Below are 112,516 nucleotides of genomic sequence, written 5' to 3'. Positions count from 1 at the left end.
TTTTATCTACCAATTCACCTCCTCCTAGTATATGTTTTGTATATGTCTCGGTATATGTTTTTGGTATATGTATGTTTGTCTGTATATTTATTTCCTATGTTTTGTTGTACGCCGCCCCGAGTCCTTCGGGAGAGGGTGCGGCTAAGAAATAAATATTTATTATTATTATTATTATTATTATTATTATTATTATTATTATTATTATTATTATTATTATTATTATTATTATTATTATTATTATATATAGTTTGAGGAAGAGCAATATCAGCTTTGGGCAAGCCACAAAACCAAATCTTATTTGCTAAACATATCACCTACAATCCGAAAACTCCTATTATACTGCAAAGAACCCATTCCCATGTTCCTCAAACATAAGTGTCATCAGAAAATTTGCACTCCTCACTGTCACAGTCAATGATTTTAGCTTCAGCACCTGTCTTTTTCTGGAGGGGGCAATTCCTGAGGGGTGAATATGCAATACAACAAATAAGTACATTCACTAAAGCGAGAGATAGTGCAGTTATGACTATGAATACTTGGCTTGCCATTTCCTGACAGGTGCTCAAACTTTCTAATGCATCTTATATCTAATAAATGGAACGTTGTCTTCCTCCTCCAAATCTTCAGCCTTACGTCGAGAAGTCAGCTTCCAGGGGGTGACTTCAGTAGGGCCTTTTCTGCCCCGTATATTCTGCCCGTTGCCGGTAGGGCAGTTTTTAGGGGGGGTTTCTTTAAGCATATCACTAGAGGACAGGCTTCTTCCTGGTCTGCCTCCCAATACTCATCAGCAGCTGGCTTAACTCGAGTCCAGTGAATCCAAAACTTGGATTCCAACACTTTTACTGCAAGTGGAGAACACATGACCACAGTATATGGGCCCTTCTATCTAGGTTTCAAATTCTTCCCTTTCCTGTGTTTTACCCACACTCTGTCCCCCATCTGAATATTATGACTGGAAGTTGTTAAAAATTGTGGGGTAAGGGAGACACAATACTGTTGGATTTCTTGTATTTACTTATTTAATTCTCCCACCATTTGATTCACCCATGAGGAACCCAGCTGTCCTGGGTCCCCTATATGATTTTTCAAATTATGACTTATAGCCGGTGGCCGTCCAAACATCATTTCAAAAGGAGATAATTTAAGTTGTTTACATGTAGTGCATGCACAGACCAAAGTACCAGTGGCCATGCATTCACCCATTCAAGGTGAGTTTCAAGACACCCTTTGTCCTTGAGTAGGATTCTAGTTACTTCAAATCTAGTTGCCAGGAGTTCCTCTGCTTTAGAACATCTGGGGCTCAGCCCCCTTCTCATTTCCAATGCTGCATAAGCTGTCATGTCAGGGTGGGTCTGCTCTTTCCTTTTCTGCTGGATCTGACCATCCAGCTTGGAGATTGTGCAGATCCCCCATATGAGATCTTTAATTCTCCCAGGGAAGCACACTAGTTGCTCTTTGTTTCTAATACTCCACAAATTGCATGACTAGTAAATATAGTAATTGGCTGCCCACAGTCAATTTATTAGCTCCCTTGATCAGAAGAGCAGTTGCAGCCAGGATTTTAAGGCAATGTCGGGCAGTCCCTTAAGCTTGAGGCAATGCTTACTTTAAAATCTCAAATGCCTGTTTTGTGCATAACAGAGACAGGCTGGAGAAACCCGATTAACAATGGCATATGTGCTTTTTGCCAGCATGTATCGAGTGACACAATCAGTGAGTATTTTCTTTCCAAATGACCCCATGAGCATGTAAAAACTCTAAATGCAAATTTTCTGTCTGTGTAGTCATTAACCATCTTCCTTTTTGCTAACTGGAGGGCTCTTCCTCTGACTGGGCGTGGGATTCTAACTTCTGGCCCCTCCTCGAGAATTCTTCCAGCAGTTCCCCTGCCTCCCCCTTTTCCTGTCTAAGGGCAAGAAAAATTACATTTCTTCTTGCCCTTAGAAGTTCCTTCTTCTCTGAGATTTTGAGCCCACTTAATATACGTTTTGTATGCTCATTCCACAAGTTCAGAGATGCCTTTCCTTACCCCCCTTTTTTTGTCTTCTGTAATTTTTTTACCCTAATGTCATCTGCAGAGTGACCAATGAAGATCATATTGACCATTCTCTTATTTTCTTCAACCTCAGGATCTAATGTGGTATATTGCCTAAAGGTTTGATAAATGCATTCTAGGAATGCCCCTGGATTTTCATCCTGTTTCTTTTTTTTTCAAACAAAGTTTTATTGGTTTTTTTAAAAAATAAAAAGGAAAGGGGTGGTGGAATAGGTTACAAATTTTGGCAGTTACAATATGTAGGAGGTGGCCCCTCCCCCCGTGCTCATAGTTTTCATTTATACATAGATTAGTTTAATATTAAATAATAATATTTTGTCAGCATATAAACTTTTATCTTCAAATAGTTTCAATCAATTTATATCAAGCAGATTTTCTTGCTCATTTTTGTGATCTGAGTTTTCTTGGTATTGCCCCTTCTCCCCCCGCCAGCAGAGCTCCGGCCCCTCCCGTGTCCTGTAAATCTGGTATAGGATCATCGGATTTATCTAGGAGTACTTTATTTTTTTCCATAAAGGCCTGAGCCTCTGTGGTTGTGTTGATTCTAACTCTTGTATCCTCCCAGAATATTAACATGCCTTCAGGCATCAACCATCTGAACCACACCCCTTTCTGGTATAACTTCTTTGCTAGCTGCGAATAGTTTTTTCTTTTCTCTCTCACTTTCTTAGGGATTTGTTTCAAGATGGTTATTTCTCTATCCTGATATTTTAAAGCTTGCCCCCTTTGCGCACTCAGAATCTCATCTCTTGTAGTCTTTCTGAGAAATTTAATATGTACCTCCCTTTGAACATTATGTGTTCTGGCGTATGCTGAGTTTACTCTATAAACCAGGTCCAAGTCCCACCCCATCTGTTGTTTTTCTTTTTGGATATATTCAGCCAAAAGGTTTGTCATAATGTCCCTTAGATCTTCATCATCCGCCTCAACCACATTTTGAAACCTAAGGAAAAAGGACATTCTTTCAAATTCTGTTTTTATCTGGTGGTTCTCAAGCTCTTGATTCCCCTTCTGCACCTCTTTGACCTCCCCCCTCATCTCAGCCGTCCCCTCCTCCAAAAGATCCAATCTCTGTGAATTTTTAATCGCCCGGTCTTGATTCTCTTTAAGCTGCTCATTCATCTCCTTTAGTTGACTTTTTAAGTCCTCCTGTCCCTGTAAGATTTATTGAAACATCTGCTGAAAGTCCGTCTCAGAAGGCTTAGGCTGCAACAAAGAGGTTAAGGTCTGTTGTCCACTGGGACTGGACACTGAAGATGTCGGGGCGGAGACAGCAAAGCCCGGCTTCCCCGGGGGTGGTCTTTTAGGTGGCATTATAGTGAGCAGAGAAAGTGCAAAGTCAATACAGAGAGGAAACAATTAGAGAGGAAAACCGCCAAGGGAGATTAGGAGGCAAGGAGTCCAAGCAGAAGGGAACCTTTTCTGGTTTCAGCTTCTGGCAATAAAGTAATAAAGTCCTTTGTTCCAAGCGGAGTCCAATACAACAAGAGATTTATCTGAGTGTCACAGAGACAAAGACAAGATGCTTGAAGCTCCTATGGGTGGAGTCAAATTTCAGTGTCTGTGAAGACGATGGAAGTGTGCCATCTTGCCCTGCCAGCTTCGGAATCAGAAGGCATAACAAAAAGTTTTCAAAGTTTTCAAAGTTTTCAGATCATCACCTCATTTACAGAATTGCAGTCCAAAATCTGCCTTTGTTATGAGCGTGATTTCGTTGCATGGCTCTCTCCCCTCCTCCTCCTCTAGGGCAGAGAGCAAAACCGTTTAAAGCCGCCTGTCTGAGGGGGGGGAAATCCCCCTCCCTCCAGTCACGCTTCTCTGAGCCAAGTTGAAAGTAACTCTAAAAACGGCTGGCAATTTTTTTTCCTTTTCGATCGAGCAAGGGAACGGGGGAAAGTTTCCACCTCACCACACAGCAACTGCGTCCTTCAAATCTTGTGTTCTTCCAACTGCCTCCTCACGAAGACGCCGCAGCGCCTCCCCATCATGCCTCCCGGTGCCTAGGGCGATGCGGGGGGCCCCCGGCCACCGCCGACTAAGGGGATCCCCCGCTATGCCGCCCCTTTGGCAGGAGCCCCTCCAGGGCATCCTGTGCCCCCCAAATAGTGGGGAGCCCACCAGAAGAGCGCGGGGCGAGCAAAGCTTGCCCGTCGTGATCAGCAGCCGGAACCGGAATGATTTTCTTCCTGTTTCTGTTGAATTTAATAGACCTTCCCTAAATTCTTAACTTTTGTTTGAATCCTAACAAAACTAAGGTCCAATAGTTTTGCAGCTGAATGGACTAGGTTCCCAATCTGGTTCTTTCAGTAACCATGTCCAGTCTGGATCTTTTGCATGATCCTTCTGCAAAGGCTTATTCATAGTTACCTTCACCAGCCTTCTTTTCTCTGGGGTTAATAAAATTCCCATCATTTTGTATGTCAGACCAAGTAGACTGGTGAGTTCAGAAAAATGGATGCAAAAAAGGACATGCATCTCATCTGGACTTTCTCTATAAGCAGGAATTTGTTTTTTTCTAATTATATAAATCAGCCATTGAGAATGGAGCATATGATGCCGGTTCCGGCGGCTGATGGCGACGGGCAACCCGTTTGCTTGCTCCGGCTCCCCGGTGGGCTTCCCCACTCCTTGGGGGGCACAGGACGCCCCAAAGAGGCGTCCTGCCAGAGGGGCGGCATCGCGGGGGATCCCTGCATTGGCGGCAGCTGGTGGCCCCCCCCCGCTTCGCTCCAGGCACCTGGGAGCAGTATCGGAGGGCGCGTAAAGCGTCTTCGCAACAGGCTGATCGGAGAATGAAAAAGCAGAAGGAAGCAGCGGCGGTGTGGTGAGGCGCTTACCCCCCTTCACTCCCTTTGTGGATTTGAAAAACCTTTCAGCATTTTAAAACTTTTACTCTCGGCTAACTTTGGAGGCGCGGCTGGAGGGAGGGGGATTTCCCCCCCCCCTCGGACAGGCGGCTTGGAACAATTTTGCTCTCAGCCCCAGGGGAAGGAGGAGAAGGGAGAGCCAACCAATGATGCCACACCCTTGCTTAAAGTGACTTTCATTGAACTTAACCCCATAATTTACTGATGATCTGAGGACTTTGGGAACTTTGAAAACTTTGTTATGCCTCTGAGCCTGAAGCTGGCAGGGCAAGATGGCACACTTCCGTTGTCTTCATGAACTGTGAAACCTGACTCCACCTTTAAAAACTCAGGCTTCCGGTCTTTGTCTCTGTGTTACCTAGAAGAATCTCTTGTGGATTGTTATTCTTTGAACTCTCTGGGGGAAAAATTTTACTCTACTGCCAGGCTGACTAGAGAAATTCTCTCCTGCTTGGATCTTCTGCCTCCTGGACTCATCTGGCTGCTCTGCCTCTCCAGCTGTCCATTCTCTACACTGACTGAACTCTTTATTCTTTAAACTATGTCTCCTAAAAGACCACCCCCTGGAAAACCTGGCTTTGCTACCTCTGCCCCGACATCAGCAACATCCAGTCCTGCTACACAATCAAAGATTACAGACCTGATGCAACCTAAAAGTACAGAGATGGATTTGCAACAAATGCTTCAGCAACTCATATAGGGCCAAGAGGAAATTAAGAAACAATTAAAGGAAATGAAAGAAGAAATTAAAGAGAACCAAGTCCAAATTTATAAGAACTCACAGAGACTGGACCTTGTGGAGGGTGGGGTGGGGGTGGGGGTAGAAGCGGTGCAGAAGGGAAACAAAGAACTTGATACCCAACAAATGAAAACAGAATTTGAGAGAATGTCCTTTTATCTTAGATTTCAAAACGTGATAGAAGCAGATGAGGAAAACATAAGGGACATCATGACAAACATTTTGGCTGAATATATACACAAAGAAAAACAACAGATGGAATGGGAGATAGATCTGGTTTATAGAGTGAACTCAGCCTATGCCAGAACACACAATGTACCCAGGGAGGTACATATTAAATTTCTTAGAAAAAGCACAAGAGACAAAATTCTGGGTGTACAAAGGGGGCAGGCCCTGACATACCATGATAGGGAAATAACTATCTTGAAGCAGATCCGCAAGAAAATTAGGGAAAAAAGGAAAAATTATTCGCAATTGGCGAATAAATTATACCAGAAGGGGGTGTGGTTTAGATGGTTGATGCCTGAAGGTATGTTGATATTCTGGGAGGAGACAAGAATTAGAATTAACACACCCATAGAGGCACAGGCCTTTATGGAAAAAAACAAAATACACCTAGAAAAAACAGAAGATCCTACAACGGATATGCAGGACATGGGAGGGGCCGGAGCTCTGCCAACGGGGGGAGAAGGGGCAATACCAAGAAAGCTCAGATCACAAAAATGAATAAGAAAATCTCATTGATATAAACTGACCGAAAGTAGTAATGGAATTAACATGTGGATTATATATTACAATGTATTAAACTGATTGAAAGTACCAATAGAACTAATATGCTGATTATATATGACTATGTATTAATGTTTTATACTCAGATGTATACTATGAGTTTGGAGGGAGGGGGCGCCTACCACACTTTGCAACTGCCAAAATTTGTACACCTTTCCACTACCTTTTTCCTTGTAAATTTAAAAAAAACCAATAAAACTTTGTTTAAAAAAAAAAGAGAATGGAGCATATATCCACACCTTACGAAGCTCCCCCTCAACTCCTGGCAATAAAATTTCCCTTAGGGGCAATTTGAATTTTTGTCTCAACTGCTTCCTTGGATCAGGTTTGTGGTCCACTTGATCTGTCCCTTCGGTAACCTTTTTGGTTTTCTTCCTCCTGGCCCCACCTAATGGGACCATTTGTTCTTTCTTTCTTTCTTTCTTTCTTTCTTTCTTTCTTTCTTTCTTTCTTTCTTTCTTTCTTTCTTTCTTTCTTTTTTTCTTTCTTTCTTTCTTTCTTTCTTTCTTTTTTTTACACAACAAAAACATTTAAACACATCAACAAGACAAACACGCAAGTTAAAACAATGCAGGAACCAAATGTTTCGTTGAGACTCTCTTTTTCTTTTCCTTCTCTTTCCTCCTTGAGGCTTTTCTGGTAACTTGACTATTATCTCAGGGTATCCTGTCCACCCAGGATTACGCACCTTACAACTGTCTTTTTTCTTCTTCATTTTGGGGCGTTCCGTGTCTTGAACTGCTTGTACAATCAGGGTGAGGATAATTTCTCTGCCAGAGACTTTACTTGAATAACTAATGGTGTATGGTGACCTGCATATTCTGGAGGATTACCTTCTGCCATCATTGCTACACTTCAAACTCCTGCCAGGTATTGAGGACTCAAACCTCTTGAGTCACCATTACTCACCATATCTCATCTGGGGCTCATTTGGGGCTCATTTGCATACGGACATATCTCATCTGGGACTCATTTGCATACGGACATTTTCAGGATCCAAGGGGTCAATTGGAGTATATGTCTTATAAGCTTCAATCAATCTTTGAAAGAAGGTTTCAGGACTTTCTTCTTGTGTTACTAGGGAGGGCTTGGACATATTCACTGGAGGCTTAGCAGCCTGTTATAAGCCCTGAAGAATCAATGCCTGATAATCTTGGAGGAAGACCATGTCTTGATAAGGATCCCACCGTGGGTCCTGTCTTGGAAACCATTGGTCTAACATACCCTGAAGGCTTCCTCTGGCTGTGGATTTTAGGATGTTACCAATGGCACTGCTTAGTCTCTCTCTCTCTCTTCACCATTAAGGAGAGTGGTCAGTAACTGTTCCAAATCCTGCCAAGTAGGATTGTGGGTCTTGATAATGACGTTAAATAAGTCCACAACCTCTTGAAGTATGTCTGATAGTGGTCCATAATGCTGTTTCCAGTTCAATAGGTCAATGGTTGTAAACGGGACATATTGGAACAGAGACTGAATTTCTGTCTGTCCCTGACCATCTATAACTCTTTGGTCCACTTGGCAGAGTGGGGCCAAGAACTGACTTCTGGTTCGGGTAGCAATGGGAGAAATCCACTGGGGTGCAAGAGAAGGGGATCCACTAGAGGTATTTTCCACTTTTGGCATCACTCTTTGGTCACTATGTTCTACTGCCCCTTGACTGTTGTTATTGCCAGCATTTGGTTGTTGCCTTGAATGACAAAGGGGGGCATATGGAGGGGGACTTTCTTCCTCTTAGGGGGCAGTCTTTAAAATAGGTTTCTTTTCAGGGTGAGTCTTTTTGACCTGACATTTGTCATTTCCTCTCATTCGAGCCACACAAGCCCTCATGACTTCCACTCTGCATTAAATGTCGGCCACTCATTCTCACAGGACTTTTTTTAATCCCCGGGGTTGGGTTTGGGGTCTCCATAATCTCCACTAAAAGCTTTCTTAAAATTTCTCAACATGCATTGAAGAGGCATTTGGGAAACGCTTCTCTTGCCCCTCCCATGTTCTATTTCTAACACACTTTCCACTGACCTGTGGCCCCGAGAATCACTGCCACCAACAGGAACTGCAGTGGTTCAAACCTCTCACACATTCTAGAGCCTCATTAGGATATGCCGGTTCCCTTAGGAAAGGACGCTATCCTGGGCTCAGGAGGGTGATCAAGCCCCCTCTTCCACTCTCAACCGAGTGTGTCTACAATTCCCACAATACTTGCCTGCAGGGGTCTTCTTATCTCATCCGCCATTGTTTATGGGCTTATCTTGATCTCATGCTGGTTCTTGGCCGGTTGATGTCCTCTGAGTGCCCAGGGAGGAGTCATGAGTCTCCCTACAGAGAAATCTCCATTGGTGCCGAAAGGTCTGACTAGACGGCCCCGATTGGGCATCCGGTTGGTTCGTGCTGTGCTCAGCGAAATATCGCTCCTTATCTCCTGGCTGGCTTGCGAGAAATGTTGCAGAAAATCAAGAGATAGGACTGCGAGATCAAGATAAGCTTTATTTTGGCCAAAATGTCCAGACAGAGATAACAATTTATAACATCTGGATAAAAACCTATAGAAAAGACAGTAAGCTTTATACCTTTCTAAGAGCAACATAAATGGAAATGCTTAACTTCACTTCTTATTGGTTACCTTGAGGGAAGAGCCTTATAAGTAGATAGGGTCTTACTTCTCCTTTTGTCTTGGGCCATAGGTACTGACTACGTGTCTCTAAGCGAACTTTAGCTGAATCTTGTGTTTTTGTGAGACTATTGAACTCTGTGGTTAGGCACTCACTTCCTGTTCTTTTGCAAGCTGCAACTCTGCCTATGTGGCCTTTTAATACAGAAGTAAAGGGCCTCCTGTTCAGCCTGACCCAATAGATTTCACACTTAATGTCCAAATCTCACTTTACGTCCTACTTTATATGGGTTTCCTCAGGAAAAAGAGTGAACAGAAGGCACCTTTCTCCAAAGGACAAGAGGCTGCCTCTCCTCACCTGCACTAGAGGAGACAAGCACGTTAGGAGGAGGGGGCTTGGGTGAAGTCTACACCCTGCATTCACAGCCACTGGGTGGGTTACAGCAAGATCTCAACCATTCTAGCTAGGGTGACGCAGGGGGTCCTGGGCTCAGTTTTCAGCTTGAGGATCTTTGGTGGAGAGATCAGTCAGGGGAGAAAAAGGGCCTCTGGCAATCCAGAGTTTGGAAGGAGAGGCGGTAGGGAACTTGCCCCCTGGGCAGAGGGGCAGAGTCTTTACCAAAGAGCTTCTCACTGGGTCTTGGGAGCGCTGAGCTTCTTCCCTCCTTTGTTTGAGACAGGAATGGGATGTCTCTTTCCTTCTGCGTTGCCCAGGGTGGCAGAACTCCTCTTCTGCTAAGGTTCCGTGTTGGTTTGTGTTTCCAGCCCTTGTTAGGACATCATGGTTGCCATGGCACCAGAATTCTGCCTCGTCTCCGTCACTGGCAGAGAGAATTTCCCCCATTTGCTATGAGCAGCCAGCTTGAGGGGTAGGAGGACACAGGGAATGCCAGGCAAGGAGGCCTCCTTTTACTCGCCTTCCAGCTGTTGATCCAGCAGCTTTTGCGAGGCTTCTGGCCTCTTTTTCCACTGGCTGCTTGGGTCTTCATTGCCAGCAATCCAATCCCATTGCCGGCAAGGCCGGGTTACATCACCCAAGATCTTCCTTCATGGAGTTTCTATGGCTCCCCAAAGAAGCAGGGAGATTCCAATTGCAGACAGACAATTGTTAGAAAGTGTTTAGCTAAGACCTGGATGCGGTGGTGGGTTGCAAATGGGAAGGAGCAGAAGCCATGACGCTGGTAATCCTGGGGGTCTCCTGTCCCACCATTTGGATCTGAAGGCCTTTTTGGACAATTATGTAAGGCAACCCTTACTCGAAACGGGTAGCCTTTAGTTGTAATTTACTCTTTAAATAAATGTTAACAATTTCCTGAAATAGTTTTTAGTCGTGTTTGTGTATTTTGACAGTGAATATCTTTTTGAAATAAATCAAGATGACTAGAGTAGGGGTAGGTGAGAAATGTTTGCAAATCCTTCCAGATTACAAGCAAAATAATTAAGAACTTCTAGGTATAAATGAGAACGTCTTCTTCCATTTTATACAGGGGGTCCTCAATGTACAACCATAACGGGGGCCAAAATTTATGTTGCTAAGGGATACATTTGTTAAGTGAGTTTTGCCCCATTTTACGACTTTTCTTGGCACATTTGTTAAGTGAATCACAGCAGTGGTTAAATGAGTAACCCGGTTGTTAAGTGAATCTGGCTTCCCCACTCCCTTTGCCCATCAGAAGGTTGCAAAAGTGGCTCCGGGATGCTGCGACCGTCATAAACGTGAGTCAGTTGTCAAGCACTCTTCTCTTTCAGGGCTGATAATGGCTCCCTCACCACATGGGCCACTTTTGAAGACCTGGGCAAGGCGAGAGAGGGCACATGGTTCTCTTGGTCCTGTTGGCCTTCCAGTGTCTTTGGTACCATCCATTCCCCCCCACCTCTTGAATGAACTGCAAGGCTTAGCAGTGATGGTCCCTGGTCCCACAGGGAGCGGGGGGAGGAGGAGTCTCGGGACCCTCTATTGTGGGCTGCCCCAGAGCTCCCACTCTCCTTATTGAAGACCTGTTTGAGGCCACAGGGAGCAGCCATCCATTGGCACAGGGTCAGTTGGTGGATAGCACTACGATTTAGCCCACGTCATTTGGTATAATTCAGGGAGCTGTGCAAGAGGCCCCTTCTTCCACTTCTCCCCCAAGAGCAGCACTACGGGCCCAGCCGGACTCTCCGACTGAGGGGGGCCAAGCACTGCTAGTCCCCAGCACCTTCCCCATTGGGCCAAGCGGGCTCTCTTTCTCAATCCTGGCTGAAGAGGAGAGGTGGCAGAAACCTGGTGCCAGTGCTTGGGAGCTGTTCGGATCGGTGGGCGCAGGTTCAATCCTAGCAGGGTGGTGTTGCTGCTTTAAAACTCGGGTGCCCAAAAGGGGTGGAGCTGGAAGGGACCCTGTCCCTGAATTTGAGAAAGACCCAGTAACCTTGTAAAAGGTGACTTTCACCCTCCCGACCCAATAAATAAAGTCCCAACTATTTCAGGAGAAGCAGAAAGTATTTATGAAGAGGGCAGTCAAGTCTTTATATAGCATACAGAAATTAATGATACATACCTTCAGTATAGTACGTGATGTGTCAGAAAGTAATGAATCAAACCAAACAATAAAAGACATTAATCAGATGTGAGGATTAAGCCATAGAAATTGATTTCAGATAACAATTCTCAAATGCCTAATTTATGGGTTAAATCACTCCTTTTCCAGGTCAGATTTGTATCTTTCTTTACACAGATCAATCCTTGACTTACAACTGCAGCTGGGACCAGAATTTTCATGGCTAAGCAAGGTGGTTATTAAGTAAATCGCAACCAATTTTGTGACCTTTTTTGCCATAGTTGTTAAATGAATCACTTGCTGTTGTTAAGTGAATCATGTGGTCGTTAAGCAAATCTAAATTCTCCCATTGACTTTGCTTGTTGGAAACCACAATTGTCGGAACCAATTGTGATCATGTGATTCCACGTTGTTGTGTCTCAAGTAGCAATTTGATATTGGTTTTTGCTCACTTTTTATCTTGGGTGGTGTAGACACTGATTGAATAAATAGATGTGTTTTCGATGTGCCTTAGAGGGTTTGTTAAGAATCCTTGCAACCATCATGACTCTTCAGAATCTATGTTCTTCTATGATTTTGAACGTTTGGGTGAACCATCTTACTTATACTGTATTGATACTGTTGGCCTGGTGGTTAGAACGCAGTATTGCAGGCAAATCCTACCCACAGCCTGGAGTTCAATCCTGACCAGCTCAAGGCTGGCTCAGCCTTCCATCCTTCTGAGGTTGGAAAAATGAGGGCTCAGATTGTTGTGGGCAGCATGAAAAGATTGCTGACATTAAACCGACCAGGGAGTGCTGTAAAGCGCTATGGTAAATGCTAAATGCTACAGCTATCGTGCATACAACTTCACAAAAGTTTCAAGGGTCCTTATTTATTCTATGACTATTGCCAGAGGATTCCGCTGGTTCTACTGAAAATTTCAATTCCTACGCAAAGCTGATAGGTTTCTAGGCAGAGCAGGATTAACTTCTTGCAACCATCAAGCTTGCATCATGGAGGCCACTGGTTGCAGCAAGCGACGGTCCTTCCTCTAGAGCAGGGGGGTCAAACTCGATTTCATTGTGGGCCGCATCAGGGCTGTGTTCGACCTTGGGGGATGGGTGGGAGTGGCCAGGGTGGGCGTGGCTAGTTCAGCATCACTTGTGTTGGGGGCACCAGTGGTGGCCCAAGCGCTCTGCCAGTGAAAACAGGCTCCTGAGCGTCGTTTTTGGCTGCGACGCCCTCCTGTAACCATCTGCCAGCAAAAACAGCGCTCAGGAGGGTCGCACGCAGCAATCCTGAGCTCCGTTTTCCCTGGCAGAGGCACTGTGGCCCACTCCTTCACTGTTTCCAGGACGGCTCCGTGGGCCAGATCGAAGTACCCCACAGGCCGGATCTGGGCCCCAGGCCTTGCGTTTGACACCCCTGCTCTAGAGCCCTGTGACCAACTTCATTTGGGAAGGTGAAGCTAGCTTGCCCTCGGAAGCCAACATACACTTGCCCAGTTGAAGAGAGGGGGCCGGACTGGCAACCCAGTGGTGAGCGGCTCTACCTGAGAAATGTTTTCTGTTGCACTGAATTCTGTGTGGCTGAAGAAGTTATAACTCTGTGTGTCCTTTCTCTTTGGCTGCCTTTTCTGGCAGGGTCTTGGTCCAGAAGGCCACGGCTTTCTCTTTCAGTTTTCTTGCCACCTTTTGCTTTACGTCTATTTCCAGATACTGCTCACTCAGGTCGTACCTGGGCCAGGTCACCAAGCCAGCTCCATTAGGGTTCCTAGAGACGATTGCAAATGGCCAGTTAGTTCACGGAATCAGTTTGTCCGGGATCACCAAGATGATCTCTTCCTCTTGCTTTCACAAATAGAGCGTTATCATTTTTCAAACAATAATAAAATATTCTAGACCCTTGAAGCATTTCTCGGAGGCATCTGCTGGAAGCTTCCTGCAGTGCACACTTTTCTCCTCAGGCTAACGACCACTGATACAGGGCTGTCAAACTCACAGCCCACGGGCCAGATGTGTCACACTCTGGCCACACCCATGCCCGGTTTAGCAAAGGGGGGGAAAGTCCCAATATGTCACGTGACACCACCATGATGATGTGAGTTTGACACCCTGCTCTAATACGACCAGCCTCACTGCTGAAGTCTGAGAGCTCCGGTGCCCCTGGAGGTGATAGGTGTCCCCTAGGAGACAAATTGGAAGGGGACATTCTCCCTAGCTATTAAGTCCAATTTATACCAGTTGTATAATCTACCTGAGTAGTAAATTTATGGACATGTGCAAAAATCCTCTGACTTACCCGCTGCGAGCAAAATTACCCCAGTATTTCATAATCACTTTGCTGAGCATTTTATCTTCTTCTGTTGCATTGTCTGCAGGCAGGAATATAAGGATGGCGTCAGAAAAAAAATTACAGCTTGGGATTTTTTAAAAGATAAAAAATAAAATCCAGAAGTAATATCAGCACCTTGAGAATCTCAGTAAAATGCAACTTTTGCCAGGCATGTATTATTATTATTATTTCACCAGACGCCTTTAAGCCTAATCCCACATACCCTTAAAGAAGATGATATTCAAATTGCACTCTTAGAAGTAGAGAAAGTGATTTTGGAAGATATGTGTATTGCTTGGATCCTTGCTTTTTCGCTATTCTGTATCCTGCATGCTTATATTGTTAATCTAACAGGCTAGAATCAATTGTGGGTATTAATAGAGTCTAGAAGGGGGGAAATAAAGTAGAATAAAATATGGATTAAAATATAAGAAAGAAGACGTGGCATAAAAGGGACAGTTAGAAGCTTGCTTAAAGGGACTGGGAAATGTCATCAGCCTTCAACCACAACATGTTCCAGCAAATGTCCCTATGTCAAAAGTCCAAAACCACAAGGTTCAATAAAGTTCGTTAATGGCATGTAGTCCATACCTGTAACAAAAGGAGAAGTAAGACCCCCATCTCCTTATAAGGCTTTTTCCTCAAGGTAACCAATAAGAAATGAGTTAAGTGTTTCCGTGTTACACTGTCTTTGAGAATGTATAAGAACGCGTGCATCAATAATAAAGGTTGTTCAGAAATTCACAACGTTAGCCATGGGCTAACTTTTCTGAACCTGGCTGCCAAATAAACTTTTCCTGTATCCTGAAAAGTCTAATGCCTGTCATTTTCTGCAACACCGTTATCTCAGCCAGAGGTGTCCTCAGTCTGTATCAAAATCTTTTCAACAACTCTGAAAAATAAAAAATCCACAATCAAATCCTTTTTTGATGAGAAATAGCTGGTGGATTTTGAGTATAGTTTTCAAGCCATCCTTGTCCTCGTCTAATTGACATGATTTCTGTCTTAAGAAACCCCAGAGAACAGACCTTGGCATTCCTTTGCTCCCCCTTGGTCATTGCAGGCATCCTCCGGCCTCTCTTTTCAAGGCCAAATAACCTGCTGACCAGGATCGAGTTTGCTGATCATCATCACTCCTGGTTTCCTTTGTAAGACATTATCACCCAGCCCTCTCCCAGAGAAATGAAATATCCTAGGAAATATTGAAAAGGCAGAATATTTCCCTGGATGCGAAAAGGAAGAAACATGTTTAAAGAGAGAATAGCTCCCTGCAGCTTCCAGCCTCCACCCACTTTGTCAATGGGCCATTAAGATGCCCAAGCCAGTCCCTTTACATAATAAAGAGTTCTCCCCTTCAGCTCCAAGGTGATGGGATTAAGGCATGATTAGCCTTTACCCACTCACCGCATGGCAGAACTCAACCAAACCAGGATTCAAAACACAGCCTAGAGAGTTGCCCCTGCATGGCCCCATGGGAGGATGACAACCAATCAGAAGACAAGCTCAAGATCAAAGGCCAGAGAGGGCATAAAACCAGGGACTTTCAGCATCTCAGCCTTTTTCCTTCTCTTCTTCTCCACCAACATTGAAGCATGTGATGACCTTTTCTGTTCAGGACTCGAGCCATGTGGTCCTGTCCACCATTAAACCATCTTTCCATGTCTCCAGTGTCTTTTTCTCCACTTGCAACCGAAACCAGAAGGACATTTCTTTCAACACCTTCATCACCCTGGTTTCCTTTGGGCCCATGTTGGCAAAGTTGGTCTGCTAATAAATTGGATTTGGATTTGGATTTATTGGATTTATATGCCGCCCTTCTCCCAAAGGATTTAGGGCGGCATACAACATTAAAAAACACATATCACAAAGGTAAAAGGAAATTAGATAAGTATCCCAAAAAACAAACCCAATTAATATAACACTAACATTTTAAAAATTAGATAAAATTAACAGGCCAGGACGGCTTGCTGGAAAAGCCAACTTTTTAGGTCGCGTCGGAAGGACCAGAGGTCGGGGATTGTGCAGCTCATTCCAGAGGGAAGGCGCTCTGACAGAGAAGGCTCTTCCACTGGGGGTCGCCAGCTGACACTGTCTGGCCGACGGCACCCTGAGGAGGCCAACCCTGTGGGATCGCATTGGACGGTGGGAGACTACTGGTAGCAGTAGGTGGTCTCGCAGGTACCCTGGGCCTAAGCCATGGAGCGCTTTAAAGGTCATAATTAGTACCTTGAATCGCACCCAGAAAACAATCGGCAACCAGTGCAGGCCGCCTAAAAGGGGTGTAACATGGGAGCACCTAGGTACCCCCATGATAACCCATGCGGCTGCATTCTGGACCAGCTGAAGCCTCCGGGTGCTCTTCAAGGGCAGCCCCATGTAGAGAGCATTGCAGTAGTCCAGGCAAGAAAGGACAAGGGCATGAGTGACTGTGCATAGAGTATCCCAATCCAGGAAGAGGTGCAACTGATGTACCAGGCAAACCTGGTAAAAGGCCCCCCTGGTCACGGCTGTCAGGTGTTCTTCTAAACTAAGCCGCATGTCTAGGAGGACTCCCAGATTGCGGGCCCTCTCTGAGGGGGCTAAAATTTCTCCCCCTATCATCAAAGATAGAACAAGATGCACAAATCAGGATGACGGAAACCACAGCCACTCAGTCTTGGAGGGATTGAGCTTGAGCCTGTTCCTCCCCATCCAGATCCGCACAGCCTCCAGGCATCGGGACATCACGTCGAGGGCATTGTTTGAGTGGTTTGGGGTAGAGATGAAAAGTTGGGTATCATCAGCATATTGATGATACCGTACCCCAAAACCATGGATGATCTCGCCCAGCAGTTTCATATATATGTTGAACAGGAGGGGTGAGAGAACCAACCCCTGGGGCACCCCACAAGTGATGCACCTCGGGGTTGATCCCTGCCCCCCAGTCAACATGAACTGCGACCGATCCGACAGGTAGGAGGAGAACCACCGTAAACGGTGCCCCCCACTCGCAACCCCCCGAGTCGTCGCAGTACAATACCATGGTTGATGGTATCGAAAGCCGCTGAGAGGTCTAATAGGACCAGGACAGAGGAGCAGTCCCTGTCCCGGGCCCACCAGAGATCATCGACCAACGCGACCAATGCCATCTCCATGCTGTACCCGGGCCTGAAACGTGACAGAAACGGATCCAGGTAGACAGCTTCATCCAGGTACTGGGGAAGCTGACATGCTACCACACTCTCGACAACCTTAACTACAATAGTTGGCTAAAGAAGCTGGGTCCAGGGAAGGCTTCTTAAGGAGGGGCCTCACCACCGCCTCCTTCAAGGCGGTGGGGAAGAACCCCTCTCTCAATGAAGCATTGGTAATTGCCTGGAGCCAGCCTCATGTCACCTCCAGGGAAGCCGAAACTAACCAAGAAGGACATGGGTCCAGCACACAAGTGGCAGCACTGATTCTCCCCATAATGCTGTCCATGACCTCGGGGGTCACAGGGTCAAACTCATCCCAGATTGTCTCCACAAGATTCATCCCCGTCGACTCGCCTGAATCGACCCAGTCAGAGTCCAAGCCTGTCCAGATCTGAGCAATTTTATCCTGCAGATACTGAACAAATTCTTCAGCCCTACCCTGCAAGGGGTCTTTCCCAGTTCCTTGGTTAAGTAAGGAGGGGGTCACCCTAAACAGGGCGGCTGGGCAGTTATCTGCGGATGCGATAAGAGTGGGAAAATGTTGCCATTTTGCCGCTTTTAGCGACACTAAGTAGGATTTAATATGAATTCTTATTAGTGTTCGATCAGATTTCGACCGGCTGGCCCTCCAGCCACTCTCCAAGCGTCTTTTCCAGCGTTTCATCTCCCGGAGCTCCTCTGTAAACCAGGGAGCCACCCGGGATCGAAACCGGGTCAGAGGCCGCACAGGCACAACGCGATCCAAGGACCCAGTGGCCGCCCTATCCCAGGCTTCCACTAGGGCTTCGGTCGAGTTGTGAGCAAGGGATTCAGGAAAAGTCCCAAGTTCCATCAGGAACCTTTCAGGGTCCATCAGACGCCTGGGGCGGAACCATCTAGTCGGTTCCGCCTCCCTGCAGCGAGAGGTAGCAGTATGGAAGTCAAGCCTGATGAGGAAATGATCAGACCATTACAAGGGTTGAATAGAAACATCCTCTAAATCTAGATCATTCATCCACTGCCCAGAGACAAAAATCAGGTCGAGCGTGTGTCCCCTATTATGGGTGGGATCTTGAATTAACTGAATTAGGTCCATAGCCGTCATGGAAGCCATGAACTCCCAAGCTGACTCGGATGTCTCACCAATGGAAGGCAGATTGAAATCCCCCAGGATCATAAGCTTGGGGAAATCAACTGTCAATCCAGCTAACAGGGCTGATGAAACGTAGCAGGGGGACAGGTACGTAACAAAAAGGCCCACCTGAACTCCAAGGACCCATTTCACAAAAAGGGATTCACACCTGCCGATCTGAGTGACCTCCTGAGGTCTGAGACTTTCCCTAATAACCACCACCATCACCCCCGCCCCTGCCCTGGGCTCTCGGCTGGTGAAACGCCCGGAAGCCTGGTGGGCATAGTTCACTAAGGGGAACACCCCCCTCATGGCCCAACCAGGTCACCGTAATGCATGCCAGGTCCACTCTACCCACTTGTATGAGGTCGTAAATGAGGGGAGCCTTATGTAACATGGACCTGGCGTTAAGCGACACCAGCCAGAGACCAGGGTCCTGTAATCCCGAGCACCCGGGGGTGCGAGAAGGGCGATGTGGGTCGGAACGCGTGATCGCTCTTAAACAGCAAACCCGTGTCCCCCGAACATAATTTGAGCCTCACCCCCATCATATCTGCCTCTCCCACAAACAGTAGAGATGGTGAACCCCCCAATGGAATGGCTTAATGTCTCCCCTGGAATCCCAATCCTGCCCAGCACTTCCAACCCACGCCCATTAGTTAGCTCTGGCCTGTGCCCTGGCAGACTCCCCCCCCCCCCCAAGCCTGTCTGAACCATCCAAAGTTGCAGGTGGAACAAAAGCAGTCAGTCCTTCTCTGCTGAGAATCCAGAAAAGGTGGTGGCCCTTCTCTCAGCAGGAATGGGCCCACCGCGTTCAGGTTGGGCCAGTGCTCCAGACTCACCCGTGAAGAAGGGCTTTCCAAAGACAAAGGCAATTTCATCCCCATGGTCCACTTTAGTAAAGGCTGGCCTGAAGCTGCTGCATTCACTCAAATGATGCTGCAGTTCATAGACGTAGACCGGATAGCCGGCGTCTGGAAAGACAAGAATGTGGCACAGAGCCATCATCTCTTATTCTCCAGGATCTACCACAGCCAGACCCCCAAAGACGCCATTCTGGGTGATTCTGGGGAATGAGGCTGTGGGAAGCAAACCTACAAGCAGTCCTCGACTTACAACTGCTCATTTAATGATGGTTGAAAGTTATGATGGCCTTGGAAAACACGGCTTCTCTTTGCACTTATGACCGTTGTACTATGGAATAGCAATTTGGCTCCTTGGCAGCCCACTCGCATTTACTGTCGTTCGGGGGACCTGGCAATCACCTGATCCATATTAGCAACCTTTCCAGCTGGTTTCTAGCCAGCAAGGACAACTGGGGATGCTGGCTTTGCGTAACGACCACAGTACAAACGCTCATAAAATTTGGTCCGGTCACATGAAGATCCACTTTATGACTGCACTGATTTACAAAGGAAATTCCAGTACCAACAGTGGTTGCAAGTCGAGGACTACCTATAAAATGTCCCTGCTGGCCTGACCTGCTGGCCTTGCAACTGGCTGGCTGAAGGGAGGGAGGGATTTGATCAAAGAGGTTGTGGGAGGAGAGAAGACACCGGTCATTGTCCTAGATCTCATTAAGGCTGCTCAAACCCGGTTAGTTCCAATAGGGACTGACCTCGGTGGTGTCTGGCAGTAAGAATGCTTGGAGCAAGGAATACAGCATCCCCCAGTAAAGCCAGGAATTGATCCCTGAGTTGTTCTGGGTCCTGGAGATCCTGGAGATATTCATCAACAACCAGAGGAAGATCCTGAGGAGCCACTCCCTGTAACAGTCAAAGAAAGGTGGGCCAGCAATGTTGCAGCTACACTGGTTTTCAAGTTCCCAAGAACATTTCCTGGAAAGCACAGGGTCTAGAGAACTTATTTTATCAGAATTCTGTAAAACCCAGGAAAATAAAGGAACCTAGATAAAGTAGAGAATCGTAGTGAGTGTCAAGGATCAAACTTCTTCCTGATTTTCCCTCCCATCCCAAGTCTGAGATGTCCTCAGGAGCTGCGTCTCTCCTAGTACGGTTGGGCACAAAGCCCCTAGAAGGTCCAGAGGGGTCCGAGGGAAAGCAGGCGGGACTGAGGCTGGTGATGAATTCAGCTGCACCGAGAAAGTGCCTCTTACTGTGAGTTGCTCTGAGCTGCGTAGCAGGAGAGTCACGGTCTCTCTGTCAAGTCCCTTCGTGAAGTCTGGAAACTGGAGAAGCTGGACGGAGTAAAAGCAAAGGGTTAATTCTGAGTGCAATCAGGAGAGCGGCAGCAGCGCTTCATCCACAAAGGGAAAAGGCCCACCTGAGGAAGTATCCACCCAAATTCATCATCATTGAGCCCAATGATGTAGGGAAGATTATTGAAGTTTTTTTCTGCTAAGAGCTCTTTGGGACTCTTCGGAAAAAATCGACCATCAACCACTGCAGGGAAAAAGATAACGTGCTGGAGAGGAAAAAGAAATCAGTTTAACACCTTTCAAAATATTATTTTCATGGAAATCACAATAAACCCCCTAGGTTATGGTCAATAGAAATGGAAGAACATTATTAATTTCTGTATATAATCACAGTTTTAAATTGTTGTAACTTGAATTCTGCATCTCACAGTTCAATACTGTATTTTTATATTCTCACCTTCATTTTTTGGTCACTTTGTATAGAACTTATGCTCTCTGTTCTTTCTGCGGTCTTTCGTGTATTTCTTTCTTGGGTTGGGGGTTTTCCTTCTAATTTGTCCATTTCTTTCTATCAAATTGCTAATAAATAATTTTTAAAAATGATATGGACAGTACTAAGGCTTGTCAGCCTTGGAGGAAGTTCCGACCAGAAGGACATTCAGAAGTATGAATTGTGCACGTCTGAAAGTGCATCTCCCCCACCCCCTTGTCCTTACAGTCCAGGAAATGAGGCAGGGTCCCTTTTGAGGCATCTGCCAGGCCCCCATTCCTTCTACAGGCTTAGCTGCTCCTTCTCTGACCAGCGCCTAGTCTGTAGCTCTGCTTCCTGTCTTCCACATTCTCCTGGACGATGAATTTGCCTTGCTGGAGTTTCAACCTTGCCTTTTCCACTCTTACCCCCCCCCCCCGGCAATAGCATGAGCGCATGCCGGCACCCATAATGGAAAGTGTGCACTGTGCACCCACATGCGTACACACCCCCACGCTCCCCCCCCATGTACGCCGCACTACTTACCTCCAAGCTGAGCTTGGTATTTCCTCCGGTTGGCCTATTGGACCTCTTTTTTTGCCCTCTCCAGGCTCCAGAGACTTTTCTGATGCCTGGGGAGGATAAAAGCAGCCACCCCTGGGACCCCCAGAGGCCCTCCGGAAGTCAGATACCGGAAGTTCAGAAACGGATAGTTTCTGAACTTCCGGTAGGCCCGTTAGGCCCGTTTTTTGCCCTCCCCAGGCTCCGGATGCTTTCCTGAAGCCTGGGGAGGATGGAAAAGGCCTGCCCCCGGGCCCTCCGGAAGGCCAAAAATCAGCTGGCTGGAGTGTGCATGCATGCTGGAGCTGACAGCTAACGTGCCTGCAGATATGGCTCTGCACACCCCCTGTGGCAAGCATTCCATAGGTTCGTCATCACGATTCTAGGACAACTTACTGCAGTAAACTTGCTGGAACCTACCCTCTGAGGCCAACTCACTGCAGGACAACTTGCCACAGAACAATTAATCTGGGATTTTTATTCTTTTATTATTCATCAAAGCATTACAAAAGCTGGCAGTCCTAGGAATTATTTCCTTTGATATAAGAGATGAAATAATGTTGACAAAAATGTAGTCAATAAAAATAGTTTTTAGTTTTCAAAAGCCCGGAGAGACTTGTTACTGGATAGGTTTTGAATGGCTGATTGAGGGATGCTGTTGTCATAACCATCTCACAATGTTTTCACAACATTCAGGAACTAGTTAACATATGTTTCAGAGTATAAGATGCTCCAGACTATAAGACGCACCTACCTTTTTTGGGGAGGAAAACAAGAAAAAAGATAGCACATTGCGGCCGATCGTTGCCTCCGCGCATCACATTTTCTGTCTTCACACGCCCCATTTTTGACTTCCGAATGTTGCATTTTTGGCCAGTTTCAGCCACCAATCCTGCCACCTGGAACCAGCCAAAAACGCTAAATGCAGAGGCCAAAAACGCAATGCATGGAGATGCTGAAGAGCAGGGATTTGCTGTGGCGATCCCTGCAGCCTGGAAAGGGTCTAAAATGGAGCATGCGGAGGCCAAAAATAGCCAAAGGTTGGGGTGCAGTAGGTGGGCGGGACTTCAGCAGCATTCAGTGTATAAGGCACACTGCAATTTTCACCCACTTTTTTTGGGGGGAAGTGCATCTTATACTCCAAAAAGTACGGTAAGTATTTCTACCACAGCAGTGCTGCAGTCTCTAGAGCAGTGGTGGCGAACCTTTTTTGGCTCGTGTGCCAAAAGCGGGAGAGTGCAGGGCGGTCATGCACAGGCGTGCCACACCCAAAATGCTATGCGCACGACCACAGCGTGCATGTGTGCACGACCAGTGTTCCCCCCATTTTTGGCGTGCTTTTTTTGCCTTCCCCAGGCTCCAGAGACTTTATAGGAGCCTGGAGTGGCCGGAAACAGCCCCCCCCCACTTCCCACTCCCAGAGGCCCTCTGGAGGCTTCAGGAGCTTCCCTGAAGCCTCCGGAGTGCGAAAAACCGGCCCTACAGGCAAACCAGAAGTTCAGAAATGGACTTCTGGTTTGCTCATAGGGCCTGTTTTAGCCCTCTGGAGCCTTCAGGGGCTTCCCTGAAGGCTCCGGAGGGCGAAAAACAACTGTATGAGCAACCCGGAAGTGACTTCTGGTTTGTCTGTAGGGCCGATTTTCATCCTCCGAAGCCTTCAGTGGAGCCTCATGAAGGCCCCTGAAGTCTCCAGAAGGCTAAAACATGCCCTACGAGCAAACTGGAAGTCCATTCCTGAACTTCCGGTTTGCCCATAGGGCTGGTTTTTCATGCTCCGGAGGCTTCAGAGAATGCCCCCGAAGGGCAAAAAATGGGCTCAAAAGAAGGCCGAAGTCAGCTGGCCAGCACCCGCATGTATGCTGGCCAGCTGACAGGGCAAGCCTCGTGTGCCCTGACAAATGGCTCCACGTGCCACCTGTGACACGCGTGCCATAGGTTTGCCATCATGGCTCTAGAGCATGTGATAAATTCTGTGGTAGCCTGAAAGAGCATTGACTGAACGTTGCTTCGTATCCTATTCTGGACACCAAATTTAAGAATCATTCAAAGAAACTGCAGAAGATATACAGAACGGTCCCTCAATCAGAGGACTATAAATTAAATCTTACTAAAAGAGACTGGGAATTTGGTTAGTTTAGCCATGACGGATGAAACCGGGAGGAATGGTCAAAGAAAAACAATCTTCTGCAGGGGAAAGGCAGATCCATGAAATGCTCCTTCAATTACTGGGGCAGCCTGGTTGAGCCAGAAAGCTAAATAAGTCAGGTCTGCTCAGTACTTGGATGGGAATATCCAGGATACTGGTCAGACACACCAGCCTCATGTCCAGCAGAGGTGTAACAGTGCAGAAACAATGTCCTTGCCTCCTCAGAGCCTCTGCACATCCTACATCAGTGCTGACTTTCCTCAGGATCTGGTCGATGGAATCTGATTTCAGTGGGATCCTGGGATTCCCCAGAGAAACATCACTGCCACCCATTTAGCTTTGCGCGAGGGAAGGCAGCTGGGGGAGTGGATGCTTCTCTGGATTGCTAGACTGGGCAGGATGTACAGTAGGGGTGGGGTGGGGGCGCATGGAGCTGGTTGTAAAAAAGTCCAGATGTGTGAGGCACCTGAAGACCAGACCAATTCAATTGTGCCAAATTTTATTTATTATTTTTGTAATAATTATTACGTACTACGGGTACGAAAACAAATATATATATATATATATATATATATATATATATATATATATATATATATATATATATATATATATATATATATATATATATGTATGTATATGTATATATATATATATATATATATATATATATATATATATATATATATATATATATATATATATATATATATATATATATGTATAAAATTTATTATTCTGCCAACCTAGCAGTTCGAAAGCGCATAAAAATGCAAGTAGAAAAATAGGGACCACGTTTGGTGGGAAGGTAACAGCGTTCTGGGAACCTTTGGCATTTAGTCATGCCGGCCACATGACCACAGAAACGTCTTCGGACAGCGCTGGCTCTTTGGCTTTGAAACAGAGATGAGCACCGCCCCCTAGAGTCGGGAATGACTAGCACATATGTACAAGGGGAAGCTTTACCTTTACCTATTGTGCCAACATCGCCCCAGCTGCATTTTGAACACATCCAGGACTTCTCCGGTCATTGGTTCCACCTTCAAATTGCTCTTCCCAAATTCCCATTCCCCAAATTCTGTCTTAAGAAACCCCAGAGAAGAGACCATGGCATTCCTCCCCCTTGGGAGCAAAGTGCTTGAACTCACCTTTTCTTCTCCACCCAGATGAGGCCTGGTAAAATCCTGCAATCACAGAAGGAAGCAGGTCAGTTGAGGATGAGCAGCTCCAGGGGAAAATGATAGGAGAGCCAGCCTCCTCCGACTACATTCTATGATCATTACGCTTTATACATATTCAAGAAAAAGTATGATTCTCAATCAACTGAATGACATGAAATGATCTTGAACATGATTCCACTGCCCCCACTGGGACCACAGCAGCCACAGCCACGGCAACCCCCCGATCTGTCCTTGATAAAGAAATGGGCAGTGCTGAGGTCTGCTGGGTCTTGCGCCACCCAGCTGGGTCTTCATTGAGAGGGGATCAATGCTATCAGGAGCCCCCCTGTGAGGCCGCAGGACCTGCTTGAGGTCATCAGCAGAAGAAGGAAGAGGGTTCTGGGCCCTTGGCACCCAGGGCGTTGTGTGTGTTCGGAGCTTCACACAGCCTACACAGAAGACAGGTGGGGCTTCTACACAACCATTGTGACTCCATCTGCTGGCCACACCTGGCAGACCAACTCATATTTTGACAAGATGAGGACCAAGCCCTCACCCTTCCTCTCCAGGAAGGATCACAGTGTATTGCAGGGGTCTCTTACCATCTTCAGAGTAGCCAATAAGATTTCACTCTCTGTTTTCCCCCTGAGGCAGCGAACCATCTCAGCTGAACTGGAGGTAGGGCAGCTAATCGATTCAGCAATTTTCTGCAATCCAGACCAACAATTCAGTTTTAATCAACGTAATAAGAAGCAGGTCATCCTGCAAGAGTTCTTCATCCGGCGTTTGGAAAATGGAAGCTGCCGGAGGACTTTTAAGGAAGAGGGAGGAAGGCTGCTCTGGCTGACTACCTAAACTGGGCTCAAAGCCAGTGGATAAAATTTGCAGAGCAGAATGTTTCAAAAGCACGCTTCATTCTATTTGTGCTCCAATAGTAAGCTTGAAACATTGTACAGCTGTTTAGAAACATCTGGCTGAAGGTGACATCAGCCAGCTAATGGCCGTGAAATGGAGCAGGTGCACATACTGTGTCTCCAACTCACCGGTGGCCCCAGGGAACAGCTAGGGTGCCCCAGCTGCTTTGCTCCAGAAAATCCTCAGGAGGCCAGGAGAACCCCCTTCCCCTACATGCCTTCCTCCTCTTTTCATCTTCCCTCGGGGAAAAAAAATCCCAGATCTAGAGCAATTGCGGTCTCGCTTTTCCAAACCTCACCTTAGCCAGCTTTTCTGGATGGGCATCGAACAACACGTCTGCTATGGCAACACCACTTTGTGAAATTGCTTTGTGGAACAAGCCTTTGGACAGAGGGGATAACACCTGGCCAGGGAGGAAAGAAAGAGCCACTTTTTTCAATCAACCCATTGCATCACCCAATAACTGCACTGGTTTTGCTCTGACTGTATTTGGCAAGAGATTATCCAATCAATTTGCTTCAAGCGTTAATGTCACAATTGAACCGCTTTGCTTCTTTCAAACCTTATCACTATTCAACATGCGAATGAACTGCAGGGAGGGAAGGGTGGAATGGAATGCTGAGATTTTGTGCACAGGTCGTGAGAGCCTTGAAACCATCAAGGCATGTGGGTTTCAGCCGGTACGCCCGTACCCGTTCGGGAAATTTAGTGTGTCTTCTGGTACCCGTTCTGCAACCCATACTGGAGCGCTTCCCTCCCATGGCCTGCCCCCTTGCTTGCTCCCCCTGCCCACCAAGTCGCTGCTCGCTTGCTTGCCCCGCCTGTTCCCACCAGGCTTGCTCTGCTCACCCACTTCCTTTGCGGAGCAAAGCATGGCGCATGCTCCCTTCTCTTTGATAGCCGCCTGGTTTTCAATGGGGGGGGGGGAATCCATGCAGAGGGAGGAAAAACATGGATTTCTTCCCCCCAACCCCCATTGGAAACTAGGCAGCTGTCAAAGAGAAGGGAGTGTGCCCCACATGGCTTCTTCAAACAGCCGAACTCCCCTCTTGTTCATTCTTTGGCTGTTTGAAGAAGCCACGCGAGGCGCACTCCTTCTCTTTGACAGCTACCTCATTTCCAATGGGGATCGGGGGGGGGGGGGAGAAATCCATGTGTGAAGGTTCCAAGAGTTGCCCTAATTAATTTACGAGCCCAGGAATGAAATTCAAAGTAAAACCATTCGTTTATTAGGACTAACATCTTAGCACGGACTTCTGTGTAGCTGAAACTAAATCACATTTAATGGCGTCTGACCTGTGCCCCCTTCCCTCTGGCTGAGGTCATCAATCACATTCTCCAACGGGACGTTAAAGCAGAGTTCTAGACATGCTCATTCACATCCTAGTTCAGAAATATGAGACTTTTACTCTGGCCAAAACTATGCATGGAATTTCCCCTTCTCAAGGTGATAGTAGTCATGGAAACGTCTTAGGCGTTGACATCCGGCTCCCCACATTTCCTGAAAGCGACCTGTATAAAACAAAGCAATTTGAGTACAGGTGTATAACTTAGGGATGTGTCCCTCCCTCAGGCTTGCTTGGATTTTCTGCATGGAATTTTGCTATAAGGTGATCAGCTTGGATATTTCTACTTTTCACCCAAGATGCCTCTGATAAAGGGTAGCCCTTCCACTTCATTAAGTATTGGAGTTGTCTCCTGTGCCACCTTGAATCAAGGATACGCTGAACTTCATAATGGGTTTGGCCCCCTATGACCACAGGGCCTGGTGGCTCCCGGGGTAGTGGTCTCAGAATGGATCCAATCACAGGTTTTAAGAGGCTGCTATGGAATGCTGGGTGTATCTTCCCCAACAATCGAGGCAGTTTCAATTGCACTGTGACTGGGTTGATGATCTTTACTATAGGGAATGGTCCCATAAACTTTGGCCCCAGTTTCTTGCTAGGCAGTTTTAATCTCAAATATTTTGTGGAGAGATAAACCTTCTCTCCCACCCGGAATGGTCATTGTGGAGCCCGGTGTTTGTCTGCCTGTTTCTTATAGGTTTGTGCCACTTTAGCCAGTGCCCTTTTGACATTTTCCCAGGTCGCTTTCAACATCGACATCCAATCAGTCAGACTGACTGAGGAGGGGGGATCCCTTGGATACTCAGGCATTGGGACGAAGTCCATACCGCTCACTATTTTGAATGGCGTGAGTCCTGTGCTGCTGTGGATAGCATTATTGTACGCGACCTCAGCAAAAGATAAAAGGTCTGCCCAATTGGACTGCTGATAATTCACGTAGCACCTCAGGTATTGCTCTACCATGGCATTCAGTCTCTCTGCTGCCCCATTGGTACTCAGATGAAAAGCTGAACTAAGACCCTGAGATGACCCATTGTATCGCAGGAACTCCCTCCAGAACTTAGCCATGAACTGGACCCCTCTGTCTGAGATAATTCTTCGAGGTACTCCATGCAGTCGGTAGATATGCTTCACGAACAGTTTAGCAAGCTTGTGAGCTGAGGGTAGTCCGCTGCAGGGTATGAAGTGTGCCTGTTTGGAGAACAGGTCTATTGCAGTCCAAATCACTGTGTTTCCCCCACTTTTTGGCAACTCTACTCTAAAATCCATTGCGATCTCCTCCCAAGGCCTCCCATGGCCTCGTTGGCTCTCCTACTGTTTGCAGTAGTCCAGGGGGTTTTCCTGGTCGTCTCTTCATTGTGGCACAAACTATAACTATCTACATCTTTCTTCATGCCAGGCCACCAGAATTGCCTCCGGGCTAAGTGTAAAATCTTTAGGAACCCAAAATGGCCTGCTGTTTTGGCATCATGACTCCTCTGGAGAACTAGGGTACATAGGGATTCTGGGACGTAGAGTTTTGTCCCCTTCCATGCAAGGTCATCTCTCTTTTTCAAGATGTGTTGGTGCTAGCAGTTCAGTTTTAAGCCTCGTGGTTAGGTTACTTGCAAGTTGGTCTTGCCAGTCACAGCGTTGCCGTCTGGTGGTCAGTTGAGCAGCTGTTTGGGAAGAGGGAATGATGGTGTCCACTATGTGCTCCTGTTCGCATTTGTACTGAGGCATGTGGGAGAGGGTGTCAGCTAGAAAGTTCCTCCTGCCTGGAATGTGCTTTAAGACAAAATCAAAACGGTTGAAATATTGAGCCCATCGACTTGTTTAGGTGATAGTTTCCGTGGGGTCTTAAGCACCTCCAGATTTTTGTGGTCGGTCCAGACTTCAAACGGTTTCTGGCTCCCTTCCAAAAGGTGTCTCCAGGTTAGCAGTGCCTGTCTCACTGTGAAAGCCTCCTTCTCCCATGTGGCCCATCGGTTCTCTCTGTCTGTGACCTTGCGGGAGGTGTAGGCACAGGGTTGTAAGCTTCCTTGATTGTTTCTTTGGAGTAGCACCGCTCCCACTGCCACATCACTGGCGTCTGCCTGGATCACAAAAGGTTGCTCGGGGTCAGGATGCTTCAGCACTGGCTCCTTTGCAAACATTTCTTTTAGTGTCTCAAACGCCTCTTGGCATGCACTTTCGCTGGGTCCATCTCTATTCCCTCATTTGACACTTGGTAACCCAGGTAGTCTAACCGTGCATGGTGGAATTCACATTTTGATACCTTGACCTACAGGTTGGCTGCCAGAACTTTCTCCAGTACTTGGCGGACCAGGGGTATGTGGTCGTCCATGGTCTCCGTGTAGATAAGGATGTCATCTAGGTAGACGAGGACCCCCTTGTAGAGGTGCTCATGCAACACCTTGTTTATTAACTGCATGAATACCGCTGGGGCCCCCTGAAGTCCAAAAGGCATCACTTTAAATTGAAAGCTCCCTAGGGGGCAGTTGTTTTCCACTCATCTGCCTCTCTGATTCGTACTCGGTAGTATGCTCCAAGGTCTAGTTTTGTGAAGACTTTTCCCTTGGCCAGATGAGATAGCATATCCTTCATGAGGGGGAGGACGTATAGGTTGTATACGCACACCCCGTTTATCCCTCGAAAGTCCACACACAGATTCATGGTGCCATCTTTTTTTTCTTTGAAGAGGACTGGTGCCGTGACCCGTGGCTTGGGTAGTTTTGCCCCTGGGGATGATTTCGATGGCACAGTCTATCTCCCAGTGGGGAGGCAGAACATCACACTCGGCCTCACTGAATACTTATGCGAGGTCCTGATATTCTATCGAAATCAGTTCGGCCTCTGGGGTTTTGTCGGATGTGGTTGCCAGTTGTTCTTGTGGGCTTTCTTGGGGGGTTTCCAGCATGGGTGGTGTTTCTACTTGCTGGTGTGGGAGGGGTTGGGGGCCCATTGATATCCTAAGTCTTCGGGTACCCCCTTGCCACCAGATGGACGGTCCCAACTTGTCTAGCCAGGAAAGTCCCAGTTTGACTGCATCTGTCATTTTGGGGGCTATTATGAAGTGGTTCAGTTAGGTGGATGGCATAGGCTCCTCCCATTAGGGACCCATCCACCTGCTCGAACTGGACCGGGTGGGCCAGTCTTTTTGCTCTGATCCCCAGTTTCAGGACTGTGGTTAGGTTGTTCAAGCACCTTGTGCAGCCTGAGTCTATTAGGGCTTGAAAATCCCCCTGGTTTCCTGTTTTTGGGACTGTGAGGCGTATTGGAAAAAGGAAAGGGTGAATTGATTCACTCACCATTGGGTCATTTTCTCCCTCATCCTTGCTGTCATATGATTCGGGCAATTGGTTGTTGTTGCCTGGGGTCCCATCACTTTCACCTGAGGGGAAAGGGGCCTTTGCAGCCTGGAGGGCTTTCCCAGATGTCTTGGTGGTCTGTTTGGACCCTCGTTCTGGTCATGCCCTAGGCCAGCGATGGCGAACATATTTTGGCTCGCGTGCCACAAGTGGGGGGAGCGCGGGGGGTCGTGTACAGTCATGCCGCACCCATAATGCAATGCGTGATCCCCCAGTGCGCATGCGTGCACAACCCTCCCCAATTTTTACATGCTTTTTTCTCCCTCCCCAGGCTCCAGAGGCTTTATAGGAGCCTGGGGAGGGTGAAAAGAGCCTCCCCCGCCCCTCCCGAGGCCCTCCGGAGGCTTCCGGGACCATCCAGAGGTTTCCCTGAAGCCTTCGTAACGCTTGAAACCACCCTTCGAGCAAACCAGAAGTGACTTCCGGGTTGCTCGGAGGGTCATTTTAAGCATTCCGAAGGCTTCAGGGACTGTCCAGAGGCTTTCCTGATGCCTTCGGAGCGTTTAAAACCACCCTCCGAGCAAACCGGAAGTGACTTATGGCACGCGTGCCATAGGTTCGCCATCACTGCCCTAGGCGGTGGGTCTGGCCTTGGTTTTGGGGCTGGGGTTGGGCATGCAGCCGCCATGTGGCCCCCCCCCCGCATCTATAGCATTTCGGTGGACTTCGAGGGAGGGCTGGTCTCAGAGCCTGCTGTGGTGCTGTGGTTCCCTGCCGGCTGGGTGGTTTCAGGTCGGGTTGACCTCTCTCTCGTGTGTCTGGTTGCTTTGTCATGTCGGTGGTGCGCAGCCTGCTGCAGACTTTTGTTGCTACACGGAACCACTCAGAGAGTTGATTTGGGATGTCGCAGTATGCAGTTACCTGGGAAATTTGCTTGTCCAGGCTTGTTCTGAAAAAATGCACCAGCAGCCACTCTGGTAAGGGGGGTAGCCTTCCTGTGACCCTCCTAAATTCACGGATGTGCTCTTTGATGGGGCGGCCCCTCTTAGGTTGCTGAGTTCCTCTTCTGCATATGGATCCCCCTCCTCCACCTCCTCAAATCTGGCCTCTAGCAGTTGCAGGAAGTCATCTATCTCTTGCAGTTGGGGGGCTCTCCTCTTGTGGAGGGCTGCTAGCCATTCCCTTGCTTCTCCCTCTAGACCTTCTGCGATGGCATTCACCATGGCCCTGGGGGATGGTAGAGGTGCCCATAGCGTTCTAGGTGGATATCAGCTGAATCAAGGAATGGGGCTTGCTAGTGTGAGTCTCCATCAAACTTTCCCCTGAATTGGATTGGGTCATCCAGCCCTAATCCCCCAGCCTCCTGTTGGCCTTGGTATGCTTATGCCTGACATAGCTGGTTATCTCCTTCACCCCTAGTTTGGCGAGAGGGAGGGGTTTGCCTGCTCTTGGTAGCCTGCCTGCTGCGTGGGAGAGGCACTGGTTGCCGTACTGGGCTCCTTCTCCTTCCATCGGGATGGGGATCGGGGCTGCGCTCCAGTCTGCATCTCTTCCCTTCAACAAGATCAGATGTCCCTCCCCTCATTTCCTCCCTCCGTTGCTCTTTTGCACTCCCTCGGGATTCCATGTGGGGCTTTGGACTAGGGCAAGGGAATTTCCACCAGTACTTATCTTCTCTTGTTTCTGCTTCTGAGAAAGGCATCCCTGTTTTGCTTTGCCACATACCTCCAGCTGCAATCAATCTCCTGTCTTCCTGATTTTCCCTCCAAGCAACCCAAACATTGGGAGGGAGTACTTGGAGAGGCCGGGCTTCAGGAAACCCGGGGGAAAAAAATTAATTTAAAAGTGAGTTTCAGCTATCTGTGAAGGTTCCAAGAGTTGCCCTAATTAATTTACGAGCCCAGGGACAAAATTCAAAGTAAAACCATTCATTTATTAGGACTAACATCTTAGCACGGACTTCTGTGTAGCTGAAACTAAATCACATTTAATGGCGTCTGACCTTTACCCCTGTGCCCCCTCCCCTCTGGCTGAGGTCATCAATCACATTCTCCAACGGGACGTTAAAGCAGGGTTCTAGACATGCGCATTCACATCCCAGTACAGAAATATGAGACTTTTACTCTGGCCAAAACTATGCAAGGAATTTCCCTCCCCTTCTCAAGGTGATAGTAGTCATGGAAACGCCTAAGGCGTTGACACCATATTTTTCCTCCCTCTGCATGGATTCCCCCCCCCAATTGTAAACAAGGTGGTTGTCAAAGAGAAGGCAGCACAGGCTTCTTCCACAGCTGAGGAAGGAACAGGAGTGGAGGACTCGCCTGCCCCGCCAGGTTCCCCCAGAGCTGTGTGCCCCCCAGAAACAGTTGGGTCAAAGGAGGATCCCTCCCTGTCCTGGGATCCTCTGGGGAAGGGCCGGGGACCACACTGGACCTCGTTGTGGCCGCCACTTCTCTCTCACCCTCCGTCGCAGGAGGCAGGCAGGGCAGTGGGCACCTGCGCAACCTCGTCCGGTGCTTTTGGTGCCTGAAGCCCACTGGGGCAGGACCGAAGTTTGGGCACCCAGAGTTGAGGCGTGGGGGGAGCCAAGTTCCACCAATCTTGGCTGGCCCGAGCACCAGCCACTCCTTCACCCACAGCTCCAGGACAGATGATGGCTGCCTCCCCTGTGCAGCCCCTGCCTGCCTGCCAGAGAAAGGCAAAGGTGGGATGGTCGGTTTTACCAGATGTGCAGAACCAAGGCAGGAAAGAAGATCGAGAGATGTGGAGCCACAGATTCCCCCCTTTCCCCCTGCCCCACAGGTCGCCTCCTTGGGTGGGACCAGGGCGTGCGTGGGGTAAGTGGAGTTTGCGACCAACTTCAAAGTGAATGGGGATGTTTGTGACCAAATGGGACAGAGAACATAGAGCAGTGATGGCGAACCTTTTTTGGCTCGCGTGCCACAAGTGGGGGGAGCGCGGGGGGGTCATGTGGGGGTGTGTCACGCCCATAATGCAACGCACGATCCCCCAGTGTGCATGCACGCACAACGCACCCCCCATTTTTACATGCTTTTTTCGCCCTCCCCAGGTTCCAGAGGTTTTATAGGAGCCTGGGGAAGACGAAAAGAGCCTCCCCCGCCCCCCGGGAGGCCCTCCGGAGGCTTCAGGGACCATCCGGAGGCTTCCCTGAAGGCTTCGGAACGCTTAAAACCACCCTCCGATGCTCCTGAGAGTGTTTACTTCTTTTGGGTCTGCTAGTTCGGACCATTGACAGTTAACTGCAGCCCTACCTCTGCCAAAGTCACTCATTCACATGTTACTTTTTAAATTCTTGACAATTAATTCATGCTTTGTTAATCTACCAAAAGTTTCATTTTAAATTATGGTTTTAGCATTGCTACATTGAATTCTTATTGTTAATACAAGCAAGAAATTGTTATACAATATATAATAACTTGCAATTGTCAGTTGCCACCTTAGGCTTGCTTATGCTTCACTGCTATGCAGTGACAGACTGCTATGAACTGTGGGGAGGGGGAATGAAGGGGAAACAAAAGTAAGTGCTGTATCTCCCTGAGATGCTGCTTCAAGGTCAGCCAACTGGAAGAAGGGGGTGAATAATAATAATAATAATAATAATAATAATAATAATAATAATAATAATAATAATAATAAAATATATGAATTTATTAGCCGCTCCCTTTCCAGACAGGACTCGGGGCGGCGTACAATGGAGCATATAAAACATGAAACATGTGTACAAACACATAAACATACATATATACAAAGACCATACATGCATACCAAACTAGGCTTGGGCTGACTGTTAGGAAAACATCTTGCCTGAATCTGATTGGTTACACTGGTGTGGCCAATAAGAGATAGTTAAGGGGGGGGAGAACTTAGGGATTTGGGTGTGCAATTTTCAGTTCTCGCTTTGCATACTTGATCTCTAATAAACTACCGTATACCTTTCTCAAAAAACGGAGCCAAGGATTGTTTCCATTTAGAGGTTTGTGGCAGGTCTGACAGTAACCTTCTCTCAAGCCATTACAGATAGGCCAGAAATTATGGGAATTACTAGAAATGAAATAGGACGTGAACTTACGTGGGCAGAAGAGCTGAATCCACCTGCTGAATTCCCAAATATGGTAACTGATCCCGGATCACCCCCAAAATTTGCAATGTTCTCCTGGATCCACTGCAGAGCTACCACTTGATCCAGCAGGCCCCAGTTCCCTCGAGCATGCTCATCTCCAGTGCTGGGGGGAGAAGGAGAAGCAAGGAAATATGGATCCAGAGAAGATCCAGAGTCATTCTCCCTCTTGGCCTTCAAAGATTCATAGATATGAATGCCCCCCAAATAACATGAGGAGCCCTCCTTCTTCCTGGTCTGCAGGGCTGTGACACGGGCAAATCTGGGCCAGAGGTTTGCAATCAGCCAGCACCCAGGAAGTCACCATGCCAGATTGGCCTCTCTGGATCCACCTTATATCAAATGCAATAAGTATTCATGTGCAGAAGCAACACACTTTTCAGGGGAGAAAAGAATTCCAAGAGGCACTGTAGGAAATTAAAACCCACCCCACTCCTAGAAAAATGAAATATCCTGGGAAATATTGAAAAGGCAGAATATTATATTTCCCTGGATAAGAAGAAACATGTTTTAGGCAGGAAACAGACTCACTCTTAATAGCCCCCACCTTTGTCAATGGGCCATTAAAAAGCCTGAGCTAGTCTACTCTATGTGAAGTTCCCAAGAGATGACCTAATTAATTTACGAGCCTTGAGACAGAGTTTAAACAAAACCCCTTCATTTATTAGGATCAACAACTTAGCATTACTTCTGTGTAGCCTAAACTGACTTTCGCTTAATTGCGTTTGAACTTTACCCTCCTAACCGCCCCCCTTTTGTCCTGCGTCATAAATCACATTCTCCAACTAGAGACCGAAGGTATGCATGGAATTCTCCTCCCTTCTAAAGTTGATAGTAGTCATGGAAACGCTTTAGACATTGACATCTGGCTCCCCTCACTTCCTGACAGCGACCTGAGTAAAACAAAACAATTTGAGTACAGGTGTATAACTTAGGGATGTGTCCCTCCCCCAGGCTTGCTTGGATTTTCTGCATGGAATTTTGTTGTAAGGTGATCAGCCTGGATATTTCTACTTTTCACCCAAGATGCCTCTGATAATGGGTAGCCCTTCCACTTGATTAAGTATTGGAGTTGTCTCCTGTGCCACCTTGAATCAAGGATACGCTGAACTTCATAATGGGTTTGGCCCCCTATGACCACAGGGCCTGGTGGCTCCCGGGGTAGTGGTCTCAAAGTGGATCCAATCACGGGTTTTAAGAGGCTGCTATGGAATGCTGGGTGTATCTTCCCCAACAATCGAGGCAGTTTCAATTGCACTGTGACTGGGTTGATGATCTTTACTATAGGGAATGGTCCCATAAACTTTGGCCCCAGTTTCTTGCTAGGCAGTTTTAATCTCAAATATTTTGTGGAGAGGTAAACCTTCTCTCCCACCCGGAATGGCCGTTGTGGAGCCCGGTGTTTATTTGCCTATTTCTTATAGGTTTGTGCCACTTTAGCCAGTGCCCTTTTGACATTTTCCCAGGTTGCTTTCAGCATCGACATCCAATCAGTCAGACTGACTGAGGAGGGGGGATCCCTTGGATACTCAGGCATTGGGACAAAGTCCATACCGCTCACTATTCTGAATGGCGTGAGTCCTGTGCTACTGTGAACAGCATTATTGTACGCGACCTGAGCAAAAGATAAAAGGTCTGCCCAATTGGACTGCTGATAGTTCACGTAGCACCTCAGGTACTGCTCTATCGTGGCATTTAGTCTCTCTACTGCCCCATTAGTGCTCGGATGAAAAGCTGAACTAAGACCATGAGATGACCTAATGGACCGCATGAACTCCCTCCAGAACTTAGCCATGAACTGGACCCCTCTGTCTGAGATAATTCTTCGAGGTACTCCATGCAGTCAGTAGATATGCTTCACAAACAGTTTAGCCAGTTTGTGAGCCGAGGGCAGTTCGCTACAGGATATGAAGTGTGCCTGTTTGGAGAACAGATCTATTACAGTCCAAATCACCGTGTTTCCCCCACTTTTTGGCAACTCTACTATAAAGTCCATTGTGATCTCGTCCCACGGCCTCGTTGGCTCTGCTACTGTTTGCAGCAGTCCGGGGTGGTGGTGTTCCCAGTCGTCTCTTCATTGTGTGCAGGGAGGGAATGATGGCATCCACTACGTGCTCCTGTTCGCATTTGTACTGAGGCATGCGGGAGAGGGCGTCAGCTAGAAAGTTCCTCCAGTCTGGAAGGTGCTTTAAGACAAAATCAAAATGGTTGAAGTATTGAGCCCATCGGACTTGTTTGGGTGATAATGTCAGCATTCCAAATATCCAAATTTCTGTAGGGTCCTAAGCGTCTCCAGATTTTTGTGGTCAGTCCAGACTTCAAACGGTTTCTGGCTCCCTTCCAACAGGTGTCTCCAGGTTAGCAGTGCCCATCTCACTGCGAAAGCCTCCTTTTCCCATGCAGCCCATCGTCTCTCTGTGTCTGTCAGCTTGCGGGAGGTGTAGGCGCAGGGTTGTAAGTTTCCTTGGTTGTTTCTTTGGAGTAGCACCGCTCCCACTGCCATATCACTGGCATCTGTCTAGATCACGAAGGGTTGTTCGGGGTCAGGATGCTTCAGCACCAGTTCCTTTGCAAACATTTATTTTAGTGTTTCGAACGCCTCTTGGCAGGTAACATCCCACTGTAAGGGTTGTACCAGACCAGGTTTCATTCCTGGGCTAACTGTCTTCAGGAGATCTGTCAGGGGTTTGGCAATCTTCGCAAAGGAGGGGATGAATTGCCTGTAGAGATTTGCAAAGTCTAGGAAGCTTTGTAGCTGTCTGCGGGTGCGAGGGGTTGGCAGCATAGGATGGCTTGCACTTTGGCTGGGTCCATCTCTATTCCCTCATTTGACACTCGGTAACCCAGGTAGTCTAACCGTGCACAGTGGAATTCGCATTTTGCTACCTTGACGTACAAGTTGGCTGCCAGAAGGTTTTCCAGTACTTGGTGGATCAGGAGTATGTGGTCGTCCATGGTCTCCGTGTAGATAAGGATGTCATCTAGGTAGACGAGGACCCCCTTGTAGAGGTGCTCATGCACCACCTTGTTTATTAACTGTATGAATACCACTGGGGGGGCCCTTCAATCCGAAAGGCATGACTTTGAATTGAAAGCTTCCTAGGGGGCAGTTGAACACTGTTTTCCACTCATTTTCCTCTCTGATACGTACTCAGTAATATGCTTCTCCAAGGTCTAGTTTGGTGAAGACTTTTCCCTTGGCCAGATGAGATAGCATGTCCTTCATGAGAGGGAGGGGGGATAGGTTTATCTCTTGAAACACACAACCTCATAGTTCCATCTTTTTTTTTCTTTGAAGAGGACTGGTGCCACGACCCGTGGCTTGGCTGGCTCAATGAATGCCCTTGCTAGGTTTTTGTCTATGTATTTCTGCATCTCTTGCATTTCCTGGGGCGTCATGGCATACAGTCTGGGCTTGGGTAGTTTTGCCCCGGGGATGATTTCAATGGCACAGTCTGTCTCCCAGTGGGGAGGCAGAACATCGCACTCAGCCTCGGTGAATACTTCTGCAAGGTCCTGATATTCCATCGGAATAGGTTCGGCCTCTGGGGTTTTGTCGGATGTGGTTGCCAGTTGTTCTTGTGGGCTCTTTCGGGGGAGTTCCAGCATGGGTGGTGTTTCTGCTTGGTGGTATGGGAGGAGTTGGGGGCCCCTTGATATCCTAAGTCTGTGGGTGCCCCCTTGCCACCAGATGGTCGGTCCCAACTTGTCTAGCCAGGAAAGTCCCAGTATAACTTCGTCTGTCATTTTGGGGGCTATTATGAATTGAATTACTTCCCAGTGATCCACTAGTTCTAGCCTCACTGGTTTAGTTAGGTGGGTGGCATAGGCTCCTCCCATTAGGGACCCGTTGACCTGCTCAAACCGGATCAAGTGGGCCAGTCTTTTTGCTCTGATCCCCAGTTTCATGACTGTGGTTAGGTTGATCAAGCACCTTGTGCAGTCTGAGTCTATTAGGGCTTGAAAATCCCCCTGCTTTCCTGTTTTTGGGGCTGTGAGGCATATTGAAAAAGGAAAGGGTGAATTGATTCACTCACCATTGGGTCATTTTCTCCCTCGTCCTCACTGTCATATGGTTCGGGCAATGTTGTCGTTGCTGGGGGTTCAACCACTTTTGCCTGAGGGGGAAGGGGCCTCTGCAGCCTGGAGGGCTTTCCCTGATGTGTTGGTGGTCTGTTTGGGCCCTCGTTCTGGTAATGCCCTGGGTGGTGGGTCTGGCCTTGGTTATGGGGCTGGGGTTGGGCATGCAGCTGCCATGTGGCCAATCCCTCTGCATCTATAGCATTTCAGCGGATTTCGAGGGAGGGCTGGTCTCAGGGCCCGCTGTGTTGCTGTGGTTCCCTGCCAGCTGGGTGGTTTCAGGTCAGGTTGACCTCTCTCTTGTGTGTCCCGTTGCTTTGTCATGTCGTTGCTACTCAGAACCACTCAGAGAGTTGATTTGGGATGTCGCAGTATGCAGTTACCTGGGAAATGTGCTTGTCCAGGCTTGTCCTGAAAAAATGCACCAGCAGCTGCTCTGGTAAAGGGGGTAGCCTTCCTATGACCCTCCTAAATTCATGGATGTGCTCTTTGATGGGGTGGCCCCTCTGCTTTAGGTTGCTGAGTTCCTCTTCTGCATATGGGTCCTCCTCCTCCACCTCCTCAAACCTGGCCTCCAGCAGTTGCAGGAAGTCATCTATGTCTTGCAGTTGGGGGGCTCCCCTCTTGTGGAGGGCTGCTAGCCATTCCCTTGCTTCTCCCTCTAGACCCTCTGTGATGTTATTCACCATGGCTCTGGGGGATGGGTACAGGTGCCCATAGCATTGTAGGTGGATATCAGCTGAATCGAGGAATAGGGCTAGCTGGTTTGAACCTCTGTCAAACTTTCCCCTGAATTGGGGTGGGTTGTTCAGCCCTACTCCTCCAACCTCCTGTTGGCCTCTATATGTGTTCTGCCCCCCCTCGCTCCACACCTGTGAACAAGCCAGAACACAGGCTTGGCTGTTTGCCACTTTTTAATTGCAAAATAACTAACTCTTTGGCCAAGGGCCCAGATAACTCAAAATACAAGAAAAACAAACCAGATATTCAAACACGGCTCTAAGACAAAGACTTTCTTCACTGCTAATTTCGAACGGTTGTTTCCTGCAATGTCCTGTCCCAATGCCTCACCTATAAGCTCTCTTGGGAAGTGCCAACCCACAACCACCTGAACTGAATTATCTTCTATGAGCCTGCCTACGTAATTGCTGCTCACGTTTCTCAGCCCTTCTCACTCTAGCATCAGGGACAAACTGCCTTGGATCCTCCCCACTGCTCCATGCCTCAGGCACCTCCTGGTGGCCAGCCAGCCCCTCTGGTCCCTGCTCTGAACTGAATCCTGCACAGTATCCTCCACATCGTCCAGGGCAGACTCAAATGATCCCTCACTATCCGAGTCCATCAGCAGCTCAACCGGATCCTGCTGGGCCACAACAATATGCTTGCACCTGATATGGCTGGTCATCTTCTTCACCCCTAGTTTGGAGAGAGGGAGAGAATTGCCTGCTCTTGGCAGCCTGCCTGCTGCGTGGGAGAGGCACTGGTTGCTGTTTTGGGCTCCTTCTCCTTCTCTCGGGAGGGGGAGGGGGGCTGCACTCCAGTCTGCATCTCCTCCCTTCAACAGGATCAGATGTCCCTCCCCTCTCCTTTGGGCGGCATGATGGCCCCTCATCATGAAGGGTGGCTCGGTCAAAATCCTCCCTCAGTTGCTCTTTTGCACTCCCAGGGATTCCATCTGGGGTTTTGGGAGCCTGGCTTGTTTCCAGTCCCACCTACAGTCCACCCTTGCCAGCTTGTTTGAGACCATTCCCTGTATCTGGGGATTGGGATAAGGGAACTCTACTTCAGCTGCCTTAGGGGCTAATTTCCAAAAGGACTCATCCTTTCTTGCTTCTGCTGCTCGGGAAGACATCACAGTGTGGAAGTGTGGAGCTCTGATGTGGGGGGCTGGCTGACTTCCTCCAGCTGAAATCAGGCTTTCTCCCAATAATCCACCTTCTGCCATGGTTGACTGATTTTCCCTCCAAGCACCTCAAGTATTGGGGGAGTGCTCAGAGAGCCCGGGATTCAGGAAACCCGGAAAGCTTGATAGATTTTTAAGTCAGTTTAGGCTCTCTGTGAAGTTCCCAAGAGATGACCTAATTAATTTACAAGCCTCGAAACAGAGTTCAAACAAAACCCCTTCATTTATTAGGATCAACATCTTAGCATTACTTCTGTGTAGCCTAAACTGACTTTCGCTTAATTGTGTTTGAACTTTACCGTCCTAACTCCTCCCTTCTGTCCTGCATCATAAATCATATTCTCCAACTAGATTGTAGAAATATGAGACCAAAGGTATGCATGGAATTCTCCTCCCTTCTAAAGTTGATAGTAGTCATGGAAACGCTTTAGACATTGACACTCTACATACGAAAGGTGGGATTAACCTTCTACAGAAACTCACCACAAGGCACCTGGGAAAATTACATCAGCCAGGAAAGCAACCAAACTTGGACTCAAAGCACTGCCTAAAGAGTTGCCCCTGCCTGGCCTTATGGGAGTCTGACAACCAATCAGAATACAAGCTCAAGATCAAAGGCCAGAGAGGGCATAAAACCAGGGACTTTCAGCATCTCGGCCCCTTTTTCTTCTTCACCCAACATCTGGAAGCATTTGATCCCCCTTTTCTGTTCAGGACCTCAAACCATGGGATCCTGTCCACCATCGAACCCTCCTTCCAAGCAGCCTCCATGTTTCCAGTGTCTTTTTCCCCACTTGGAACTGAACCCAGAAGGACATTTCTTCCAACAACACCAGAGCAGAGGTGGGATTCACCCAGTTTGAACAAATTCAGGTGAACCAGTTGTTAAAATTTTGTGTAGTTCAGAGAACCGGCTAATCGTACCACTGGTGGGCCCTGCCCTGCCCTGCCCACCTGCTTTGCCCCACCCCTTCCAGTCATTCCTTATCTTGCCATGCCCATCTAGGCCACTTGCCTAGAGCCACACCCATGGCATAGCTGCTGCTGCTCTTGGCTTTCCTTGCTTGCTTGGACCACGCAGCCCGGCTGATCTCTGCCTTCCTTTGTTCCTCACCCTGCTTCCTCCCACACGGCGCCTGCAGCTCAGCCCACTTGCCTGCCACTGCCACCGCCACGGATTCCCACGCAGCACCCGTTTGCGTGGCTATCTAGTTGCTGTATATATATTTATAAAATATATTTATTTACATAAAACTACAAGTTTGTGTTTGTGTCTCTGACTCTATTTCGACACCGGCTGTGAAAGTCCCTGACCGATTATGGGCCCAGAAGCGCCAGTAGTATTTTTTTGAGATAAAAGTTTCTTTGGGAGCCTGAGGGAGGTTGAGGACTTTTGATCTATAAAGACAGCTCCATGCAATCTATTATGGAAATGGGAGGAAGATTTCCTGAGGCTCCTCTTAATGAGACTAATTATGTCTCATGGAGCCTAAAGATGGAGATGTTTCTGCAGAGGGAGGATTTGTGGACAGTTGTAAGCAATCTTCCCTCCAGCAGTTCTCAGTGAGGAGGGACAAAGACAAAAGGAAAAAGCACTAGCCAGCATAAATGAAAATAAAATAAAAGAATCTTGTGGCTTCTACTCCATGCTCTGCCTTTCTGCTCTCTTTCTGAGCAAGAGCAGCTGGTAAAACCCAGGATTTAAGGGAACCTGAGCTCTTTAGAGGAAGGACAGCATTAAAACAAAGATGAAAAGGTGTATGCTATCATCCAGGTGAAGATGAAGAAGACAATATCAGCTTACCTGTAAAACCCGAGAATGCCCAAGCGGTATTGGATCGCCACCACCACGACATTTTCATAAGCAGACAAAACAGACCCATCATATGTGGATGCCGAGCCCAGCAGAAGTCCTCCACCATGGATCCAGACCATCACCTGGAAGCAAAATGCCAAAACAGGGCAATGGAAGTGACTCTCCGGAAGATGAGAACTGACTTAGAAGCCCTTCTGCAAATGTGGACAATTATTTACTGCACAAAACGGAATATTGAATGCTACTTGATTTCACCTTAGGCTGCGGGACAAATCAAACCCAGGAACAAGAAAGCCGCATTGCCTAGCAGAGTAATTGCTTACCGGCAACTGCTCTGCCTTATCAGTGTGGGCTGGCACGTAGATGTTCAGGTACAAGCAGTCCTCCGTGATGCGCAAGGAGATCTTTTGCCCTGTGTTAGTAAAGGCATCCGAGAGACCTTGTCCCGCCAGTGCATCCTGCAGGCACCTTGTAGAGACCAAGCAGAAGGGTCTTCAGGGTCTGAACCACCAGCAGAATTGGTAGCCTACAGTTGCCTAAGAACACTTGAGGCATCATCTAAGATGGTGGTCCCCAGCCTTTCCGACATTGTGCGCCCACCACTTGCATGAATGGAGCTTCATGTGCGTGGGAGAGTGCCCACCACTGTGCATATGGAGTTGTGTGCGCACTCACCTGCCTCTTGCATGGCCTGGTTCTGAGTGGGCCGCAGTTCAATATTAGACCACAGTCTGGGGTTTCGGGACCCCTGTCTAAGCTTTTCTGCCTTTGAAATAATTTCTGTAATATATTTTTATTGGTTTCTCAAAAGATAAAATTCACAGAGAAAATTTAAAAAGTAATAGAAAACTAGGAGGGCGGTGAAGGAAAAATAAAAGACAATATGGTGTAAAGAGGAAAAAGAAAGAAAAAAGCATGGAATTCCAATTCTGTTTAACATAGTAGAAGATAACATTACAACCTTAACTTTTTACTTTTACACAACAGTATATACTAGCCATTTCTATAGCAACACACCTATGTAATCCACAAAAACAAAATCAAAGTTTCGATTTTATTTTCATTGCTAGCACAAAATCCGGAAGCAATTTCCAAATAGAAACAAAATTAAATATATACCCGTCTTTGAATAAAAGAGTCAATTTGACCATCTCTGCTTCTGCTTGCTGTGGGGAATAGTATATTCTTCTGTTTACTGATTAATAAACTGTTGTAATTATATTAAAAGAATTCCCCATATTATTTCAATTTTTTTAACCCTAAAGGGAGAAAGCACTTTTTCTAGTTTTGATATTTTACAAATTTTAAAAAATCACTCAACTATTATATATAAAGGGAAAAAACCCTTCCTTTTAAACACAAAACTACATTAGATATTTCATTCAATTATATATATATATAACATCAATAAAAATAAAAGTTTATGGAGTCAAATCTTTTTCTTCTCTTATTTGCAAATTTGTTCAATTATATTTTGCAAACTTTGGGAGTTACATAAAAGGACAGAAAACATGCATTTACATACTCATTTTATAAATATAAAACTACCTTACAGCTTTCAATACATATATCAAACTGATAAAAATCCAACCTAAGTCATTAAATTTCAATTTACTCTTTTCTTGGAAAAAAGCCATGGAGCTCTACTCTTCCAGCCCTGATTTTGTTTCTTGTTTCTTGTTATTGTTTTTATTTTCTGAAACTAATTGGGCACAACTGGGATAGTCGACACATTTGGAAGGGAGAGTCTTTTGTAAGAAAGCGATTTTGCTCAAATCGCCAGCCAGATGTTCATAAATACAAATGGATGTATGAGAAGATTGCTGCTGAAAAGATTGGCAAGTTATCACTTGTATGGGTGGGGGCAAAGGGAATTTTGTTGAGGTATCATCCATGGAATAAAATATAGGTCACTTTGGCACTGGCAGGGATTTTTTAAAAATAGCCCACTTGATTTTACATGTTTTGTAAGGTGTTCAGAGGACAAGAAAAGGTTGGCATCTGGAAAATCCCTGTGCAATCATATCTCCTCCTCCAATTTGCCACCAGGGAAACTCGAGTTTCATGAAGAAATAAAGTGGAACTGTTGCAGCAATGAGGCCAAACCAGCTCTTTGTCCAAAGGAAAGGTTGATTGCGCAAGGTTCAGCAGCGATAGCTCAAGCAGGATCTGAACCCCGAAGGGAAGTTGGCTACAGGTTTTTACACTTTTATCAGCCAGGATATTGATCATTCTCCTAAGTACACATTCTTCCCGTGTCACGTATGCCTCGTACACATTAACCCCTAGTGACTGGATATCTTGATTGCCTTAAAAGGATGTAATCTTACCAATTTTCTGTCTCGACCTAGTCAGGTAGATAAGGTAATCAATCCCCTGTTGCATGGATAAAGCGTCAGGGTGTTCTTGCCCGGGTTAACCTTCTACTTTAAATGGATCCTCTTTCCCCCCTATAATTCTTTGGCAATCCTTCCTGATGGAAACCTAAGAGCCATAGGCTTTTCTAGATGGTTAACCGTCATCACTCTGTGATCAGATGCAGAGGGGGAAGCACCTTCTTTGACTTGGCAAAAGCTCTTGACTTACATGGGCGGGTGAGAGGTTGCATCTCTGAGACCAGTCCAGGGTTCTGCCAGTTGCGGAGGGGAAAACCGCAAAGATCCAATAGGGGGTTTTGCGTAGGGAATTCCCAGGAAAACCTCCACATCCCTCTCAAGTCCTCTCAGCCTGATCCGCTGTCCTTGGAGTTCTCCGTTTTGGGTGCGGACCCGGGGAGGGCCGGGAGTTTGCCCTGTACAAGGAAGAAGCACTTGTGATTACGAAGGCCAGACAGAGATCTCACTGGCTTTCTTACGCAGGAGATAAGAGAGTTACACCGTATATTTTCTTTTAGAGTTCATTGTGGCTGGGCTGTGTACTTTTTTCTTGGAAAGCACTACCATAGTTTTCACGTTTGTTTGTTTTAAAAAAGTCAACTCCAAAACCGAGTGGTTGAAAGCAACATAATGGTTGGTTTGGAGGAATGCAGAATACTGTATGTGTTTAGTACTTATGAATGTAAAGAGAGAGCCATGATTCCTCTTCTACTTAAATAAAATCTATCCTAGAGCATCATCAACAGATGAGAACACACAGTTGCCACCAGTCAGGCAGGAAGAGAGAACAGATAAGTAGAGACAAAGGGGGTGAGGAAGAGCCAGTGCTTCATTCTCTCTACCCTAACCTAACAGCACCTTTCTGTCAGGAAGTCAGGAGAGGCCAAAGTCTATGTGTTGCAGACTCCAGCTAGCATGATCCACAAAATCGCCTCCAGTGTCTATGGCTCCATTGTCTATGACCATCATGCCAAACTGCAGCTGGGGACCACCTAGTTCTTGAGTTGTGCAGCTCCAGAGACAAAGCAGAAGAGATGCTGTGGGACTTCATGGCCTTCACTTCAGCTCCTTCAACAGCGTCAATTTTTCTGGGCTCACATGAACTGCCTGAGCTCAAGAAAATGTGCATTTGAGTTAAGGGGTTGATGAGACTATCAGAGCATGTTGCTACTTCCTTAACACCTCTTTAATCAGTGATGTGATTCAGCCAGTTCGCATTGATTCAGCCAAGCCACTAGCTAACTGCTTGTGCAGTTCAGAGAACCGGCTGAAAATAAAGTGCAAGAGAGGTTTTAGAGAGTGTTATTATCAGATAGAAGACCTTCTGTGGCTCATTCCCAGGAGCACTGACCCTCCGGGTAGGAGTTCCTGGAGGAAGGAGAGGCTGTGGAACAGACAAAGGGAGACCGAGGCTTCTTCCATTTGATCTCCGAATCTAATATTGAAAACTGTAATCAGGCAGATGCTCTTCTACACAAGTCTATTTTTCATCAAGGGACTGCACATTGACAAAAACAGGATTTAGTTTTCCAAATCAAGGACTCAAGGACAGATTTTACTGCCATGAGTGGTTCTTCTCCATTTTTGGCCCCTGCAAAAGGATTAAATCTTTTCAAATTTTGTAACCTTACCTCCATCTGCTAGGAACAGGTCCCAAAAGACCAGGAGGAGGGACAGCCACCAGACCAGCTTCATTCTTGCTTAAACCTGAAATATCAGCAGAAGGGCGAGTAGGCACTTATAAGCAGAAATGCTTACGTAACTTTCAACTCCGAGCATTAAATTTCAAGGAAGACAGGCTGCATCATGTCTCCATATCATGTTCCTGAGGCTGTCCCTTTTTTCCCCTCCCACTTTACTGGGAAAACAAGAAGCAAGGAAAAGCTCAGAAGGATGACATTGGATGAAACAAGACCAAAGTCTGCTTGATTTAATTTCCTGCGCTTGCTCCTGGTGGAGGAACAGCTGCCCCTTCAACCGATGGGCAGTTGGCTCAGGGAACCAGCTTGCTGGCATCAGCTGCCTCAGAGTTGTTCTCCAATCCTACCTACAAAGCAGCAAGGTTGTAGCATATCAAGTGTTTTGAAATATCTCAAGTGTTACATTTTCTTTATCATCTCTGATCAAACTAGCTTTCCTCAAACTGACGTTCTGGAGATGGATCAGCCTAAAACTCTCATCACCTTAGAGGCTTTCAGGAAATACAACTAACAGAATGGTTCTCAATGGTTTCCATCCATTGCCCTCTCTCCTGAGGCTTTGGAAAATAGGTTGATCCCCTCTTCTTTGTGGCAATCCCTTAGATATTGGAACACTTCTATCATGTCTCCCCCAAGTCCTTCTTTTCATTAAAATAGACATACCCAATTCCTGCAACTGTTCTTCTTGGTTTAGCTTCCAGTCCCCTAATAACCATTGTTGCTCTTCTCTGCACTCTTTCTAGAATCTCAATCTTTTGTGTATCATGGCAACCAAAATTGGATGCAGTATTCCAAGTGCAGTCTTACCAAAGTGATATTAACACTTCGCGTGAACTTGAGTCTATTTCTTTTCTTTTCTTTTTTTTTATTAATACAACCTAGGATTGTGCTTGATTTTTTGGCAACTGCAGCACACTGCTGGTTCATATTTAAGTGGTTGTCCACTAGCATTAAAAGATCCCTCTCACAGTTACTATTATCCAGTCAGGTACCACCTATCCTATACCTGCGCATTTGATTTTTCTTTCCTAAATATAGAACCTTGCTTTCCCCACCATTGGATTTCATTTTCTTAGATAGGGCCCAGTGTTTAAGTCTGTCAAGATCCATCTGGATCTTGAACCTATCTTCTGGAGTGTCAGCTTGGGGTCATCTGCAAATTTGATGAGTTCTCCTTCTATCCCCTTGTCTAAATCATTGATGAAAATACTTGAAATGAAAAATACTTGAAATGAAAAACCATCGCCATGGGAACCGTTCACGCCATTGTCCCCAATCCCTATCCTCTTTTGAGTCTGATTCAGCTACTTGGTTTTCAGTGGTAGATTTAAAAGACGCCTTCTTCACCATCTCAATACACAGGGACAGCCAAAAACTGTTTGAGTTTGAATGGGAGGATCCCGTAACAGGTCGTCAGAGACAGTACGCTTGGACTAGATTTCCCCAAGGATTCAAAAATTCACCTACGCTTTTTGGTGAAGCCTTGGCCTCAGACCTAGAAAATTTCCAGCCTTGTGAAGATGGAGATGTGCTACTCCAATATGTAGACAATATCTTAGTGACAGGACAGACGAAGGAGACTTGTTGGAAAAATACCAACAATTTACTCCATCTGTTAATGGACAAGGGATATCGTGCCTCAAGAAAAAAGGCACAGTTAGTAAAACCCCGAGTCAAATACTTGGGATACTCCATAAGTCAGGGACAAAGAGCAATAGGCCACAAGCGAAAGGAGGCTGTGTGCCAAATTGCGGAACCAACAACCAGGAAAGTGTTGCGAGGATTCTTAGGTGCAGCAGGATATTGCAGAATTTGGATTCCAAATTTCGCTCTTTTGACCAAACCTTTGTATATCTCCGCAAAGGGGGGGAGGAGAAAAGGAACCCTTCATTTGGGGGCTGGAACAAAAATGGGCATTTGAACCCCAAAAAACAGAATTATCTCAAGCTCCGGTAATGGGGCTACCCAACTTTGAAAAACCTTTTAATCTCTTTGTGGATTCAAAAGGCAACACTGCTCTGGGAGTCCTGACACAGGAAAAGGGAAGTTGTCAGCAACCTGTGGCTTATCTATCTAAACAACTGGACTGTGTTGCAAAAGGCTGGCTACATTGCCTAAAAATTCTAGCCACAACGGCTCTCCTAATGGAAGAAGCTAATAAATTAATTTTCGGACAGCCTACCACTATCTACACCAGCCACGCAATTCAAGGAATTTTAGAAAGAAGGGACATTTAACAAACCCTAGAATTTATAAATATCAGGCACTCCTGACTCAAAATACGCAAGTGACCTTGAAGCAAACAAATGCCCTAAACCCTGCCTCCATTTTGCCAATACAGGGACCCGAAATTGAGTGAACCATTGAGAGTCAGTTCTTTTTTTTATTTTTTATTAAAAGAGTGTCAGCGTTCCAAATAAAGAGTTTTGTACAAACAGATTTTCCCCCTTTTCACCCCCCTGCCATACATTGTAAATCTCATACAAATGCTATACCGCCCCCAACCCCCCGCAAAAATTCACATTCAAATATTATACCAAATACTTTGCCCCCTCCCCTCCCCCCATCTTAAAGTAAATTACTCATATTGTATCCCCTCTCCTCCCAACAAACACAATATAAATTACTCTTAGATTAATAATAACACATTAATCCCATCTTCTAAGCTAATTTAACATATATAACTCTTGATATAAATTTCTCCTAAAATAACATTGTTTCATTAATCCCATCTTCTAATTTATTCATACAAATATAATGCCCCGCCCTCCACCCTAACCATCCCCCACCTCCCACAGAAACCCACCCCCCTGACTTCCACTGTATACCACTCTAACAATTCCAAACATCCCGTATATTATTTACTCTGATCATCTATCAATCTAAGCATTCTTACCTAAAGGCTACATAATAACTCCTAGTCTGGTATTTATTCTCTATATAATCAATCCATTTTACCCATTCCTGTGTATAATCCTCCTGTTTCTGAGCTTTTAAAAAAGCTGAAATTTTTGCCATTTCGGCGAACCCCGCCACCTTCTGAATCCATTGATCAATTGTCGGTAAAAAATCTTTTTTCCAATATTGCGCAATCAACAACCTAGCTGCTGTAACCATATGCAAAGCCAATTTTATTTCCCCTTTGGAGAAATCCTTAGCTATACCCAGTAAAAACATTTGCGGAGTGAAATGTATTCTTTTCTTAAATACATTCTGCATAACCCACCATATTTTTATCCAAAAAGCTTTAACCTTGTTGCAAGTCCACCATACATGAAAAAAGGTAGCATCTAGACACCCGCATCTCCAACATTTTGGTTGAACATTTGGGTACATGCATGATAATTTTTTAGGATCTAAATACCATCTGTAAAACATTTTATAAAAGTTCTCCCTTAAATTCTGTGACTGTGTAAATTTAACATTCTGAACCCATATTTTTTCCCACGTTTCCAACATAACCACTTCACCAAAATTCTGAGCCCATTTAATCATACAATCCTTAACCAATTCACTTTCTGAGTCTCTTTCTAACAATACATTATATATTCTTTTAACTTGTTTTGGGCCGGTCTCTTTTATCTGCTTAATCAGTTCCACTTCTTTATCCATAAAGCCGACCCTACGATCTTCTTCCCATCTCTTCTGTAGCTGTATATAATGTAACCAATTTAAAATAATTCCTTCTTCCAACAGCTGTTCCAAAGTTTTTAACTTCCATTCGTCCCCATCAGCGATAAGCATATCTTTATATAAACAACCCCCGAGTGACTTAGTATTCATAATCCCCATGGTGTCTGCAAGATCCAACCAAAGCGGTATTTTATAATCCCAGTTGGGCCGGTGCTTCTTCCATATTCTCATCAAGGCACTTCGGAGAACATGATTGTTAAACACTTTATCCACCCTATCTTCATAAAAAAGATATGCATGCCATCCCAGAACAAGATCATGGCCTTCTATATTCAGCAATTCCATTTTTATTTTCCCAAACCAATCTGCTACATGCGTTAGAACCGCAGCTTCATAGTACAATCGGAGGTTTGGGAGTCTTTTTTTTTTCTTTTTTCTTTTATTTATTTATTTAACATCTATAACTCTTAATATAAATTTCTCCTAGCCTAAAAATGTTTCATTAATCCCATCTTCTAATTTATTCATATATATATATTGCCCCACCCTCCACCCTAACCCTCCCCCACCTCCCACACAAACCCACCCCCCTGACTTCCGCTGTATACCACTCTAACAATTCCAAACATCCCATATACTATTTACTCTGATCATCTATCGGTCTAAACATTCTTACCTAAAGACTAGATAATAACTCCTAGTCTGATATTTATTCTGTATATAATCAATCCATTTTGCCCACTCCTGTGTATATTCCTCCTGTTTCTGAGCTTTTAAGAAAGCTGAGATTTTTGCCATTTCGGCGAACCCCGCCACCTTCTGAATCCATTGATCAATTGTCGGTAAAAAATCTTTTTTCCAATGTTGCGCAATCAACAACCTAGCTGCTGTAACCATATGCAAAGCCAATTTTATTTCCCCTTTGGAGAAATCCTTAGCTATACCCAGTAAAAACATTTGCGGAGTGAAATGTATTCTTTTCTTAAATACATTCTGCATAACCCACCATATTTTTATCCAAAAAGCTTTATCCTTGTTACAAGTCCACCATACATGAAAAAAGGTAGCATCTAGACACCCGCATCTCCAACATTTTGGTTGAACATTTGGGTACATGCATGATAATTTTTTAGGATCTAAATACCATCTGTAAAACATTTTATAAAAATTCTCCCTTAAATTCTGTGACTGTGTAAATTTAACATTCTGAATCCATATTTTTTCCCACGTTTCCAACATAACCACTTCACCAAAATTCTGAGCCCATTTAATCATACAATCCTTAACCAATTCATTTTCTGAGTCTCTTTCTAACAGTACATTATATATTCTTTTAACTTGTTTTGGACCAGTCTCTTTTATCTGCTTAATCAGTTCCACTTCTTTATCCATAAAACCGACCCTGCGATCTTCTTCCCATCTCTTCTGAAGCTGTATATAATGTAACCAATTTAAGGTAATTCCTTCTTCCAACAGCTGTTCCAAAGTTTTTAACTTCCATTCACCCCCATCAGCAATAAGCACATCTTTATATAAACAACCCCCGAGTGACTTAATATTCATAATCCCCATGGTGTCTGCAAGATCCAACCAAAGCGGTATTTTATAATCCCAATATCTTCATAAAAAAGATATGCATGCCATCCCAGAACAAGATCATGGCCTTCTATATTCAGCAATTCCATTTTTGTTTTCCCAAACCAATCTGCTACATGCGTTAGAACCGCAGCTTCATAGTACAATCGGAGGTTTGGGAGTCTGAGGCCGCCTCTTTCACGAGTATCTTGCATAATCTTCATCTTTACTCTCGGTTTTTTCTCCTTCCAAACAAATTTATTTAATGTTGTTTGCCAATTTAACAAGGTTTTATCTGATTTAAGCACCGGTATCATCTGGAATAGAAAGATAAATCTAGGTAGAATGTTCATTTTAATTGCTGAGATCCTTCCAAGCAAAGACAATTGTAACTTTTTCCACACTTCAAGATCTTTCTGTATCTTTTGCCACAACACTTCATAGTTATTTAAGAAAAGTTTTGTATTTGATTCTGATATTTGTATTCCTAAATATTTGACTTTAGAAACTAATTCAAAACCTGCTAAACTTACAAGTCTCTTTCTTTGAATCTCTGTCATATTTTAACCATCATTTTCATTTTGTTTTGATTTAGTCTAAACCCAGACACCATGCCAAATTCTACTATGATATTTTTCATCTGGATTATTGATTTCAAGGATGTGAAAGGGTAACAACCAGATCATCGGCGAATGCTCTAGTTCTGTATTCCTTTTGCCTGATAGCTATGCCATCTAAGGATTTTGAGTCCTGAATTGCGTTCAACAAGATTTCCAAAGTTAAAATAAATAACAATGGGGATAGTGGGCAACCTTGTCTTGTGCCTTTTTGTATCTCGAAAGATGTTGACAAATTTCCATTAATAATAAGTTGTGCATTTTGTTGCTGATAAATTGCTCCAATCGCCTGCCGAAATCGTGGTCCCATATCCATCTTTTCCAAAGTCTTGATTAGAAAATTCCAATTCACTCGATCGAAGGCCTTCTCTGCATCCAAGAAAACCAGCACTGCAGAGATCTGCTTATTCTTATCAAGATAGTCAATTAAATCTATGAGTTGCCTTACATTCTCCTTCATATGTCTGTCTTCAATAAATCCTGCTTGATCATGATGAATAATCTCTTGAATAACCGGCATCAATCTGTTGGCTAGTACCTTAGCAAATATTTTATAATCTGTGTTCAGAAGAGATATCGGCCTGTAATCCTCTGGTTTCTTAGGGCCCTCTTTGTCTTTAGGTATCAATGAGATAAAAGCCGCTTTCCATGAGGAGGGTATTTTACCTCCTTGTTGTATATTACAAAATAGTTGTGTAAGATATTCAATCATTTCCAGTTGTAAAGTTTTATAATACATTGCAGTCAAACCATCAGTCCCTGGAGCCTTAGCTAATATAAGTTGATTTATAACTAAAGTGATCTCATCAGCAGTTATCAGACGTTCCAGATTTGCCTTTTGGAGCATAGAAATTTTAGCAACCCTTTTTCCTTCCAAAAAATCATCTATTGAGTTGTTCTGTATATTATCCTGTACATATAGCTTAGTATAATAGTCCACAAATGATTTTTTAATCAAATCTTGTTGATATACTGTCTTCCCTCGATACTCAATTTTATCAATAATTCTGTCATTCGTATTCCTTCTCAAAGTATAAGCCAACCACCTACCAGGTTTATTAGCGTTAGCAAAGTTGTTATGTTTAGCAAATTGTAAGTTAGTTGCTGTTTGTTCTGCTATAAGCATCTGAAATTGATCTTTCAACAGCTTTAGCGCCATCTGGAGCGCCTGGTCATTCGGGTTTGCTATAAGCAGCTGTTCCTTGCTTTTTATTTCATCTTCCAATTCCATTCTCCTTTTCTGTCTAATTTGTTTATGTTTAAAGTTCATATGTATCAGGACCCCACGCATATAAGCTTTACTTGCATCCCAAACTGTTTCAATGGGAGTACCCTTATTCATGTTAAAACTGAAAAATTCCTTCATGTGTTTTTTAAGTTCATCAACATTTTTTTTGTATCTAAATAAATTTTCATTTACTCTCCAAGACCTTCTTGGCCTCTTCCCTAATTCAATTTGTAACCACACCGGGCTATGATCGGTAAGTGTCCTGAAGAAAATCTTGGATTTCTTAGCTTTAAGAAGTAGATCCGGTGTTAACAAAAAGAAATCAATCCTTGAAAAGGATTTATGTCTATCTGAGTAGAAAGAAAAATCCATCTCATTTAGGTGTTGTGTCCTCCAAACATCTTTTAATTTCAAGTCGTCTTGTAAATCAAAAAAAGCCTTTGGTAATTTGGTAGTGAATTTAGTCTTTGTACTCTTATCTATCCTTGGAGAAATCACTCCATTCCAGTCTCCCATTATTAGAATACTCTTAAAGTTCCAGTCTAAAATTTTTAAATGGAGCATCTTATAAAAGCTTTCTTGGCGTTGATTTGGTGCATATATTCCTAGCACCAAAATGGGACCAAAGTCTGTATCAAGTTGAATTGCTATATATCTACCAGCGTCATCCGCCTCTATAACTTTAATTGAAAATCTTTTATTTATATATATTACCACACCATTTTTCTTTACCAAATCAGAGGCAGCATAAGATGTTCCCAATTTTGAATCCACTAAATACTTCTGGTCTTGCAGCCTAATATGAGTCTCTTGAAGGCAAACAACATCATTATTAAATTGCTTCAAATAATAAAATATTTTTTTCCTTTTTTGTGGGGAGTTCATTCCATTCACGTTCCAAGATAATAGCTTAAGCATCTTTGGATCTGGTCTGGAGCGTTGAAAGCATTTGCTGAAGATCTCTCTCCACAAGACTAATCTTCGGCCTTGCTCCTCCCATGGCTACGGTTTGCTTCTTAACTTCTTTCTTAGCACATTGTGTTTGGGGGTCGACGCGCTTGTGAGATTCTAGCATTTGTCTAGTCGTGGATCTAGTAATACGTTGTTCGACAGGTTTAAGTATCGGCATTTCAATGAGAGACTTAGACGGTCCTTCTTCCAAGAAGGAACTCAACAGAGATCCAGAGGGGTCCACTCCACCTACAGCACCCTGCACCTCCTTCTCTTTTTGTGTCTGCATTCTTTGTTCTTCTGTCTCTTTCTCAAACATCCTCTGCTCTAAGACATCCAAATCTACTGGTGTTGGTGTAGATGTACGTGGGGGGGTTGCATTTTTCTTGAGTATTCCATAATAAAAGTCTCTGGCTTTGTCTATTGTATTCAGACGGTACCTCACCCCTTCGTAACTAAATATAACACCAATTGGGACATCCCATCTATACTGTATCTCTGGGGTTGCTCCTCCATCCTGGTCCTATTAGATCTCTCGGCGGCTTTCGATAACATCGACCATGGTATACTATTGCATCGACTGGAGGGGTTGGGGGTGAGGGGCACCGTTTTGCAGTGGTTCTCCTCCTACCTCTCTGGCCGAGTGCAATTTGTATTGGCAGGGGGGCAGAGGTCGACCTCGAGGCCGCTCTCTTGTGGGGTGCCACAAGGGTCGGTCCTCTCGCCTCTCCTGTTCAATACATATATGAAGCCGCTGGCCGAGATCATTCGTGGGTTTGGGGTAGACTACCATCTGTACGCGGATGATACCCAGCTGTACATTTCTACCCCAAACCACCCCAACGATGCCATCGAAGTGATGTCCCGGTGTCTGGAAGCCATATGGATCTGGATGGGAAGTAACAGACTCAAGCTCAACCCGTCCAAGACTGAGTGGCTGTGGCTACCGGCGCCCCGGTTCAACCAGCTCACTCCATCACTGGCCATTGGGGGTGAACGTCTGGCCCCCGTGGATCGGGTACGCAATTTGGGCGTCCTTCTGGATACCCGGCTGTCCATGGATGACCATGTGACAGCCGTGGCCAGGGGGGGCGTTCCACCAGGTTCGCCTGGTGCGCCAATTGCATCCCCTATTGGACCGGAGCGCCCTTCGCACAGTCACTCATGCGCTTGTGACGTCCCGGCTAGACTACTGTAACGCTGTGTACATGGGGCTCCCCTTGAGATGCACCCGAAGGCTGCAGCTGGTTCAGAATGCGGCCACGCAGGCAGTCTCGGGAGTCTCTAGCTACTCCCACGTAACACCTCTCCTGCGCGGGCTACACTGGCTACCTGTGGCTTTTCGGGTGCGCTTCAAGGTGTTGACCATCATTTTTAAGTCGCTCCATGGCACAGGACCTAGTTATTTGAGGGATCGTATCCTGCCCCATACATCCTTCCGGCCGATTCGCTCACACAGAGAGGGATCTTCCGGGTGCTGTCCACTAGGCTGTGCCAGCGGGCGGCGCCTAGGGGAAGGGCCTTCTCTGTGATGGGCCCGACCCTCTGGAATGACCTTCCCCCCTGACATTAGAATGACTACGAATCTCCGCTCCTTCCGTCAGAAACTTAAAACCCACCTATTCCAGCTTGCCGGCTTGGCCTAATTCCACCTATCCCACCTCAGTCCTATTTCTAAATTTTTAAGATTGGTTTTAAGGTCTGTTTTTTAATTTTTATAAATTGTACAGGGGTGGTTTAATTGGATTTTTACCTATGTGTATGATTGTTTGTATGTTTTCAATTTTTTCCTGTACACCGCCCCGAGTCCCTCCGGGGAGAGGGGGCAGTCTAGAAATTTAATAAATTATTATTAATTATTAACAAATAAAATCCCAAATATTTCAGGAGAAGCAGAAAGTATTTATGAAGAGGGCAGTCAAGTCTTTATATAGCATACAGAAATAAATGATACATGCCTTCCGTATAGTATGTGATATGTCAGAAAGTAATGAATCAAACCAAACAATAAAAGACATTAATCAGATGTGAGGATTAAGCCATAGAAATTGATTTCAGATAACAATTCGCAAATGCCTAATTTATGGGTTCAATCACTCCTTTTCCAGGTCAGATTTGTATCTTTCTTAACACAGATCAATCCTTGACTTACAACTACAGCTGGGACCACAATTTTCATGCCTAAGCAAGGCGGTTATTAAGTAAATCGCAACCAATTTTGTGACCTTTTTTGCCACAGTTGTTAAATGAATCATTTGCGGCTGTTAAGTGAATCATGTGGTCGCTAAGCAAATCTAGATTCTCCCATTGACCTTGCTTGTCGGAAACCAGCTGGGAAGGTCGCAAATTGTGATCTTGTGATTCCACGTTGTTGTGACTCAAGTAGCAATTTGATATTGGTTTTTGCTCACTTTTTATCTTGGGTGGTGTAGACACTGATTGAATAAATAGATGTGTTTTCGATGTGCCTTAGAGGGTTTGTTAAGAATCCTTGCAACCATCATGACTCTTCAGAATCTATGTTCTTCTATGATTTTGAACGTTTGGGTGAACCATCTTACTTATACTGTATTGATACTGTTGGCCCGGTGGTTAGAACGCAGTATTGCAGGCAAATCCTACCCACAGCCTGGAGTTCAATCCTGACCAGCTCAAGGCTGGCTCAGCCTTCCATCCTTCTGAGGTTGGTAAAATGAGGGCTCAGATTGTTGTGGGCAGCATGAAAAGATTGCTGACATTAAACCGACCAGGGAGTGCTGTAAAGCGCTATGGTAAATGCTAAATGCTACAGCTATCGTGCATACAACTTCACAAAAGTTTCAAGGGTCCTTATTTATTCTATGACTATTGCCAGAGGATTCCGCTGGTTCTACTGAAAATTTCAATTCCTACGCAAAGCTGATAGGTTTCTAGGCAGAGCAGGATTAACTTCTTGCAACCATCAAGCTTGCATCATGGAGGCCACTGGTTGCAGCAAGCGACGGTCCTTCCTCTAGAGCAGGGGGGTCAAACTCGATTTCATTGTGGGCCGCATCAGGGCTGTGTTCGACCTTGGGGGATGGGTGGGAGTGGCCAGGGGGGCGTGGCTAGTTCAGCATGTTTTCTGTTGCACCGAATTCTGTGTGGCTGAAGAAGTTATAACTCTGTGTGTCCTTTCTCTTTGGCTGCCTTTTCCGGCAGGGTCTTGGTCCAGAAGGCCACGGCTTTCTCTTTCAGTTTTCTTGCCACCTTTTGCTTTACGTCTATTTCCAGATACTGCTCACTCAGGTCGTACCTGGGCCAGGTCACCAAGCCAGCTCCATTAGGGTTCCTAGAGACGATTGCAAATGGCCAGTTAGTTCACGGAATCAGTTTGTCCTGTTAAATCTACATTTGGATAAATAGCAAAGGTGGGAAGTTTCTTTTTCCGGGATCACCAAGATGATCTCTTCCTCTCGCTTTCACAAATAGAGCGTTATCATTTTTCAAACAATAATAAAATATTCTAGACCCTTGAAGCATTTCTCGGAGGCATCTGCTGGAAGCTTCCTGCAGTGCACACTTTTCTCCTCAGGCTAACGACCACTGATACAGAGCTGTCAAACTCACAGCCCACGGGCCAGATGTGTCACACTCTGGCCACACCAATGCCCGGTTTAGCAAAGGGGGGGAAAGTCCCAATACGTCACGTGACACCACCATGATGATGTGAGTTTGACACCCTGCTCTAATACGACCAGCCTCACTGCTGAAGTCTGAGAGCTCCGGTGCCCCTGGAGGTGATAGGTGTCCCCTAGGAGACAAATTGGAAGGGGACATTCTCCCTAGCTATTAAGTCCAATTTATACCAGTTGTATAATCTACCTGAGTAGTAAATTTATGGACATGTGCAAAAATCCTCTGACTTACCCGCTGCGAGCAAAATTACCCCAGTATTTCATGATCACTTTGCTGAGCATTTTATCTTCTTCTGTTGCATTGTCTGCAGGCAGGAATATAAGGATGGCGTCAGAAAAAAAATTACAGCTTGGGATTTTTTAAAAGATAAAAAATAAAATCCAGAAGTAATATCAGCACCTTGAGAATCTCAGTAAAACGCAACTTTTGCCAGGCATGTATTATTATTATTATTTCACCAGACGCCTTTAAGCCTAATCCCACATACCCTTAAAGAAGATGATATTCAAATTGCACTCTTAGAAGTAGAGAAAGTGATTTTGGAAGATATGTGTATTGCTTGGATCCTTGCTTTTTCACTATTCTGTATCCTGCATGCTTATATTGTTAATCTAACAGGCTAGACTCAATTGTGGGTATTAATAGAGTCTAGAAGGGGGGAAATAAAGTAGAATAAAATATGGATTAAAATATAAGAATGAAGACGTGGCATAAAAGGGACAGTTAGAAGCTTGCTTAAAGGGACTGGGAAATGTCATCAGCCTTCACCACAACATGTTCCAGCAAACGTCCCTATGTCAAAAGTCCAAAACCACAAGGTTCAATTAAAGTTCGTTAATGGCACGTAGTCCATACCTGTAACAAAAGGAGAAGTAATATCCCCATCTCCTTATAAGGCTTTTTCCTCAACGTAACCAATAAGAAATGAGTTAAGTGTTAGGGTTCTAAATACCATGCAGAAATAAATCACTGTCCAAGGCAAAACATCCTTAATGGTGCAATTTATTCCTCAGGCATGTTAGTACGGCTATGGAAATTTCAACTCTGAATTACATCCTGTAAGTTCACCTAGTTGAAAGTTCATGATCTCTCCCCACACCCACAAATCTATCACATGTTCCAATCATCATCTTCCACGCTGGCATGTACACCCATCTTCTTCCGGCCAGGTGTCGAGATGCGAAGACAAAAGATGACCTTGGCTTCTACAAAAGAATGTCAACAATCCATTCTACAATCCTACTCCTTTCTATTTCCCCCTCCCAACTACTACACTATTGAAACAGCATAGAAAATTATAAGAAAGTGTGGCAGGCCAAAGATCCTAAAAAGAACATAACTACAGGCCTGACAGGCGGCCTCTCCTCAAAAGAAAAACGTTTCCTACAAAGAGAATAACATAAAAGTTAACATAACAAAATTAACCACCTTTTCTCCATCCAGGGGAACCCCTTGACTTCTCGGGAAACTTCCCATTGACTTGCTTTCCTAACTTCTCCACTTTTAGGTTCCCACTGTTCACCCAATTAGCTTCAGACCAAGGGTAACCCTTCCAATGCACTAAGTACTGTAAGCAACCCCTATTCAGCCTGAAATCTACAATTTTTTCCACCTCAGATTGTGTTTCCCCTTCCATCACTACAGGAGGAGATTGAGCTTGGGTGGATGCTCTTCTGTTAGACCCAATTACTGGTTTCAACAAGCTACAATGAAATTCTGGGTCAATTTCCCCTAGACTTCTGGGTAGACCGAGTTGAACTGTAACTGAGTTAACTATCTTCACTATTGGGAATGGACCTAGAAATTTTGGACCCAATTCCTTGCTAAGCATTTCTAATCTTATGTATTTGGTAGATACAAAAACATTGTCCCCCACACGGTAGGGGTTTAGGAGTGAGCGACGTTGATCATCTTGCTTCTGGTAGGCTTCTGCCGCAACAGCTAGCGCCTTTTTGGTATTCTCCCATCCCTTCTTTAGTGCCTCCAGCCATTCATTCAGGGACATGGATGAGGGAGGTTCCTTAGGTAGTTCAGGCATGGGAACGAATTCCATGCCACTGGTAATCTGGAAACCCGCTAATCCTCTGCTGCTGTGGACCGCATCGTTGTACGCCACTTCGGCGAAGGGTAGCAAGTCCGACCAGTTGTCGTGCTGATAGTCCACAAAACACCTGATGTATTGTTCCACCACCGCATTGGCTCCCTCTGCTGCGCCGTTCATGCTGGGATGAACCTCTGAGCTCAGTTCTTGTGTGGACCCAATAGATCTCAGGACCTCTCTCCAGAACTTAGCTGTGAACTGGACTCCGCGGTCTGAAATGATCCTCTTGGGTACTCCATGCAGGCGATAAATGTGTTTCACAAACATTTTCGCTAATTCGTTTGCAGATGGCAATCCTGAGCAAGCAATGAAGTGTGCCTGCTTAGAAAACAAATCAATAACAGTCCAAATTACTTTATGCCCACTGCTGTCTGGGAGTTCCATGATGAAGTCCATTGCGACCTCTTCCCATGGCCGTTTCGGGCTCTCTGCTGCAGGTGCTGTAGGTTCTGGGCTCTTGGATTCAATCATCCACGGCTGGCCTTGTTCCTCCTCCGAGGCCTCCCCCTTGGTAGGACTCTTTGTCACCTTCTGTTGGGGATCCTCCTCTGGAGATTGTTTGCCCTTTTCCTCTTCCGAGGCCTCCCCCTTGGTAGGACACTTTGTCACTTTAAGTTGGAGATCCTCTTCCAGAGGCTGTTGACCCAGATGACTTTTCTGTGCGGGCATCTGGGGCCCTCTCTTAACCACCGTGGCAATTGGTACACACGTTTGTTCTTCGGCAATTCCCTCCTCCGAGGCCTCCCCCTTGGTAGGACTCTTTGTCACCTTAAGCTGGGGATCCTCTTCCAGAGGTCGTTTGCCCAGATGACTTTTCTGTGCTGGCATCTGGGGCCGTCTCTTTACCACCATGGTGACTGGTACACACATTTGTTCTTCGGCAAATCCCTCCTCCGAGGCCTCCCCCTTGGTAGGGCTCTTCGTCACCATAAGTTGGGGATCCTCTTCCAGAGGTCGTTTAGGCTTTTCCCCCTCCGAGGCCTCCCCCTTAGTTGGACTCTTTGTCACCTTAAGTTGGGGATCCTCCTCCGGAGAATGTCTGCCCTTTTCCTCTTCCGAGGCCTCCCCCTTGGTAGGACACTTCCTCACCTTAAGTTGGGGATCCTCTTCCAGAGGTTGTTGGCCCAGATGACTCTTCTGTGGTGGCATCTGGGACCCTCTCTTTACCGCCGTGGTGGTTGGCGTGCACATTTGTGGCATTGGGGCTGGAGCCAAGCACTCTGACGCTCTGTGGCCAAGTTGACAACAATGGTGGCATTTAATTGGGCCCCACGAGGAATGGAACCTAGTTACATCTCTAAACTCAGGAACCGTTTCATCACACTGCCTTGCTCTCCAACTTGCAGCTGCCCCCTTGGTAAACCCTTCTTCCATGGTGGAGATTGCTTCTCTGTAGGAAGGTGGAGTAAGAACATTTTGGGGCATTGCAGATGCACCTTGTCCCGCTTCCCATCTTGCAGGCCTGGCTTTGGTAATCCCTTCTTCCATGTTGGTGATTGCTACTCTGTAGGAAGGTGGGGTAAGAACCACTTGGGGCCTTGCAGGCGCACATTTTCCCGCCATCCACAATGCAGGCCTCTGTTTGGTAATCCCTTCTTCCATGGAGATTTCTTCTCTGTAGGAAGGTCTGGTAAGAACCCTTTTTGGCCTTGCAGGGGAGACTGGAACCGGTGGGGAGGTCAATCCCTCGGTTGGCCACTGCCCAGCTTTCTGCCATGGTGCCATCTGCTGAGGGAGGGCAGGTGCCAGCTGGCATCCCTCCCATCCATGACCTGGGGTTAAGACCCATCCCGGGGTTGCCTGCTTCACAGGTTGCAGCTCAACCAATGATGGCTGGCTAGGGGGTTTTACGTGCCAAGGACCCTCCTGCTGGCTTGGAGGAGTTATGGGCCAAGTAGGTGCCCTTTGCTGGTTTGGATGAGTTATGGGCCAAGTAGGTGCCCTCTGCTGGCTTGGAGCATTTCCCCATGCTGATGGCAAAGGAGTTTGTAAGTAGCATCTCTTCCATCCAAGTCCTGGGAGGAAAGCCCAATTTACTGCCCAATTTGCTTCATTTACTGGTTGCAGCCCCATTTGTGGTGGCTTGCAAGTGACAGATGCTGGAAAAATCCCTTCTTCCTGCCTCCTTTGAAATTCCCATTTTGAAAGGGAATCTTTCTCCCAGCTAATTGCAGGGTGACAAGCCATTTCATTTATTGCCGTCTGGAAGGAGCCCAAACCTCTGTTCTAGGTTTTTTTTTTCCCAAGCCTTGTTTCCAAGCTGGGGGGAAGGAGGGGGAGCATGCACTCACAGTTTGCTGAAGAAGTTTTCTGAGATTTCCTTCGTCTTGTCGCGTCTCCTCCTGCATTCCTCCAGATGCAATTAAACTGGAAACAGCATTCCATTGCCTTTGAAGTTCCGCACTCAGCTTCTTATCACCAAAAGCTTCTCATTAATTCTTCGCTGATATTTATGCTGTCCCGGTCAGCGTTGGGAATGCCGAGACCCCATCACCAGATCTTCCATCACCAGCCCTTCCCCCTTAATAGGGGGAGGGAGCTAGTGAATTATTTTAAAGTAGAGAGTTGAAATAATGTTAGGGTTCTAAATACCATGCAGAAATAAATCATTGTCCAAGGCAAAACATCCTTAATGGTGCAATTTATTCCGCAGGCATGTTAGCACGGCTATGGAAATTTCAACTCTGAATTACATCCTGTAAGTTCACCTAGTTGAAAGTTCATGATCTCTCCCCACACCCACAAATCCATCACATGTTCCAATCATCATCTTCCACGCTGGCATGTACACCCATCTTCTTCCGGCCAGGTGTCGAGATGCGAAGACAAAAGATGACCTTGGCTTCTACAAAAGAATGTCAACAATCCATTCTACAATCCTACTCCTTTCTATTTCCCCCTCCCAACTACTACACTATTGAAACAGCATAGAAAATTATAAGAAAGTGTGGCAGGCCAAAGATCCTCAAAAGAACATAACTACAGGCCTGACATTAAGTGTTTCTGTGTTACACTGTCTTTGAGAATGTATAAGAACACATGCATCAATAATAAAGGTTGTTCAGAAATTCACAACATTAGCCAAGGGCTAACTTTTCTGAACCTGGCTGCCAAATAAACTTCCTGTATCCTGAGAAGTCTAATGCTGTCATTTTCTGCAACAATTCTGGCGACCGCGGCAGGACTTAGAGCGATATTTCGCTGAGGACGGAATGGACCGACCGGTGCCCCATCGAGGCCATCTCGCCCTTCCCTTCTTCAGGCACCACAGAGATCTTTCTCTGGAAGGGGGCCTATGACCCCTCTTGGGCATCTGGAGGACACCACTGATCCAAGAATCTGATCAGGATCAGGACAAGTTATATAAAAATTACACCAGCTGAGAAAGAAGACGCCTGCAGGCAAGTATCAAAAGAATTGTAGACCCACTCAGTTAGGAGTGGAAGAGGGGGTCCAATCACCCCCCTGAGCCTGGGATATCCATCCTTCCAAATGGAACCGGCGTATCCTAATGAGGCTCTAGGTTTGTGTCGGTGGTTAAGTCATCGCAGTTCCTGAAGGCAACCGTGGTATTCCGGCTCCCCAGGTCGGTTACAATGTCTTAGAAATAGAACATAGGAAGGTGGGGAGCGTTCCTCGAATGCCTCTGCAATGCATGTTGAGGAGAAAAAAAGCTTTGAGAGAGTTTTAGTAAAGTCTCTGGCAGAGAAATTATCCTCACCCCTATTGTACATGCCTCAAGGAGGAAAGAAAAAGAAAAAGAGAGTCTCAACGAAATATTTAGTTCTTGTCTGTTTTAACTTGCATGGTTGTCCTTGATGATGTGTTTAACTGTTTTTTTGTTTTGTTAAAAAGAAAGAACAAACGGTCCCATTAGGTGGGGCCAGGAAAAAGAAAACCAAAAAAGGATATCCAAGGGAGCAGTTGAGATAAAAAAGCAGATTGCCCCTGCTTTTATTGCCAAAAGCTGAGGGGGAGCTACGTAAGGTGTGGATATATGCTCCATTCTCAATGACTGATTTATATAATTGGAAAAATCAAATTCCTGCTTATAGAGAAAATCCAGATGAGATGCATGACTGGGAAATGTCATCAGCCTTCAACCACAACATGTTCCAGCAAATGTCCCTATGTCAAAAGTCCAAAACCACAAGGTTCAATTAAAGTTCGTTAATGGCACGTAGTCCATACCTGTAACAAAAGGAGAAGTAAGACCCCCATCTCCTTATAAGGCTTTTTCCTCAAGGTAACCAATAAGAAATGAGTTAAGTGTTTCCGTGTTACACTGTCTTTGAGAATGTATAAGAACGCGTGCATCAATAATAAAGGTTGTTCAGAAATTCACAACGTTAGCCATGGGCTAACTTTTCTGAACCTGGCTGCCAAATAAACTTTTCCTGTATCCTGAAAAGTCTAATGCCTGTCATTTTCTGCAACACCGTTATCTCAGCCAGAGGTGTCCTCAGTCTGCATCAAAATCTTTTCAAGAACTCCAAAAAATAAAAAATCCACAATCAAATCCTTTTTTGATGAGAAATAGCTGGTGGATTTTGAGTATAGTTTTCAAGCCATCCTTGTCCTCGTCTAATTGACATCATTTCTGTCTTAAGAAACCCCAGAGAACAGACCTTGGCATTCCTTTGCTCCCCCTTGGTCATTGCAGGCATCCTCCGGCCTCTCTTTTCAAGGCCAAATAACCTGCTGACCAGGACCGAGTTTGCTGATCATCATCACTCCTGGTTTCCTTTGTAAGACATTATCACCCAGCCTTCTCCCAGAAAAATGAAATATCCTAGGAAATATTGAAAAGGCAGAATATTTCCCTGGCTGTGAAAAGGAAGAAACATGTTTTAAAGACAGAGTAGCTCCCTGCAGCTTCCAGCCTCCACCCACTTTGTCAATGGGCCATTAAGATGCCCAAGCCAGTCCCTTTACATAATAAAGAGTTCTCCCCTTCAGCTCCAAGGTGATGGGATTAAGGCATGATTAGCCTTTACCCACTCACCGCATGGCATCTGAGAACTCAACCAAACCAGGATTCAAAACACAGCCTAGAGAGTTGCCCCTGCATGGCCCCATGGGAGTCTGACAACTAATCAGAATACAAGCTCAAGATCAAAGGCCAGAGAGGGCATAAAACCAGGGACTTTCAGCATCTCAGCCTTTTTCCTTCTCTTCTTCTCCACCAACATTGAAGCATGTGATGACCTTTTCTGTTCAGGACTCGAGCCATGTGGTCCTGTCCACCATTAAACCATCTTTCCATGTCTCCAGTGTCTTTTTCTCCACTTGCAACCGAAACCAGAAGGACATTTCTTTCAACACCTTAATCACCCTGGTTTCCTTTGGGCCCATGTTGGCAAAGTTGGCCTGCTAATAAATTGGATTTGGATTTGGATTTATTGGATTTATATGCCGCCCTTCTCCCAAAGGATTTAGGGCGGCATACAACATTAAAAAACACATATCACAAAGGTAAAAGGAAATTAGATAAGTATCCCAAAAAACAAACCCAATTAATATAACACTAACATTTTTAAAATTAGATAAAATTAACAGGCCAGGACGGCTTGCTGGAAAAGCCAACTTTTTAGGTCGCGTCGGAAGGACCAGAGGTCGGGGATTGTGCAGCTCATTCCAGAGGGAAGGCGCTCTGACAGAGAAGGCTCTTCCACTGGGGGTCGCCAGCTGACACTGTCTGGCCGACGGCACCCTGAGGAGGCCAACCCTGTGGGATCGCATTGGACGGTGGGAGACTACTGGTGGCAGTAGGTGGTCTCGCAGGTACCCTGGGCCTAAGCCATGGCGCGCTTTAAAGGTCATAATTAGTACCTTGAATCACACCCGGAAAACAATCGGCAACCATTGCAGGCCGCCTAAAAGGGGTGTAACATGGGAGCACCTAGGTACCCCCATGATAACCCACGCGGCCGCATTCTGGACCAGCTGAAGCCTCCGGGTGCTCTTCAAGGGCAGCCCCATGTAGAGAGTGTTGCAGTAGTCCAGGCAAGAAAGGATGAGGGCATGAGTGACTGTACATAGAGTATCCCGATCCAGGAAGGGGTGCAACTGCTGTACCAGGCAAACCTGGTAAAAGGCCCCCCTGGTCACGGCTGTCAGGTGTTCTTCTAAACTAAGCCGCGTGTCTAGGAGGACTCCCAGATTGCGGGCCCTCTCTGAGGGGGCTAAAATTTCTCCCCCTATCATCAAAGATAGAACAAGATGCACAAATCAGGATGACGGAAACCACAGCCACTCAGTCTTGGAGGGATTGAGCTTGAGCCTATTCCTCCCCATCCAGATCCGCACAGCCTCCAGGCATCGGGACATCACGTCGAGGGCATTGTTTGGGTGGTGTGGGGTAGAGATGAAAAGTTGGGTATCATCAGCATATTGATGATACCGTACCCCAAAACCATGGATGATCTCGCCCAGCGGTTTCATATATATGTTGAACAGGAGGGGTGAGAGAACTGACCCCTGGGGCACCCCACAAGTGATGCGCCTCGGGGTCGATCCCTGCGACCGATCTGACAGGTAGGAGGAGAACCACCGTAAACGGTGCCCCCCACTCCCAACCCCCCGAGTCATCGCAGTAGGATACCATGGTTGATGGTATCGAAAGCCGCTGAGAGGTCTAATAGGTCTGCGACCGACCACATGTTTAATGGACCCGTGTCCCTCCTGGTTGGTACTGGCATCCTGGGAAGTGACACGAGGCTGCCTACTGGGCTTGGTGAACGCCTCTTTGAGTGAGGGGTCCTTACCTGCCACCTTGAAAGAGGCGGTGGTGAGGCCCTTACTCAAGAGGCCTTCCCTTGACCCGACGGAGCTAGCTAATTATCGTCCAGTCTCCAACCTTCCCTTCTTAGCGAAGGTTGTAGAGAATGTGGTGGCACAGCAGTTTCCACGACACCTTGAGGAATCCGAATATCTAGACCCACGCCAGTCCGGCTTCCGGCCCAGACACAGCACGAAGACGGCCTTGGTCACGTTGGTCGATGATCTCTGGAGGGCCAGAGATAGGGGTTGCTCCTCTATCCTGGTCCTATTAGATCTCTCGGCGGCTTTTGATACCATCGACCATGGTATCCTATTTTGCCAGCTGGGGGGGATGGGAGCTGGAGGCACCGTTTTGCGGTGGTTCGGCTCCTACCTCTCCGACCGGACGCAATGTGTGTTGGCAGGAGGGCAGAGGTCGACCCTGAGGCCACTCACTTGTGGGGTGCCTCAAGGGTCGGTCCTCTCGCCCCTTCTGTTCAACGCATATGTGAAGCCGCTGGGGGAGATCATCCGTGGTTTTGGGGTGGAGTATCATCTGTACGCTGATGACACGCAGCTATACATTTCCACCCCAGACCACCCCAATGAGGCTGTCGAGGTGATGACCTGGTGTTTGGAAGCCGTCGGGGTCTGGATGGGGGACAACAGACTCAAGCTCAACCCCTCCAAGACTGAGTGGCTGTGGCTACCGGCACCCCGGTTCAGTCAGTTGATTCCATCACTGACCATAGGGGGCGAGCAACTTTGGGCGTCCTCCTAGATGCCCGGCTGTCAATGGATGACCATGTGGCAGCCGTGGCAAGGGGGGCGTTCCACCAGGATCGCCTGGTACGCCAATTGCGCCCCCTACTGGACCGGGATGCCCTACGCACGGTCACTCATGCACTGGTGACGTCTCGGCTGGACTACTGCAATGCCCTCTACATGGGGCTTCCCTTGGGATGCGCTCGAAGACTGCAGCTAGTCCAGAACGCAGCCGCGCGGGCTATTATGGGGGGTACCAGGTACTCCCACGTAACACAGCTCCTGCGCGAGCTGCACTGGCTACCTGTGGTCTTTCGGGTGCGTTTCAAGGTGTTAATTACCATCTTTAAAGCGCTCCATGGCTCAGGACCTAGGTATTTGTGGGATCGCATCCTACCACACACTTCCCTGCGACCGATTCGCTCTCACAGGGAAGGACTCCTCCGGGTGCCGTCCACTAAGCAATGCCAATGGGCGGCACCTAGGAGTAGAGCCTTCTCTGTGATGCGCCCAACCCTCTGGAATGACCTCCCCCCCGATATCAGAACCACCACCGACTTTCCCTCCTTTCGACAAAAACTAAAGACTCACCTGTTCCGTTTAGCCGGCCTGGACCATTCATAATTCTTATTCTACCTCCTGGCAGATATATTTTAACTGGGTAATTTTAATTGGGTATTTTTGGATTGTTTAAATATTGTTTTTATTTACTTTACTTTGTACAGTGTCTCATTGCCTCCTCTTCTATGTTTGTATGTTTGTATTTTTTCATTTTATGTGTTTTATTTGACTGTACACCACCCCGAGTCCCTTTGGGGAGAGGGGGCTGTATAAAAATTTAAATAAAGTTAAAGTTAAAGTTAATAGGACCAGGACAGAGGAGCAGTCCCTGTCCCGGGCCCACCAGAGATCATCGACCAACGCGACCAATGCTGTCTCCATGCTGTACCTGGGCCTGAAACGTGACTGAAATGGATCCAGGTAGACAGCTTCATCCAGGTACTGGGGAAGCTGACATTCTACCACACTCTTGACAACCTTTGCTACAATAGTTGGCTGAAGAAGCTGGGTCCAGGGAAGGCTTCTTAAGGAGGGGCCTCACCACCGTCTCCTTCAAGGCGGTGGGGAAGAACCCCTCTCTCAATGAAGCATTGGTAATCGCCTGGAGCCAGCCTCATGTCACCTCCCAGGAAGCCGAAACTAACCAAGAAGGACACGGGTCCAGCACACAAGTGGCAGCACTGATTCTCCCCATAATCCTGTCCATGACCTCGGGGGTCACAGGGTCAAACTCATCCCAGATTGTCTCCACAAGATTCATCCCCGTCGACTCGCCTGAATCGACCCAGTCAGAGTCCAAGCCTGTCCAGATCTGAGCGATTTTATCCTGCAGATACTGAACAAATTCTTCAGCCCTACCCTGCAAGGGTTCTTTCCCAGTTCCTTGGTTGTAAGGAGGGGGTCACCCTAAACAGGGCAGCTGGGCAGTTATCTGTGGATGCGATAAGAGTGGGAAAATGTTGCCATTTTGCCGCTTTTATCGACACTAAGTAGGATTTAATATGAATTCTTACTAATGTTCGATCAAATTTGGACCGGCTGGCCCTCCAGCCACTCTCTAAGCGTCTTTTCCAGCGTTTCATCTCCCAGAGCTCCTCTGTAAACCAGGGAGCCACCCGGGATCGAAACCGGGTCAGAGGCCGCACAGGCACAACGCGATCCAAGGACCCAGTGGCCGCCCTATCCCAGGCTTCCACTAGGGCTTCGGTCAAGTTGTGAGCAAGGGATTCAGGAAAAGTCCCAAGTTCCATCAGAAACCTTTCAGGTTCCATCAGGCACCTGGGGCGGAACCATCTAGTCGGTTCCGCCTCCCTGCAGCGAGAGGTAGCAGTATGGAAGTCAAGCCTGATGAGGAAATGATCAGACCATGACAAGGGTTGAATAGAAATATCCTCTAAATCTAGATCATTCATCCACTGCCCAGAGACAAAAATCAGGTCGAGCGTGTGTCCCCTATTATGGGTGGGATCTTGAATTAACTGAGTTAGGTCCATAGCCGTCATGGAAGCCATGAACTCTCAAGCTGACTCGGATGTCTCGCCAATGGAAGGCAGATTGAAATCCCCCAGGATCATAAGCCTGGGGAAATCAACTGTCAATCCAGCTAACAGGGCTGATGAAACGTAGCAGGGGGACAGGTACGTAACAAAAAGGCCCACCTGAACTCCAAGGACCCATTTCACAAAAAGGGATTCACATCCGCCGATCTGAGTGACCTCCTGAGGTCTGAGACTTTCCCTAATAACCACCACCATCACCCCCGCCCCTGCCCTGGGCTCTCGGCTGGTGAAACGCCCGGAAGCCTGGTGGGCATAGTTCACTAAGGGGAACACCCCCCTCTTGGCCCAACCAGGCCTCCATAATACAAGCCAGGTCCACTCTACCCTCTTGTATGAGGTCGTAAATGAGGGGAGCCTTATGTAACACGGACCTGGCGTTAAGCGACACCAACCAGAGACCAGGGTCCTGTAATCCCGAGCACCCGGGGGTGCGAGAAGGGCGATGTGGGTCGGAACACGCGATCGCTCTTAAACAGCAAACCCGCGTCCCCCGAACATAATTTGAGCCTCACCCCCATCATATCTGCCTCTCCCACAAACAGTAGAGATGGTGAACCCCCCCAATGGAATGGCTTAATGTCTCCCCTGGAATCCCAATCCTTCCCAGCACTTCCAACCCACGCCCATTAGTTAGCTCTGGCCTGTGCCCTGGCAGGCTCCCCCCCCACAAGCCTGTCTGAACCATCCAAAGTTGCAGGTGGAACAAAAGCAGTCAGTCCTTCTCTGCTGAGAATCCAGAAAAGGTTCCACTTGGAACCGAACCCAGAAGGACATTTCTTCCAACACCTTCATCACCCTGGTTTCCTTTGGGCCCATATTGGCAAAGTTGGCCTGCTCATAAGTTGCAGGTACAACAAAAGCAGTCGGTCCCTCTCTGCTGAGAATCCAGAAAAGGTGGTGTCCCTTCTCTCAGCAGGAATGGGCCCACCGCGTTCAGGTTGGGCCAGTGCTCCAGACTCACCCGTGAAGAAGGGCTTTCCAAAGACAAAGGCAATTTCATCCCCATGGTCCACTTTAGTAAAGGCTGGCCTGAAGCTGCTGCATTCACTCAAATGATGCTGCAGTTCATAGACGTAGACCGGATAGCCGGCGTCTGGAAAGACAAGAATGTGGCACAGAGCCATCATCTCTTATTCTCCAGGATCTACCACAGCCAGACCCCCAAAGACGCCATTCTGGGTGATTCTGGGGAATTAGGCTGTGGGAAGCAAACCTACAAGCAGTCCTCGACTTACAACTGCTCATTTAATGATGGTTCAAAGTTATGATGGCCTTGGAAAACACGACTTGTCTTTGCACTTATGACCGTTGTACCATGGAATAGCAATTTGTCTCCTTGGCAGCCCACTCGCATTTACTGTCGTTCGGGGCACCTGGCAATCACCTGATCCATATTAGCAACCTTTACAGCTGGTTTCTAGCCAGCAAGGACAACTGGGGATGCTGGCTTTGCGTAACGACCACAGTACAAACGCTCATAAAATTTGGTCCGGTCACATGAAGATCCACTTTATGACTGAACTGATTTACAAAGGAAATTCCAGTACCAACAGTGGTTACAAGTCGAGGACTAACTACCTATAAAATGTTGCTGCTGGCCTGACCTGCTGACCTTGCAACTGGCTGGCTGAAGGGAGGGAGGGATTTGATCAAAGAGGTTATGGGAGGAGAGAAGACACCGGTCATTGTCCTAGATCTCATTAAGGCTGCTCAAACCCGGTTAGTTCCAATAGCGACTGACCTCGGTGGTGTCTGGCAGTAAGAATGCTTGGAGCAAGGAATACGGCATCCGCCAGTAAATCCAGGAATTGATCCCTGAGTTGTTCTGGGTCCTGGAGATCCTGGAGATATTCATCAGCAACCAGAGGAAGATCCTGAGGAGCCACTCCCTGTAACAGTCAAAGAAAGGTGGGCCAGCAATGTGGCAGCTACACTGGTTTCAGGTTCCCAAGAACATTTCCTGGAAAGCACAGGGTCTAGAGAACTTGTTTTATCAGAATTCTGTAAAACCCAGGAAAATAACAGAACCTAGATAAACAAGAGAATCGTCAAGGATCAAACTTCTTCCTGATTTTCCCTCCCATCCCAAGTCTGAGGTGTCCTCAGGAGCTGCGTCTCTCCTGGTACGGTCTGAGGGAAAGCAGGCGGGACTGAGGCTGGTGATAAATTCAGCCGCACCGAGAAAGTGCCTCTTACTATGAGTTGCTCTGAGCTGCGTAGCAGGAGAGTCGCGGTCTCTCTGTCAAGTCCCTTTGTGAAGTCTGGAAACCGGAAAAGCTGGACGGAGTAAAAGCAAAGGGTTAATTCTGAGTGCAATCAGGAGAGCGGCAGCAGCGCTTCATCCACAAAGGGAAAAGGCCCACCTGAGGAAGTATCCACCCAAATTCATCATCATTGAGCCCAATGATGTGGGGAAGGTTATTGAAGTTTTCTTCTGCTAAGAGCTCTCTGGGACTCTTCGGAAAGAATCGACCATCAACCACTGCAGGGAAAACGATAACGTGCTGGAGAGGAAAAAGAAATCAGTTTAACACTTTTCAAAATATTATTTTCATGGAAATCACAGTAAACCCCCTAGGTCAGTGGTGGGCAACCTTTTTTTTCAACTGAGCCAAATCTCGCCAAAACCACGATTGAAATTTACTTTGAGAGCCACATTTTTAAAACCGAAAATACATAGGATGGTACACTGTTTTTAGTTTCAATAAGTTTTTATTGAGAATATTCTGCATGCAAGTATCCACATAGGTCGGGAGGATACAAATAACACAACTAATAAAACAAAAACTTTAGAACGATATTATTTATCGATAACGTTAAATTCCGTAAAATTTGCCTTACAATGTAGAGAAAATTACATCCTGACATTGACTGACAAAGTCACAACCACTAATGTGAACATTGGCCTTGCATTTCCTTGGATAGTTTGAGTAAGTCAGGTTTGTATGTTGTTGTTTTTAATTTCATCTCTCTCTCCCACTTTCTTTCTTTTTTTCTTTTTCTTTCTCTCTCTCTCTCTGGCTCTTTGTCTCTCTCTCCCTCCCTCCCCCATCTCTGTCACTCTGTGTGTGTGTGTGTCTGTCTGTCTCTCACTCACTCTGTGTGTGTGTGTGTCTGTCTGTCTCTCACTCACTCTGTGTGTGTGTGTGTGTGTCTGTCTCTGTCTCTCCCTCTGTCTCTCTCCCCTCCCTTCCTCTCTCTCTGTCACTCTGTGTATGTGGGTGTGTCTGTCTCTCACTCATTCACTTAATCACTCACTCTGTGTGTGTCTCTCTGTCTGTCTATCTTTCTCTCCCTCCCTCCCCCTCTCTGTCTCTCTCTGTCTGTGTTTGTGTGTGTGTCTGTCTGTGAGTCTCTCTCTGATTCCCTCCCTCACTCCCTCTCTCTGTTCCTCTCTCTGTCTGTCCTTCTCACTCTCTCACACACACACACACTGTGGTCACCTTGTTGAGTGTTCCAATCACATTTGAAACACTCAACAACTGGCCTGCATTTATGGTATTTTGCAGCATTCTGCAGTCATAGGACCAAAATTGGTTGTCACTCGCCCGGGCTTTTGCAGAAGCTTCCCTCCGAAGCCCGAGAGGAGGGAGGGGAGCGGGCACCCGGCACACAGAAGAGCCGCATTAAAGGGTGTAAAGAGCCGCATGTGGCTCCCGAGCCGCAGGTTGCCCACCACTGCCCTAGGTTATGGTCAATAGAAATGGAAGAACATTATGAATTTCTGTATATAATCACAGTTTTAAATCATTGTAACTTGAATTCTGCATCTCACAGTCCAATATTGTATTTTTATATTCTCACCTTCATTTTTTGGTCACTTTGTATAGAACTTGTGCTCTCTGTTCTTTCTGCGGTCTTTCGTGTATTTCTCTCTTGGGTTGGGGGTTTTCCTTCTAATTTGTCCATTTCTTTCTATCAAATTGCTAATAAATAATTTTTAAAAATGATATGGACAGTACTAAGGCTTGTCAGCCTTGGAGGAAGTTCCGACCAGAAGGACATTCAGAAGTATGAATTGTGCACGTCTGAAAGTGCATCTCCCCCACCCCCTTGTCCTTACAGTCCAGGAAATGAGGCAGGGTCCCTTTTGAGGCATCTGCCAGGCCCCCATTCCTTCTACAGGCTTAGCTGCTCCTTCTCTGACCAGCGCCTAGTCTGTAGCTCTGCTTCCTGCCTTCCACAGTCTCCTGGACGATGAATTTGCCTTGCTGGAATTTCAACCTTGCCTTTTCCACTCTTCCCCCCGTCCCAGCAATAGCATGTGTGCATGCCGGCACCCATAATGGAAAGTGTGCACCCGCATGCACGCAACCCCCCCCCACGCTCCCCCCCATGCGCGCCGCACTACTTATCTCCAAGCTGAGCTTGGTATTTCCTCCAGTTGGCCTATTGGGCCTCTTTTTTGCCCTCTCCAGGCTCCAGAGACTTTTCTGAAGATTGGGGAGGATAAAAGCAGCCACCCATGGAATCCCCAGAGGCCCTCCGGAAGCCGGAAATGGATAGTTTCTGAACTTCTGGTAGGCCCGTTGGGCCCGTTTTTTGCCCTCCCCAGGCTCCGGATGCTTTCCTGAAGCCTGGGAAGGATGGAAAAGGCCTGCCCCCGGGCCCTCCGGAAGGCCAAAAACCAGCTGGCTGGAGTGTGCATGCATGCTGGAGCTGACAGCTAACGTGCCTGCAGATATGGCTCTGCACACCCCCTGTGGCAAGCATTCCATAGGTTCGTCATCATGATTCTAGGACAACTTACTGCAGTAAACTTGCTGCAACCTACTCTCTGCAGCCAACTCACTGCAGGACAACTTGCCACAGAACAATTAATCTGGGATTTTTATTCTTTTATTATTCATCAAAGCATTACAAAAGCTGGCAGTCATAGGAATTATTTCCTTTGATATAAGAGATGAAATAATGTTGACAAAAATATAGTCAATAAAAATAGTTTTTAGTTTTCAAAAGCCCGGAGAGTCTTGTTACTGGATAGTTTTTGAATGGCTGATTGAGGGATGCTGTTGTCATAACCTCGAATTTGGTAAAACAAAAAATCCCACAATGTTTTCACAACATTCAGGAACTAGTTAACATATTATTCAGAGTATAAGATGCTCCGGACTATAAGACGCACCTACCTTTTTTGGGGAGGAAAACAAGAAAAAAGATAGCACATTGCCGCCGATCGTTGCCTCTGCGCATCACATTTTCTGTCTTCACATGCCCCATTTTTTACTTCTGCATGTTGCATTTTTGGCCAGTTTCAGCCACCAATCCTGCCACCTGGAACCAGCCAAAAACGCTAAGTGCAGAAGCCGAAAACGCAATGCGTGGAAACACCAAACAGCAGCGATGTGCTGTGGTGATCCCTGCAGCCTAGAATGGGTCTAAAATGGAGCATGCGGAGGCCAAAAATAGCCAAAGGTTGGGGTGCAGTAGGTGGGCAGGGCTTCAGCAGCATTCGGTGTATAAGACGCACTGCAATTTTCACCCACTTTTTTTGGATGGGAAGTGCATCTTATACTCCAAAAAGTACGGTAAGTATTTCTACCACAGCAGTGCTGCAGACTCTAGAGCAGTGATGGCGAACCTTTTTTGGCTCGTGTGCCAAAAGCGGGGGAGTGCAGGGCGGTCATGCACAGGCGTGCCACACCTATAATGCTATGCGCACGACCACAGCACGCATGTGTGCACAACCAGCGCTCCCCCCATTTTTGGCATGCTTTTTTTGCCCTCCTCAGGCTCCAGAGATGTTATAGGAGCCAGGAGTGGCCGGAAACAGTCCTCCCCCTGCCCCCCTCCGAAGCCCTCTGGAGGCTTCAGGAGCTTCCCTGAAGCCTCCGGAGTGCGAAAAATCGGCCCTATGGGCATACCGGAAGTTTGGAAATGGACTTCTGGTTTGCTCATAGGGCCGGTTTTAGCCCTCTGGAGCCTTCAGAGGCCTCCAGGAAGCTTCCCTGAAGGCTCCGGAGGGCGAAAAACAACTGTACGAGCAACCCGGAAGTGACTTCTGGTTTGTCCGTAGGGCCGGTTTTCATCCTCCGGAGCCTTCAGTGGAGCCTCATGAAGGCCCCTGAAGTCTCCAGAAGGCTAAAACCGCCCCTACGAGCAAACTGGAAGTCCATTCCTGAATTTCTGGTTTGCCCATAGGGCTGGTTTTTCACGCTCCGGAGGCTTCAGGAAACGCCTCCGAAGGGCAAAAAATGGGCTCAAAAGAAGGCCGAAGTCAGCTGGCCAGCACCCGCATGCACGCTGGCCAGCTGAGAGGGCAAGCCTCGTGTGCCCTGACAAATAGCTTCACGTGCCACCTGTGACACGCGTGCCATAGGTTCGCCATCATGGCTCTAGAGCATGTGATAGATTCTGTGGTAGCCTGAAAATGGCATTGGCTGAACGTTGCTTCGTATCCTATTCTGGATACCAAATTTAAGAATCATTCAAAGATATACAGAACGGTCCCTCAATCAGAGGACTATAAATTAAATCTTACTAAAAGAGACTGGGAATTTGGTTAGTTTAGCCATGACGGATGAAACCGGGAGAAATGGTCAAAGAAAAACAATCTTCTGCAGGGGAAAGGCAGATCCATGAAATGCTCCTTCAATTACTGGGGCAGCCTTGTTGAGCCAGAAAGCTAAATAAGTCAGGTCTGCTTAGTACTTGGATGGGAATATCCAGGGTACTGGTCAGACACACCAGCCTCATGTCCAGCAGAGGTGTAACAGTGCAGAAACAATGTCCTTGCCTCCTCAGAGCCTCTGCACATCCTAAATCAGTGCTGACTTTCCTCAGGATCTGGTCGATGGAATCTGATTTCAGTGGGATCCTGGGATTCCCCAGAGAAACATCACTGCCACCCATTTAGCTTTGCCCGAGGGAATGCAGCTGGGGGAGTGGATGCTTCTCTGGATTGCTAGACTAGGCAGGATGTACAGTAGGGGTGGGGTGGGGGCGCATGGAGCTGGTTGTAAAAAAGTCCAGATGTGTGAGGCACCTGAAGACCAGACCAATTTGATTGATCTTTTTCACCAGGTCCTGCAGGAGCTCCTGTTCTGGACACTCCCCAAATGGGTTTATGTCTTCCAAGTGGACCTTAAACAAAACACCACTTTGGCCGCAGCCTTGGAAGAAACTCCATGATGTAAGGAAGATAGAGAAAAGTTTGGCAAATGTCTGAAGAAAGCTACTCTGGATAGAAGAACCTGGCCAAGAAAAAGCCAGGCCAACATCTGAGCCTCTCCAAAATATGGAGACTAATATGGGCATCTGCTTGGCTATGCCAGGCGAAATCGGGTTGCTCCTGCATGGGAGAGCAGCTCATGCTACAGAAAAAGTTCCCCTGGGTGCGGGAGGAATTTACACAATGTTGTTATCTTATTATACATCTTGAATTATCTCTCCCGTTCTGGTGAAAAGGAGTTTTCTAGGTTTGCTTGGAGCATTTTCCTGACGGAGAAGGTCTACCCCATTGCTTCCTGCCTCCCTCTGATGAAGGAAGTGCTTGAACTCACCTGTTCTTCTCCACCCAGATGCAGCCTGGTAAAATCCTGCAATCACAGAAGGAAGCAGGTCAGTTGAGGATGAGCAGCTCCAGGGGAAAATGATAGGAGAGCCAGCCTCCTCCGACTACATTCTATGATCATTACGCTTTATACATATTCAAGAAAAAGTATGATTCTCAATCAACTGAATGACATGAAATGATCTTGAACATGATTCCACTGCCCCCACTGGGACCACAGCAGCCACAGCCACGGCAACCCCCCGATCTGTCCTTGATAAAGAAATGGGCAGTGCTGAGGTCTGCTGGGTCTTGCGCCACCCAGCTGGGTCTTCATTAAGAGGGGATCAATGCTATCAGGAGCCCCCCTGTGAGGCCGCAGGACCTGCTTGAGGTCATCAGCAGAAGAAGGAAGAGGGTTCTGGGCCCTTGGCACCCAGGGCGTTGTGTGTGTTCGGAGCTTCACACAGCCTACACAGAAGACAGGTGGGGCTTCTACACAACCATTGTGACCCCATCTGCTGGCCACACCTGGCAGACCAACTCATATTTTGACAAGATGAGGACCAAGCCCTCACCCTTCCTCTCCAGGAAGGATCACAGTGTATTGCAGGGGTCTCTTACCATCTTCAGAGTAGCCAATAAGATTTCACTCTCTGTTTTCCCCCTGAGGCAGCGAACCATCTCAGCTGAACTGGAGGTAGGGCAGCTAATCGATTCAGCAATTTTCTGCAATCCAGACCAACAATTCAGTTTTAATCAACGTAATAAGAAGCAGGTCATCTTGCAAGAGTTCTTCATCCGGCGTTTGGAAAATGGAAGCTGCCGGAGGACTTTTAAGGAAGAGGGAGGAAGGCTGCTCTGGCTGACTACCTAAACTGGGCTCAAAGCCAGTGGATAAAATTTGCAGAGCAGAATGTTTCAAAAGCACGCTTCATTCTATTTGTGCTCCAATAGTAAGCTTGAAACATTGTACAGCTGTTTAGAAACATCTGGCTGAAGGTGACATCAGCCAGCTAATGGCCGTGAAATGGAGCAGGTGCACATACTGTGTCTCCAACTCACCGGTGGCCCCAGGGAACAGCTAGGGTGCCCCAGCTGCTTTGCTCCAGAAAATCCTCAGGAGGCCAGGAGAACCCCCTTCCCCTACATGCCTTCCTCCTCTTTTCATCTTCCCTCGGGGAAAAAAAATCCCAGATCTAGAGCAATTGCTGTCTCACTTTTCCAAACCTCACCTTAGCCAGCTTTTCTGGATGGGCATCGAACACCACGTCTGCTATGGCAACACCACTTTGTGAAATTGCTTTGTGGAACAAGCCTTTGGACAGAGGGGATAACACCTGGCCAGGGAGGAAAGAAAGAGCCACTTTTTTCAATCAACCCATTGCATCACCCAATAACTGCACTGGTTTTGCTCTGACTGTATTTGGCAAGAGATTATCCAATCAATTTGCTTCAAGCGTTAATGTCACAATTGAACCGCTTTGCTTCTTTCAAACCTTATCACTATTCAACATGCGAATGAACTGCAGGGAGGGAAGGGTGGAATGGAATGCTGAGATTTTGTGCACAGGTCGTGAGAGCCTTGAAACCATCAAGGCATGTGGGTTTCAGCCGGTACGCCCGTACCCGTTCGGGAAATTTAGCGTGTCTTCCGGTACCCGTTCTGCAACCCATACTGGAGCGCTTCCCTCCCATGGCCTGCCCCCTTGCTTGCTCCCCCTGCCCACCAAGTCGCTGCTCGCTGTTCCCACCAGGCTTGCTCTGCTCACCCACTTCCTTTGCGGAGCAAAGCATGGCGCATGCTCCCTTCTCTTTGATAGCCGCCTGGTTTCCAATGGGGGGGGGAATCCATGCAGAGGGAGGAAAAACATGGATTTCTTCCCCCAAACCCCCATTGGAAACTAGGCAGCTGTCAAAGAGAAGGGAGGGTGCCTCACGTGGCTTCTTCAAACAGCCGAACTCCCCTCCTGTTCCTTCTTTGGCTGTTTGACAGCCGTCTTGTTTCCAATAGGAATGGGGGGGTGGGGGACGAAATCCATGTTTTTCCTCCCTCTGTATGGATTCCCCCCCCCCAATTGTAAACAAGGTGGATGTCAAAGAGAAGGGAGCACAGGCTTCACAGGAAGGAAATAATGAATAAGGGAGAGAGAGACACAAGAAAGGAAGGAAGAAAAAGAAAGGAAGGAAAGAAAGAGGGAGAGAGATATAAGAAAGAAGGAAGAAAGAAAGAAAGAAAGAAAGTATGAAAGAAAGAAAGAAAGAAAGAAAGAAAGAAAGAAAGAAAGAAAGAAAGAAAGAAAGAAAGAAAGAGAGCATCATCACAATTGAGCCCAAACTTTTGGGGGGGCTAAGCAAGAGGATTGTTAAGTGAGTTTCAGCACATTTTCCATCTTGGCCGTGCCCACCCAGTCACATGATCGCCAAGCCACTCCCATTCGGTCACATGACTGCCAAGCCACTCCCACAAAACAGGCCACACCTACAGAATAGGTTCTAAACATTTTTGAAACCCACCACTGCATCAAGGCCACCACTACAGGTGCTTGAGAAGGAGGTGGATTGTTCCCATTACAAAAGGACAAGCCATAATTGGATAATGTGAACACCCAGGTGGGGAGAAAGGGAAGCTATTATTTAACTAAGAAATCATTTGCATGGGGAAAACCAGAGCTGGTTTTGATTCTTCAGTACCAAAATGGTGTATCCAATAAAGTTTTACTTTTGGGAATTCAATGCTCCTGAGAGTGTTTACTTCTTTTGGGTCCACTAGTTCGGATGATTGACAGTTAACTGCAGCCCTACCTCTGCCAAAGTCACTCATTCACAAGTTACTTTTTAAATTCTTGACAATTAATTCATGCTTTGTTAATCTACTAAAAGTTGCATTTTAAATTATGGTTTTAGCATTGCTACATTGAATTCTTATTGTACAAGCAAGAAATTGTTATACAATATATAATAACTTGCAATTGTCAGTTGCCACCTTAGGCATGCTTATGCTTCACTGCTATTAAGTGACAGACTGCTTTGAACTGTGGGGAGGGGGAATGAAAGGGAAACAAAAGTAAGTGCTGTATCTCCCTGAGATGCTGCTTCAAGGTCACCCAGCTGGAAGAAGGGGTTGCATACCAAGCTAGGCTTGGACTGACTGTTAGGAAAACATCTTGCTTGAATCTGATTGGTTACACTGGTGTGGTCAATAAGAGATAGTTAAGTGGGGGAGGAGAATTTAGGGATTTTGGTGTGCAATTTTCAGTTCTCGCTTTGCATACTTGATCTCTAATAAACTACCGTATACATTTCTCAAAAAATGGAGCCAAGAATTGTTTCTATTTAGAGGTTTGTGGCAGGTCTGACAGTAACCTTCTCTCAAGCCATTACTGATAGGCCAGAAATTATGGGAATTACTAGAAATGAAATAGGACGTGAACTTACGTGGGCAGAAGAGCTGAATCCACCTACTGAATTCCCAAATATGGTAACTGATCCCGGATCACCCCCAAAATTTGCAATGTTCTCCTGGATCCACTGCAGAGCTACCACTTGATCCAGCAGGCCCCAGTTCCCTCGAGCATGCTCATCTCCAGTGCTGGGGGGAGAAGGAGAAGCAAGGAAATATGGATCCAGAGAAGATCCAGAGTCATTCTCCCTCTTGGCCTTCAAAGATTCATAGATATGAATGCCCCCCAAATAACACGAGGAGCCCTCCTTCTTCCTGGTCTGCAGGGCTGTGACACGGGCAAATCTGGGCCAGACGTTTGCAATCAGCCAGCACCCAGGAACTCACCATGCCAGATTGGCCTCTCTGGATCCACCTTGTATCAAATGCAATAAGTATTCATGTGCAGAAGCAACACACTTTTCAGGGGAGAAAAGAATTCCAAGAGGCACTGTAGGAAATTAAAACCCACCCCACTCCTAGAAAAATGAAATATCCTGGGAAATATTGAAAAAGCAGAATATTATATTTCCCTGGATAAGAAGAAACATGTTTTAGGCAGGAAACAGACTCACTCTTAATAGCCCCCACCTTTGTCAATGGGCCATTAAAAAGCCTGAGCTAGTCTACTTTATGTGAAGTTCCCAAGAGATGACCTAATTAATTTACGAGCCTCGAGACAGAGTTTAAACAAAACCCCTTCATTTATTAGGATCAACATCTTAGCATTCTCCTCCCTTCTAAAGTTGATAGTAGTCTTGGAAACACTTTAGACGTTGACATCTGGCCCTCCTCAGTTCTTGATAGCAATCTGAGTAAAACAAAACAATTTGAGTACAGGTGTCTAACTTAGGGATGTGTCCCTCCACCAGGCTTGCTTGGATTTTTTGCATGGAATTTTGCTATAAGGCGATCAGCCTGGATATTTCTACTTTTCACTCAAGATGCCTCTGATAATGGGTAACCCTTCCACTTGATTAAGTATTGGAGTTGTCTCCTGCGCCACCTTGAATCAAAGATTCATTGAACTTCATAATGGGTTTGGCCCCCTATGCCCAATTGCACTGTTGATAGTTCACGTAGCACCTCAGGTACTGCTCTATCATGGCATTCAGTCTCTCTACTGCTCCATTAGTGCTTGGATGAAAAGCTGAACTAAGACCCTGAGATTACCCAATGGACTGCAGGAACTCCCTCCAGAAATTAGCTGTGAACTGGACCCCTCTGTCTGAGATAATTCTTCGAGGTACTCCATGCAGTCAGTAGATATGCTTCATGAACAGTTTAGCCAGCTTGTGAGCCGAGGGCAGTCTGCTATAGGGTATGAAGTGTGCCTGTTTGGAGAACAGATCTATTACAGTCCAAATCACCGTGTTTCCCCCACTTTTTGGCAACTCTACTATAAAGTCCATTGCGATCTCCTCCCAAGGCCTCGTTGGCTCTGCTACTGTTTGTCTCACTGGGAAAGCCTCCTTTTCCCATGCAGCCCATTGTCTCTCTGTGTCTGTGAGCTTGCGGGAGGTTAGGCACAGGGTTGTAAGTTTCCTTGGTTGTGTCTTTGGAGTAGCACCGCTCCCACTGCCATGTCGCTGCCATCTGCCTAGATCATGAAGGGTTGTTCGGGGTTAGGATGCTTCAGCACCAGCTCCTTTGCAAACATTTATTTTAGTGTTTCGAACGCCTCTTGGCAGGTTAGGTCACACTGTAGGGGTTGTCCCAGATGAGCTTTCGTTCCTGGGCTCTCTGTCTTCAGAAGGTCTGTCAGGGGTTTGGCAATCTTCGCAAAGGAGGAGATGAATTGCCTGTAGAAGTTCGAGAACCCTAGGAAGCTTTGTAGCTGTCTGCGGGTGCGAGGGGGATGCCAGCTTAGGACGGCTTGCACTTTGCCTGGGTCCATCTCTATTCCCTCATTTGACACTCGGTAACCCAGGTAGTCTAACCGTGCACAGTGGAATTCGCATTTTGATACCTTGACGTACAGGTTGGCTGCCAGAAGTTTTTCCAGTACTTGGTGGATCAGGGGTACGTGTGCGTCCATGGTCTCAGTGTAGATAAGGATGTCATCTAGGTAGATGAGGACCCCCTTGTAGAGGTGCTCATGCACCATCTTGTTTATTAACTGTATGAATACCGCTGGGGTCCCCTGCAATCCGAAAGGCAACACTTTGAATTGAAAGCTCCCTAGGGGGCAGCTGAACACTGTTTTCCACTCATCTCCCTCTCTGATACGTACTCAGTAGTATGCTTCTCTGAGGTCTAGTTTGGTGAAGACTTTTCTCTTGGCAAGATGAGATAGCACGTCCTTCATGAGGGGGAGGGGGGATAGGTTGTGTATGCACACCCCATTTATCTCTTGAAACTCCACACACAACCTCATAGTTCCATCTTTTTTTTCTTTGAAGAGAACTGGCGCTGCGACCCGTGGCTTGACTGGCTCAATGAATGCCCTTGCTAGGTTTTTGTCTATGTATTTCTGCTTCTCTTGCATTTCCCAGGGTGTCATGGCATACAGTTTGGGCTTGGGTAGTTTTGCCCCGGGGATGATGTCAATGGTAGTCTGTCTCCCGGTGGGGAGGCAGAACATCACACTCAGCCTCCCTGAATAGTTCTGCAAAGTCCTGATATTCCGTCGGAATAGGTTCGGCCTCTGGGGTTTTGTCGGATGTGGTTGCCAGTAGTTCTTGTGGACTCTTTTGGGAGGGTTCCAGCGTGGGTGGTGTTTTTGCTTGCTGGTGTGGAAGGGGTTGGGGGCCCCTTGATATCCTAAATCTGTGGGTGCCCCCTTGCCACCAGATGGTCGGTCCCCACTTGTCTAGCCAGGAAAGTCCCAATATAACTTCGTCTGTCATTTTGGGGGCTATTATGAATTGAATTACTTCCCAGTGATCCGCTAGTTCTAGCCTCACTGGTTCAGTTAGGTGGGTGGCATAGGCTCCTCCCATTAGGGACCCGTTGACCTGCTCGAAGGGTGGGGCAGTCTTTTTGCTCTGATCTCCAGTTTCATGACTGTGGTTAAGTTGATCAAGCACCTTTGCAGTCTGAGTCTATTAGGGCTTGAAAATCCCCCTGGTTTCCTGTTTTTGGGGCTGTGACGCATATTGGAGAAAGGAAAGGGTGAATTGATTCACTCACCATTGGATCATTTTCTCCCTCGTCCTCGCTGTCATATGATTTGGGTGACTGGTTGTCGTTGCCTGGGCTTCCACCACTTTTGCCTGAGGGGGAAGGGGCCTCTGCAGCCTGGAGGACTTTCCCGGATGTGTTGGTGGTATGTTTGGGCCCTCGTTCTGGTCATGCCCTGGGTGGTGGGTCTGGCCTTGTTTATGGGGCTGGGGTTGGACATGCAGCTGCCATGTGGCCAATCCCCCCACATCTATAGCATTTCAGCAGACTTCGAGGGAGGGATGGTCTCAGGGCCTGCTGTGATGCTGTGGTTCCCTGCCTGCTGGGTGGTTTCAGGTCAGGTTGACCTCTCTCTTGTGTGTCCGGTTGCTTTGTCATGTCGTTGGTGCGCAGCCTACTGTTGACTTTTGTTGCTACTCAGAACCAGTCAGAGAGCTGATTTGGGATGTCGCAGTATGCAGTTACCTGGGCAATTTGCTTGTCCAGGCTTGTTCTGAAAAAATACACCAGCAGCCGCTCTGGTAAGGGGGGTAGCCTTCCTATGACCCTCCTAACTTCACAGATGTGCTTTTTGATGGCATGGCCTCTCTGCTTTAGGGTACTGAGTTCCTCTTCCGCATATGGGTCCTCCTCCACCTTCTCAAATCTGGCCGCTAGCAGTTGCAGAAAGTCATCTATGTCTTGCAGTTGGGGGGCTCTCCTCTTGTGGAGGGCTGCTAGCTGAATCAAGGAAGAGGGCTAGCTGGTCTGAGCCTCCGTCAAACTTTCCCCTGAATTGGGGTGGGTCGTTCAGTCCTATTCCTCCAACCTTCTGTTGGCCTCTCTCTGCTTGCACCTGATATGGCTGGTCATCTTCTTCACCCCTAGTTCGGAGAGAGGGAGGGGGATGGATGCTCTCGGCAGCCTGCCTGCTGCTTGGGAGAGGCACTGGTTGTGTTTTGAGCTCCTTCTCCTTCTCTCGGGAGGGGGAGGGGGGCTGCACTCCAGTCTGCATCTCCTCCCTTCAACAGGATCAGATGTCCCTCCCCTCTCCTTTGGGCGGCATGATGGCCCCTCATCATGAAGGGTGGCTCGGTCAAAATCCTCCCTCAGTTGCTCTTTTGCACTCCCAGGGATTCCATCTGGGGCTTTGGGAGCCTGGCTTGTTTCCAGTCCCACCTCCAGACCACCCTTGCCAGCTTGTTTGAGACCCTTCCCTGTATCTGGGGATTGGGATAAGGGAAATCTACTTCAGCTGCCTTAGGGGTTAATTTCCAAAAGGACTCATCCTTTCTTGCTTCGGCTGCTGCAGTTCTCAGTAAAGAGGGACAAAGACAAAAGGAAAAGCACTAGCCAGCATAAATGAAAGAAATTAAAAGACTCTTGTGCCCTCTACTCCATGCTGTGCATTTCTGCTCTCCTTCTGAGCAAGAGCAGCTGGTAAAACCTAGGATTTAAGGGAACCTGAGCTCTTTAGAGGAAGGACAGCATTAAAACAAAGATGAAGAGGGGGGTGCTATCATCCAGGTGAAGATGAAGAAGACAATATCAGCTTACCTGTAAAACCCGAGAATGCCCAAGCGGTATTGGATCGCCACCACCACTACATTTTCATAAGCAGACAAAACAGACCCATCATATGTGGATGCCGAGCCCAGCACAAATCCTCCACCATGGATCCAGACCATCACCTGGAAGCAAAATGCCAAAACAGGGCAATGGAAGTGACTCTCTGGAAGATGAGAACTGACTTAGAAGCCCTTCTGCAAATGTGGACAATTATTTACTGCACAAAACGGAATATTGAATGCTACTTGATTTCACCTTAGGCTGCGGGACAAATCAAACCCAGGAACAAGAAAGCCGCATTGCCTAGCAGAGTAATTGCTTACCGGCAACTGCTCTGCCTTATCAGTGTGGGCTGGCACGTAGATGTTCAGGTACAAGCAGTCCTCCGTGATGCGCAAGGAGATCTTTTGCCCTGTGTTAGCAAAGGCATCCGAGAGACCTTGTCCCGCCAGTGGATCCTGCAGGCACCTTGTAGAGACCAAGCAGAAGGGTCTTCAGGGTCTGAACCACTGGCAGAATTGGTAGCGAACAGTTGCCTAAGAACACTTGAGGCATCATCTAAGACGGTGGTCCCCAGCTTTTCCGACCTTGTGCGCCCACCACTTGCATGAATGGAGCTTCATGTGCGTGGGAGAGTGCCCGCCACTGTGTACACAGAGTTGTGTGTGCGCTCACCTGCCTCTGGTTCTGAGTGTGCCACAGTTCAATATTAGACCACGGTCTGGGGTTTCGGGACCCCTGTCTAAGCTTTTCTGCCTTTGAAATAATTTCTGTAATATATTTTTATTAATTTCTCAAAGTATAAAATACACAGAGAAATTTTAAAAAGTAATAGAAAACTAATAGAAACCTAAGAGCCATAGGCTTTTCTAGATGGTTAACCGTCATCACTCTGTGATCAGATGCAGAGGGGGAAGCACCTTCTTTGACTTGGCAAAAGCTCTTGACTTACATGGGCGGGTGAGAGGTTGCATCTCTGAGACCAGTCCAGGGTTCTGCCAGTTGCGGAGGGGAAAACCGCAAAGATCCAATAGGGGGTTTTGCGTAGGGAATTCCCAGGAAAACCTCCACATCCCTCTCAAGTCCTCTCAGCCTGATCCGCTGTCCTTGGAGTTCTCCGTTTTGGGTGCGGACCCGGGGAGGGCCGGGAGTTTGCCCTGTACAAGGAAGAAGCACTTGTGATTACGAAGGCCAGACAGAGATCTCACTGGCTTTCTTACGCAGGAGATAAGAGAGTTACACCGTATATTTTCTTTTAGAGTTCATTGTGGCTGGGCTGTGTACTTTTTTCTTGGAAAGCACTACCATAGTTTTCACGTTTGTTTGTTTTAAAAAAGTCAACTCCAAAACCGAGTGGTTGAAAGCAACATAATGGTTGGTTTGGAGGAATGCAGAATACTGTATGTGTTTAGTACTTATGAATGTAAAGAGAGAGCCATGATTCCTCTTCTACTTAAATAAAATCTATCCTAGAGCATCATCAACAGATGAGAACACACAGTTGCCACCAGTCAGGCAGGAAGAGAGAACAGATAAGTAGAGACAAAGGGGGTGAGGAAGAGCCAGTGCTTCATTCTCTCTACCCTAACCTAACAGCACCTTTCTGTCAGGAAGTCAGGAGAGGCCAAAGTCTATGTGTTGCAGACTCCAGCTAGCATGATCCACAAAATCGCCTCCAGTGTCTATGGCTCCATTGTCTATGACCATCATGCCAAACTGCAGCTGGGGACCACCTAGTTCTTGAGTTGTGCAGCTCCAGAGACAAAGCAGAAGAGATGCTGTGGGACTTCATGGCCTTCACTTCAGCTCCTTCAACAGCGTCAATTTTTCTGGGCTCACATGAACTGCCTGAGCTCAAGAAAATGTGCATTTGAGTTAAGGGGTTGATGAGACTATCAGAGCATGTTGCTACTTCCTTAACACCTCTTTAATCAGTGATGTGATTCAGCCAGTTCGCATTGATTCAGCCAAGCCACTAGCTAACTGCTTGTGCAGTTCAGAGAACCGGCTGAAAATAAAGTGCAAGAGAGGTTTTAGAGAGTGTTATTATCAGATAGAAGACCTTCTGTGGCTCATTCCCAGGAGCACTGACCCTCCGGGTAGGAGTTCCTGGAGGAAGGAGAGGCTGTGGAACAGACAAAGGGAGACCGAGGCTTCTTCCATTTGATCTCCGAATCTAATATTGAAAACTGTAATCAGGCAGATGCTCTTCTACACAAGTCTATTTTTCATCAAGGGACTGCACATTGACAAAAACAGGATTTAGTTTTCCAAATCAAGGACTCAAGGACAGATTTTACTGCCATGAGTGGTTCTTCTCCATTTTTGGCCCCTGCAAAAGGATTAAATCTTTTCAAATTTTGTAACCTTACCTCCATCTGCTAGGAACAGGTCCCAAAAGACCAGGAGGAGGGACAGCCACCAGACCAGCTTCATTTCTGCTTAGTGCTCAAAGCCTGAAATATCAGCAGAAGGGCGAGTAGGCACTTATAAGCAGAAATGCTTACGTAACTTTAAACTCCGAGCATTAAATTTCAAGGAAAACAGGCTGCATCATGTCTCCATATCTTGTTTTGAGGCTGTCCCTTTTTTCCCCTCCCACATTACTGGGAAAACAAGAAGCAAGGAAAAGCCCAGAAGGATGACATTGGATGAAACAAGACCAAAGTCGGCTTGATTTAATTTCCTGCGCTTGCTCCTGGTGGAGGAACAGCTGCCCCTTCAACCGATGGGCAGTTGGCTCAGGGAACCAGCTTGCTGGCATCAGCTGCCTCAGAGGTGTTATCCACCTACAAAGCAGCAAGGTTGTAGCATATCAAGTGTTTTGAAATATCTCAAGTGTTACATTTTCTTTATCATCTCTGATCAAACTAGCTTTCCTCAAACTGACGTTCTGGAGATGGATCAGCCTAAAACTCTCATCACCTTAGAGGCTTTCAGGAAATACAACTAACAGAATGGTTCTCAATGGTTTCCATCCATTGCCCTCTCTCCTGAGGCTTTGGAAAATAGGTTGATCCCCTCTTCTTTGTGGCAATCCCTTAGATATTGGAACACTTCTATCATGTCTCCCCCAAGTCCTTCTTTTCATTAAAATAGACATACCCAATTCCTGCAACTGTTCTTCTTGGTTTAGCTTCCAGTCCCCTAATAACCATTGTTGCTCTTCTCTGCACTCTTTCTAGAATCTCAATCTTTTGTGTATCATGGCAACCAAAATTGGATGCAGTATTCCAAGTGCAGTCTTACCAAAGTGATATTAACACTTCGCGTGAACTTGAGTCTATTTCTTTTCTTTTCTTTTTTTTTATTAATACAACCTAGGATTGTGCTTGAGTTTTTGGCAACTGCAGCACACTGCTGGTTCATATTTAAGTGGTTGTCCACTAGGATTAAAAGATCCCTCTCACAGTTACTATTATCCAGTCAGGTACCACCTATCCTATACCTGCGCATTTGATTTTTCTTGCCTAAATATAGAACCTTGCTTTCCCCACCATTGGATTTCATTTTCTTAGATAGGGCCCAGTGTTTAAGTCTGTCAAGATCCATCTGGATCTTGAACCTATCTTCTGGAGTGTCAGCTTGGGGTCATCTGCAAATTTGATGAGTTCTCCTTCTATCCCCTTGTCTAAATCATTGATGAAAATACTTGAAATGAAAAATACTTGAAATGAAAAACCATTGCCATGGTAACTGTTCATGCCATTGTCCCCAATCCCTATACTCTTTGAGTCTGATTCTAGCCTCAGCTACTTGGTTTTCAGTGGTAGATTTAAAAGACGCTTTCTTCACCATCTCAATACACAGGGACAGCCAAAAACTGTTTGAGTTTGAATGGGAGGATCCCGTAACAGGTCGTCAGAGACAGTACGCTTGGACTAGATTTCCCCAAGGATTCAAAAATTCACCTACGCTTTTTGGTGAAGCCTTGGCCTCAGACCTAGAAAATTTCCAGCCTTGTGAAGATGGAGATGTGCTACTCCAATATGTAAACAATATCTTAGTGACAGGACAGATGAAGGAGACTTGTTGGAAAAATACCAACAATTTACTCCATCTGTTAATGGACAAGGGATATCGTGCCTCAAGAAAAAAGGCACAGTTAGTAAAACCCCGAGTCAAATACTTGGGATACTCCATAAGTCAGGGACAAAGAGCAATAGGCCACAAGCGAAAGGAGGCTGTGTGCCAAATTGCGGAACCAACAACCAGGAAAGTGTTGCGAGGATTCTTAGGTGCAGCAGGATATTGCAGAATTTGGATTCCAAATTTCGCTCTTTTGACCAAACCTTTGTATATCTCCACGAAGGGGGGGGGGGAGGGAGAAAATGAACCCTTCATTTGGGGGCTGGAACAAAAATGGGTTTTTTTGAACCCAAAAAAAACAGAATTATCTCAAGCTCCGGTAATGGGGCTACCCAACTTTGAAAAACCTTTTAATCTCTTTGTGGATTCAAAAGGCAACACTACTCTGGGAGTCCTGACACAGGAAAAGGGAAGTTGGCAGCAACCTGTGGCTTATCTATCTAAACAACTGGACTGTGTTGCAAAAGGCTGGCTACATTGCCTAAAAATTCTAGCCACAACGGCTCTCCTAATGGAAGAAGCTAATAAATTAACTTTCGGACAGCCTACCACTATCTACACCAGCCACGCAATTCAAGGAATTTTAGAAAGAAGGGACATTTAACAAACCCTAGAATTTATAAATATCAGGCACTCCTGACTCAAAATCCGCAAGTGACCTTGAAGCAAACAAATGCCCTAAACCCGGCCACCCTTTTGCCAATACCAGGACCTGAAATTGAGCATAATTGTATGAAAACCATTGAGAGTCAGTTTTCATGCAGACCAGACTTAACTGACCTGCCGTTGAATTATGCAGACTATAACTTGTTCACTGACCGATCAAGCTTCATTACTATGGGAGAACGTTATGCTGGATATGCGGTAGTCTCTCTTGACCAAGTCTTTGAGAGTGGACCTCTCCCAAAAGGCACTAGTGCCCAAGTAGCAGAATTATGGGCTTTAATCCGTGCATTAGAGAGGACAAAGAATGAAAGAGTAAATATATGGACTGACTCTAAATGCGCCTTTCTCACTTTGCATGTTCATGCGGCTGTCTACAGAGAAAGAGGTCTTTTGATGGCCTCAGGGAAGGAAATCAAACACCCCTTCCTAATTGAAAGGCTAATAGCTGCAGTGAAAATGCCAAAGAAAGTCTCTGTTATGCATTGTAAAGGGACAAGATGAAATAGCCAGAGAGAATAGGGCGGCTGACAAAGGAGCAAGACTAGCAGCAACTAGGGACGATCAAGGCTACCCTGATATATCTATTTACGTAGCGCTAGAAATGCCAAAAGAACTTACTCCTAGATATTCCAGGGCGGAGAAACTCCAAGCGATTGTAGACTTGAACGGACTAAAGAAGGGAGAATGGTATGTACTTCCAGATGGAAGAATCTTTGTACCCGCTAATATTGCCTGGCAAGTGGTGAAGGAGTCCCATTCAACAATGCACATGGGGAAAACTGCATTAGTCGAGGCGCTTCAACGTACAGCATACATCGATCACCTTCACTCTCTATTTGCTCATGCCAGTGAAAGATGTAACACGTGTGCCCAAGTTAATCCAAGGCAAGGACCTAGACTTCCCCCTGGGAGCCAGCCTAAAGGGTATTATTACCCCATGGATTCGTTAGTTGTTGACTTCACAGATATGCCCAAGTGTGGACTTTATAAAGCTATGTTGGTCATGGTGTGCAATTACACTGGGTGGCCTGAGTGCTTCTCCACAAAGATGAAGCAAGCCTGTGAAGTAGCTAGAATCCTACTTAAAGACATCATGCCCCGATATGGAATTCCCTCATTCATATCATCAGATAACGGGCCAGAGTTTGTGCAACAAGTAACCCAAAAGCTTGCAAAATCTTTAGGGACCCAATGGGACCCCCAGAGCGCTGGCCGTGCAGAACGCTCGAACCGCGCTATTAAGGAAAAGATAACCAAGGTGTGTCTCGAAACCCACCTTAAATGGGTAGACGCCTTACCCTTAGCCCTTTGATCTGTAAGGTGTACTCCACGTAAAGGACTCAAACTGTCCCCTTTTGAAATGATGTTTGGATGGCCACCGGTAATAAGTTCTAATTTGAAAAATCATGTAGGGGACCTGGGACAGCTGGGGGCCTCATGGGTGAATCAAATGGTGGGAGAATTAAATAAGCAAGTACAAGAAATCCAACAATATTGTGTCTTCCTTACCCCACCATTTTTAACAAATTCCAGTTATAATATTCAGGTGGGGGACAGAGTGTGGGTAAAACACTGGAAAGGGGAGAACTTGAAACCTAGATGGAAGGGCCCGTATACTGTAGTTATGTGTTCTCCACTTGCAGTAAAGGTTTTAGAATCCAACTTTTGGATTCATTGGACCCGCATTAAACCAGCCGCTGAAGAATACTGGGAGGCTGACTCAGATGAATCCCGTCCCTTAGTAGTACGCTTAAAGGAACGCCTCCAATAAGCTTCCCTACTGGCAACGGGTAGCTCTTACAGGGCAGAAAAAGCCCTACTGAAACCATAACCGGAAGGTGGTTTCTCGACATATGGCTGAAGAATTGAAGGAAGGAAAACAACGTTCCGACTTATCAGTTGCAAGATGAATTAGAGAATTTGAGCACCTATCAGGATATGGCGGTGCAAGCTTTTATATCTGTAGCCACTATAGTTTTTACTTTTGTAAGTTTGATTAGCCTTATTATAATTTGTTGTGTGTTTCTAGTAAATAAGATTTGGTCTTGTGGAGAGCCAGAATGCTGTAACCCTCCAAACTATATATAATCCTTACCCTCTCCCTGATGTGGTGAATCTATAGGCAAAAGGGAACTGTGTAAAAGGAAATATTATGTGATAATTATGAGTTGTTTGTGGCTTTGGCTATTGTTGGCAAAAGGCATGCTAAGTGATAACTTCCTGACTATTAACTCCCCATGTTGCGAAAATATCCATAGCTCTAGAAGAAGGATCCGAGGATGTCAAAAATCCTGGAGAACAAGATAAAAACCTGTTACAGGGTGGGGAACAGGTCTGCTCCCATCAGCGGCGCTTTATTTATGCTTGGGAACGAAACTGCAAGCCAATTTCAACACTTCCAGTCAACTATTTGACAAACCCTGTAAGAAAATGGGCAAAGCCTAGGGAAAACAGACCCCTGCAACAGTTAAGACAAAAGGGATTACATATTAAGAGTGTTGGAATTAGGACAAAGCTTAATCAATCAGTCTGACCCTGCCCTGGGTCAGAAATGCTGGTTGTGTTTGTCTGCCGGACCTTCATCTTATCATGCGGTGCCAGTTGAGTCAAATCTTTGGGAAAAGACCAGAGCTACGATAGACTTTGACAAGGGAGGTAGATGGGGAACTAAAACGGCAGAAGCCCAGCTACATGGTGATCTGTATGACACGCTTAAAAGACTGGGGATGAGCCGTCTCCCCATCGTTGGCCCCATAGCAGTTGGTGTAGAAATTATAGGGTCACCTTGTGCATCAAACGATACCAGGAACCTGGCATTCCTGTGGGGTCACTATCAGAGGAACAATGCCCATCTGAAATGTACCTTGCCCCCAGGAAAACCCTTGTAGATGTGAAATTGACTCGCAGCATGTCTCCTTCTGCTCACAAGCTCTTCAACAGAAAGTCACTTTCTCGCTCCCACCTCCACTTGTTTTTAACCGATGGGAGGCGAATCTGACCACTGGAAGCTGCCCAAGGCCACTCCAATAACCCCAACCCCATTTGGCTTTCAATACAATTCACTATGGGAGTTTGTGTTTACTTTCCCCCTGAAAAAGCCAGTTCCCAATATCTTTTTGAAGGGCCAGTCCTCAGGAATAAGCTAATGGAGAAGTTCAAGAAGTTCCATTACAACCCCTAACTGGTATGTTCCTAGCAGGAACTTTAAAGTCTGGATTAATGAAAGGAACCTCCGAGCACATGCCTTCTCCATGAACATTGGCGTATGTGTAGGAGAAAATGGAGTTTTCTTTCTATGTGGGAGAAATGCCTATCTGTGCTTGTCCACTAATTGGACTGGCACATTTTTACTTTACTTTACTTTTATTTAGATTTTTATACCGCCCCTCTCCCCAAAGGGACTCGGGGCGGTGTACAGTCAAATAAAAACACATCAATAAATAAATACAAACACAAAGAGGAGGCAATAGGAAACTGTACATATCTAAAGTAAAGTAGTTAAAAGCAATATTTAAATACCCTAAAAATACCCAATTAAAATATCTGCCAGGAGGTAGAATAAAACTATAAATGGGCCAGGCCGGCTAAACGGAACAGGTGAGTCTTCAGTTTTTGTCGAAAGGAGCGGAAGTCGGTGGTGGTTCTGATATCGGGGGGGAGGTCATTCCAGAGGGTTGGGCCCATCACAGAGAAGGCTCTACTCCTAGGCGCCGCCCGTTGGCATTGCTTAGTGGACGGCACCCGGAGGAGTCCTTCCCTGTGAGAGCGAATCGGTCGCAGGGAAGTGTGTGGTAGGATGCGATCCCGCAAGTACCTAGGTCCTGAGCCATGGAGCGCTTTAAAGATAGTAATTAACACCTTGAAAGGCAATCGAAAGACCACAGGCAGCCAGTGCAGCTCGTGCAGGAGCGGTGTTACGTGGGAGTACCTAGTACTCCCCATAATAGCCCGCGCGGCTGCGTTCTGGACTAGCTACAGTCTTTGAACGCGTCCCAAGGGAAGCCCCATGTAGAGGGCATTGCAGTAGTCCAGCCGAGACGTCACCAGTGCATGAGTGACCGTGCGTAGGGCATCCCGGTCCAGTAGGGGGCGCAATTGGCGCACCAGGCGAACCTGGTGGAACGTCCCCCTTGCCACGGCTGCCACATGGTCATCCATTGACAGCCAGGCATCTAGGAGGACGCCCAAATTGCGCGCCCGTTCCACAGGGGGCAATTGCTCACCCCCTATGGTCAGTGATGGAATCAACTGACTGAACCGGGGTGCCAGTAGCCACAGCCACTCAGTCTTGGAGGGGTTGAGCTTGAGTCTGTTGTCCCCCATCCAGACCCCGACAGCTTCCAAACACCGGGTCATCACCTCGACAGCCTCGTTGGGGTGGTCTGGGGTGGAAATGTACAGCTGCGTATCATCAGCGTACAGATGATACTCCACCCCAAAACCACGGATGATCTCCCCCAGCGGCTTCACATATGCATTGAACAGAAGGGGCGAGAGGACCGACCCCTGAGGCACCCCACAAGTGAGTGACCTCAGGGTCGACCTCTGCCCCCCTGCCAACACACATTGCGTCCAGTCAGAGAGGTAGGAGCTGAACCACCGCAGAACGGTGCCTCCAACTCCCATCCCCCCCAGCCGGCGCAATAGGATACCATGGTCGATGGTATCAAAAGCCGCCGAGAGATCTAATAGGACCAGGATAGAGGAACAACCCCTATCTCTGGCCCTCCAGAGATCATCGACCAACGCGACCAAGGCCGTCTCCGTGCTGTGTCCCGGCCGGAAGCCGGACTGGCGTGGGTCTAGATATTCGGATTCCTCAAGGTGTCGTGGAAACTGCTGTGCCACCACATTCTCTACAACCTTCGCCAAAAAGGGAAGGTTGGAGACTGGACGATAATTAGCTAGCTCCATTGGGTCAAGGGAAGGCCTCTTGAGTAAGGGCCTCACCACCGCCTCTTTCAAGGCGGCAGGCAAGGACCCCTCGCTCAAAGAGGCGTTCACCAAGCCCAGTAGCCAGCCTCGTGTCACTTCCCAGGATGCCAGTACCAACCAGGAGGGACACGGGTCCATTAAACATGTGGTCGGTCGCAGCCGTCCATGCAACCTATCCAAATCCTCGGGGGCAACAGAATCAAACTCCTCCCAGAATGGTCTCACAAGACTCACTGTTGGCGGCTCCTCTGGTCCACTGAAGGGGGCCCATCCGCTCCGGATCTGAGCGATTTTGTCCTGCAGATATTCCCCAAACTCCTCTGCTCTGCCCTGTAAAGGGGCTTCCCGTGTCCTCTGTGATAAGAGAGAGCGGGTCACCCGAAACAGGGCGGCAGGGCGGTTATCGGCGGACGCAATAAGAGTGGCGCAATGTCTGCGTTTGGCCACTCTTAATGCCACAAGGTAAGTCCGTGAATAGGCTCTTACCTGTGTTCGGTCAGATTCGGGGCGTGAGGACCTCCACCTGCCCTCTAGGTGTCTCCTATGGCGCTTCATCACCCTCAGGTCCTCGGTAAACCAAGGAGCCCGGGTGGGTCGTCGCCGCAGGAGAGGCCGCAAAGGTGCAACTCGGTCCAGGGCCCCAGCAGCCGCCCTATTCCAGGCGGCCACTAGGTTCTCGGAGCGAGAGCGGGTCAGGGCTACAGGGAATGGCCCAAGCTCCGTCTGGAACCTATCTGGTTCCATCAGGCGCCTGGGGCGGTACCAACTTGGACAGTTTGGTTCCGCCTCCTCGCGGTGGGGGGTAGCGCCAGGGAGACATGAGTGATCTGACCATGACAGGGGGGTAATGGTTACATCCCCTCTTCCCAGATCACTCGTCCACTGTTCAGATACGAAAACAAGGTCCAGAATGTGGCCACCTTCGTGTGTGGGGTCCTGAATTAACTGGGTCAGGTCCATGGCTGTCATGGAAGCCATGAACTCCCGAGCTACCTCGGATGCTTCCCCCGTCGACGGCAAGTTGAAATCCCCCATAACCACAAGCTTGGGGGTCTCAACTGCCGTCTCTGAGATCAGCTCGAGGAACTCGGGCAGGGCTGCTGACGCATAGCGAGGAGCCAAGTATACAATCAGCAAGCCCCACTGCCTCCCTGGGCCCCATTTCACACCAAGGGACTCACATTCGGGTATCTGAGGTACAGTGAACTCCCTCGGCTCTAGACATTCCCGTATAACTACTGCCACCCCACCACCCTTACCCAGGGCCCGAGGCTGATGGAATGCATGGAAACCCGGTGGGCACATTTCCACGAGGGGTAAACCACCCTCGTGGCCCAACCAGGTCTCCGTTATCCCTGCAAGGTCCAGCTCCCCCTCTGAGATCAGCTCATTAATGAGGGGGGCCTTGTTGGTCACGGACCTTGCATTGCAGAGCATCAGCCTCAGGCCCTGGCTCTGTAGTTCCTGACCACCTAGATTGCGGGGGTTGGTACAAATGACCGGGTGTAACCAACAACCACGGTCTCCCAACCGACGTTGTGGTCTTCTCCTGTCCTCGCATCCCCTCCTCCCCGCGACCGATGCAATAAGACAACCCTCTATTGGAAAGTTCTTTCCCCTCCCCCCCTCCACCACACTCACTTCCCTCCTAGACTCACCTGTTCGCCTGACACTGGCCCCCCTCCTGGACAGATTCCCCCCCCACCCTAAAACCCTCCCTGGAACCCCCTAAAAAGGATAAAAAACATGCACCCTAGTACACCTTCTCCCCAAAATGGGGGTGGTAAGTGGGGAACAGGCCCTCCCTGTATCCCTCATGGGACATGTCCAGAAAAGAGTGCCGCTCCTAATTCCACTATTAGCAATCTTGGGAATAGGGACAGCAGTTGGAACGGGTGTAGGTGGAATGACCCTTTCCATTACACAGTTCAGGGTACTGTCGGAAGAATTCCAAGAAAGCCTGAACCAAATTGCTGACACCTTAGTTGAAGTCCAGGACCAGATAGATTCCTTGGCAGCCGTGGTATTACAGAACCAGTGTGCCATAGATCTTTTAACTGCTGAAAAGGGTGGGCTATGTGTATTCCTGGGAGAAGATTGTTGTTACTATATGAATAGATCAGGAGCAGTTCAGGGGGTGGTCCAAGAACTAAGAGATTGAGTTTCCTCTATTGGTCAAAAAGTACAAGGAACAGATGCGTGGTTCTCTTGGCTACCAGGAACAGGTCGGAACAAGCAAATGCTATTTCTTTTATTATGCGGAATCACAAGTTTAGCCTTCCTCCCTTGTATAATACCCTTGCTTAAACAACTCGTTATGAGGTCTGTAAAAGAAATACGGGCTGAAAAGGAGTTAATGTTAATGGAAAGCTTTATCTCACATATCTTCAAGGTGTCAGGCCTGTAGTTATGTTTCTTTTTAGGATCTTTGGCCTGCCACACTTTTTATTAATTTCCTATGCTGTTTCATTAGTGTAGTAGTTGTATGCCACTTCGGCGAAGGATTAGCGGGTTTCCAGATTACCAGTGGCATGGAAGTTGTTGCCATGCCTGAGTTGCCTAGAGAACCTCCTTCCTCCATGTCTTTAAATGAATGGATGGACACGCTAAAGAACGGATGGGAGAATACGAAGAAGGCTCTAGCAGTTGCGGCAGAAGCCTACAAGAAGCAAGCTGATCAACATCACTCGCACCAAAACCCCTTCCTTTTGGGGGACAAAGTTTTTGTGTCTACCAAATACATAAGATTAGGAATGCCTAGCAAGGAATTGGGTCCAAAATTTCTAGGTCCATTCCCAATAGTGAAGATAGTTAACCCAATTACAGTTCAACTCAGTCTAGGGGAAATTGACCCAGAATTTCATTGTAGCTTGTTGAAACCAGTAATTCGGTCTAACAGAAGAGCATCCAACCAAGCTCAATCTCCTCCTATAGTGATAGAAGGGGAAACACAATCTGAGGTGGAAAAAATTGTAGACTCCAGGCTGAATAGGGGTCGCTTACAGTACTTAGTGCGTTGGAAGGGTTACCCTTGGTCTGAAGTTACTTGGTTAGTAAAGCAATTCAATGGGAAGTTTCCCGATAAGTCAAAGGGTTCCCCTGGATGGAGAAGAGGTGGTTAATTTTGTTATGTTAAGTTTTATGTTATTCTCTTTTCAGGAAACATTTTTCTTCTGAGGAGAGGCCGCCTGTCAGGCCTGTAGTTATGTTTCTTTTTAGGATCTTTGGCCTGCCACACTTTTTATTAATTTCCTATGCTGTTTCATTAGTGGGAGGGGGGAATAGAAAGGAGTAGGATTGTGGAATGTATAGTTGACATTCTTTTATAGAAGCCAAGGTCATCTTTTGTCTCCGCACCTCGACACCTGACCGGAAGCAGAGGGGTGTAGATGCCAGCGTGGAAGATGATGATTGGAACATGTGATGGATTTGTGGGTGTGGGGATAGATCATGAACTTTCAACTGGGTGGAATTCCAGGATGAACATTAGAGTTGGAATGTCAGGGGAAGATTTATTTCACCCTGAACTAGATGAGGTCTTAGATCGGGGCTGTTTCCAACAGGCATATTCTTTAAGGTGCGAAGAAAAAGAAATAAACATTCTGTAGAAACATATTCTAATTAATAAACAAACTTTAATACAAAAATAATAAATGGAAATAAAAACAAACTAACTAATTGTTACATTTTGATAAAAGAGTTCCGTCTCCCAGTTTTCCTGGCAGCCGGACAAAGATCAGAAGTAGCTCTCTGGAATGTGTGAAGCATGCGCAGTACATCACTGTCAGATAAGAACTTTTATGACCTGCGCAGTAACTCTTTTCAATTAACTATTTAGTGTCAATTCAGTCAGTTCAGGCTAGCAAACAAATTTAACGCAGTGACATGGAATTCCATAGACGTGCTAACTTGCCTGCATGAATAAATTGGACCTTTAAGGATAACTTTGCCTTGGACAATGATTTAATTCTGCATGGTATTTAGAGCGCCTGACACAAGGAAGATGATATTCAAATTGCACCCTTAGAAGTAGAGAAAGTGATTTCAGAAGATAAGCCCTAAGATGTGTATTGCTTGTATCCTTGCTTTTTTGCTATTATGTTTCCTACATGCTTATATTGTTAATCTAACAGGCTAAACTCAATTGTGGGTATTAATAGAGTCAGGGATAGAAGAGGGGATAAAGTAAAATAAAATATGGATTAAAATATAAGAATGAAGACGTGGCATAAAAGGGACAGTTAGAAGCTTGCTTAAAGGGACTGGGAAATGTCATCAGCCTTCAACCACAACATGTTCCAGCAAACGTCCCTATGTCAAAAGTCCAAAACCACAAGGTTCAATTAAAGTTCGTTAATGGCACGTAGTCCATACCTGTAACAAAAGGAGACGTTAGACCCCCATCTTCTTATAAGGCTTTCCCCCCAAAATAACCGATGAATTAAGTGTTTCCATGTTATGCTGTCTTTGAAATGTATAAGAATGAAGGTTGTTCAGAATTTGCAATATTAGCTGTGTGCTAACTTTCTGAACCCGGCTGCCAAATAAACTACTCCTGTATCCTGAGAAGTCTAAAGACTGTTGTTTTCTGCAACACTTTTTCAAGTCTCTTTTAGTCATCGCCTAGTAAAAAGCTTGTCTTTTCTTGGTTATGACATTTGTTTGCCTTTAGGTGTCCACAGATGTTTTGAAAATCTGGAATTCTGACTTTTTTTGGGGGGGGGGGGTTGAATTCTGGAATTTGTTGGACAACTGGGATTTTGTGGCCCAGGAAAGGCTGAGTAAAACCAACTGTATTTAATGAAGAGTTTGAAAAGGTTTGAGCTGCAGTTGGGAGCTTGGCAGAATTCCAACCAAAGCCCAAGGGTTAATCTTATAATACCGTAAGAGAAAAATCTATAAAAGGGGAATTGTGAATGTTTATCCAATTTGTGATTTCTCAAGTTGAGCTTTGTTCTATTTGCTCAAGCAGAACATGATAGTACTTTGGTCTCCAAGATTGGTCTCCACATCTTTAATTACACTCCATGGGTAGGACATTGAAACAAAAGACAAAATGCTAAAGTTATAATTAAGTAACCAGAAACCATCGATGCATGTGAATATAGCTGATTACAGAGAAACCCCAAAGACAAAGATAAGTGGATCAGACTTGGGCTGTGCAGCAACAGAACTTTCCACTGCCGCAGTCTTTCTAATCTGTTCTGTTTACAACTAACTATAAGGACCTACCTCAGGAAAGCATGACTCTTGAAACAGGTAGTTATCAAAAGGAACTTTTACTGAGAGACAGTGGTTGCAGTGACATCAGGCAGAATCTGAAGTTCCCACGCAAAGCATTAAGCCATGATGGCTGGGGAATTCTGGGAGTTGAAGTCCACAAGTCTTAAAAGTCCCCAAGTTTGGACACCCCTGCATTAAGCTATTCTCCCCAGTTCAAAACCCAACTCCCTTCACCAGCCCACCAGTAGCCACAAAGTTTTTTTGAGAACTCCGAGATGTTAGCTTGATAGCAGTTCATCCCCACAACCGAGTGACCTTGCTGTCAGGCTAGAATTGGGTGAGAGGACATCCATCCTGTCTCCGAGATAGCCCCTCCCTAAATCCCAGGCAATTACAGCAAAAGCAAAAGCATTGAAAGAACGCAGCTCTGACAGCCCCCCCCCCCAATCCATTGAAATGCCAGTGTTCCATGGGGGATTCTGACAATCTAATGCTGGTGTAATGTGGAAAGTATTTTCCTTTAAACTCTGCTTCCTTGCTAAACATTTACTGCTACAGTTTACTTTTCCTTGCAATCTTCAGGACCCCCATGCTAAAACATTGATGAATATTCAGATGAAATTCTTTCACAATGTTATATAAAGCTGCAAAGAATCTGAGTATCGCATATGTGGTGCATCGAAAGGAATGGGATTTTGGACATCACAGTGTATCACTTGATTAAAATATCAGATCAGGTTGTGGCTGCTGAATGATTGTGCGTCAGGAATCATTAGGAACTGCGATCTAAGCTCTTGTATCCCCTGTGGTCTGACTGCTGTGGAAGACCGACGTACGGTTCTGGTTCTTCACCAGAGAAAGAGGAGAAGGTTGTGGAACTGGAAGAGGGCAGCCAAAATAATGAGAAGCGCATCAGCTGCCCCTGGGCAAAAGATGGCAGGGAGGGAGGTTTGGAGCTACGGTGGATAGGATGGATAGGATGGATGAGAACTTGTTGCATCAATGAGGTCATGATGGCAATCTGTTGCTAAGGAAAGATGGCAGGGCACTAAGGCCCTTCTGCTTCTCCAGCTGCTCACCAGCATTAACAAGGCACCAACTAATAGCAGAAGTCAACCTCTTGGCTCATCCAGTTCTACAAGAACCTTTGCAGATTGCCTGAGTTACAGCTAGCTTAGCCTCAACATTACTATAATAAAGACACATTCCTAAAAGTATTTGCCTTTTGCAATGTCGTTAGGGTGGAATTTGGAATGACTCCAAAGTTGAACAAGCATCATTCTTTTTTCTCCTTCTAAATGAAAGAAAATGAAAACACCTTAATAATAAATAATAATAAATTTAAATTTATTAGCCGCTCCCTTTCTGGACAGGACTCGGGGCGGCGTACAATGGAGTATATAAAACATAAAACATGTATACAAACACATAAACATACATATATACAGGACATACATGCACCTTAATAAACAGTGAAACAAAGGGGAAAGGCTATGTCTTTACAAACAAAGCAACTGAATCAATCCTAAGGCAGCCAGTTTGTTAAACAAGAAGGTTGATCAAGTACTAACGTAAACATTTTCTGGACTTTGGGAAAACTACAGCATATGCTTTAAAGCTCTAGAGCCATGATGGCGAACCTATGGCATGCATGCCACAGGTGGCAAGCAGAGCCCTCCCTATGGGCGTGCCAGCTGTTGCCCCAGCTCAGCTCCACAGCGCATGTGCATGTGCCGCCCACAAGCCAGCTGGTTTTCGGGTCTCTGCCATGCAGGCATGGGGGCGGAGCGCATGAGGGGGACGGACGTGCACATGCGCGGGGGGCAGGCACATGCATGGGGTGGTGCTTGCATTGCATTTTGGGGCGCCTCCACCACGTCCCATTTTGGCTTCCAGGTTGGTGCTGGAGGCTTTCCAGGCCCAAAATGCGGGGGGGGGGGGATTGCATTATGGGTATGTGCATTCAAGTGTGCTGTCGTGAGTGCTGGTGCTTTCAGCATCCCACAACAAAAACATCAGCCATGACTGCTCTGGAGGGTTGGCGTGATCCGACTCGAGCTCTGCTGCTTAGAGTTGGGTTTCAGGGGGGATCTGGGGGGATCTCCATGCAGGACCTCTTTCCAGCTGCAGCTACCAAAACCCATTAGAAAACTCCTTTGCCGCCCATGTTCTAGATCAGTGATAGGAAACCTTTTCGGCACTGAGTGCCCAACTGGAACATGCATGCTTGCCGGAGTGCCAGAAACCCAAAGACCAGCTGCCTGGCGCATGCATGCCTCTTTTTTGGGTGTTTTGGGGGGCGTTTTCAGATCGTTTTTCAGGCTGTTTGTAGGCCATTTTTCAGGCAAAAAAATGTTTTTTGGGCCAAAAGACCCATGTTTTGGGGCCAAAGAAAACATCCATAAATGTATGAAAATGAACCAAAAACCTGCCTGAAAATGGCCTGGAAACAGCCTTTAAAATGGCCTGATTTTCAGCCATTTTTCAGGACATTTTCAGATTGTTTTCCAATGTTCCAGTGCCCACAAAGACCAGCAGAAACCAGAAGAGCAACTGGGGATGGCGCATGTGCCCACAGAGAGGACTCTGCGTTCCACCTCTGGCATGCGTGCCATAGGTTCGTTATCATGGTTCTAGATCATTCTCTGCATCCCACAGCTTCCTGGAAATGCAAAAGGTGCACTGACAAGAGATTTTCTTAGAAAGAATTACCTATGTAACAGATTTCAGTTAACAAATCCAGCTGGTGGTTAAATTGAAATTTTAATGGATGAAAAATAGATCCTTGAATGTTCCTACTAAAAATGTAGGAGGGATGTGGCTTAAATCCTATGTGAAGGGTCAGGCTAGCTCTTGGATTGGTAGTTTGGAAATTCTAGAAAACCATATATCAAAAAGATCATCTTGGATTTCCTTTTTGAAAGATCACAGTCACAGGTTCTTGTTTAATATCTGAGCAAGTTGAAAGCATTATCTGACTTTCATTATATTCATTATTATGGCATTACAATATAATCAGTCTGCTTCATTTCTATTGAAATGAATTATCTTCTGGTGGCATTTCTAAACACCCTCAAAATCTCTTAACTATTTCCACAATTAGAATATTACTCAATACACTTGAATAACTTGCAGTGTTTAAAAGCACACAAATTCAAGCACTTTATTTGCAGTCTCATTTTCTCGAGCTTTCTGAAATTCCTTTCAGTTGTTCATTTCCAGAAAATGTCACCTGTTAGATCGTGTAATGGAAAGGCACACTTAGGCTAAAGGCAACAACAGCTCTTTATTGTAACAGAACAACTATGTACAATCCAGCGAAGGTTGAGTCTGACAGCAGCCCTTTTATAGGGAGCTGTCAGACCCTTCGACCAATGAGATTAAACCTCTGTTCCCACCGGAACAGAGGACCTTGGTGGAAACCATTATAACTGTAGCTAGTATCTAACACCCCTCCCCTCTTAGATGGAATCATTCTACTCGTAACGTAGTCACACAGGTAGGTGGGCTTTCTGGTAGCTCTGCCAGACCTGCGCAGTTCAGTCCGAGGGTGTTCTTCGGACAGGTCAGATGGATCTTTTTGCTCTGCAGCTTCACTTGGTGGAAGCTCCTGGAACCTTTCACATACCGCGGCTGGAGCTTCTAGAGCCATTTCGTTCAGAGCTCGCTGCGGGCCTGCAACACAAGTAGCTAAGTATCCCGGTGTCTTCGGGTTTGAGTTGGCAGTGGAAGGAGAGACTTTGTGCTCCTTTTGGGTAGGGATTTGGCTAACTCATGCAGGAGTTACCTCTGGCTGCCTAAGAGTGGAGTTGGAGAGGCGGCCACGGAGTTGGTCAACGTGCCTTCTCCAATTCCGACTGTCCTCGAGCTCTACGAGATAAGAGCGAGGCCCGGTGATGCCTTTCACTGTGGCAGGAATCCACAGAGTTTCCCCAGTGTAGTTGTGAGTGTAAACTGAATCTCCTACGCTAAAATTCAGAATTTTGCTTGTGGAGTCTGGGGGCAATGCGGCAGAATAGTTTGGGTGTAGCCGGTTTAAGTGGGACCTTAGCCAGCGACCCATGAGAAGCTCGGAGGGGCTTCGCCCTGTAGTGGCACTTGGCGTGATGTGTTGAATTAAAAGGTAATGATCAACCCGTGTTTGCCAATCTCCTAGGCCCATCCTAGATAGGGCCTCTTTTGCAGATCTCACCATTCTCTCCGCCTGACCATTGGGGGCCGGATGGAATGGTGCAACCAGGGCATGTCTGATTCCCTGTGCTGCTAAGAAGGTATCGAATTGCATGGCCGTGAATTGGGGCCCATTGTCAGAGACCAGGACATCAGGCGGGCCATGTGTGGAGAAAAGCCTCTGTAGTACCTTGATGACCGCTTCTGCCTTAGTGGAGATCATCAGGACTACCTCTAGCCATTTCGAGTAGGCATGCACAACTATGAGGAATGTCTGGCCATGAACTGGGCCAGCAAAATCAATGTGCACTCTAGATCACAGTGCTTGAGGTCGCTCCCCCTCCTTAGCGGGCACCTCTGGGGGAGCTGGTCTCAACTCCTGGCACAGTGTGCATGTAGCCACCACATGTAACTTCTGGCCAAAGACTTCATCCTGACAATTCCAGGATGCCCTACGTGTAAAGCCTCTAATATTGCAACTTGCAGTTTGGGTGGAACAACAGCAAACAGCCATTAATAACAGACAATTCAATTCTCTTACAATAGTACAATTTGAAATCAGACCCAACAGGCCTGTTGGGCCACCCCCTCCACACCCAGTTCAAAATTTGTTTGATGGTGGAGTCTTTTGCAGAGTGGCAGACAACGTCACCAGACGAGACAGGATCAGTCTCTAAGCAGTCAATAAGAAGAACTGGTGTCTCGGGGGTAGGGTCAGCAAGAGGTTCTGGCAGCGGGCAGCAACTCAAAGCGTCGGCATGCCCCAAAGTGGAACATGGTCGGTGGACGAAACAATAGGTGTAGGCCTAGGAAAATAGTCCATCTGGTCATCCGCGGTGATAATGACACAGGAGTAGGTCGGTCCCCAGCCAGCAAGCCCAGTAGCGGTTTGTGGTCCGTGATGAGTTCAAAATCACAGCCATAGAGATACTCATGGAACCTTTTTACACCGGCCACTTCAGCCAAAGCCTCACAGTCCAGCTGGCTGTAGCTCCGCTCAGCAGCGGACAAAGTCCTTGAGTAATAGGCTATGGAGCCTTGGTTCCATTGGGCATGCGGTGGCTGAGGACGGCCCCGACTCCAAACGGGAAAGTGTCACAAGTCAACACCAGTGGCAGGGTCTGGCTGTACTGCACCAGGAACGTGTCTGCTGAGAGAAGTCTTTGTATGGCGACAAACACAACTGCCTCGGCTCTGCCCAAGGACCACTTCACGTTCTTCACCAGGAGACGATGTAAGGGCTCAGCAACTGTGGCTTTCTGTCTAAGAAAGACGCTGTAGAAATTAAGGAGCCCGAGGAACGCCTGCAGCTCGGTTTGATTGGATGGTGTAGGGGCGTCCTGGATTGCTTGAATTTTTTTAGTGGTCGGGTGAATCCCAGAACTGTCGATTAGGTACCCTAAGAATTCAACCCTTGGCACGTTAATTTGGCATTTTTCTTTTTTGAGACAGAGGCCTTTGTCTCAAATTCTGGTCAAAACAGTTCGTAAACATTTGAAAAGTTGCGCCTCATTTGCAGCCGATACCAAGATGTCATCAAAATAGGGGACGACTCCTGGAATCCCCTGCAAAAGCCGTTCCATGACGCTTTGGAACAGTTCAGGGGTGATACTAACTCCAAATTGCAGGTGGTTACATTTGAATGCACCCCTGTGGTGCACAATGGTTTGGGCCTCCACCGTAGAGCCATCTACAGGCAATTATTGGTATGACTGTGCCATGTCCAATTTAGCGAATACTTTGCCGGGGCCTAAAGAATGTAATAAATGCTGTACATTGGTTACAGGGTAAGCGCTTTGTTGTAATTCTTTATTGATTGTGCATTTGTAGTCCGCGCAGATGCGGACAGACCTGTCAGATTTGAAAGGTGTCACTATAGAGGTCTCCCAGTGTGCGTGATCAACCAGCTCTAGGACTCCCTGGCCTACGAGCTTGTCAATTTCCAGATCAATTTTGGGGCGGAGAGCGAAAGGTACTCTCCTGGGTTTTAGCCTTATGGGGGCTATATTGGGGTCCAAATTAAAAGAGATTGGAGTTCCTACATACTTACCCAGACCGGTGCTGAAGACGTCCTTGAACTCCTTAAAAATTGCTTCGGCGCTCTCGTCTTTCAAGGCGTTGATACCGGTCACTTCTAGGCCCAGGGCTTCGAACCAGTCAAGCCCCAGGAGGCTCTGCAGGTCGCCGCTGACCACCGTCACTGGAAGCTGGCCACTGGTATTTATTCTGTATATAATCAATCCATTTTGCCCATTCCTGTGTGTAATCCTCCTGTTTCTGAGCTTTTAAGAAAGCTGAAATTTTTGCCATTTCAGCGAACCCTGCCACCTTCTGAATCCATTGATCAATTGTCGGTAAAAAATCTTTTTTCCAATGTTGCGCAATCAACAACCTAGCTGCTGTGACCATATACAAGGCCAATTTTGTTTCCCCTTTGGTAAAATCCTTAGCTATACCCAATAAAAACATTTGCGGAGTGAATTGTATTCTTTTCTTAAATACATTCTGCATAACCCATCATATTTTTATCCAAAAAGCTTTCACCTTGTTACAAGTCCACCATACATGAAAAAAGGTAGCATCTAGACACCCGCATCTCCAACATTTTGGTTGAACATTTGGGTACATGCATGATAATTTTTTAGGATCTAAATACCATCTGTAAAACATTTTATAAAAATTCTCCCTTAAATTCTGTGACTGTGTAAATTTAACATTCTGAACCCATATTTTTTCCCACGTTTCCAACATAACCACTTCACCAAAATTCTGAGCCCATTTAATCATACAATCCTTAACCAATTCACTTTCTGAGTCTCTTTCTAACAGTACATTATATATTCTTTTAACTTGTTTTGGACCAGTCTCTTTTATCTGCTTAATCAGTTCCACTTCTTTATCCATAAAACCGACCCTGCGATCTTCTTCCCATCTCTTCTGTAACTGTATGTAATGTAACCAATTTAAAGTAATTCCTTCTTCCAACAGCTGTTCCAAAGTTTTTAACTTCCATTCGCCCCCATCAGCAATAAGCACATCTTTATATAAACAACCCCCGAGTGACTTAATATTCATAATCCCCATGGTGTCTGCAAGATCCAACCAAAGCTGTATTTTATAATCCCAATTGGGCCGGTGCTTCTTCCATATTCTCATCAAGGCACTTCGGAGAACATGGTTGTTAAACACTTTATCTACCCTGTCTTCATAAAAAAGATATGCATGCCATCCCAGAACAAGATCATGGCCTTCTATATTCAGCAATTCCATTTTTGTTTTCCCAAACCAGTCTGCTACATGCGTTAATACCGCAGCTTCATAATATAATCGAAGGTTTGGGAGTCTGAGGCCGCCTCTTTCACGTATCTTGCATAATCTTCATCTTTACTCTCGGTTTTTTCTCCTTCCAAACAAATTTATTTAATGTTGTTTGCCAATTTAACAAGGTTTTATCTGACTTAAGCACCGGAATCATCTGGAATAGAAAGATAAATCTAGGTAGAATGTTCATTTTAATTGCTGAGATCCTTCCAAGCAAAGACAATTGTAACTTTTTCCACGCTTCAAGATCTTTCTGTATCTTTTGCCACAACACTTCATAGTTATTTGAGAAAAGTTTTGTATTTGATTCTGAAATTTGTATTCCTAAATATTTAACTTTAGAAACTATTTCAAAACCAGCTAAACTTACAAGTCTCTTTCTTTGAGTCTCTGTCATGTTTTTAACCATCATTTTCGTTTTGTTTTGATTTAGTTTAAACCCAGACACCATGCCAAATTCTATTATGATATTTTTCATCTGGATTATTGATTTCAAAGGATGTGAAAGGGTAACAACCAGATCATCGGCGAATGCTCTAGTTCTGTATTCCTTTTGCCTGATAGCTATGCCATCTAAGGATTTTGAGTCCCGAATTGCGTTCAACAAGACTTCCAAAGTTAAAATAAATAACAATGGGGATAATGGGCAACCTTGTCTTGTGCCTTTTTGTATCTCGAAAATTGTTGACAAATTTCCATTAATAATAAGTTGTGCATTTTGTTGCTGATAAATTGCTCCAATCACCTGCCGCAATCGTGGTCCCATATCCATCTTTTCCAAAGTCTTGGTTAGAAAGTTCCAATTCACTCGATCGAAGGCCTTCTCTGCATCCAAGAAAACCAGCACTGCAGAGATCTGCTTATTCTTATCAAGATAGTCAATTAAATCTATGAGTTGCCTTACATTCTCCTTCATATGTCTGCCTTCAATAAATCCTGCTTGATCATGATGAATAATCTCTTGAATAACCGGCATCAATCTGTTGGCTAGTACCTTAGCAAATATTTTATAATCTGTGTTCAGAAGAGATATCGGCCTGTAATCCTCTGGTTTCTTAGGGCCCTCTTTATCTTTAGGTATCAGTGAGATAAAAGCCGCTTTCCATGAGGGAGGTATTTTACCTCCTTGTTGTATATTACAAAATAGTTGTGTAAGATATTCAATCATTTCCAGTTGTAAAGTTTTATAATACATTGCAGTCAAACCATCAGTCCCTGGAGCCTTAGCTAATTTAAGTTGATTTATAACTAAAGTGATCTCATCAGCGGTTATAAGACGTTCCAAATTTGCCTTTTGAAGCACAGAAATTTTGGCAACCCTTTTTCCTTCCAAAAAATCATCTATTAACTTGTTCTGTATATTATCCTGTACATATAGCTTAGTATAATAGTCCACAAATGATTTTTTAATCAACTCTTGTTGATATACCATCTTCCCTCGAAACTCAATTTTATCAATAATTCTGTCATTCATATTCCTTCTCAAAGTATATGCTAACCATCTACCAGGTTTATTAGCGTTGGCAAAGGTGTTATGTTTAGCAAATTGTAAATTAGTTGCTGTTTGTTCTGCTATAAGCATCTGAAATTGATCTTTCAACAGCTTTAGCGCCATCTGGAGCGCCTGGTCATTCGGGTTTGCTATAAGCAGATTGCGTGGACGACTGCGACCCACCACATGTTTATTGGACCCGTGTCCCTCCTGGCTTGTACTGGCATCCTGGGAGGTTACACGAGACTGGCTCCTGGGCCTAGTGAATGCTTCGTTGGGAGAGGGGTCTCTCCCGGCCGCCTTGAAAGAGGCGGTGGTGAGACCCTTGCTCAAGAAGCCTTCCCTGGACCCTTTGGAGCTGGCCAATTATCGTCCTGTCTCCAACCTTCCCTTCTTGGCGAAGGTTGTAGAGAGTGTGGTGGCCTACCAGTTCCCACGACATCTGGAGGAAAATGATTATCTAGACCCGCGCCAGTCCGGCTTCCGCCCCGGTCACAGCATGGAGACAGCCTTGGTCGCGTTGGTGGATGATCTCTGGAGGGCCAGAGATAGAGGTTGTTCCTCTATCCTGGTCCTATTAGACCTCTCGGCGGCTTTTGATACCATCGACCATGGTATCCTGCTGCGCCGGCTGGAGGGGTTGGGGGTCCGGGGCACCGTTTTGCGGTGGTTCGGCTCCTACCTTTCTGACCAGACGCAGCGTGTGTTGACAGGAGAAGAGAGGTCGACCCTACGCCCCCTTACTTGTGGGGTGCCACAGGGGTCGGTCCTCTCGCCACTCCTGTTCAACACATATATGAAGCCGCTGGGTGAGATCATCCGTGGTTTCGGGGTGGGATACCATCTGTACGCTGATGATACTCAGCTGTACTTTTCCACCCCGAACCACCCCAACGAGGCCATCGAAGTGATGTCCCGGTGTGTGGAAGCCGTACGGATCTGGATGGATGACAACCGACTCAAGCTCAACCCTTCCAAGACGGAGTGGCTGTGGGTACCAGCCCCCCGGTTCAGCCAATTAATTCCATCATTGGCCATTGGGGGCATCCATCTTGCCCCCGTGGAGCGGGCGCGCAATTTGGGCGTCCTCCTAGATGCCCGGCTGTCCATGGATGACCATGTGACAGCCGTGGCAAGGGGGGCGTTCCACCAGGTTCGCCTGGTGCGCCAATTGCGCCCCCTACTGGACCGGGATGCCTTGCGCACAGTCACTCATGCGCTGGTGACGTCTCGCTTGGACTACTGTAACGCTCTCTACATGGGGCTTCCCTTGAAATGCACCCGGAGGCTGCAGTTGGTCCAGAACGCAGCCGCGCGGGTAATTATGGGGAGTACTAGGTACTCCCACGTGACACCGCTCCTGCGCGAGCTGCACTGGCTTCCTGTGGTCTATCGGGTGCGTTTCAAGGTTTTGATAACTATCTTTAAAGCGCTCCATGGCTTAGGACCTAGTTACTTGCGGGATCGTATTCTGCCCCATACATCCCTGCGACCAATTCGCTCGCACAGAGAGGGGCTCCTCCAGGTGCCGTCCGCTAGACAATGTCGTGGGGCGGCGCCTAGGAGTAGAGCCTTCTCTGTGGCGGGCCCAGCCCTGTGGAATGACCTCCCTCCGGATATTAGGAATACCTCTGACCTCCGCTCCTTCCGTATTAAGCTTAAGACCCACCTTTTCCAAGCAGCTGGCCTGGCTCAACTTTGATTTAACCATATCGCTCCTGACGGGTTTTTAACTGGGTATTTTAATTATATTTAATTTCTAGGGGTTTTAAATACAGTATTTTAATTGTTTTTATCAATCGATCTCCTCCTTATGTATGTATGTTTTATTGTATCTTTGTTATATGTTTGTTTTGTTTACATATTTATTTCGAATGTTTCGTTGTACGCCGCCCCGAGTCCTTCGGGAGAGGGTGCGGCTAAGAAATAAATATATTATTATTATTATTATTTATTATTCCTTGCTTTTTATTTCATCTTCCAATTCCATTCTCCTTTTCTGTCTAATTTGTTTATGTTTAAAGTTCATATGTATCAGGACCCCACGCATATAAGCTTTACTTGCATCCCAAACTGTTTCAATGGGAGTACCCTTATTCATGTTAAAACTGAAAAATTCCTTCATGTGTTTTTTAAGTTCATCAACATTTTTTTCGTATCTAAATAAATTTTCATTTACTCTCCAAGACCTTCTTGGCCTCATCCCTAATTCAATTTGTAACCACACCGGACTATGATCGCTAAGTGTCCTGGCGAAAATCTTGGATTTCTTGGCTTTAGGAAGTAAATCCGGTGTTAACAAAAAGAAATCAATCCTTGAAAAGGATTTATGTCTATCTGAGTAGAAAGAAAAATCCATCTCATTTAGATGTTGCGTCCTCCAAACATCTTTTAATTTCAAATCGTCTTGTAAATCAAAAAAAGCCTTTGGTAATTTGGTAGTGAATTTCGTCTTTGTACTCTTATCTATCTTTGGAGAAATCACTCCATTCCAGTCTCCCATTATTAGAATACTCTTAAAGTTCCAGTCTAAAATTTTTAAATGGAGCATCTTATAAAAACTTTCTTGGCGTTGGTTAGGAGCATATATTCCTAGCACCAAAATGGAACCAAAGTCTGTATCAAATTGAATTGCTATATATCTACCAGCGTCATCTGCCTCTATAACTTTAGTTGAAAATCTTTTATTTATATATATCACCACACCATTTTTCTTTACCAAATCAGAGGCAGCATAAAATGTTCCCAGTTTTGAATTCACTAAATACTTCTGGTCTTGCAGCCTAATCTGTTGAAGGCAAACAACATCATTATTAAATTGCTTCAAATAATAAAATATTTTTTTCCTTTTTTGTGGGGAGTTCATTCCATTCACGTTCCAAGATAATAGCTTAAGCATCTTTAGATCTGGTCTGGAGCGCTGAAAGCATTTGCTGAAGATCTCTCTCCACAAGACTAATCTTCGGCCCTGCTCCTCCCATGGCTCCGGTTTGCTTCTTAGCTTCTTTCTTAGCACATTGTGTTTGAGGGTCGACGCGCTTGTGAGATTCTAACATTTGTCTAGTCGTGGATCTAGTAATACGTTGTTCGACAGGTTTAAGTATCGGCATTTCAGTGAGAGACTTAGAAGGTCCTTCTTCCAAGAAGGAACACAACAGAGATCCAGAGGGGTCCACTCCACCTACAGCACCCTGCCCCTCCTTCTCTTTTTGTGTCTGCATTCTTTGTTCTTCTGTCTCTTTCTCAAACATCCTCTGCTCTAAGACATCCAAATCTACTGGTGTTGGTGTAGATGTACGTGGGGGGGTTGCATTTTTCTTAAGTATTCCATGATAAAAGTCTCTGGCTTTGTC

The 112,516-nt window shown here is 46.4% G+C and overlaps 2 protein-coding genes across 2 annotated transcripts; both read right to left on the bottom strand.

Moving 5' to 3' along the window:
- Positions 1 to 11,519: 11,519 nt before the first annotated feature.
- Positions 11,520 to 46,248, bottom strand: LOC309397345 (fatty acyl-CoA hydrolase precursor, medium chain-like; the record flags this gene model as incomplete). Its single annotated transcript, XM_081963301.1, has 14 exons — positions 11,520 to 13,351; positions 13,880 to 13,952; positions 19,039 to 19,170; positions 19,815 to 19,962; positions 20,313 to 20,393; positions 20,480 to 20,620; positions 24,679 to 24,714; positions 25,293 to 25,397; positions 25,904 to 26,008; positions 34,332 to 34,485; positions 42,167 to 42,300; positions 42,502 to 42,646; positions 44,765 to 44,969; positions 46,185 to 46,248. 14 exons carry the CDS (start codon positions 46,246 to 46,248, stop codon positions 13,177 to 13,179), a joined length of 1,698 nt encoding a protein of 565 aa, XP_081819427.1. The 3' UTR covers positions 11,520 to 13,176.
- Positions 46,249 to 57,392: 11,144 nt separating this feature from the next.
- LOC309397235 (fatty acyl-CoA hydrolase precursor, medium chain-like) lies at positions 57,393 to 87,703 on the bottom strand (the record flags this gene model as incomplete). Its single annotated transcript, XM_081963092.1, has 14 exons — positions 57,393 to 57,567; positions 58,146 to 58,218; positions 70,624 to 70,755; positions 71,404 to 71,551; positions 71,859 to 71,939; positions 72,026 to 72,166; positions 77,165 to 77,200; positions 77,779 to 77,883; positions 78,390 to 78,494; positions 80,593 to 80,746; positions 85,256 to 85,389; positions 85,591 to 85,735; positions 86,220 to 86,424; positions 87,640 to 87,703. 14 exons carry the CDS (start codon positions 87,701 to 87,703, stop codon positions 57,393 to 57,395), a joined length of 1,698 nt encoding a protein of 565 aa, XP_081819218.1.
- Between the last annotated feature and the right edge of the window lie 24,813 nt (positions 87,704 to 112,516).

Source organism: Natrix helvetica (genome assembly GCF_964273705.1).
Source record: "Natrix helvetica genome assembly, chromosome: 10".
In the NCBI taxonomy this organism is placed as follows: Eukaryota; Metazoa; Chordata; class Lepidosauria; order Squamata; family Natricidae; genus Natrix; species Natrix helvetica.
Note: the sequence above shows the minus strand (reverse complement) of the source record. Positions and strands in the feature narration are given on the sequence as shown.